This window comes from Amblyomma maculatum, chromosome 7, assembly GCF_055883805.1.
Source record: "Amblyomma maculatum isolate TAMU_Amacu chromosome 7, ASM5588380v1, whole genome shotgun sequence".
Lineage (NCBI taxonomy): Eukaryota > Metazoa > Arthropoda > Arachnida > Ixodida > Ixodidae > Amblyomma > Amblyomma maculatum.
Genome location: NC_139350.1, coordinates 102,893,768 through 103,035,900, shown reverse-complemented (window position 1 = coordinate 103,035,900; position 142,133 = coordinate 102,893,768). Strand labels below are relative to the sequence as shown.

Sequence of the window (142,133 nt, the reverse complement as noted above, 5' to 3'; positions counted from 1 at the left end):
GTATGATCTGGATCAAATTCCATTAGAATATGCTGTGGAAGTGAGGAATCGATTTCAAGAATTAGATCTAGAAGACAGAGAGCCCGAAGAGAAGTGGACTGATGTTCGTGATATAATACAAGAAGTTGCTACTAAGGTAGTTCCAAAGCAAAAGAAATGCAAGAAAGCAAACTGGTTATCTGAAAAGGCTTTGCAAATAGCTGAGGAAAGGAGGATGGCAAAAGTTATGGGGGAAAGAGAAAGATACAAGGTTCTCAATGCGGATTTTCAGAAAATAGCAAGGAGAGATAAGAATGCCTTCCTGAACATGCAGTGCCAAGCAGTTGAGGACAACAGCCAATTAAGGAACACAAGAGCTCTGTATAAGACAATCAAAGATATCAAAGGAAGCTTCTGTGCTAAGCTGGGCGTGATAAAGGACAAACGAGGCAAGGACCTCACTGAAGCCTCAGAGATAAAGAAGAGGTGGCAGGAATACACAGAAGAACTGTACAAGAAGGACCCGAATATGCAAACCCAACATACGACGGTTGTATATTATTGATCTCGAGCCGGGCATCCTGAAGAGTGAAGTTGAATGGGCCTTAGCCAGCCTTGCTAAGAACAAAGCTAGCGGAATTGATGGCATTCCAGCTGAGTTGCTTCAAAACGTCAACCATGACGCTGTTAACATTCTGCATACATTATGTCAGAAGATTTGGACAACCCTGCAGTGGCCACAGGATTGGAGGAGGTCAGTTTACATCCCCATTCCAAAGAAAGGCAGTGCTAAAGATTGTTCCAACTACCGCACGATCGCACTTATTTCGCATGCTAGCAAGGTGATGTTGAAAATCCTCCAAGGTAGGCTGCAGCAGTATGTGGATCGGGAGCTTCCGGACGTGCAAGCTGGGTTTCTCAAGGACAGAGGAACTAGAGACCAAATTGCCAGCCTTCGCTGGATCATGGAAAAAGCAAGAGAGTCCCAGAAACCCATCTACTTCTGCTTTATTGATTATGCGAAAGCATTTGACTGCGTAGTCACAGCAGATTGTGGCAAGCTCTCCAAGAGACGGGAGTTTGAATTCACCTCATCTGTCTCCTCAGGAACCTGTATGAAGGGCAAGAGGCCACAGTCAGAACTGGGCATGGTCTTACTGATCGGTTTCCGATCGAGAAAGGAGTGAGGCAAGGCTGCATACTGTCGCCCTGCCTATTTAACCTATATGCAGAGTGCACCATGAGGAAGGCCGGTCTGGACGAGTCTTCAGCTGGAGTGAAGATTGCTGGAAAACGTATCAACAACCTTAGATATGCGGATGATACCACTTTAATAGCAGAAAGTGAAGTGGAACTCAAGAGACTCCTGATCCGCGTACAAGAAGAGAGTGAGAAGTTTGGGCTTAAACTGAACATTAAAAAGACAAACATTATGGCGTCTTGCCCTATCAAGTCCTGGAGCATCAATGGACAAGAAGTGGAAGCTGTGACAGATTTTCTGTTCTTGGGCTCCAAGATTACCTCGGAAGGAGACTGCAGCCATGAAATTAGGAGACGCCTGCTTCTGGGAAAGAGAGCAATGGTGAGCCTTGACCGCCTAGTAAAGAGCAGAGACATTAGTCTGCCAACCAAGATCCGTATAACTCGTGCTATGGTCTTTCCAGTTGTGATGTATGGATGCGAGAGTTGGACTGTGAAAAAGGCTGACCGCCGAAGAATTGACGCGTTTGAATTGCGGTGCTGGCGAAGACTCTTGAGAGTTCCTTGGACTGCCAGAATATCAAATCAGTCGGTATTGTCGGCCATAAATCCTGACTGCTCATTGGAGGCTCAAATTCTAAAGTTAAAGCTGAGCTACTTTCGTCATCTGATGAGAAGAGAGGAGTCGCTAGAGAAAGATTTGATGTTGGGAAAGGTTGAGGGTCGCCGGAGAAGGGGTAGGCAGCGAACGCGATGGTTAGATGGCATCCTTGAGGTGCTGCAGATTAATTTATGTGATGTTAGGAAGATGGTGGGAGACCGGAAGGCGTGGCGTGACATGGTCCATAGGGTCACGAAGAGTCGGACACGACTGAACGACTGAACTGAACTGAACTGAACTGACTGAACTGCGATAATAACAGAGAAGGAATAAAAATGTCTCGGAGTATGTAAAAACGATGGATAGGTATACATGGACAAGTGTGAGCAGACCACCAGGATGAAGGGAGTAAGAGATGCTGCGATAATGAAGTACAGTGAATTTTTTAGGTACAACAGGTACGAAGCACTAAAGATATTTCGTAAGCCGTAGTGACGTCACTGATTATCTTAGCAAACGCGGTTTATGCTTAGCGGCAGAAGCCCACCGGTGGTTATATATAAATCGGCGGGCTTTCGAAAAATTAGCACTAGGGGGACGCGGATAAACTACGAAACCGACAGTAGGAGGAGACATTGGTTGAGCAGCTTTTGAAAAACGAGTATTATACCATCAGAGAAATGGACGATAATGTTGAGCAGCCGAAGTATGTAAAGACTTATGCCAAAAGTGCGTTAGCTCAAATTAAAGAAAAAAGCCAAGAAAACTTACTAGTTGGTACGTAGGAAGACAGGATGAAGGAATTGAGAACATGAAACGAAACCTAAAAAACACGCATGTTAAAAAGAGGAATAATTCCATGGAAAGAACGGAGACCCGAAACTGGAGAAAGCAAATGAGAAGGCAGCTTACTGTGCCAACTCAAGATGCTTTGGCCTTCTCTTGAAAAGTAGATCAGGGTGGGTTAAAACGCGAAGCTACAAAAAACTCAGGGATGCACTTAAATTTATCTAGGCGCAGTAATGCGAAAGCGTTTCTCTTGCCGCTGCCGATTATGTTACTGCATGTTCATTTTTTATAGATACTTTAAATTGGTTTACAGGAGAAGGAAAACGCAGTATCTGTCGCAATGTTTTTTGTGGACGCCTGAACCACGCCGTAAGGAAAGGCACGAATGTGGGAGTGAATGATGCATTTGCCTTTTGTGACATGCGTTTCTCGTTATAAATCATGGGCAATGTTTGAGGCTCGGGGCTCATTTCCTGCTCCGTGCCGCAGATGACTTTTGTGATGCGGTGTTTTTTGTCAACCTAGCTAGATGGCGCAACTCGTGAGTCTAAGGGAAGTTTTATCTTCGCTTTTTCAATGAATTTTTAATGTGCATATTTCGAAATACTGTTTTCGTCAGCCTTAATCATGCTCTGTGAAAGGTTCTTATTTTTTCCCCATTTACAGTTACTGTGGTCCTTCTCCTCATCACCTTCCAGCATCCTTAAGCTTGACAAGAAATTTACAGTGTTCTGCAACTTTATCAAACTCTCGTGTGAAAACTCATTCCTCAACCGTAGGCTCATTTGCGCTAAAACTGCGCAAAAAGATTGCGCGTTGTTACCTTCCTTACGAGGTTAGTTTGACCATGGTGCTGACTGGTTTTGGCCATGCATGATGAGAAACCAGAACCTTCTGCGACGAGACTGTGAAGAAAAAGACGCGAACGTAAAGTTTTTTCCGAAGGGCAGCAGTTGCGGCATCTAGCACCATTGCAGGAAATTGCCATGCTTGCCTCGGCGCTTTTGAGCCGCACCGCTTCCCTCCAGCGACGCCGGATGACGCCACAGCTGCCCTTTGCCAAAGGGCGAAGAAATGCCGTGATAATGAAGCATAGGGCATTGTGGGGAAACAAGCATGAAGTTTTGAAGGGTATTTGGAAAGGAATTATTGTGCCCGGACTTACTTTTGGAAATCCGGTTTTGTGCCTAAAACCAGAGGTACAGTCGACATTAGAAATAAATCAGAGCGCCGTTCGACGATTAGCACTAGGTGCCCCCGGCAAAACCACAAATGAGGCGGTACAGGACGATATGGGCTGGGCATCTTTGGAAGTACCGGAAGATCAGAGTAAAATATTATATGAGGAACGCCTGAGGAAATTGGTTAGTAACAGATGGGCAGCTAAAGTATTTAAATACCTGTACTTAAAAAGCGTTGACTCACAATGGAGGAAAAGAACTAGGAAACTAACTATTAAGTATGCTACTCACAAGGACGGAAAAATAAAGTGCGTTAGGCAACAGGTGAAAAACACAGAAGGTAAGAATTGGATAAATTCAATGGAAAAGAAACAGAGTGTAGAATTATACAAAGAGTGGAAAAGGCAGATCAGGAAGGAATATTTCTTTGATAACTCAAGAGGCAGTGCCCTACTTTTCGAAGCTAGATCAGGGTGCCTTGGAACACGAAGCTACAAAAGAAATTTAACAATGAAGATTACGCATGTGCTGCATGTGGTAACTCCAGTGAAACAATTGACCATATTATACTCGAATGTAATGGTATCCATCCGGAAGTTGATGCAGGCGCAGTCACTGTTCCTGAAGCTCTGGGGTTTAGAGATGCCAGTGGCCGGGTGAATAAACCGGCGATGGAAGCTAGCAAAAAACGACTGAAAGATTGGTGGCTTAAAAGCAGAGAAGTGACATAATGTTAGTAATGTAGAAACAAAAATTTATTGAAGAGAATGATGGTATAGTTAACCAATCTAAAACAATAATTAAGATATAGGGAGAAAAATGAGCATGATAGCTACTGCTACCACCCCGTTTCTAAGGGGACGCTCCTATATTCCATCCATCCATCCAGCCAGAAACTACGCTGGCCTTTTTTGCTCCTCAGTCTCGTCTCAGATGGCTCTGGTTTCTCCCCACGCGCCGCCAAAGCAAGTAAGCACCATGGTGAAACGTACCTTGTAAACAGGGAGACAACTCGCAAGCTTTTTGCGCGGTTTCAGCGCAAATGAGCCTCCGGTTGAGGCAGGATAATTTTTCAAACGGGGGTTTGATAAAGTTACAGAACACTGTAGTGACGGGTTCCTAGTCAGTCAGCGTGCGCAGTCGTGCGATGTATACATATATATATATATATATATATATATATATATATATATATATATATATATATATATATATATATATACACGCCATACGCGTTTTAAATGAAAGTTGTCAGTGCCGCCCCGTGCTGTCTCCTTGCCTTGCTCCTGTCGTCTATGCAGCGTTGATTACTACTATATAAATTTATCGATTTTAGCCCTTATAACTTATGTTCATATTTGCCACAATCATCTATTCCGTCACGCTGCTTGCACACGTTGCTTTTCCAGGCGTATAGAGCTGTTCATGTTGTCGCCACAGGTGTGGTGATCTCTCTTAGCAGTAAGCTGTAACAGATCCTGCCTGCGATATCTCTCTAGGATGTAATATTTTTATAACTCTGAACAAGCACGAGTAGAACACATAAAAAATCGAATGCGACGCAACCAGCTTAGCTTGGCCGCGATGATCTCCACTCTGAGCTGCCTAGCTTCAGATGTGGCTGCTGCAGCTTCTTTTTCTAGGGCAGCCATTTTAAGGTGAATATTTTCTGTCTTCTCTATGGACGTGTATGTCCGCATTCCTGCCGACTGGGTCTTCTTCAATTTTGAGACGCAAAAAAGACCATTCTAGGCGGTAAAAAAATTAAGATTCTCTGATATATTTTTGTGCGTTCGTGAACCTGCTAATTTACTTCATTGCATACAGGATGAGCAGGTTAAATATATTAATTACTCATACAATAAATGCCTACACATATGCTCATAAGGCCTTTATTTCCCGGTCTTCACTACGACATATTTACTGCGTGGTGCTCGTAGCTCGAGTTTCCAAACCTTTGCACGGTTTAAGAATCCTGAGCTGCTGGAGCAATTATGCCGCCTAAAGTGAAGCTCAGAAGAGCGACTGAAATTCTGCTTGTTGCAGCAAGAGCTTCTATAGGATTATCTAAGCCATAAAGCCCCACGTTCCACCCCGCAATCGAAAAGGTCAACCACAACGCCTTGTTATTTCTGACGTCTAGATTTACTTTCCCATTATATGGCTCCATTTTTGTGAGGAGGAAGGAGAGGAAAGTGAGAGTTGGGAGGTGACAGCTGGCCAAGAGGCATGACAGGTTACTACGAGAGTGGACGAATGCTAAAGCATAAGGTGGTCCAAGGGCTGAATGCTGTACTACCCTGACATAACGGCTTTGTTTTATGACCGGTTGACTTCGCTAATTTAAAATTAATTCCGAAAGTTTTTATACAAAGAGTGTTCTGCGGCGGATTCACAATTCAGAGAGTAGACGGTCAAAACCTAGTCATGTGCTTGTATTTTCCTCGTGTGCTGATTTCATAGTTTTCTCTCCAGAATTAAGAAATCATCTCTTTTGAAACAGAAGGAATGCACCAGGCCCAGGACTCTATGGGACACCTTCAAATTGCATGCGAACTGTCATAAGCTTCGGTTGAGTGGCAGACAATTTGCTCCGAAGTTTGTCCTCAGCATTCTGCAAATAAGTCAGGCTCTCCGAGAAACCAATGGGGCGCAATTTTGACGATAACATCAAATTTAGATGCCTGGAGAGGGAAGATATTCGGATATATTGATTAATATTGTGAAATTATACGATACTGAAGAAAACGATCGCCCCATTTGCTTCAACTGTTCCCCTGTTAGTCATATCTCCCGTCATTGCCGCAACCTTTGCTACATTCCGTCACGCCCATTCTTCTACGTCAATCGCACTGGAGTCTCTGCACCGCGCCGTTCCTCGCCCCAACCTGACCCGTCCCGTACGGATACTGTTCCACCTGCTCGTGTTTCCAGCCGGTCGCCTTCTCCGCAAACCCGACGTTCCCGCTCTCCTCTTCCTCGTCGTAATTCTTCACCGTCCTATGCCGGCCGCTTCTCGGCAAACTAGGCGATGGAGCTCCAGGAGGTGATTCTGCATTCGCGACCCGGACTGAGAAACCTCTGTTGACCTTTGCACCACAATCTAACCTCATCGAAGTCCTTGTTGATGGTGTTCCTGTCTCTGCCCTTATTGACACTGGTGCCCAACTTTCTGTCCTCAGTTCCTCGTTTCGTCGTCGCCTGAATAAAATCCTGACGCCAGCAGTTTCGCCCACCGTTCGTGTTGGCAATGGCAGCCCTGCTGTCGTGCTTGGTATGTGTACCGCCCATGTAACCATTGCTGGTCGTCACACACTAGTCTTATTCACCGTGCTCCAGGAATGCCATCATGGCCTGATCCTTGGCCTTAACTTCTTGACCACTCACTCTGCCCTTATTGACTGCTCAACCTGCATTCTATGCCTGTACCTTCCTCTCAGCTCTGAAGACCTCTCCACGCCACCTCGCCTCCGCTCAGCAAAATATTCCCGCCTCCCTTCGGAAGCTGTTGTTTGTGCCTATGTGCCCTTTCCCGCCCGTGCCCGATGGAGATTACCTGGCGTGCCCAATTACAGATGTCGTCCTGCAGCGTCACGTCATCCTCCCACACCTCATCGTACACGTATCTGAGAATCACACCACTCTCCCAGTCCTAAACTTCAGTTTGTCGACCCAAGTCCTCCCCGACGGAATATCATTAGCTGAACTGTCCCCGCTAGCCGACTGTGACGTTTCAGCCCTAACTACCGACCCTCCCTCTGCACCTTTCACAACCCCTACCGCTCATATGTCGTCTTCTTACACCGTGATCTTGTTTCCAGTATGATTGCGGCCGACCTGCTACTTAATTCTGTTGACACGCTCTACAAGCTGTTGCTTTCATATAGCAATATTTTTGATTTTGGAGCCGGGCCTCTTGGCCAAACATCTGTTGTTCCCACCGCATCGACACCGGCGATGCTGCTCCAGTTCACAAGCGACCGTACCGTGTCTCTCTTTCCGAGCGCTACGTGATTCAACGTGAAGTTGACAAGATGTTGGCCGACGACATCATTGAGCCTTCAAACAGTCCCTGGGCGTCACCTGTTGTGCAAGTCCACAAAAAAGGTGGGAACTGGAGATTCTGCGCCGACTATCGCCACCTTAACAAGTTGACCAGAAAAGACGTCTACCCTCTTCCGCGCATCGACGATGCACTTGATTGCTTACATGGAGCCAGCTACTTTTCCTCCATCGACCTTCGCTCTGGCTACTGGCAAATTTCCGTCGATGAACGAAACCGCGAAAAACAGCATTTATCACTCCTGACGGCCTCCATCGATTTAAAGTCACGCCTTTTTGCCTATGTAACGCCCCTGAAACTTTTGAACGGATGATGGACTCGTTGCTGCGCGGCTTCAAGTGGACCACTTGTCTTTGTTACTTAGACAACGTCATTGTTTTCCCGTCCACTTTTGACAGCCTCCTCTCTCGCCTTTCTAACATTCTCGAGCTATTCCGCAGCGCCGGCCTTCAACTCAACTCCAAGAAATGCAGTTTAGGCCATCGGGAAATCAAAGTTCTTGGCCACTTAGTGAATGCTGCTGGTGTCCAATCTGACCCTGATAAGATACGTGCCGTTTGTACTTTCTCACACCACGTTCATCTAGTGATGTTCGAAGTTTTCGTGGCTTGTATTCTTATTCCCGTCGTTTCGTCCAGAAGTTCGCAGCCCTTGCCCGCCCTCTCACTGCCTTACTGAAAAAAGATGCACCTTTTCTTGGGGCCCTGACCGAGCTGCAGCTTTCTCTGAACTTATCGCTGCTTTCACCAATCCACCCGTCTTGGTCCATATCAACCCTTCGGCCCCTACCGAACACCGCACTGACGCCAGTGGTCACGGAATTGGAGCTATCCTCGCTCAGCGATACCACCTCTGCACCAGAGTGATTGCGTATGCCAGCCGTCTACTATCTAGGGCAGAACAAAATTCCTCAATCACAGAAAGGGAGTGCCTAGCTCTTGTTTAGGCTATTACAAAATTCCGCCCTTATTTATTTGGACGACCCTTCACTGTTGTCACAGACCAACATGCCTTGTGCTGGCTATCTTCACTCAAAGACCCTACTGGACGTTTGGGACGCTGGGCGTTAGGATTGCAATAATACACCTTTTCCGTGGTCTGTAAGTCTGGTCGGCTTCACCAAGATGCAGACTGCCTGTCCCGCCACCCTGTCGACCCTCCCAGCTCTACGGCCTGTGACATTGACGCATGCGTCCTGTCTTTATCGGCCCTGGCCCACATGAGCGATGAACAGCGCTAGGACTCCGCGCTCCGGTCTATCATCGACCGTCTCACTACCGGCCAGTCTCATCCTGCCCTCGCCATGTTCGTACTCCAAGGGGACGCATTATACCGCCGCAATATGCGACCTGATGGCGCTGAGCTCTTGCTCGTCGTTCCGAAACATCTGCGCTCCACCATCCTAGAACAATTTCATGATGCTCCCACCGCTGGACATCTTGGCGTGTTCCGCACGTATGACAGTGTGCGCCGACGTTTTTACTGGCCGGGCCTCTATCGCTCAGTTCAACATTATGTGGCGGCATGTGAGCTGTGCCAGCGTCGGAAAAACCATCCGCATTGCCATCAGGACACGTACCTACAGCCAATATCCATTCCGACTGACCCGTTTTTCCGTGTTGGTGTTGATTTGCTTGGACCCTTCCCGGTCTCTGCATAGGGCAACAAATGGATCGCTGTAGCGACCGACTATGCTACGCGTTACGCCATTACCCGCGCGATCCCAACAAGCTGCGCTATAGATGTCGCTGATTTCCTCCTCCAGGACGTGATACTACAACATGGTGCCCCTTGTGAACAACTCACGGATCGTGGTCGCTGCTTCCTCTCCGGAGTGGTTGACGAGCTACTTCGTGCGTGCACCATCCGCCACAGATTTACCACCGCCTATCATCCTCAGACCAACGGCCTGACAGAACGCCTCAACCGTACGCTCACAGATATGTTATCAATGTATGTCCCCGGCGACCATCGAGATTGGGACATTAATCTACCCTTTGTAGCAATTGCCTACAACTCTTCTCGTCATGATACCACTGGCTACTCTCCCTTTTATCTGCTCTTTGGCCGACACCCATTACTCCCCTTTGATACATTGCTATCCACTACTGTTGCCGCCTAGTACATACGCTCGTGATGCCATCTCCCGCGCTAAAGATGCTCGCCACATTACTCGCGACAGGCTCTCAGCCTCCCAAGGCTCCCAGCAATCCCGTTATAACAGTCGCTATCGCCCCAGGCTCTCTCGTTCTGCTTTGGCTCCCATCATGCCGAGTGGGCTTGCGCGAAAAACTTCTACCACGCTACCGTATCTTGCGCCGAGTCACCGACGTCACATAAGAAATCGAACTTTTGAACCCGAAGTCTTCTGCATCACAAGCTTCCGACATTGTGCATGTGACACGACTCAAGCCGTATTATTCACGCCTTGCCTCGTTTACCTAGAATGCACCGGGACTGTGCTTCTGCGGCGGGGGTAATGTTATGTGATGTACCATGCTGGCGTTCAGAAAGTGAAGAAAGACGTGTCTGGGTGTGGGAACGAAGACGACGCTCAGTGTTGAGTTTTGCGGCTAAGTAGTGCCCAGCGATTTCAGAGTGGTGTGACCCATCGGTGCGTGATTTCCACTCGTAACAACATGTTACAACTTTTCTGTATATGTGGAGTACGCGTTGTTTCACAAATACCTAGAAGATATGAGCCTGTGGATGTGCGCGCTAGCAAGTACATACGCGCATCGCGTTGCTTTTGCGTATGCAACAGTCGCTGCAGCTTGTACGATTTTGCGGTGCATCTTCATATCTGCAACTAAAGATCTGCCACCTTCAACGCAAAAGTGCAAGCACGAACGTAGCGTTTCGTTAGCGAGGATAAAAATACGCTCGAGAATAAATGAAACACATCGCTAACCATCGAGATATGCACAGATTAGTCGGACATCGCGAGTCGCTTCCTCGAGTGTTTACGTATGCAAAACACTTGGTTGGAAGTAAATTCATTGACGTCGCTGCTCAGCTGGCAGCATGTGAAGCTAAAACAAGCAGTGTTATAAATGTTTATGCACCGCATATCTCTGTATGTAGCAAAACTTACATCTATTCGAAGACGATGACAAAACACATCAGCACTAGTAAATTGCGACATTCTGAAGTTTTTCTGCAAGAAAGCGATGCATTGTAAAGATGCGGGGAACAGATAACCCGTCGTGATAGCCATTAAAAGATTCAGGGTGTTTAAAGGGCGATCGGTCTATTACGAACACAAATTCTACACCCTACAAATATACGCAAAGTACAAAAGAGCAATGTCGGTGACATAAACAGAAATATAACCACCGCAAGCGCATCCAGCCGTGGTGCAGTGGTTAGAGTGCGTGCGTTTTGACCGTGAAGAGCTAAGTTCGAATTACGACACCGAGGTTTTCATTTTTTTCCTAGTTTTTTTTTTCTTTTACACATGTAGTCGTGCTATTTTATAGCTCTGCATGCTTTTTCCAGGCTTGCGTCCAGATTTTGTTATCTGAAACAAGGGACACGGACGATACAGGAATTTTCAGAATGAGAGCTCCGCGCGGTTTTGATTTCGGTTCAGCCTATATCAATTAACCAGAAACCGGACGCACCCGTCATTTCTGGAATTGATACTGGGCAGACTATATCTCCTTCTGAAAAGAAACCGGGTCTCGATGAAGCTCAACCAGAGTGACCATGCCAGACACGCCAGCATACTAAATAGGCATGATACCAAACATATTATACAACTATTCTGTATATAAAGAGCACGCAGCGTTTCACAAATTTTTCGAAAGTACGAAGCCGTCGAAGTGCGCGCTAGCAAGCATATACGCGCATCGCGTCGCTTTTACACGTGCAACACTCGCTCCAGCTCCTACGATCGTGCGGTGCATTTTCATATCTGCGACTGAAGATATGCAGCCTTCAACACGAAATTGGAAGCACGAACGTATAGTTTTGCTAGTGATTACAAAAATATGCTTGAGAAAAAATGAAAAAATTTCGCTGACAATTGAAAGATGCACAGATAGCCGCACACCGGGCGACGCTTTCTCTACTGTTTACATATAGAAACCACTCAGTCGGAAGTGTATTCATTGACCTCGCTGCTCCGCTGATAGCACGTGATTGAAATTCATACCGGACATGACCTGTCCGGTATAAACCAGCTTCAGCTTCATACAGGCTGGTCACACCGGTATGAAATTTTTACGGGATAATACAGGACCGGTTCAAATCCGTTTGGTGCGATACGGGATTTTTCACTAAGGAATTGCTGAGCATATCGCCGCGTCAACCTAGCATAAAAAAGCATCATCAGGGTACCTTACACTGCCAGGCATGGGATAGCAGACAATTGTGCGCTTTCGAAGAGCAACATCGATGCCTGAAACCATGACAGTTATGTTACAGCCGCTACGTAGGGTAAAGAGAGAGAGCCATATCCCCTTCGATTAAATAAGTACGCGAAAAAAGATTTATCTGCGAGCCCAAAAACAAAGTAGACGAAAAGGTTTACCAGGATTACAAAGAGAGCCAGCAGACTTTATTTTTCTCTGCTGTCAGAAAAATCAGCACACAATTAGCTTGTGCCAACCACTCAATACAGGCAATAAAAAGAAGAGACATTTAGGCTCACGTGAACGACAAAAGCAGATTAGATTCGAAAATGTAATCTGACGACCGAGAAACTGTGTTTACCTAAATTTATCGCCATTTATATATTGTTTGTTTTCTTATTTGATGTTATACCAAGATTTCTTCAAGCTCATGCTGATACAGGGCCCAGTGATATAGAGAACCTTACCTAAATCTACAAGCCACTGTGGAATAAATATAGATGACAAATACTTCTTCGTATCTGAAGGCTGGTGCTTTTTTCGTTATATTTGAAGAGGAATGAAAAAGATAGGGTGTTTTCAAAGGCACAAGCTACGCCGCCATTTAAAATAGAAATTATAACAAAAACGCACCACTAACTGGATTGAGCACATAATGCCAGTCTAGCCAACTTCCTGGCAGTGCTGAGAATTAGAGGCGAAAGTTTAGCTCATAGAATAGGTAGATGTACTAATAAGAACACTGAATTTAATTGTAGGTTGGTTTGTGGGGTTTAACGTCCCAAAGCAACTCAGGCTATGAGAGACGCCGTAGTGGAGGACTCCGGAAATTTCGACCACCTGGGGTTCTTTAACGTGCACTGACATCGCACAGTACACGGGCGCCTTGCTTTTCGCCTCCATCGAAAAGCGGCCGCCGAGGCCGGGATTCGATCCCGCGTCCTTGGGAACAGTAGTCGAGCGCCGTAACCACTGCACCACCCCGGCGGGGCTGAATTTAATTGTAATCCTTAACGTTCTTGCCGCCCCGAAGTAGAGAAATCACCGTTTACCGCGCTTCTACTCTCATCAACCAGTCGCTAGCAGCCCACTGAACGTAATGCTCCGGTGCACCGGAGTCCCGCTGGCGAGTGCATGGTACGGCTACTCCATGCTTCATTACAACGGTGTCATCGGCGATGGCGTCCTGCATGCCGGTTGGTGTCATATTTTGAATTAATTCTTTGAGTAGCATCACTTAGCGTGAGACAGTCAACGGTACGAAGCAGGGCGAAAAATTGCAATGGCGCAATTATTCAAGTGCATTTTGTAGAATAAATTGTTATAAACAAGCCAGTCTATATGAATCTGCCAAATTATTTCCACATACATTGAAATGGAGAGAAACGAAAGTATCGAAAAAACTACTAGGAAATCAACAGCAATTATCCGTGAAATGAAAAAGCAAATAATTCAAGTCCTCTTGGGTAACAAAACTCAATACTTAGCATTAAAAGGCAATGAGTCTTTAAATAATGCAGATAATTGTACTCAAAAGCACAAGAAACACCAATAATAACCAACTTTGATTTCAGTCATAAAGTAATCAGTGGCAGGCAGGAAAAGGGGTTTGCTGGATCACGCACCATAAGGCTACCCTCCAAATGCGTCTGGATCATTTGACCATTGCCGTGGCATTCGAAAAGGCTACCCTTTTAGGCCCACTGTGAAAGCACTTTCACATCGCCGCAGGCGAAAAACCAGACTTGTGGCTAATAACTTAATAATACTTTAGCCATAATAGCATCATTTAGCCCCCAATACGCACTCAACTTTACTAGTAAGACACAATGCGAAAAAGAAGGAAGCACTCAATTCGGCCTCGTAATTTACCCGAACGGATGATCGCGTTAATGGAAGACATGCACAGCACATAGGCAGCTCCACGACTGAGCTTTTACATTAACCGATTCCAGCGGACTTGCAACAGCATTCCCTTCAGCGTCATCCAGAGCATCTTTAGCATTCTCGACTTCAAATAATAACCGCAGTAGTCGGCCACTTAACGCCTCCTGTGCCCAAGACGCAACAGCCGCAAGATCTATACTCTCAATGTTCTTTATATCATACTAAGCTTTAAATCAGGGTTGAGAATAAGCAGCGACTAAATGGGCTAAACTGGCATGTTTCATACATCAACAGTACAAATCCAATCGCAGAGGGCACTCGGTGAAGCGGTGCGGCCTGAGCGAGATATTTGTTTGCCTTATTCGATAAGTACTTGCAATACAGCGAGTTTCGGACGTTCTGGATATATGGCGCGCGAATAGTGTGCACAGAGAGGGCACGTTTCAACGCTGGCCATATTGCGATGGCACACTGAACAAAATATATTACAGGTTATGCTCTGCATGAACACGGCTTGAACGCGTTAGCAGCAAGTTGACCAAAACAATGACCACATGGTTAATGAGATAACTGTGGCCTGGGCCAATTCTTTGTGTGTGCACATCAAGAATATTGATAGGCACCTCTAATCCACTTTTCAGCAAAGGTCAAGTCATTGTAAAATTGCGAGCAGCCTGGGTGGGCCATATTTATCTTTTGCCAGGAGAAGAAATGCCAAGCCTTCGTCCAATTGAGATACAAACTTATCTCAGTCTTGTCAGGCGTGTTTGTTGCCATGACAACATGAATTGATTTTAGAGCTCCGTGTCCCTTATTCACTATCTCATCAGTTTCCACCGCAATCTCAACAGCCGTCCATCAATTTATATTCCATTCATATAGCGTGATGACGCCTTTCAATCACTCCCCGGCGAAAGTAATCTCATAATCAATCTGGGCTTTGCTTTGTTCTTGAAATCACATTATGCCATCGCGGTTATGAGTTTCGGTACTCGTTTCTGAAGGGAAATTCTTCGTTTCGAGTCCATCCCAACGGAAATGTTCGACTCTGCTTTAACGATGAGTTGTATAGGCATATCGCCAAATTGCTCTCCGCAGGAAGTATTGATAGCGCAACAATTGCATCGAATAGCCTTGCGTAGTAAGTCAAGCGCAAGCCATTAAGGCCTAATCTACGTGGAAGAAATATCCATTGAAGCTATCAGCTTCGGTATATATTTGCTCCATTCCAGAATGGGGGAGGGGGGAGCAAGTCCTTTCTTACCTATGTGCACAAACGACATTCCTTTAGTATAAGCATATGCGTTGCATAATCTCAGAATCCGAAATTGCTCCGGACAACCATGCATCTTCGAATAGTCTAGAAACATTACTGTACCTTACATTAGATAGAAAAAACCTCATGAAGATGCCAAAGCGTGAAAGCCACTATGCCAAACGTTTTGATGCTGACATATACGGCGCGAGCCATGTGAGAAAAATATTGACGCTACTGTTCTTTTTCCCTTGTCCAAAATTGAGGGGATCGCATATTACTCACCACTGAGTCAGCTTTTACTGCCCATCGCGCGTCATCACACTCCGCGGTCTCTCCTCCGTCAGTGTGCCGCAGCTGTGGAGCGGCACTCGTCTGCACAAAACAAAAAAAAAGGAACCAGTATTAAGAAGGAAGGTACGAAAATTAAATACTGTTAATCAGTGTCGCAATTTCACACTTGTAGTACAAGGTAAAGTTGGCAGTGCTCATTCCCTGCATTATGAACTGTGTGGTATTATCCGCCAATACATGAAATCATCAGCGCATTACAGAAACTTACAAGTGTCTAGTATGAAAAAGAGATAGGCCCAGTTAGGCGACGCTGCTCAGCACGTGTTCCGGTCCCCTCTTTGAAAACGGCATATATCTGTAGTGGTGCACGGGAACCAGAGTTCTGCGTAAAGAATGTACTACAGGTTTTCCCTCTGAATTTATTCCTAGCGCTAGCGGAAATAATCTGAGCGCCGATCTAAATAATCTAAGTGCCGTGTAACTTAGTTCAAGTGCGAAGCGTTTAATCATAGTGCCAGTATATTTATTCCAAGCGCCAAACAATGCCAGCGCCAACCAATTTAATCCGAGTGCCAACGTAATTAATACAAGCGCCAGCGCATTTAATCCAGATTCCACCCAATTTAATCCACATGTTGAAAAGGAATGCTGCAGAGGGCTCCAAAGCACGAAACATTCATTCCAGAAATAAATCGAAATTGAGATCACATTGCAGATCATGCGACGAGTAAGCGTCGCAGCTTCATTAACTATTTCGCTTTGTTCTTATATCTTGCAACAAGCAAAAACCACGCGCAGCTGAAAAAAATGCCGTTTGTGACACGTCTCTTGCAGCTTTTATCTTAGACGCATGGCAAGTGAATAAATATGACTGTCATCTTAATATTGGCTGGTTAAGCACTGCTTATTATTGGTTGTCATATACACTGAATCTGCATGCTGATGACAAGTGCGGCCCACAACTGCCGGCTGTTTTTATGAAACTGCAACTGGTGCACAAATGTATTCGTTTTTCTAATCATAATTTAACGCCACTAGCAGAAAAAAAGGATTAGTGTAAAGCACAGATGGTTCAGACGTGAAGACTTAGAGGCAGAGAAACATTACCTCATTTCACCACTTTTTCAACTTTACCCGGCCACTAACACGGAAAGAGAGAGCCCACCCCTGCATTCAGTGTGGCCGCGACACGGTAGAGTGAATGAAACTATGTACAGCGGAGCTTAGAACCGAGGCCAGGAATAGCTACTGGCCGCTCACTATGGTCACCTTAGCAGCAGTACTTAATTTGCCTGGGCGGCAATCGTAGCGGCGTAGGTTGCCAACAACCTATAAGCACGTACAAGCACAGAAGTAGGCGACTTCGAAATGCAATTTTATTTTCCAGGAGACATTAGGTAACTAATGTCGTAAATGTAACTCACAACTTTTTAGATATTGTCTTCATGCAAAGCTGCCCGTATAAAAGAAAAGTTACGGCGCTCAAAAGCAGCACACTCTACCCTTAGTATTTATTTGCTGCATAGAGTGTCGGGCAGCGTCGAGCAACAAACTGCGCCGATTGTCATTTTAAGTCATTCCGGGAGGAGTGATTAGCGCCAGGTCCCTACGCTCGCTGAGGAAAACTTTGACTTCCGACTTGAACTTCGAAAACACTACATCTATAGGGTTGAAAAACGGGCTGTAAGGAGGCAGCCGCTTGATCGAGCGCTTTCGACCGTTTCGCACGACTGTGAGCTAGAGTGTTGTCAAAAATAAAATCCGCTTTAGAACCAGGTACTTCACTTTCGACACAGGCTGATATGTAGCTCAAAAACTCGTTGAACACGACCCAGTGAACCTTGTCGACGGCCTTGCAATGTATGACACCATTTGCTGACCTGCAGGCGATAATATTAAAGTTTGCTTCTTTGGTGCAAGTCGTCTGCACCGCAGGCTGTCCCTTAACTGCACGCCCGAAAATGCTTGAACACCATATGTTATAGTTAGTCTCGTCGACGTAAAACCTGCACAAGCAAGGTTTTTCACGCTGCAGTCATTGCGCGTATGTTTTGCGGCTGCGTTTCACGTCGTCTCTGTGCGGTCCATCGGCCTCTGAGTCACCATCTTCATGGCGTAACCATGCGAATCCAGTTGACGATCAATGCTACTTGTGCTGATGGCAATTCCCGGCAATCAGTCTTCCACCGCTTGCTTTATTTGCTTTAGCGTGAAAGCAGGGTTGTTATCCACAATATTCTTTAGAGCCGAATTTCTTTCGAAGTTCCGCCTTTCTTCAATGCTTTTCTATCGCTCGCTGCAAGGGATCTCGCCGTCTTTAAATTCATGCCCATGTGTCTGCCAATTTTTTCGCATCTCCTCCACGCCTAGACACTTCGAGAATTCTGGCCCTGTCATGTTCGGAGACTTTGCTGTTCTTTCTTCTTGGTGCACCTGGAGGCTTCAACGGCGATCCGCGTTTTCGATGCCTGATTAGAATGTCAGAGCACTGCTCACCGGCTTTCATGGAAGAAAATAATGCGCGTTAAAGTTCATGCCAAATGCATGAAAACACGCAGACTACCACCGACCGGCTCTACTCCGTCGTGCTAATGCAGACGACAAAGCGGCACACAAAACGGAGGCGCCAATTAGATTGCCGCCTTCTTTGAAATCTCTCGTCTTCTGCGATTCTAGAATTTTTTTTTTTTGCTCTTGAGAAAACATATCTATTTCTTGCAAAAGGCAGTACACCTATTTCTAATAGTGAATTCACGTGTCTATGCATTCATCCATTCTCCTAACATGGCGCAAAAAACAGACGACATACGGCACCGAGTAAACGGAAGCGCTAAACTTGCCGTCTCCTTTGGAACTTTTTGGCATTGGCTGTTTATCGTTTGGCTGGTGAAACTACATATAGCTAAATTAGATACGGTTTATTAAAACTTTTTTATATGTGTGATAAAATAATTGTGTCTTTCATTGAAGACATTTTAATGGTATATATATTCTGTAATCAGCAATGCCCATATTTGTGGGCTAATTTTTTCTCTGTGAATAAAGAGTCAGCAAGCCGCAGCTCTGAGACCCTGCAGTATTTCAGTGCCCAGATTGTGCGTTTTGAATGGCTTTTTAAAGCACTTGCATCAAGGGAATGTTTGTCATAATATTGACGAAAGCCGTCCTATAAGTTGACGCTTCGCTTACGTATTGCATAGTCTGCAAAGGAAACTAAATTTCAATTTATTTTTGGATATAACGTTTCGTGCTTTGGAGCCCTCTACCGCATCAAATTTCCACATTTGAATTAAATTGGTTGGCAATCGGTATAAATTCGCTGGCGCTTGTAATAACTGCGTTGTCACTCGGATTAAATTGGTTGGCGCGGGCATTATTCGAGGTGGCGCATAGATTAAATACGCTGGTGCCTTGATTAAATGCTTGGCACTCGAATTAAATTATACCGCGCTTAGAATATATCAGACCGTGCTCAGATTATTTCCGCTGGCACAAGAATTAAATTCAGTGGGAAAACCTGTAGAATTCTCATAAAAAATGGTGTTAGGCAAGGAGACCCGGTTTTCCGAAGATATTCACAGTTTATTTACAGGCAGTATTCAGATAGTTGGAATGGAAGCAGTTAGGATAAGGGTTGCTAGAGAATACCTGAGTAATCGGTGATTCGCTGATTACATCATCTTGCTAAGAAACTCAGGGAATGCCTGTAAAAAATATTGGTGACCTAGACAGGAAAATCAGAAACGTAGGCCTAAATATCAATATGCAGAAGACTGATGTAATGTTCAACAGCCTCAGGAAGGAACAGAAGTTTGCAATAGGCAGCGAAGCGCTGGACGTGGTATACCAAATGACTACTCAAGACCGGTATAGTAACCGCTGTTCCGGACATTGAAAGGGAAACAACCTGAAGGATATCATTGGGAAGGAATGCATTTGACAAGAACTCGCACCTTATAACTAGTAGTTTTCTGGTATCACTCAAGGGGAAAATAGTTTAAACGTGAAGGCTAACGAAAAGGGTTCTAGATAAGTTGAGGGCAACGCAAAGATATATGAAACGAAAAATGTTAGGTCTATTGTTAGAAGATAGGAAGCCCATAGAGTGGGGAAGAGAAAGAATTCAAGTTAATGATATTGTAGTGGAAATCAATACAAAATTGCGCATGGAAAAGGATGTATTGTAAAGAAATGACAACCAGAGTTCCCTAAGGATAACAAATTGGGTACCTAGTTAAAGAAAAATTAGCAGATGGTGGAAAAAGGTCAGGTGGGTGGATATCGTTAAGAAGTTCCCAGGAGTCAAGCAGATGCAGGTAGCACAAGACCGGATTTATAGGAGTAATATGGTAGGGGCTTTACCCTGCAATAGTCGTAGTCTATGTGATAATATGATGAATGGAATGAATGTCGCGAAGTGACTCCGGCTATGAGAGACGCCATAGTTAAAGACACCTAAAATTTCAGCCACCTGTGGTTCGTTATTGTGCACTAATTTCTACAGGTGCCTTGCTTTTCGTCTCCATCGAAAAGGGGGCCGTCATGTCCGGTATTCTCTCTCGCATCGTTGGGCATACCAGTCGGGCCCCCTATCCTCTGCTCCACTGTGACGAGGCTTGAGGAGATAGATCCTGGTGCTGTGATTTCCATCTTTTCCCTGATAAAGAAACATGGTTACATCGGGTTATCAAATAATTCTTTCCGGGACTCAACATTTTTACCGGACGGTTCAGAAAACTACTGCACAAACAATTACCGATAGTTTAGTATAAACTATGTTGCGGTTTCCAAATTACTGTGCTTTTAGAGACTGACTGGGACATATAGCGCAGTAGAACAATTGTACCCTTTATATATTTTCTTGTTAATGGACACTAACCCTTAGATGTCAATGATATAATGTTCCTTTTCCACCCTCGTTCCTTTTACAGCATGTCATAGATCTGAATTATTAAATAATTAGTCAACCGCGCATCAGAGAACACCGCTGATAAGCGTTCTAAGCGCAGCTTCTCTCCTAGGAAACTGCAATCCTTTATATATACACGCCAAAACAAAAAGCTAGAACTGTATTTATGCGTGTACAATAATATTGCTACACTGCTAATAAAGCAATCACTCCATTAAAATCTCACTATTAGGTCTAACAGTGAATGCTGTTCCAAAGGTTGCTAAATAATCCAGTTTTTTTTTATTCACATGCCCTCCAAAAATGCAGGAATAGTTCACATGCCAAAAGTGGTTTCTGTTTCGTAGACTTCTAGCGTTGGTGTGTCACCTCCATTCAGCGGTAGACTGGATGTTATTATTCGTTGCGTAATGAAAGGGTAATTCAGGAGGCCCTGGGCCACATCTCATTTTTCTCGTGTTCACAATCGCTTCTTGGTTTCAATAAATATGCTTATAAATGCTAAAGTTCCGAATGTACTGAAGAGACAAAATCTCGTCTTTAATGACACATTGTCGGTCCGCGCAGGTTATTCGCTATTGTATTTTGGAGAGGTGTGTGTCACCTATTTTATTGCGAAAGTAATACTACTCTAGGTTTCGAGTCTTCAGCGTAGCGCGGTCGGTAGTCACGTCTTACCTACTTGACGCTGTGACATCACACCCCACGTGACACTATAGGGTGTGGGCTGGCACAAGCTGCCAACTTGGGTCTCTCGTTTCACATGGGACGGTTATGTCAGAATTAACCTGCTATGAACACGGCATTCACGTTACCCCTATAGGCCGCTAAGGCACGTTCATAAGGCTTGGTTAAAGCGGCGCTTGGTATGTGGGCTGAGGAAGAAGAAGAACGCTCGGTCAACCTCAGCTGATGCTTTCGCTCAATATTTGGTTCAGCAGCATTGAAACCTTGTAATTTTTTTCTACATACCACTCTTAATGCGGATCCGCCATTTTCTGAGTTGATAATTTAGCCCCATGAGATGTAGCAAAAACACGGGATCCATGATGTTCTGCTTCAGCTGTGCAAGGCGCAGTACACAGCCAGTGACAGACCGACTACACTATGTCGCACCGTTTCGGCATTCTCCATGCACCGCAAAATAATCGCCACTTTTACGTCAGCGTCCACTGTGTACAGGGTGCTCGTTAAGGAGCGGACATATACCAGACTTTCTTCATCTCCGCTAACAACAGTGTGCAGGCACATGTAAAGCAACCCAGCGGTAGGCTCTCTACCGAGGCTGCGCTCTAGCGAAAGTTCAGAATGGCCTGCATCGGGAGGTAACCGCTCGCTCTCGACAAGAAAGGCGGGCAGACATCCTCGACCTGCACAAACGTTTCACCGATAGAATTTTTAGGCCTACGTTGCTTTCATTTAAAGGTTACATTCGTCTTAAAACACTTTAATTCAGCACAACTGACATCCTCGGTCAGTTTGACTGCCACGTCTTTGGAGAACTGGACGTTCGCTACGCTGCGTGCATACGTTTGCAATAATGTGCACTCAGCTGCGCATGTCTCGACGCCCAACCTCATCAATGCATCTTACGAACTCATAGGCACTGGCATGGGATAGCCGACATTTCGCGTTTTCGAAAAGGAACATCGATGCTTGCAACCATGACAGTTATTGCTACAAAGTTGTTACAACTGCGACGCAGTAGGAAGAAACATCCAGACCCCTTCTATTAGATAAGTGGGCGAAATACTGATTATTTTCGAGCCCAAAAAGAGAGTAATCGAAACGAGTTATTGTAACTAGAAAAATAGCCCACAGACTTTATGCATTTCTTCAATCATCAGAATATGCTCACAATAAGCTTGTGCCATATACACAATGTATGCGCTAACAAAAAACATTTAAGCTCACGTGAACGACAAAGGCAGATTAGCTTCGGAAACGTAATCTGGTGAAAGAGTACCTGTGTACCCAAATTCATCTGTATTTATATACTGATTTTTTGCTTATTTAATCTTGTTTCAAGATTTCTTCAAACGCAGGCGGATTCAGCGCCAAGAGATTTATGAACCATAAGCATGCCGGAAGCTGCAAGGTAAATATAGATGATAAACATTTCATGTATAAAGGCCGATGCTTTTTTTCCGTTACATTTGAAGAAAAATGAAAAAAAAATGTAATAAGGTTTTATAAACACAAGGTATGCTGCCACTTAGAGTACACAACGTAAAAGAATCCAACGCTAACTGAATTGAGTACTTATGCCCGACCAGACAACTTCTTGGTGCTTAATGCCAACTTGTAAATTCAATAACTCTGAAGCAGCGCAGAGGTTTAGAGGAGAACATTTTAGTGATAGAATAGGTAGATTTACTAATAAGGACACTGAAATTATTTGTAATCACTGGCGTATTAACCGCCATAACGTAGAGCGATGAACGTTTACCGCACATTTCTTCTAGTCCACGGCTCGGGAGAGACCATTTTCACCACCGGGAAGAGGCTGGAGCAAATTTCCCAGGCATTGGCTGGTTAGGCTGTACACGACTGGTGGCAGCGCCGACTGCTTCCTCCATGCCGGTTGGCGCCATCTTTTGAACGAAAAAGCCTGACTTTGAAAGTGGAGAACTAAGGATTGAATTTCATGAGAAGCATCACTCAGTGTGAGAAAGTCAATGGTACGAAGGAGGACAAAACAATTACTATTGCGCATTTAATCAAGTGAAATTTCTATAGGAAGTCTTATCAATACATAAAATTAGGGGATGAGCTTGTAAAGATCATCATCAGCAGCAACCGTATATTATACCCAGTGCAGGGCGAAGGCAGCTCCTATATTCTCAAATAGCCGTGTCTTGCGCTAGACATCCACTTCACCCCTGCGAACCTAACCTTATGCGCCCACCTAACTTTCTTTCGCCCCCTGCTGCGCTTTTCTTCCTTTGGAATCCAATTTATTACCCTAAGCGAATATCGGTTGTTCTCTCTTCACACTACATTTCTTGGCAATGTCCATTTCTTCTTAATTTACATTAGAATAACATCGACTCGAGTTATTTGTGTGATCCGCACTGCACGTTTCATATCTCTTACCGTTACACCTATCATTTTGCGCTCCATAACCCTCTGGGCTTTCCTGAACCTAAGTAGAACTCTTTTCATTAGCCTCCACGCTTGAGCCCTATTGGTGAGTGCAGGTAAGAAGCAACTGTTTTATACTTTACTCTCAACGATACCGGTAAGCTACTGGTCACAATCTGTGAGTATTTGCCACATGCGTTCCATACCAATCTTATCGTCCTAGTTATTTCTCTGTCAGTATCCCCTGCTGCGGTTACTACCTGTCCTACGTAAGCATATTCGTCTACCACTTCTAGCGCTTCGCTACCTACCGTGGACTGCTGTTCCCTCCAGAGGCTCTTGAACATTATCTCAGTTTTCTGCATATTGATATTTTGATCTACTTTTCTGCTTTTCATGTCTAGGATATCAATCATATTTTGTGATTCATGCGCTGGGTTCCTTAGCCAAGGCAATGCAATCAGCGAATCGCAGTTTACTGAGGTGATATCCTTTAACGCTTATCCCTTACAACTCCCATTCCAATTCTCTGAATACTTCTGTGAAGAGTACTGGGGAGACCGTGTCTCTTTGCCTAACAGCTTTCATTATAGAAATTCAATTTCCTTATGCAGAACTATGATTGCTGTGCAGCCACTGCAGATATATTAATGCACTTTCACATACGGCTCATCTACACCCGGATTTCGCAATGTCTGCATGACTAGCAAGCTTTCGACTGAGCCTATTGCGTTTTCAGAAATAACAAATTCTATGTGTAGGGGCTGAATATATTTCGAATATGATGATCAGTAGATTACCCTGTCTGAAAACCTACTAGATCCGATTTGATCCGTTATTTACCTTGGTGAATGCCTTGTACCTAACGGACAGTAAACTGATTGGTTGATTGCTCTGTAATTTTTCAAATCCTTAGCGTCCCCTTTCAAATGAATAAGGATAATGTTAGCGTTATTCTATAATTCCGGTATTGTCGTTAACACAAGGAATTGCGTAAAAATATTATGAGGGCACTTTGGCAAACTACAGTGCACTAGGGGAAAGCCATTGCTGCGCAACTTCGACTAGCAATTACTGCCAGTTAGTTGCTGTTGGCGCATCCTTTCAGCCTCCCTTGCTCTCGACCCAGGCGAAGCACTGCTCCGACGCAAACGCTTTCGTTCCACATCTCTCGCCTTAGTTCCAGAAGAAGCCTGGAGCCGCCGTTACCCCATAAATTCATTAATTTTCTGCCGGTCGGAGTTGGGGGAATCCGCATTCCTGCGCTTATCCGAACTGCGCTTGGTGGTGCGGAGTCATTTGCCCCTTGGGAGCCATCCGACTCATTCACTGGACAGCAACGACACGCCTGTCGAAGTAGCGCCGTGGCAGCGCGCGTACTTGCCTGGCTGCCGATGCAGATGACGTCACTGTTGCATGCACCGCTGCTCATTAGCTTCGGCGCCTCCACCTGTCGCCGAGGAGCGAGATGGGTGTCCGTCGTTTGCCTAGCAACTGGCTGTTGTCATTCGTCTCTACCAGGGTGGCAGCAACCGCGTTGCTATTATCATCAGCGATTTCTTCTTCCGCTAGTTCTAGCCTTTGGATGTATTGACTGACGGTCACCGCGAGTATGAGCGCCTAGAGGCTTTCGCCTTAACAGGGTGTCCTGCTTCCTAGCAAGACACTTCCCCCCCGCCCCCCTGTGAACAATGTGTAGGTTATTGTATTCAAGAAAACAAGAAAAACCTAGACTAGTCAACCTCAATTGCTGTGATGAATTAAGTACGCTGCGAAAGGGTGCGAGGGAGCTTTGCGGGATCCCGAACGAGTGGGCTCCCTTCTGAATGCGCCTGGATTATCTCACCACAGGCGTGATATTCGAGATGGCTACCCTTTTCGGCCCACAGCGACAGCACTCTCACTCCTCTTCAGGCGAAATCACTGACTTGCATTTAATAACAAATATACTGAAACCATGACAGCATCGTTTAGCCCAATATGCATTCAGCAATACTAGTAAGCCACCGTGTGAAAAAAGGAAGCAATCATTTCGGCCTAGCAATTATACTGAACTGGATGATCGCGTTGTATATAGAGGGCATACACAGCAGATAGGCCGCTCCAAAATTGAGCTCTTGTTTTGCCGATTTCAACGAACTTGGATTAACATTGTTTTCGGCGTCATCCAGAGCCCATCTATGATTCCCGACTTGAATACAATAACAGCAGTAGTCCGACAATTACCGTCTCCTGCGCCCAATACGCAACAGCCGCAAGGTGAACTTGCAACCCTTCATTTTTCAAAACTGCACGAATAAAACAATGACAGAGCTCTGTCCTTATTTTATTCCCGCAGTCTTGAAAAATGAATGATTTACACCAACTTGCCCACTAGAACATACTTCTGAACTTGCAACATTCTTTACGTGATTCTAAGCATTTAGGGTTTTCAATAAGCAGAGAGTAAACGGGCGAAACTCGCTCGTTACATGTATTAACAATACAAACTTAATAGTGGAGAGTACTCTGTATAGCGTTGAGGCCTAAGTGGATAATTTTTATTTTATTTGCTTATTCAAGAAGTACTTGAATACAGCGAGTTTTTGAAGTTATGGATATATGGCGCGCGAGTTCTGTGCACAGGGAGGGCGCCTTTCTGCGCTGGCGAGATTACTATGGCACAGGGAACAAAAAACGCAAGAAAAACGAAACTAAATCACTGAGCACAGCTTGAACACGCTATCAAAGAGCTGACAAAACTAATGACTGTATGGTTAACGAGTGAACGGAGGCCGGGCCATTTCGCAGTGGGAACACGTAAAGAGCATTGATCCGATACCTGCAACCCACTTTTCAGCGAAGGTCAAGTAAATGGCAAATTGCGAGTGGCCTGGGCGAGTAATATTTAAGTACTGCCATGAGAAGACGTGCCAAGTCTTCGCCCAATTTGGATAGGAACATATCTCAATCTTGTCAAGTATATTTGCTGCTATGACATCATGCATTGAATCTGGAGCCGCTTTGTCACTTCTTCACTATCTGCTCAGCTTCCATCGCAATCTAAACGGCCGTGCATCAATTTATATTAAATTCTTATAGCATGATATCGCCTTTCTATCACTCCCCGGCAAAATCGAACTGGGCTCAGCTTTGTTCTTGAAATCACACGACGCCGTAGCGGTTATGCGTTTCGGTACTCGTTTCCCAAGGGAAATTCTTCGGTTCGAATGCGTCCCAACAGAAAATGTTCGACTCCGCTTTAACGATGAGTTGTAAGGACATATCGCCAAATTGCTCTGCGCAAGACGTATTGATAGCGCAACAATCACATCGAATAGCCCTACGCAGTAAGTTTCGCGCAAGCCATTTGGGGCCTAGTCTAAGTGAAGAAATATCTACTGAAGCCATCAGCTTCCAAATATTTGCCTCCATTCCAGGAGAGAGGAAGGGGGGGGGGGGGGGGGGTAGATCATTTCTGACTTATGACTTATGTGAACAAAAGACATCCTGTAGTATTAAAGATATGCGTTGCATAATCTTAGAAGTATAAATTATTTCGGACAACCATGTCGTCTTCGAATAGTTTAGAGGCATTGTTGTACGTTAAATTACATAGAAAAAACCTCAGATGCCAAAGTGTGAAAGCTACTAAGCCAAGAGTTTTGATGCTGACATATACGGCGCATGTCCGCGAATCATTCCCGGAGATTGGACCTTTTTTGTGGTGTCTCTCTGCTGACTGAACATCATGGTGACTTTTGCACAACTTTACACTGCAGCAGTTTCACGTGATTCATTGCAAGAAACTTTGTGCGTGCCGAATATGCAAATATTTTTTTTGTTATGCATTTTTTCTTTAAGGGTGTGTTCAGATAAGAACAGTAATAGAAGTTCTATGAACCTTTTTTTTTTTCTTCAATCAAATTTTTGTATCTGGTGAGCAAATGTCTCTGCACAAAGAAATGTGCTTTAGTTTTGCAAGATACGGTGCAGTTTTCTCGAAAAAAAGAATCATATATCACGGTTCATTACAGTAGAAAAACGCAATTTTTGCCATTTCAAAACGTTGCAAGTTTAGAGACCTGCGGTTAGCGTACTAAAATTTTTTAATCTATTGTTTTTTGCCCACTAAGTCTATGTAACTTTTACTTGTATTGGAGTTATTAAATACAGGTTTTCTTGTTGCAGTTGGTTTAGTAAAAAATCGCTAACATTGCTGCAGAAGAACGCGCGGCAAAAAAGTCCATTTTCAACCTTAAATACAGGCATGATGCATTATGTTTTTAGCAGTGTCTTTTTTCCGTTCTCTATTCAGATAATTGCCTAAATTTAAGGTAAAATTTGGAGCTCTAAACTGCTACGTGTGTTCTCCACAACGCATAAAATTCGCCCAAGATTCGAAAACAGCAAAAAAGACTCAACTTTAAAGAAAAACGTCATCAATATTTAAGAACATCTATCACAATAATCCTCACTACCTCATAAATATTACAGCCTGAAAAAGTGTTGCATTATATTGTTTAAAATTATAAAAGGTATAAAACTAAAGGCTCGTTTTGAAAATTGCCAGCATTCAGCCCTACATTATGGCACGACTTTAAAGAGTTGCACCTGAAACTTTTTCGCTATATTATGCAGGACTAGTTCTTTATTTCCGCAAGAATTGAAGCTGTAGATTTGTTTGTTCTTTCTCCATATTATTTTGAAATCGGCCGAAATTCAAAATTATAAAAAAAAACGAACAACTTTGACTCGAATTTGAAAAACTGCCACATTTTCAATTTGTATCGAAGTCCATGAAAACAATCTTAAGTACTTTATAAACATCATGTACTAAACTGTACCGCAATATGTAAATAAAAATTTAAAAATAAATGTAAAACTAAACGCATGTTGTCATTCTATACAAGTGCTTATGGCTTGCCCTTATGGTGTTGGCGTCAAAAGTTTGATTTATTATTTGCTGAATTTAGTTACATTTTAACTTATGCAATATCGAAAACCTTCTCAATGCCTCTAAAGTCGTTTTCTGCTTGTTGGCAGTGCTGATGATTGCTTAAACTGGAATGAATTCGCTATTTCTAGCAATTTCATCAGACAACGTCAGTGACGAACTTTTTCACTATCCTAGTTGTTTTTTTTTTGTTTTTTTTGCGAAGAGCTCAGCTAATCCATCCAGTTCCTAACTATATTATTTCATTTCTCCTATATGAGAAAAATTGAAACTACTCTGTTCTTGAAGACCATCTTTCTAATGGGCACTTAATTAGAATCATAAGCAACACTCTTTGCAGTATAATAGTTTAGTTGTAATTTTATATTTATTTATAGCAGCAACACGAATGAACCGAGGTGATGAGCCTTCTTGACGACTGAGCCATCTAGCCCAGAAAAAAGACGAGCCAACACGCAGTGAACCCGCTGTGCACCTAACCTGCAAAGTGTATGTTACCTGCAGTTTAGGTGAACGGCGGTTTTTCTCTGTGTTAACTCGCCTTTTTAGGGCTATATACCTCTGTCGACTAGAACGCTCGCCATCTCGGCTCATTTGTGCTACTGCTATAATGAAATATAAAATTCTACCTAAACTGGTCATGCCGCAAACTGTTTTGATTATGATTCAAATTATGTGCAGATTAGAAAAATGGTCTGCAAAAATAGGGTATTGTCAACGTTTGTCATTATGGAGAACTGAAATGGCATAATTACAAACTAGAAGGGGGGGGGGGGATTGCACATCACCTCGCTATACATGTATATATAATTGTGTGTGTGTGTGTGTGTGTGTGTGCGTGCGTGCGTGCGTGTGTGTGTGTGTGTGTGTGTGTGTGTGTGTGTGCGCGTGCGTGCGAGCGTGTGTGTGTGTGTGTGTGTGCGTGCGTGCGTGCGTGCGTGCGTGTGTGTGTGTGTGTGTGTGTGTGTGTGTGTGTGTGCGTGCGTGCGTGCGTGCGTGTGTGTGTGTGTGTGTGTGTGTGTGTGTGTGTGTGTGTGTGTGTGTGTGTGTGTGTGTGTGTGTGTGTGTGTGTGTGTGTGTGTGTGTGTGTGTGTGTGTGTGTGTGTGTGTGTGTGTGTGTGTGTGTGTGTGTGTGTGTGTGTGTGTGTGTGTGTGTGTGTGTGTGTGTGTGTGTGTGTGTGTGTGTGTGTGTGTGTGTGTGTGTGTGTGTGTGTGTGTGTGTGTGTGTGTGTGTGTGTGTGTGTGTGTGTGTGTGTGTGTGTGTGTGCACAGGATGGAGAAAACCTTCTGCCGTCACTTACACACTCCACAAAGGCATGGGGATCCTTGCAGTCAGTTATGCATCACAAGCAGAGGCTCAGATTAATGATTCGGGACTTGGGTGTAGACAGGCTGTAATGCATTGTTAGCCATGCTTTGTACCATGAAATAGCGAATTTATTCCACATTAAGCAATCAACACTGCCAACAAGCAGAAAACGACGTTACAAGCATTGAGAAGGCTTTGGATATTGCATAAGTCAAATTATAGCTAAGTTCAGCAAATAAATCGAACTTTTGACGCCAACATCATAAGGGCAAGCCATAAGCACTTTTATAGAATGACAACATGCGCTCAGTTTTATATTTGTTTTTACATTTTAATTTAAATATTGCAGTACATTTTAGTACATAATGTTTATAAAGTACTTACGATTCTTTTATGAGCCTTCGATAAAAATCGAAGATATGGCAGTTTTTAATTCGAGTCAATGTGGTCCGGTTTTTATTTTGAATTTCGGCCGATTTCAAAATAATGTGGAGAAAGAACAAACACGTCTAGACATTTCAATGTTTCTAGAAATAGACAACCAGGCCGGGATAATATAGAGAAAATGTTTCAATAGCAGCACTTTGTTAAATCGTGCCAGAATGTAGGGCTGAATATTAACAATTTTCAAAATCAGCGCTCAGTGTTATACTTATTTTTATAATTTTAAACAATATAATGCAACACTTTTTCAGGCTGTAATATTTCTGAGGTACCGAGGACCCTTGAGAGGACTGTTTACGAAACTTGGTCGATTTTTATGCATTGTGGACAACACACCTAGCAGTTTAGAGCTCTCAATTTTGCCTGAAATTTAGAAAGTTATCTGAATAATAAAGAGAAAGAGACTCAATGCTGAAAAATTATGCATCATACCCATATTGAAAGTTGAAAATGGACTTTTGTGTAGCGAGTTGCTTCTGGAGCAATGTTTGCGATTTTTTGCTCAGTCGACTGCAATAACAAAACATGTTTTTAATAACTACAAAGTAAAAGTTACAGAGACTCGATGCGTAAAAAAATAGGTGATAAAATCTTAGTACGCTAGCAGCAGGTTTTCAAGCTTGCAACTTCTTGAAATGGCAAAAAGCGCGTTTTCCACCTGTAGTGAAATACGATTTTCATTCCGGGAAAACTTCGCCGTATCTTGCAAAACTTAAGCCCATTTCTTTGTGTTGAGACCTTTGTCCACCACACATAAATATTTCATTGCAAACAAAAAATGGTCATTGGACCTCGATTGCAGTTCTCGTCTGAACTCACCCTCGAATATCTTTTGGCCATTTGTAGTGTTTTTATAATCGTATAGGAAAGTTTTATGCGGATTCTGATGCCCATTTTCAAGATTGTGTTGACCTGGCAGGAGGAGATGAAATTCCAGACATGGCGAATAATGCATTACAGCCTGCTGACACCCAAGTCCCGAATCATTAATCTGAGCCTCTGCCTCTGGTGCGTAACTGACAGCAAGTACCCGCATGCCTTTGTAGAGTGTGTAACATCACATAATGCGCACTTCTTTAAACAATTCTTTGCTCACAGAATGACATTTCATCAAGTCTGTTGTGTTGTTGTTTTCTTCAGAGTAACTTTTAAACAGATGTCGATTTCTTTGCTTTTATAATCACACAATATGAAGGCAAAACTATCTGGAAAAACTAGGTTACTCTGTAAATACTACATTGAAATGGACTGTATATCTATCCTACTAATGAAAAAAAATGACTGCATAACTGATCACCGAGGACACAGAAAAAGGTTTGTATGTTAAAAATTGCGGCCATTTCATAATAGCGCTGTGGATTAATGCACTTGCAAAGACCAATAGGCTTGATTTTTTTTCTTTCCCTTAGTTTAGAAAAGACTTTACAAAGGTTGCAAGGTCAAATGTGCCTGATTGCATTTGTCATGACGTGACAGTACAGTTAGTCTTGAAAGGGAACAGAGAAAACTGCACGTACTGAACCAATTAAGCAATTGTTAGAAAAGGCCCCGCGGATGGAGCTGCACAAAGCAGGACACAAGTACAGAATAGAACTAGTATCAAAATATTTGAAGCCACTTGAACAGAATTTTTTATTCCTTGCTTCTTTCACTTTCAATATATGATCTTAAGTGTTTTTAATTTTGCTATTATATTTATTGCACTAAACAATGCCTCAAAGATTTTTATATGTTAATTGAGCTTTTAAAATGTATAGAAAAACTATTGGTTTGATTATTGTGAGAGAGAAATTTTTTATATAATCTAATTAACATGAATTTGCCTACGAATTTTATGCAGTAAAATTGTGAACTTGCATAAAAATGTGAGCTTTTGTACAGAATTTACTTTAATTATCTGAACATTTCTTTGAAAAGCATAAAAATTGTTTCCCACATTTCTTACACGATATGTTGGCATCAACTGCAAGTCCTAGTTGCAATCAGGACCCAAAATGCCCTTTTCGCCAAAAAGAGAGATGTAATTTATCAGCGTACCACATTAAGCAGCAGTTTCCAAAAATAAACTGGGATTGTCAGGCTCTTATGATAAGTAACTTGGTGTGGTGTGAGTAGTCTTACTCGCTGGACTTGATTGCCTTTCCTTAAAAGGCAAATTTTGCTTTCACTCAGAAAGTGGCATATTTGCATCTTTTTTCAGACTGGATGTCGCAGTCATGAGGATTAACCGCGCTGAGCGTCAGAAAATCCACAGCTCTCCAAGCCATTTTCATACAAGAGTGCGTAAGTCCTACCAATTAGACTAGCATGATATATGTGCTGTACAACGTGGAAATTTAAAGAATGTATTTGTAGCCGAGGAATTTACCTTCAACTTTACAAGGTTGAGAGAAAATTGCACCAGTTACGTTTTTATATACTTCGCATCTCACAGCTGGCAGTTATTCACGCATAAAAAGCTGATTACTGTACTTTAGTCTGTAAGACCTTTCCTGAAGAATAATTACAATGTCATTCTGCATTCAGTTTGCATAGTATCAGGTAAGTCCTTTTACTAGCTGGTTCTGATATTTTTGTGATCAGACTAGACCTAAATATTGTCAAGAGGCATATTTTCAGTTTAACGAAGTAAAAGCAGCTTAGTACTGATTCAATTAAAACCTATACATTACAAATTTACCTTTTTTTTTACTGAAGAATCAACTCTCCAGCTCTCGCCACGCTTTACTGTAAGGAGCTAGCGCCACATGGTGTCTACAACTCCCGGCACGAGGAAGAGAAGACGACGACGCAAGATGTGTCGCGTGCGGGGAGGTGCCACGCAACGGAGAGTGACACAGGAGAAAGATCGGCGAAGCAGCGTTGCAGCAGGACGGGTGGTCAAGGAGCTGCGGCTGATCGTGTCCCGCCTGGTCTACGACACTGGATAACAGACCTGGGAGTGGCCACGGAGCTGCGGATCGCGTCCCACCTGTCCTACGACCCAGATGACCAGACCTGGGAGTGGCCAACTCCTGTCGTGCTCCTGGAGCACTTAGCCAGCACGGACGTTCAGCGTCGTGCTGGGTGCTCTAACTGACGCACTTGGAAATCTAGTCTGCTGCATTACGGCAACCTTTAGCCTCTCGCCTCGGCCGAGCGTCTCCCTCCGCCAAGCCACCTGCTGACCTGAACCAAGAGTTTGTGGACACTGGGCGTTCCGCACACTCCGAGCCCACGCAACCGGGAACGTCCCCATGGACTTCCTTCTTCCAGCGTTCGGTTACTGTTATCAGTTCATATTCATATTTGTTTTACCTGTTAAGGTTGTTATTTGTTATGTTGCTTTTTAGTCTAGTCTAATGTGTTTGTGTAAAATGATGTTCCTAGTTTGACCGGTCTGGTCGTGGCTGTTTAATCCCACAAAGTCAACCCTTTAATTGCTGGTGGTTAAATAACCTCCTCACTTTTATGTAGTCTACGGTAGCGAGCGTATTGAAGAAACACTTTTTCTACCTCTTCGTTGAGCACCAGCGCCTATTGTCTACAGGCAATGCAGAAGGAGATTATTTCTTAGGAGAAAATTGACTCTACAAAATGCGTTTTTAACCTTAAGCATTCAATGAGCTAGTTGTCCTAGAGCAGCTCTTCTTGAAGATTTATTTTATACACCAGGAACAGTTGTGATGAAATTATGAACAAGATTGTGAAATAAACGTTCATGATGTTGCGATTTCAATGTTCATAAGTGCAAATTTTTGTGGCACTTTTATACATTCTTCTTTATATTAAAATACTGGGCACTACTTAGTTCTGGGGACTCTAATTTGAGTACAAGCCAAGTGTACTAGTTTTCTTGATGGCGTATGGGCAAGAAAAGGCGAGATACATTTGTTAAGTGTCAATAAATGAAATTTCTGACTGTTCTACAAATGACGTTTTGTTACTGTGTTTTACAAATTGACTCTGGCTTAGGAAGTTGCCACAGCCTTGTTGTTTCCTAAACTTTCTTTTGGGTTGAAAGTGTGAAAGTAAATTGTTTCTCGCTGGTTATTCAAAGAAATGTTATTTCTATGGGCACACCCTTGAGGTTCAGCCAGCTATGGCATATAGAGTAAACACATTGGTGCCAGTAGCTGGTCTGGTGCTTGGATGGAGATGATGTCTGACCAATGCTCTAGTTTGTAGAATGTAAACAGGTTTGCATTTTGCATGCGTATGAGTCAAGTTACCCATACACCATTTATGCTTTTATTTACTTCATTTTTTCGCAACACTGCGCATAAGCACGCATACTGTGCTCAAGCCTACGTTTTGCTTTATGAGGGACATACAAAGTCATTTGGAATGCTCAGGTTGGGGTTTGCTGCACGAGCACGTATACCGCGTGCAGCACCCTTCCTTGGGGAAGGGTGTAGCACACGGTGCTGCAACATCCTTCTGCTGCAGCACCCTTCCTTCGGGGAAGGGTGCTGCAGCAGAAGGGTGTTAAAATATACAAATTTAGGGTGCTCCCCATGCGACAAGCCAATTACACCCTTAAGGGTGTAAAACTTTTTACTGTGTGCTTTGATTTCTTTCAACCGCTTATCCCTCGTAGCAAGTACTAGGTGAACGTGGAGGATTGCTTATGCCAAGCCGAACATGCTCTGAAATCGAGCATCGTACGTACGGACTTCTAAAGCTGTGCTTGCATCGAAAGCCCAAAATATTAACAATGAATGCTTCAACAAGTAATAAAGGGCACGTTAGTTCTTCTGGAACAACTTAAGATAAACACGTAAAAGTTTGTTCTAAACTCGAGGATGATGAGTCGTTACTGATTAAACTAAACATGAATTGCCTTTTCCTGCAAAGCATGCTCACTTTCCTCAGTCAGCGAAGTCCCCAAATACATGATTATATATTTTTAATTTTATATATTCGAGTAACAGCGATTCAGCCTGTTATTAACCAAAATAAGTTTATACTATATGGTCTCAATATTTCATAAAGGGCATGCCTTGTGGTATAGAACGCAGTCTCAAAAGCTAAATTATTTTTCGTTGCATTTTTTTTTTGTAATCGCAAACGCAGCAAAGTAGCAGCGTACCAATGTAAGGTTCGTTGACTACAGACTCGGTTGGATTGCTCAAATGCGTTTTTTTTTCTGCGTTCATCATGTACCCTGCACGATATGAGCGGATTAAAAATGCCATGACAAGGCTGCAGAAGCGCAGAAAACCTATAATACACGAGCACTTCGTTTTGATCTTGCAGGCCTATTCGTCACCGGAAACGGAGCGGGAGCATTGCCTGCTCTTTTCGCTATGTTCATTTCTTCTTCTTATGCACTGATTTTTTTTACAGCTTGTTTCAATTGCTAGTCGAGCGAAGGGGAGTTTCTGCTTCGCCGCGTGCACTATACAGAGTGCTCAAGCTAACTTTAACCAAAGTTTCAGAAATAAAACATTTGAAGTAGGCCAAGCAAACCAGTGGCATAGAGATGCCGGCCGTCTTGCACACCACAAAAATTTTGTTTTGGGATTAATTAGTTAGTAACTAAGATAATTTTGATGAATTAATAAATATTGATTTTAAACAATAAATGTGATTTACAAAGTTTTACAGCACCTTCAGAACTCCCTTTCAGTTTATTTGTGGCAAAGAACGACTCAATTGCATATTTTTCGATCTCCAAAGAATGCCGGAGAAATACAAAAAAAGAAAGTCACCCTAATTGTGCATTCACGCGCCACTATTGCGCTGCTTTCAACCGTGGCTTGAATGAACAAAATCAGCTTAGGCTATGGGCCGTAGCTCCACGGCCCCGCTGCAGCGGCAGACCAATATGTCTGCGGTGGTTTCCTCGCCCGCGTCAGCCAGTCGGCGCACGTTACGGTGCAAGTTCCAGCGAGCGCGACGAGCTCGCCGAAACCATCGTCAACGTATCAGTGGACCCATTCGATAATAAGTCCCGCTTGCTGACAGCTGTCCGGCGTTCGATTTTCCTCGGGCAGCCCAGAAGTCCCGCCCACCAGTAAAGCTCCGGGCTGCCGGCTATTTTGAGTTAGACTCCGAGCGCATTTTGAGTAGTACTTTTCTTGTTCCTGCATACGATATCGTGCGCCAAGCAGTAACACAATCTCTCTAAGCAGCTTAAGATGTTTGAATCTTGCGTCTTCACTTTCTTTTCTTTTCTTTTTTCTCTTTTTTTTTTTTCAGCGCGCAGGTCTGAAAGCGTCGCAAGCGGACCGATTTCTGCTGGAGCAACTAACGCTTGTTGCAAATGCTTTTGCAAACGCTTTGGTCTTTCGAGCGCAGTGATCGGGGTTCTTGGAAGAACTTTGTGAGCAGCGACGGTAAGAAAACCCTGTCAAACTGAGGTTTTCAAAACGCTTCCATTCAGGCCTGTCACATTCCGTTTGCGAAAAGCATCGATTGATTCGCGCCTCTGTTAGATCTATCTTTAGTATTACACGTACGCCAAAAGATAAACGTGCGCGTGGCGTCACTGCGAAAGAACTGAGTCGTGCTGCGTGACGGTTGGCATCGTCTGCTAAGAGCAAATGTTGGAGGGAGCTCTCAAGGTCATGTGACCATCACGCTGCTTCCTGTCAGAGCGGAAGCCGAGACCTGTCAGCAAGTAGTTCGAGACTGGAAAATCAAATGTTCCCAGTCAACTGCAGGAACTGGGTCGTTGAGTCACGGCCGGAGCTAATTTCGCTCTCTCAAACCATGGTTGGCAGCACCCCTGGAGCGCGAATGAGCTAGTCGCTTGATAGTTTTAGCATTTCGCGGGCTTTCTTAAGAGCTGGGAAATAAAGATACTCGTGAGGCTTTCTTTGTCGGAAATAAATGAAATAGGGGATTCAGAAAGTCGTCTTCAGTTTTCATATCACATTTAGTGTCTAAAGGCAATAGTTAGTAAATCGGAAAAATTAGCTGAATTACTAATCCTAATTCTTCAAGTGCAAAGTAAAAGAAATTGCTTGTGGTGCGCCAAACGGCTAGTATATCTATGCAACTGGCTTGCCTGGCCTACCTAAAATGTTTTATTTTTTAACCCTCGGTTAAAGTTAGCTAGGACATCCTGTATATCTTAAGAAATGCCAGTTTTCAGAATGCAGGTATACAGCACTTCGATCGCGCAGCGGCGGCAGACAGGGGGCACCCCCAACGGCGTACTACGTTGCCGCTCCCAGTACGGCCACGGCTTCACACAGTCTAGCGCTTTGGCCCGGACAAATGAAGACTATACATTAGACTACGCGTGGTGCTATAAATGGGTTGCTGTCGACAGCTTGCTTTCTTAAACTTATAATGCAGTTACTTCCTCACGTGTGTTACTTATGGAACGGCCATAGTCTGTCGGCTTGTGGTACTGCTGCCAAACGAAGTGTGTTCTGTGCTCGCTACGACTGTCGTGCGACGGTGTGTGTCCAGCGCCAATATGACATGATCGGTCATGTCATCGGAACTTGAAGCAGGATATCAATTGCCCGAGGGTATATCATGTGAAGCCAGAGCAGCTATAAATGCTTTAAAAAAAAGTCTCCCAATAAGCTGCAAGACGTTAAAAATGATTGATTTACAACACAATCGGACACGTAGCCAGCTACTCTCGTCACATGCCAAGTGGTCCGACAAAAAATCCCAGAGATAATAGCAAAGAATAGGTTTGCTGCCCCTGTACTTATGCATTGCAGCACTCCTTCTTGGCAGAGACAACAGCTTGTACAGGGAATTCAAGCAGCCCTATTACATTTTTAGTAGGCTGTGAGCAAGGCATCAGGTTTGCGTGCGTATATAGGAGGAAATAATGGTGACAGCCTGCTTTCACTTCAGTGCCCACGCAAATGATGCGTGGTTTATAGAAGAGGTAATCACTGTTTCTGAAATCGATTGAGCTTTTACTTCCTTCATTCAAGCGGGTGATGCAGGCAAGCAATGAGAAATATTTACAGTGGCTTCTGGCCTTGCATACTATTCTACAACATTTGGCGGCCCTATTTTTCAATATTTCTTTAACCTATATGAACCGAAACTTCAGTAACATGAAAAAAAAATCAAAAACATCTGAAATGTTCAAATCCCTCCAGAATATATAATGATCAACTACGGGTAAAAATACATTTCTCCACACTAACCTCTGAGCCCTCGTGCAGGAAAATGCGCTATCACTTAGATATAGTGAAGCTCCAACCGTTTGGCACCTAGTCTAGAATCACTTTTTCTTTAATGAGAAAAAGTTAGTTATTTTTCCCACAATCTCTCTTTTCACAGCCTAATAGAAGGGGTCAATGTGAAAATGGCGCCCAAGGAAAAGTGACCGCTCTTTCTCATCCTATACATGCAGCGCACAAGAGTGATCACACCCAACGAAGCCCTTGTGCAGGAGAAGCTTAGAGCCTCTGAAACTACACGCAGCAATTTTACCATTTGTATGAGGAAGCCTGGCTTACAAAAAGATAAAAAAATATTTGAGGGTGCCTATTAAGCTCCACCTTTAGAAGTCTAACGCGATTGCTTTATCGAACCCTGATCACATCGCGCGCATTCATTATGCCCATCTCAATTCAACTTCGAGAGCTCGAGGTTTGACGATATTTTCAGAGGCGACAGTTAGCAACGCGCTCTGAGTTTTGGAGTTGTACACGCGCCTTGTTTTCCATCGTAATCGAGCTAATCCGAGGAAGATTCGTCAGGTGACGCTTGCGTAGCAATCAATTTATGAGCGAATGTGCTGCAACAACATCTTCCGCGGCGTTCAACTCGCCTAATCTCGTTGCTAAATGAATGATCTCGCGGCTTTTTTCCTCAGAGGCGAAAATAACCTTTTTCATCGCACGTTCTGCTCTTTCAAACATTAAGGTCAATTATCGAGCATTATTGACAGCCTATTATAGCTTCACTGTCAGTGAGTGGACTGTTCTGAAATGTGGTTACTGCTTGGGCGTTTCTGTCCACGAGCTGTTCACTAGATTGTCTCACGAACGAAACGTACAAGGGCAGAACACTGCAAGCTAAACAGGGACAAGAAAGGAAGACGAGACACACACAGCGCTGACTTACAACTTAAAAATAAAAACAAAATACTTGCCGTGGACCAATTAGAACATGCTCCTGAAACCAATGCACAAGTCCCTATACAGTAGAGGATAAGGAGAAGACGCGTTGAAACTTGTAATTAAACGATGTTCCTAACCGGATTCAAAACATACTTAAAACTGCATATCAATACGTTGCCATTGAAAACTTTGCTCTAAGAAAGCTGCTTTATTGTCTTCTACGGGGTACAAATTGCCCGCTATATGCAGTGCCGAAACGAAAGAAGTGTCGAACATCTATTTATAGATTGCTGGGACGCTGCATTCTTCTACTGCAGCATAGTTTTAAAATAGACCTTCCGCTTACGTCATAAGGCATTCGGTTTTTCGATGTTATCCGTGAGTGGAGTCCGAGTGAAATCTTTTTCTACATGGCATACATGCGGTATAGTGGAGTCGCATGGTGCTCAGGACGCCTGCCCTTTCTGCTCTAATTTTGTTCGAAGAGTCCGGAACCTGCTTGATGTTCTGATGGACTCACTGAAATCACGGATGCCCCGCTAGTTTTGATGTTGTAGTAACTGGCTTGGTGTGGGGTTTTCCTGCCTTGCAGAGAACAAAATCCTTCGTGGACCACGGGTTGCGTGCCGGCCTCGCAGCCTGAAAGTACTGGGTTCGAATTACTACCCTCGCCTTAATTAACATAATTCTCTAACCAGCTAATTGTTGTTTAGTTGCAGCCACCTCCCCCAGTTATCTGGTGTCAATCAGAACATTTTAGAGCCGTTTCTTAATTTTATTGTTCCACGAGGTTTTTTTCGTTCACGTCCGAGCACTACGCCGATTTTACTGCTGACCCTTAACGCTTTCAAGTTAAAAAGTACGACGGGGTGCGATGCATTATAACAAGTTCAAACTGTTTTTAACAAATAGTTTATGAATCAGCATTTAACATCAGGAAACCTTTCTAATGACACGGACGAACATGTTCTTTCTTGGCTGACATTAACCGTCGCGTACCCGTGGTTGTACTTAGCCCAGCGAGTGCCCCGATCTAGAAGCATAATGAAGAAAAGAGAGCCCTTGCGATCCCTTAGCTGTTCTTGTCATTCATTGCTATGCCATTTGGCATCTGATAGACATCTTCACTGATTCTGTCTCTTTTAGCACCGGTTCTTGTAAGAACACGAATTAGAATATTAGGCAATTAGAATATGACCGCTTATTTTGTGGCACACTTATCGGTCTATCTGCTCGACATACAAAAAAAGAAAAACAATAAAATCCCCAGTTCAGGCTTACTCCGCGCGAGCCCGCAGCGTGATACAATTGCAGCAAATATGAAGGCGTTAAAGCACTTCCTAATTACATCAATAACCATGAACGTTATTTCATTGCTCTTAGTTTTTTTAATGACTGTTATTTGCAGCCAGCTTGTGCATTTTGGAGTTCTTTAGTTTTTTTTTATTTGCTTAGCCTGTTTCCAAGACGATGGGCTCTAAGAAGTACGTATACACGCTAGCATTACCGCGAGAAATGAATGAAATAGTGCTGGTATCGCTCCAGATGTATGAATTCCTGCATCCAGCTGCACTCAGCCTCGAGACTGAACCTGGCAACGCCAATGGGGACTAACGCATGCTGTACCCATTGGGCTCACATTGAGCAAAATTAACTTTACAAACTGGGTCCGCTCAGAGTTAAGATTTTAGTCATAGGGAAGGCCATTTCTTTCCCATTTTCCATTTGAAACTTCTAGCAGTGTCGGGAGGCCATAAGGAAATGAAAAGCAGTGGGAAGGCTCTGAGAAGAGTGTATAGAAGGGTGCAATGTGGAGATCTTTGAAGAAACAGAGAACATCTGGAAGAAGGAAAATGAAAGAAGGCGGAAAAATGAAACGCAATGAAAATTTATACTTATCACGATAGAAACCCATTAGGCTACGACGTAGAAAAGGACCATATCCGTGAAATCAAAGCCCCTGCTGGCACTCTCCTTCCTTCAGAACCTGTCACTGAAAAAACAAAAGTGTAATAAAAATAACAGTAATAACAAAGGACGTTTAGAGAAAGGGTGGAATAGTCGCCGCCCTCATTTCTGTCCGCTACTCTCCTATCTCTTCTGCTAATGAAGAGAAATGAAGTGAGAAAATAATTTTCCATTCATTAAGGACGAGCCGGAGTCGTCTCGGACTAGAGCGCGCGTTTGATGAATCAAGATTTCAAGCGGTTCTGTCAAAAATCTCTAACCTTCCCCCCACCACACACCTTCGCCCATCCTCTGGCGTTGATCTCGCTTTCTTTGCCGCGAGAGTGTGTTTGCCGCCCTAACACGCAACGCTCGGCCCACCGCTCCGGAGCCCCCAACAGAGCGCCCGCTAAACGGAGCGGAAGACGACAGCGACTCTCCAAGGAAGAAACGTAAAAGACGGGGCGACGAACAAAATCGCGAGCCCGCAGGATTGCGCCTCCACTCGCGCAGCGAGAGTGCAGCGGCGCGGGGCCGCCCCGACTTTACCCCGCAAGTCCCCGCATAAGCTCTCGTTCCTTCAACATCGCATTCGGGAAAGGAGGAAGGCGGCGCACGCATCGGGGAAGGCAACGGAAAGAGAATTAGATCTAGGGAGGCAAAAACAAAGAAAAATTTGGATTGGCCGTGCAGGATCACGTGGCGAGCAGACGGCTCGCTTCGATTGGCTCTCTCGGGCGAGCGCCGCCAGCGCTTCCTCCGTGTCGTGTGCGGCGCGACGGTGATTGCGGTGGGGCGGGGGACGGCAGGATCACGTGGCGAGCAGACGGCTCGCTTCGATTGGCTCTCTCGGGAGAGCGTCGCCAGCGCTTCCTCCGTGTCGTGTGCGGCGCGATGGCGATTGCGGTGGGGCGGGGAACGGCAGGATCAGATGGCGAGCAGACGGCTCGCTTCGATTGGCTCTCTCGGGTGAGCGTCGCCAGCGCTTCCTCCGTGTCGTGTGCGGCGCGACGGCGATTGCGGTGGGGCGGGGGACGGCAGGATCAGATGGCGAGCAGACGGCTCGCTTCGATTGGCTCTCTCGGGAGAGCGTCGCCAGCGCTTCCTCCGTGTCGTGTGCGGCGCGACGGCGATTGCGGTGGGGCGGGGGACGGCAGGATCAGATGGCGAGCAGACGGCTCGCTTCGATTGGCTCTCTCGGGTGAGCGTCGCCAGCGCTTCCTCCGTGTCGTGTGCGGCGCGACGGCGATTGCGGTGGGGCGGGGGACGGCAGGATCAGATGGCGAGCAGACGGCTCGCTTCGATTGGCTCTCTCGGGTGAGCGTCGCCAGCGCTTCCTCCGTGTCGTGTGCGGCGCGACGGCGATTGCGGTGGGGCGGGGGACGGCAGGATCAGATGGCGAGCAGACGGCTCGCTTCGATTGGCTCTCTCGGGTGAGCGTCGCCAGCGCTTCCTCCGTGTCGTGTGCGGCGCGACGGCGATTGCGGTGGGGCGGGGGACGGCAGGATCAGATGGCGAGCAGACGGCTCGCTTCGATTGGCTCTCTCGGGTGAGCATCGCCAGCGCTTCCTCCGTGTCGTGTGCGGCGCGACGGCGATTGCGGTGGGGCGGGGGACGGCAGGATCAGATGGCGAGCAGACGGCTCGCTTCGATTGGCTCTCTTGGGTGAGCGTCGCCAGCGCTTCCTCCGTGTCGTGTGCGGCGCGACGGCGATTGCGGTGGGGCGGGGACGGCAGGATCAGATGGCGAGCAGACGGCTCGCTTCGATTGGCTCTCTCGGGTGAGCGTCGCCAGCGCTTCCTCCGTGTCGTGTGCGGCGCGTCGACGATTGCGGTGGGGCGGGGGACGGCTTGATGAGCTCGTGAGTTTCTTTTCCTGTATTTTTTTTTGGCCCGCAAACCCCGCCTCATTCTATCCTGCTTTTAGTTTTGCCTCATCTTGTTGAGTCACTTTTATTTTGTAACCCCAAACTTGATTTTCCTTTATTTTGTTTAGGACTTCGGAAGAAGTGAGCCCCAGGAGATGAACGGTATAGCACAGCTGAGAGAAACATAAAACTGGATTACGGAAGCTTCAGCACTAACGTTAGTGGATGGTTAGTAACATCCCGAAAAGAGACGAAAAAATTCGGCTGCAGCATCTTAATATTAGAAGATTGCTTGCGGCAGGAAAGGATTTCGTGTACAAAGAAATGTTCGTCTGTTGAACCGTAATAGTTGACTAAGAAGAAAAATAGAAATAATACGACGGTACGTTGATATTGCCGCGAAGAAACCTTCAAAACAGTATTTGTTGTTTTTTAACAGCCGCCGGCATACAGGCTTATCACTCTGATTCTGAACCGCGTATCAGTTCCGTAAACTTTGTTTGTTACTGCTCGATGTCGCGAGTCACGCCTTTATCAGTTTTGTTGTAGCGCAAGGCACCGAGATCTGTCTCGAAGGTTCCGGCCACTCGGGTGTGTTTCCACAATGTTCCAGCCCGTGCTGGTAGCTGTTTGCGACGTTATCTAGATTGTTCTGTGCAGCCTTTAAATTGAGCGTTGCCGAGTGTGACGGGCATTCTTTGTTCGACGACCGACGAGCACGTTTGTTGCTATCGCCGCTGCCGAGTTGCTTAGTTGTTTTGCGGGCGCAAGTCAGCCCAAATAAAGAGTTTTAGTGCAATCATCGACCCTTCATTTGTGTCGTCGACCTCGTCACCACTACGTGACATCTGGTGGAGGTGCTGCCTTTGATCCTTCAAGCGAAGACCCAAGCCGTGTTCCTGACGCCCTGGAAGACCAGCCTAAAGGTCACCGAGCCAGCCGCCGACTTCAAGGCCTACAACCCGAACACGGTCTGCTGCCTGACTCCATTCGATCTCGGAAGGCATCGACGCTGACAATGGCCCAGCCTACAGCACCGGTTGTTTTCGTACAACCCCGTGAGCCCCCCTGCTTCCATGGACGATCGGATGAAGATGCGGGTGACTGGATGGACCTTTTCGACCGTGTGGCAGAGTTCAACGGTTGGAACGACGCTGCGAAACTCAGGCAGGTCTACTTTTTTCTTCAAGGACATGCCCGAGTTTGGTTTGAAAATCACGAGACTTCTTTCAAGGATTGGGAGATATTCAAAGCACAGTTCTTGGTGGCCTTTACAATTTCTGTCAGAAAAGAAAGAGCTCAGGCCCTCCTCCAATCAAGAATTCAGCTACCAAACGAGCCCGTCCTGGCCTACGTAGTGGAGATGAAACGCCTGTTTCGCCGCGCCGACCCTAACATGACCGAAGATGACAGAGTGAAATTCTTAATGCGAGGCGTTAAAGAGTCGCTTTTTGCGGGGCTTGTCCGGAACCCGCCGAAAACTGTGGTAGAATTTGAGACTGAAGCATCGACCATCGAGAAGACGTTGGATACCCGGATGCGCCACTACGAGCGACCACTTCAACCAAACTACTCATGCCACTACCCCAGCTCATCTGCAAGCGGAGAAAACCTTCGGGACCTAATTCGGGAGATCGTGCGAGAGGAGCTCCGCCGAATGCTGCCATCATCGCAACAACCCCAGGTAGCGACGCTCGCGGACGTCGTCCGTGAAGAAGTTCAGCAGGCGCTGGGCGTTCCTGAAGCGACGGCTGCGACTGTTCCAGCACAAGAAGCAACAGCGATGAACTACGCTGGTGCATTACGTCGCCCTCCGCCCCGACGTGATGACTTTCCCAGCCCTCGCCGCTACCGTCCTGTTCCTGAAAACCGCCCCTTGACCCCCTCCCGCCAAGCCTACCAACGACCCCCAAACCCCAGGAAGTGCGATGCCTGGAGGACTGCAAACAACCGGCCATTATGCTTCCACTGCGGTGAGGCCGGCCACATTTTGCGACACTGCCCGTACCGACGAATCGGTCTCCGCGGATTTGCAGTCGACGCCCCACGACCACGCCCAGGTGAACGACCACAAGAAATTGACAACTACCTGCGTAGCGGTGAGATTGCGCCACCAAGCCGTCGGTTCAGATCTCCATCGGCGTACAGGGCCCGCTTTGCGTCGCCAAGCCGTACCTATGATGAGAGTATGCGCGGAAGGTCCCCAAGCCCGCGCAGGGGAAACTAAACAGAGCAACCTTTGGAGATGAGGTTGCTCAACGGCGAAAAGGCGAACATCCTCCGCCGCCGACGACCACTAAGGACGACGCAGCCATTTCACTGCCGCTCCACACAACGTCATCGACGACAACACGACCAGACTGCAAGCAGACACCGCCGTCCAGCGAAGTAACAACGGTATGCCCCGGCCATGACCTGAAGAAACGACGGAGCCGACATCGGACACTAAGGCCCACGTGCAATGCGAGGACGCGAACAAGTGACCTTGAAGTTGATATCGACGGTCGCAGAGTCACTGCCCTTGTAGATACCGGAGCTGACTATTCAGTCATCAGTGAACCGTTAGCCTCCCATCTCAGGAAAGTTACCACCGCTTGGGATGGCCCGCTGATTCGCACCGCAAGTGGCAACCAGATTACTCCATCGGGACGGTGTACTGCAAGAATAACCGTAAATGGGCGTACTTACCCCACCAGCTTTGTGGTCTTGCAGCAGTGCTCCCGCGATGTGATTTTAGGCATGGACTTCCTAAATGAAAATAGGGCTATCATCGACCTCCGATCCAAGCTCATCAAGCTCTCTGCAGACAAGGCCATACCTGCTACGACGACTTCGACGCAACACGTCGCTCTAAACGTCCTCGATGGAGAATTGACCGTGCCGCCCCGATCAAGCGTCGCCGTCAGCGTAGGTAGCACAGACATTGAAACCGCTGAAGGCATCGTCGAAGGAAATATCCAATTGCTCTTGGAACGAGGTATCGGCATCGCAAGAGGCATCGCGAAACTCCGGAGAGGTCAAGCTCAGGTGCTGGTAACAAACTTCACTGAAGAATACCGGCATCTAAACAAGGGCACGACCATCGCTTTTCTCGACGAATTAGCGGACCTCAAAGACGTATTCGCCCTCCACGACCAACCACTGGAAGACGCACCGGACCAATTCCGTCAGCCCACATTTGACATCAACCCAGTATTGACCCACAGCAGGAAAATCCAGATTCGCAGTCTTCTTCGAAACTACAGGGAGTGCTTCTCGTCATCATCGAAGGTACGACAAACACCACTGGCCAAGCACCGCATTATAACGGACGAACACGACCGACCTCTGCGCCAAAGCCCTTATCGTGTATCGCCGCGAGAACGGCAGGCCATTCGCGATCAAGTTGAGGAAATTCTGCGTGATGACGTAATCCAGCCATCGAACAACCCCTGGGCGGCACCAGTCGTTTTGGTCAAGAAGAAAGACAGCACACTTCGCTTCTGCGTTGATTACCGTCGCTTGAATAGCATAACGAAGAAGGATGTCTACCCGCTTCCCCGCATCGACGACACTCTCGACCGACTCTGCAATGCAAGGTACTTCTCATCGATGGACCTGAAGAGCGGATATTGGCAAATTGAGGTCGACGAAAGAGATCGCGAGAAGACCGCATTCATCACACCGGACGGCCTTTATGAGTTCAAGGTGATGCCATTTGGCCTCTGCTCCGCACCAGCCACGTTTCAACGAGTAATGGACACAGTCTTGGCAGGGTTGAAGTGGCAAATTCGTTTGGTATATTTGGACGACGTTGTTGTCTTCTCGTCAAACTTTGAAGACCACCTAAAACGACTACAGACAGTGTTGGAAGCCATCAAGTCATCGGGACTAACGCTAAAAGCAGAGAAGTGTCACTTCGCCTACGAAGAACTCCGGTTCCTAGGTCACATCGTTAGCAAGGACGGTATTCGCCTAGACCCGGAGAAAACAGCTGCAGTCGCACAATTCCCACCGCCTGCCGACAAGAAAGCTGTGCGCCGATTCCTTGGGCTGTGCGCTTATTATCGACGATTTGTCAAAAACTTTTCGGGGATCGCCGAACCGTTGACGCAGCTTACAAAGGCTGACGTACCTTTTAAATGGGAAGCGCCGCAAGGAGAAGCCTTCGACGAACTCAAGCGCCGCCTGCAATGCCCTCCCGTACTTGGCCACTTTGATGAAAACGCCGAGACCGAAATTCACACCGACGCGAGCAGTGTGGGCCTAGGAGCCGTTCTCTTCCAGAAGAGTGCCGGACAGGAGAAAGTAATCGCCTACGCTAGCAGGTCACTCACAAAAGCCGAAGTCAATTACTCGACGACCGAGAAGGAGTGCCTTGCAATCATCTGGGCCACTTCTAAGTTTCGTCCATACCTATACGGCCGACCATTCAAGGTGGTAAGCGACCATCACGCGCTCTGCTGGCTGGCTAATTTGAAAGATCCTTCCGGCCGCCTTGCCAGATGGAGCCTACAACTTCAAGAATTTGACATGACTGTAGTCTATAAGTCGGGCCGAAAGCATTCCGACGCAGACTGCTTATCCCGCGCTCCCGTCGATGCTCCCCCGAAGGACGATGACGACGACGCCTTTTTGGGACCGGTAAGCGCCAGCAGTTTCGCAGAGCAACAGCGATCAGACCCTGAGCTGAAAGCGCTAGCCGATTACTTGGAAGGAAATACCGCTTCCCCTCCTGGTGTGTTCAGGCGACATTTATCATCCTTCACGTTAAGCAATGGCCTCCTCGTGAAGAACTTCGCACTCAACAAGACCGAGCAGCTTCTCGTAGTGCCTAAAACCCTTCGGCAAGAAATTCTGCAGGCGTTGCACGATGAGCCCACAGCAGGCCACCTCGGATTTGCGCGCACGTTGCGTCGAATCCAAGAGAAGTATTACTGGCCGCGACTGCCTGCCGAAGTTGCCCACTACGTGAAGACGTGTCGTGAGTGCCAACGACGCAAGACGCCACCGATCAGACCAGCAGGACTACTAAACCCGATTCCGCCCCCAATCCTGCCCTTTCACCAAATTGGGATGGATCTCCTCGGCCCCTTTCCATCTTCGTCTATGGGTAACAAGTGGATCCTCGTGGCCACTGACTACCTTACCCGTTACGCCGAAGCAAGAGCACTACCAAATGGTACCGCGGCAGAAGTCGCCAAATTTTTTGTCGAACAAATTCTCTTGCGACACGGCGCCCCAGAAGTGCTCATTACGGATAGGGAACGGCGTTTACAGCAGAGTTGACGCAAGCCATCCTGGAATACAGTCACACAAGCCATCGACGAACAACTGCGTACCATCCCAGACCAATGGCCTTACGAAGCGCCTGAACAAAACGATCGCGGACATGATCGCTATGTACGTCGACGCTGAACACAAGACCTGGGACACCATCTTGCCGTACGTGATCTTCGCGTATAACACGGCAGTCCAGGAGACGACCAGAGCGACTCCGTTTAAGCTTGTGTACGGCAGGGAGCCCACGACGACGCTCGACGCAATGCTGCCGCACGTAACCAGCGAAGACAACCTTGACGTCGCCGCCTACCTGCAGCGTGCAGAGGAAGCCCGACGACTCGCACGGCTACGTATTAAAGACCAACAGCGCACCGACAGCCGACGATACAATTTACGACGACGCCACGCAGAGTACAATCCAGGAGACCAAGTGTGGGTTTGGACACCAATTCGCCGTCGCGTATTAAGTGAAAAGTTGTTGCGTCGATACTTTGGGCAATACAAAATCCTTCGCCGCGTCGGACCACTGGACTATGAAGTCATTCCCGACGGAACGTCAGCATCACAACGGCGACGCGCACGCCCAGAAATTGTACATGTTGTACGACTGAAGCGATATTACGCGCGTTAAAGAATCTGTGGTGTTTAAACTTTGCAGTGTTTATGTTTAAGTTCCTTTGTTTTGAAACATCGAGGCGATGTTTTTTTTAAGGGGGGAGTAATGCCGCGAAGAAACCTTCAAAACAGTATTTGTTGTTTTTTAACAGCCGCCGGCATACAGGCTTATCACTCTGATTCTGGACCGCGTATCAGTTCCGTAATCTTTGTTTGTTACTGCTCGATGTCGCGAGTCACACCTTTATCAGTTTTGTTGTAGCGCAAGACGCACCGAGATCTGTCTCGAAGGTTCCGGCCACTCCACTGTAAAAACAAAAACACCTTATTAGGTGTTTTGGCATGTCTATAACACCCATGCACCCTTGAAAAAAAGTGGCTTCAGAGTGCCAGTACACCCTCAAAGATGGTGCTTCGGTTGGTCATAACACCCTTCTATGGGGCCAATGCACTGGGGAGTTTTCATCACCTTTACACCCTATTGCATGGTGGAAGCAGTGGCATTGCACCCTTACACCCCTTGATAAAATCAGTGCGGATAACGTCCATATATTGCATTCCCTAATTAGGAATTACTTTTGCCACTACACGTTCCTTAATGCTTTTCCTATGTGCACATTTGCAATCAAGCTTAACGGTATTCCTTTTAACCACCTGTAATGCCAAATGAGCATGTAAAGAGATGCTGCATGCCATTATTTTGACATCTCGAATGGCCCATGCCAGTATGATTGTTTTTTCAAATTCACAGAGCATGTTACAAAAAAAATGGCACACAGAAGGAAACTGGAAGTTTTTATTCGGCATACAAGGTTCAGGGTTCGGGCTAGTGGGTGCTCGGGTGCTGGTGGAGGGGGGGGGGGGGCAGGGGGGCACTTGTTTTCTGTTTTTTCATTGATGCGCGCTATGGAACCTCATTTCTTTAACAATACTGCCACTCTCCACCGAGAGCCTAGCAGACGGGCAAAAACATACATGGTATGTACGTAAATACCTAAAAAAATGAAAGAAGCAAAACAGTTCGAACAAATGCAGACAACAAAGTATACGATTTTTTTTTCAAAAACAGAACAGAACCGAACAATGAACACAACAGCATGGTGACATTTCTGACAAAACAACAACAAAACGTTTAGTCGTATGCAACAATAATCGCAGTACACAATATTAATACTATGCTTTGTCAGTGTCAACGCGTACGCTTGCATAAAATTCGGCTTGAAGCGATGAAATAAAGCGTCGTGCAGCGCATATTGGCTTCGACACGCAGACGCCCAAAAAGAGGTGCTCTATAAAGCAGCACAAATTGTCGGACCCCTTGTCATATGTCTAATTGAACAGCCAAAATCGACCCATTGTTGGAACAATACCCTAAGTAGAGTCGATGACTCGAAGAAGCTTCCGCTGCTGAATGAAGGGGAAATGCTCTTCAGCTTCTTTGATGCTGCTCCCAGTATATCCGACGCACGGCGTGGCAGGCTTTTCTTCCTGTTCCTTGATAAAATTGTGAAAGAAGTGCATAACAGAGCAGCTGTATAAATATGCACTGCACCTGGCAAAAAGCAAATTCAACATATTTTCTACTCTATATTTAGAATACGCCAATGCCCCTTTAGTGTACAGCAGTGTGCTGGAAAAGGGCCCTATCGGAAACCAGTGGTGGTTATCTCACAATTAACAATGCAGAGTATACTGTTATGGTTGGTCCAGGAGGCACAAAGCCAGCAGTCTGATCAAGTCATAAATGAGAGCACATAAGGTCAACCCATTTTTATTCATGCAGCATGCTGTTGCATGGTAATTTTAGATTATGCAAGCTATTTTATCAAACAAAAATGGCTTCACGCATCAAAAGCACCTGGGTTAGAGAACTTCAATGCTGCCCCACGAACTTTTCATTTCACATCAACTGGAATGTTTATTATGATAGTTAAAAATGTAAATAAACAATAAACAGCACTGGAGCACGGTGTTTACTACTAAAATATTAACAGCTGGCTCAATTGAAGGTTTCACACAAGGCCTACAGCATACCCTGCACTGGCCAAGTAGATACTGCAGAACCAAACAAAAAAAAAACGTGGAAAGAGCATACTTAGTGATGAGGCACTACAAAAAAAAAAGTGCATGTAATACATAACACATAATGCATTTCTGAACTTTTGCACGTCTTCTTGTGCTAAGTATGAACCAGCCAAGCCCTAGGTCATCGCAATGCTTTTCCTGAAGTGTTTACACTTAAGGTTTAGTAACAAGGAAAAAGTGTTCTCGCTGCTCATTGTGGCAGTTCTGAAACTTCATCACACATTATTCATTAAAAGTGTACACCGGAGCTTTGAGTTGAGTGACAATTACATGTGCAACAGCAGAGCATTACCAAACAACCAAACAGCAGAAGCTCTAAAAAATGTCAACACTGAAGCATGGCATGTTAAAACATTTTCTACGCGTAGCACATTGTATGTATAGACATCCAGAACATCAGTGGTGAGCCTCAAGAGGCGGCAGGAAGCTCAAGTGTTCAAGAAGTTGTAATCGTTATAGCGGCAGGCATACTGAGCACTTTGAAATACTAAAGGCTCGAATACTAAAAATATGTTGACTAACTTGACATGCGAAAATAACAATTTGGATTTATTGAGAATGTTTACTATAAATGAGAATGTCTATAACAGTGCCACATGGTTAATGCATGAAATGTTAGCATCTGTAGTTGAAGGCATTATATTTATACAGCATGAACATTGAAACACAGCAGTATTTTCTCCCAACCAATGTGGTAAACCTAATCTCAGAAGAATTACAATTATTACATCATTTCAAACTTGGCTAGCAAATTACAGCATTTTTTTAAAACAGCTATTAAACTGCATTACCCACCTTCAGAAGCCTGTAGGATAAGACAATGTGGCAAATATTTCTTTTGAAGCAGTCTCAGATTATATATTCCAGACATTAGGAATATGTTAGGTACTAGCATGCATGAGCAGGTTGAGAGACCCCTTTCCAGCAAATGCTAAACCCCACCAAGCTGCCTGCAAGAGCCATCTGATAAAGCACTGCTGGTCCACTGCAGCAGAGTGCTTAGTCAAATGGCACACTGCACCAATCTTGACATTACCAGTGCTTCATCAGGTGACTCTTGTATGCTATACGACGTGGTAAGCATGTGATGGCAGGAGTCTCTTAAAAGTGCTTTTGATTGTACTTACAGTGCAAATAATCCTTTCACAGCAAAGAATTCACAGTTGTGATGAAAACTTGTGTAGTATTTCTATTTGAATTATGAATCACTAATACGTATTACAAGTTAGACTGTAAACCATTTTAGAAACAAAGAAAATTCGCTAAAAATGTCGGTTACAAGTAGGCTTCCTGAATATTCAAATGACAAAGAGAAAACTTACAAATGATACAAACAACATCCAGAGCTCCCGGCTGGTTCCCAATGTTTGCCAAGAGTTGCAGAATGCATACTGTCTGTACATCTACAATAGAAATAAGCAACACAACAATGGTGTCCCTCCTTGCAGGTAAAAAGAGACAGCAGAGTTTTGAGGCGATAATTTATTGTCTAATTTAGGAAGGCAAATAAACAAAATTGAAAACATGTAGAGGCACGCAAACTGAAAGCCAAACATCTGACAGCAAAAATTAGCAAAGCTTGTGAAGATTTGAATCAGGTATCAACTAATTCTCTGCTACTAGTTGAACAGATTCGAAAAGGCTGCACCATTACAATGGAGAAGAACAATATGTAATTTAAATTTAGCTAATGCGAAAATTGTTACATATGAAGAAATGCACAGGCTAGTTATGGTTTTATTATTCTTTCTGATGCTCAGCCATGTTTTTAGTATATCTATAAGGCAATGCAAAATGGTAAATATAGGCATTTAGCGAAAAACTGCCAATTAGATAGCACATTAAGGAAACAGCTTAATAGTTACGCTTCTTTCTCCTTTCACGCATTCCCTCAGAACATGCTTCGAGCACCCGGGCAATGTCCTTTTTTCTTGCACGAATGGTGTCCTTCAAAACCAAGACAAGTGTCTTGTTAAGGCATATTTCAACTGCCTCTTTGCCGTCCTTCTTGATCAGGATGTTGACGTCATGTAAGAACTGCAAGTTTGTGTGAATGGTAGCCATAAATAATTCATTTTACTCAATGTTTCAAGTAGCTGAATATTAAAAATCATTGTACAAAAGCTAAGGCAATTGATGCCTTTGTACATATCTGAAAAAAAAAAACTGGCATTAGCAAACAGCAAATACAAATATTTACTATGGTTAGAAAACTGCAAAAACCATCAGTATTTTGCCACTCATCGCCAAACTGCAAGCAATGTTAAGGAAAGTCTAATATAAAAAATAACAAAGCAAAAATTATGACCCTCCTTCCCTCAACTTGGCACGCGGCTGAATGGCAATAAAATATGTAATATATCTCTAAACTAAGGGTCCCCGCTCAGCTTTAAAAAGTAGGCTTCAATTCTTAGCGACAATCTACAGACATGCATCGTTAGCATATGAAAGTCAAATTGTTTTCTGGGCCCTTTAAATCAGTAAACTGCTTTCAACACATGCATTACAAATTTTTTAATAACAGGAAGTAACAAATTTGCCTGCAATATGCGCACTGTGATGAGCAAAGAAGGCAAACATATGCGACTAAGGCTATGATAACCGCTTCATATGTACATTTAAGCAAAAGACAAAAAAAAAAGTAAACATCTGGTCAGAATCAAACTCTGTAATAGCAACATCCGGTACAATATTTGGCCACGGAATTCAAGCTGTCGACCCCTACTTGAATGCTGAGGCATCAGTATCGAATATCCATTTATTCTAGTCTAAAGACACTACAAAAATCAAGTAATGCGGTCAAACAGATATGTTGAAATGTGACCGCAAAAATAATGAAAACTGGATGGTTTGAACCACATCAGCTGACTTAGCACGTGTACAAGTGCCTTAATTGAAGTCTTGTTGAAAATAAAATACGTACCTAAATGATTCTTCGAGAGCGAAAGTAAACGCCATAACAAAAGCAGCATAATAAGAATGCAAATTCACACTCCATGCAACCGCAAAATATGGTCCCCGTAAAATGAAAAATGCTCCCATTGTGATTAAAAAAGGCAAATCCAGACGCGGGGAAGTTAACATAGGCTGATGATAGCGGCATATAGTTGACGCAGTTTGGAATAAACTATTATGCAACCAGGCCGGCCGACCAGCGCACTTCGATGCCGAGAGCACGAGCGCAGAGGCGTGCCGCGCTGAACGGCCGCCGAGAACAAACATAGCCTCCTCGAACAAAAAGTTTAAACAGAAGGGCTGCGGGAGGACGCTCCCCGAGCAGCAGGACGGTGCGCGCCTATGCTCCGAGTAAATAAAAAAAAAAGGGGGAGGGGGGGGGGTCGCAGACGACGAAGCATGAAAGAGGTTTCAGGAGAGCGAGCGCGAAGTGTAAGAGATAAGAGAGGGGGGGGGGGGGGGGAGTCGAGAGTGCTAGGAGAATTAAGGTAGTACGCCAACATGACCTTGCCGCACGAACGGAAACGGTAGAACAAAACCGAGTCGTTGCGAACTGAGCGCAAGTATCAAACTGTCAAGAAACGAAAATCGTTTCGTGAACCTCCTGCGCGTACAAAATGCAAGGAAACGTAGCACATACATTATTTCTGTTTAAGAAAGTTGAGACTCATGTTCTTGCGCGAAATCTGCGTGACTCGCCGCGACATCTACCACATGTGCGATGTCATTTTGGCAGCCAGGTGAAAAGAAGCGCGTGTCTCACATTTTCATTTCAGCACATTCTGGAGCGTTCCGGCACAAAAAGACACAGAATGCAGCAATCCGGTAGGACACTGTTCCCACAAAGCGCAATATGCGTGAGAATAGGCTTACCTTTACAGACGATTGCGTCAGCCGCAAAGTACGCTGTCCGCCTTCGTATCACCGGCACCGAACCAACCAGTGCGATTTCAGCGCGAGTGCAATGTAGTCGGCGCATATACCTCTTAGTCACGCAGAAAAAAAAATCGTCCATGCCTTCTTCCTTCGAACATCTCAAACATAAAGCGGTGCAGCAGTCCTTCGGCCTGAGCAAAGCAAAAAGAAGCCCGGACATTTGCCGACACGATAAATGCCCGTTTGCGTTAAACACCACATGTAGAAGGCACTTCACAAGCGTACACACTTCTGTAACACATATGCATGGGAAATGCAACACATTTCACGAGGGTACACAATCGAAGAAGCACATTCAGCATTCGCCGAAACGTGGTCGAAACGCACCCCACAATGCCAACGGCCATACTGTGAAATTTGAAAAGAGAGTTCGTAGCTACCGGCGGCCTCCTGGCGGTGAAATTTTGTTTCAGTTTCTGTTTCAATTTTAGAAAACACTCGTGTGTAATTTTAATTTTAGCGTTACTTTTGGTGCTTTATTTAGGTTTTGGGTTATATTAGCAGCGCCGCTTGTGTATAAAAGGCTACGAATTTACGCAGCCATATACCCCCAGCATGTTAGGCGATATTGCTTGCCCGTAACACCCTAAGGCATATTCTCCAACCAAAGCACCCCTTTGGCATGCAAGAGGTGATTTCCAATGGCACGAACACCCTAGAGTCAGGGTGTAAGGGTGTTTTGAATCAGACAAATGCCCAAAAAGGTGTTTTTGTTTTTACAGTGTCGGGTGTCTTTCCACAATGCTCCAGCCCGTGCTGGTAGCTGTTTGCGACGTTATCTAGATTGTTCTGTGCAGCCTTTAAATTGAGCGTTGCCGAGTGTGACGGGCATTCTTTGTTCGACGACCGACGAGCACGTTTGTTGCTATCGCCGCTGCCGAGTTGCTTAGTTGTTTTGCGGGCGCAAGTCAGCCCAAATAAAGAGTTTTAGTGCAATCATCGACCCTTCATTTGTGTCGTCGACCTCGTCACCACTACGTGACAATATAATACACATGCATGGTTGAAGCATGGAAGATGTTCTCTCCAAATCATTAAACACAAAATGCCGGAGTTGAGGATAAATAAAATTATGAGCAAAACGAAAATCGGTTGAAATTTCTGCTTTTCACGTTTGATGATATGGAAACTGCAGGAATTAAGTAATCATATCTGTCTATGAATGTATGCGCTTTGGTTCATATCCTCTTTATTGAAATCAGAAACATTAGTGTCTCACGACCGGCCTCTTGTTTTTAGATTTTCGCATGTTGTTTCACGCAAGGATTTCGGGGAACCGACAAGAGTAGATAACAGCCACCGCACGTGGGATTTTAACTTTTTGAAAGAGCGTGAATTCTTGACGGACTTTATGGCTTGGTACCCAGAAATGTGACGCAACAAACACAAACACAAGCGAAGAGATACAACACACGCGCACACCACCAACTGTAATATGGATCTGAAAACACTTCCTCTTCACCACTCCTCTTCTTCTACACTAAAGTACATCTGCTCATCTCCCTCTTCTTTGCCAATGGGATATTGGCACTTTCTTCCCCGCAGAACATAAACATCTTCCAAGCATGGCAGTCACCAATTCTACACACACTTGCTTCTCCACACCTCTGCTTTGCCCAGAAACTAATACCACACTGGACAGTCACAAAGACCACTGCCATGCTTGGAAGATGTTTATGTTCTGCGGGGAAGAAAGTGCCAATATCCCCTTGGCAAAGAAGAGGGAGATGAGATGTACTTGAGTGTAGAAGAAGAGGAATGGTGAAGAGGAAGTGTTTTCAGATTCATATTACAGTTGGTAGTGTGCGCGTGTGTTGTGTCTCTTCGCTTGTGTTTGTGTTTGTTGCGCCACATTTCTGGGTATTATGCAGCACCAACTAGCCCCTCAAGCCATTATTGTGGCTTGGTTATAAGTTTATATGTAGTGTACACAGCTCTTTAGCTTCAAACCTAATTGAGAAAAGATAAAACGCTGATCTATTGATTAATTGATTGAACCGGCGAGTGTTGCATCTAGGGGTGAGTAATATAACAAGATGACAAGATGACTAAATGATTAATATGAGGTGATCAATGTTCTAATTATTTATTTTAGGGACGATGTTGCGACATTGAAAGCCTAAAATATTGAAGGTGACCACGGCTTTCAAAATGTAGCCATTTTCAGTGTAGTTCAAAAATATCGAACGCACACACAAAAAAATGCAGATTTGAACAGCTAACTTGAGCCACAGGCTAAAATAATAAATATATGAGGTAGGCCACGGAAACCAGTTCCATACAACTGACAATTTTTTTGCAATTATTTAGTCTGTTAATTAGGTTATTTTTCTAATTTACTAAATATCAACTTCAGACAGTAAATGAGATTTGCAAAGTTGGAGAGCGCGCCCGCGTGCGCGCGCACACACACACACACACACGCACGCACACACCAATGTATATATATATATATATATACTGATTAAATATGAAGACATTGTTTCGGCCGCGGGACCGGCCTTCGTCAGAAAAAGCTTTTTGTGATGAAGACGCGTAGAAGGCTCGGCACAGATGTCACGGCCGATGATGACGTGTGCAGTGGCAAGAAAGACAAATTCTTACTTTTACTGCTGCGATATGTGTCGTTCCCTTTATTTCGCTTCGTCGCTGTCAAGAATAATGACCACGGGGGAAAGTATGTACTGACGTGGCGCAATACTGGTTGAATTTCGAACTGAGCGCCGCAGCCACTCAGCGGATGTCGCGTGTACACCGACCTTCCTGCTCGTCTCTTGCGTTCAGTTTCGACTTCCCCCAGAAACAAAGTCGGTTTCATCACTCTAAGTATTTTTCTCGCTTCAAAAGCAGACAGGACAAATCATTGCACACGGCTTCAAACTACACTGTCCTCTGCTGCCAATAAGCAGTTACCGTATTTACTCGAGTCTAGGCCGGCCTCGATTCTAAGCTTAGACCTGGAAATTCAAGAGCAGGAAAAAAAGCTTTCCTGGAGCATAAGCTTGTGATGGGTAGATAGCTGCCTGTGCCGGATCTTGGGATCCGGGTCGAAAAAGCCATGCACCTTCATTTATTGAGGACCTTGACTCATGGACTAGCTCGCTCCTTCACGACGTAGAAAACGCCACCTCTGCACTTACTCAAGAAGAGCTGGGCCCCACACCAGACGCTAAACTTTGCCACATGTGGGAAGCACAGCGCAGCTTCCTCGCTCGATGGCTTCGCAAGAAACCTAATGGCATGTGCGCCTCTCCTTTGGTTGAATATAAACCACCAACAAAAGCTGCGTATGCGCAGTTCTTAGCTGCCGCGTTCGGCGCATCCGTGGCTTATCTTGGAGCGTCCATGTGTAGTTAATATTAGTGACAGGTGTATACGATAGACGCCGGTAGCTGTCAAGAGCCTACACCGTCATTTCGCTCGCGGCTGCATCTACCAAGGACGTTTTCAACCAGTAGCAGACGAATTGCAACCACTCCCAGAGGGCGCCACATTTTGTGAAAAAAGGCGGATTTTGCCTGCACATGTCGCCTTTTGTCCTAAAACCAGCGGTGAAGAAGGGTCGATGAACGACGCGCGGGAATGCTGGTACGACGTGCTAATGATGGCTAAAGCCTACAAGGGCGCTGTTGCGAGGATTGGGAGCGTTTTGAGAACGGGAAGAAAGCACCCGAGGTGACAAGGAAAGCTGCAGAAGGATGGTGGGTGATATGATCGGAGGACCGGGAGCTATAGCGACCTCACCGCCAGGCGTTGAGGAAGGCAGAAGACGGCAGGAATTGTTAGGAGAAGAGCAAACTGAAGATTTATTTTACATATTTAGAAAGCACAAACGTGCAAGCACGTGAAAGGAGCGAGGTGGCTCTTAATCCACTGAGAGCACAGGCGAGTCACACTGAAGCAGCCCTCGTAGGCTGCTTAAATCACCTTTCAGTCCCACAGTGGAACCCGCACTTTCCCAAACATCCAATAGGCGCTGATCCGCTTCTTTTGGCTCCCCCCAGGGCTTCTTTGGCTCCGTCCAGCTGTTCAACCAGCACCTCACGTACAAATGCGCACACATACAGACACCTCCTCGCACTTGTGCAGGGAATACTGTATACCACTGCACTACAGCCAGGCTGTCCCCGTTGTTCTCTCTGACGCGGCGATGTCCCATCTAGTTTCAGCCATTTTCAATGGTGCCGGTCAGGCGATGGTGCACTCCTCCTCAGCAGCACAATGCCTGGTCCTAATGGCTATCGAGCAGCACGTGCAGCAGCTCCTTTGAGTTCACCGCTGTCTCCCTGAGAGCAATTAAGGAAGCAAGCTTCCGCAGTGAAATCACAAAACGACGAGTGCAGCTGCTCCATTTCGCCCCGCTGACCAGGTCCATTGTAGAGAAAGTTCCGGCCACAAAACGTAGTCTTTCTGCAACGGCGCCAGCCATGCGATAGGGCACCATCTAAACTGGAGCATAAGGGAACTACACCCTGGTCTAAGCCAGTATGTCTTAATGAACCCGTGTTGACAAAAGCAGCATCTTTGAGTCAACAGTAGCCATCTCCCACTGCTGGATCACAACACGACGGCGTGCCGTGGTCCATTGTTCAGAGGGGTGCCGAAGATCCAAGGACGCCCGTTCCGGTTGCCGACAAAAGCGCTTGACTTCAATTAGCCTGTCGGGAAGATAAGGATACATGCTCCTTTGTACTGGCGTCCCCCGTCAGCGCCTCGGCCCGCTGTCGCAAGAAAAAACCACATCCGGGCTTCCAGCGGCGCTCTCCGAATGCGCGGATCCTCCGGGACGATTTAGGACCCCGGGCATTACATGGGGTAGAGTGGAACGAGATCCCGTGCTAGAGGAGGTCGACCCAGCCTCGTCTCCGAGGGACGACAGCCTGAAATAGGAAGATGGCTTGCTAGTGCGGCCGGCAGCGCATCATTGAGCTCACCGTGTAAACCGTCATCATCAGCGCTGCCTGCAGCTATGGTCGTCATTGCCCATCTCAAGCACCGGATCATCGCAGCTTCAAGACCGTCAAATGAGCGGGGGCATCCAGCTGTGATAAAATCTGTATACTGGCCTTATTTCGTGTTTGATTCCTGCTCTCCACCCCGAAAAGAGTACTATTACCGGAAGATCACAGTGGTGGCAGCGGTATTTTCGTGTTTGGCATTGCTCTTAATCAGATCTTTTTGCCACGGAGAGCAGGAAGGATACACGGAATCCGGCCGACTGGCTAGACTTGCATTGAAATGAACGCAAAAGATGAATATCAGGCCATGGCGAATAGGTCGGGTGTACTAGCGTTTAGCCATTTATCCCAATGTTTGATGGTACCGGGCCTGTTCGCGAATTTCTCAATATCTGAATAGCATCGCTTCTTGTGCTGATAGTCATGTACTGTGTATCTAAGTGTAAGATGACAGGCGTTGCCAAAGAGTTTGTGTGGCATGATGTAGTGGCCAGGGAGGCGACAACAAAGAGGTTATGATCGTGAGGATTGACACGGAGCCGTTGACATTGCGCATCCAGCGGTTTATGGGTGCCCGGCAGATGCCAGCGAAGACGGCCGATCCTTCGCAACGCTGTGTACGGAAGCTAGCGCAAGCAACAATGGCCGATTAACTTGAGGCAAAGGACGAGAAAAACCAAATCAAGACAGAATTGCTACAGGATGAAATGAGATCGCAATTTCTGAATGGGCTAAGGGAAAGTGTGCGGAGGTTTATCATGTCACGTGATCCGTCGACTTTTGACGGTGCGGTCGCCTGCGCTGTCAACGACGAAGCAAACGAGCTGTTCCCGGCGGCATGTCTGCGATACGAGTCGTCGACAGGGAAGAGAGCTCGTATCGCAAAGAGATATAGGAAATGAAACAACGATTAGAAAACATTGAGAGGTTGCTCACTGCACCACAGTCATCGAGGGCTCCATATGGGCGGCGTTATTCACGTAGCGCATGCTTCGTGTGCAGCCGAACTGGTCACTTTGCTCGTAACTGTGCTGAGCGTGCACACTCCGAGGAACAGTCCATTCCAAAAAAACGAGTGGGCTGCTGCTCTGATTGCGGGCTCGAAGGGGCTAAAGAAGAACAACGGGGGTTTCGGTGGGTAGGTCCGCTTTAGACGGGAAGACAGAGTACAGAACAAGGGAACAGCGATTTTTGGAGGTCCTCTTATAGTAGTACAATATTCGGAGGAAACTAGTCCGATAGTACAGTGCCGTATAAACGGAGGTGAAACGGAAATGTTGGCACGGGCTCTTGCATTAACACGGGCCTTCAAGATTCATGCAAGAGCGGTGTCCTGACAAAATTACTAGCGCGGTAAGTTCGCATGGGCGCTTTGTGGGCATCACTGGGAGTAAGCTCGACATCCACTCCTCTTTCTCTTTGCAAATTTCCTTAGAAAGCAAAGTTTTTTTCATGACTGTTTTGTCATTGCGGATGGGCATGCAATCTCAGTAGACGGAATAATCGAACAGGACCTCATATCCGCCCAGAAAATAATATTTTAGCAACTGAAAGAAATCTTGGGTCTACAAGAGTGCCAAATTCCTACTAAACACTGGCGAGCTTGAACCACGCGAGAAGTCCGTCAAGCGCTAGCTGTCCTCGATGGTGCGCCCGAACGCACGTCCGTGAGGATGACGTGCCTCTGCACTGCACCGGTCTTGTCGCAAATTGTTTCCTGCGAAAAGCAGGCGACTCCCATATGCGTATTGACCAGATTGGCGTCGTCGATGTTGATGCTGTTTTGGCAAATTGATTGATAGGATCCGCAACTCTAGTGAAGCCAGGCGAAAGCTGTCGCGTTCCCGTCTGCCTTGCAATCTTCACTAAAGAAGAAATAACGATGGTTGTCGATTTCTTTTTTAGGTATCTCGTACCGCTCGTATCACGCACCTCTGTTTGTAACTGCCGGTGCCGCAGCAGTCATCACGGAACCAAGTCGGCCTCAAGAAACAGATATATGTCATTAATGCCATCACTCGGCGCTTACGGGCCTGGTGCGCTGCAGCTTTGGCTGAACATGTGGCGCCGTCTGGGAGGCGCCGCTGTAAAACGCGGCTGTCTGGATCCGCAACCGTGGGTAGCACGGTTGCGGATCCCCCCGTAAGAATAAAAAAATAAACACCGACTGAAACAAGGGCCTGTACTTACTTAGTCATTTCGAATCTCATATCGCACCCATTGCTTTTCGTTAGGGCTGCGCATTTCCCACTTTTTTTTTTTTTTGTACAGTACTTCACGCTAGGTTTTTTCAAGCACGCACGAGCGATCGCTTGTTTGTATAGAGCGCGCAGCACGCGAAAAACACAAAATAAACGGTCTCTTTTTTTTTTTTTTTACTTCTGGACCCAACTTGAGCTCTAAAAGTTGTGACAACTACTAAAAGTTGTTGTAACCAGAGCTGGCAGGCCTTCGGAAACGGCCTGTGTTGTAGAGAGCGTGGAGGCTTCCTGCCCAACTGGAACGTTTTTTTTTTTCTAACGACTTCCTAATTACAGTTTCCAGCTGTTCTCGGCGCTCGCTTTTGGAAAGCCTATAGCCTGACGTAGAAGACGTAGAAGCACGACATGGAGAGCGAAGCACATTGCAGGAGTGCGCGCTTTCTGACTTGCCACACGTTCATGGTTCCCCGCAAAGAGAAATCGTCCTTTTAAACTAACAGCTCGATCTGCTCTTGTGTTTATGGGTGTCATAATAGTTATAAAAAAAACCATCGGGAAGCAATCGAAAATCAAGTTTTTTAGCGGTTTCCTTGGAAATCATACGAGAGCAATGTGTCGCATCGTTAACAGTGGCACCCGGCCTTGCAGACGCAACTGGCATTCGTGATATTGCGTGGGTTCGCCAACAACTACATACAAAAACAAAAATGAATTACATATGTGGTGAAGAGATGCCGACAGGGCCGAATAAAACTTACCTCCAAGCAGACGTCGTAGAAGGAGGTTTTCATTTCGGCAGCGCATTTTCTGAAGATATCCGAGGGCCCTTCTGCACTTTGAAGTTCCCCGCGCACTCCATGCACGTGCTGGCTTCGTACAGTTTCTTACCGCGCACCAAGCAGTTATTCTTAAATTAAGTCTCAACATTCCCGATCGCCCGAAATCCCCCGAACAGCACGCGCTGTCGAGCTTGCTCAGCCATGGCTGTTTTTCCGCGCACTGAACCGTCACCACTCGTTTCGACGCATCGAGTAAAAGATAAAAACTACGGTAGAAATGCCGAGCGCCGAAAAAGCACGTGCACGCAAGGCCCGACGCCTTAGGGTAACTCTCCATATACAGCCTGCTCGTCCCGTCTTGGAGAAAACTTTTTTTTTTTTTTTTAATGAGCATTTCTATCGACCAACTGAGCCCAGCTCTCGGCTGTCGCTTTTGGGTGGTCTAGCATGCCGTTTCCACATACACTGCCACCGAAGCGAAAAGCCAGTGCTGCGCATTGCACACTGGCTTAGTTTTTGTTTTATTTATGTCTTTACTTTCAAAGTACCATATTGTTCGGGTTCCGAATTCCTACTTCAAGGAAGAAAAAAAAACCCGTAGAGCCGCCAGCAGAAGCGCTCGCGTGCCGACGATGCGCTGCGCCCAAAGCGCCGGCGGCTTTCTACCAGACGGCATGAATGGGTAGCGGCTTTCTTCGCTTTGCTTTTGGTTTATTTTTCAACACACACACATGGTACATGTGTCTGTTATGTACGCGTGTGGCAGGAGGCAGGAAATGACCGACAAACGTTTTCTTCTTACAAGGTTTCTGCCGAGAAGAGTAGACTTCGCGTTCACTCAGCCGCCTCTCTCCGATGAGCAGACATACCACATATGGGTGCGCCGGCGGGAGGTGGCGCTACGTGTTCCGGAGCAGTGGCGCCTCCATACCAGGGCACTAGGCCCATAAAGGGAAAACACATACGTTAATCGTTCTATCCTCATACGCGATCCTGGTTCGGGAGCTCAAAACGGCGCATTCGCTAGAAGAGATAACTGAACTAGGGATTGCACAGCGTAGCTGTGGAATTAAGAAGACAAAGGTTTACTTGGAGAGATGTCACCGCCTGCATGAAAAGTCGTCAGGCATTTCCTCGCTCTTCGTCTCGCGGAGAGAGGAAACTGCCGAAAAAAAAATGGCATGCCTCGGCTTCTCGTCAGTGATCCAGGTCGTTAAGAAACCTCTCATCGTTAACGGTAGATAACCGAACTCCCCTGACCGCTGTCAGCAGGAACCAAAGGGTATGGCGGCATGCTTTGTGCCTTTGTAGGGAACGCGTCCTAAACGCGCCGAAAGCAGGCACCACGGCGCTGGCAGCATCACCTAAACGTCTGTCCCCAAAGAGTTGAATAGGCCCCTTTCAAGTGAGCTGTCACAAATGGAAAGGAAGCTACCCAACCAGCGCCCGGAGCACTCGTCGCTGTGTACACGCGTATCAATTCTCAACGAGAAGGCTGGACCCTTCATTCTCTGAACAACATGGAAGAGACATCAAGAGGTGCCGCCTCAAGTCCTTCAAAATACCTGTCGCTTGCCTCTGCCTTCGAGTACCAAATTCGCGTTCGTTTTTTTTTTGTCTGAGCCTGCCAATGTGCGCTCTTTGAAAACAATGTCCGCGGCGATCAATTAATCATTTCTCAATTTCGAAAGCACCGATAAAAAGCGTGCCTCCAGCCAGCCTCTATGTCAGCCGGGGCACAGAAAAAAGCAAAAATAAGAAACACCACTGGCAAAGAGCGCCGGCTTTGCGCGCACAGACGCACGAACATCCCCCCTCGTCCTCACTCTCCTTCTCCCGTTCCGCGTGCACGTGCGGCTGCCTGTAGCACGCGCTCCCGAGCGAGCGGGCTGCGCAGACTCCGCAGACAGCCGCGCGCAGCGCGGGCGCGAATGCGCGTAGGTTTTGTAGTTCCTCTCCGCTCCACTAGAAACAGAGCGCTGGCGTCGCGGAGCAAACTCCAGCTTTGGTTCCCTATAACGACCTGGGTTTCGACACTGTCTTGTTTCGTGCACACCCCGCGCAGACGACAAGACAGAGATGAAGGAAGGACACCACGCAGCGCTGACTTACAACGTGAATGACAACTAGAATACCAGGCAGATATCTCCATGCAAATCACATGCGATTGAATAGAACATAATCAGTGAGCAAGCACTTGTCAATATTCGTAATCAAGGTACCGTCTTCCTTTTTCTGACAACGCGACAGATGAAGCACTGATGCATTCTTCCGAGAGCCTTCCTATCAAGTGGGCTTCTATTATCTCCCTTGCTAACGAGTCACGGTTCTTTCCTAACACTGTACATTCCTTATAGTCTGGCGCACAGACGTCGGTATCATATCGTCATTTTCGTTGTCTTTGCAGTGCCAGCAGTGTTTCGCCACGTGGCCAGTGATAGCGACACGTGAGACATTGTACTCATGCTCCTTGAGTATTTCGTTAATACAGCGGCCAGTTTGGCCGATGTATCGCTTACCAGATAGTGGCAGCGAATATACCACCCCTTCCTGACAAGGCACGAATTGTTTAGCGTGCTTTATCGGGCACTTGCGCGATTCTTTATTCTCTGAATTTACATTCTTAATCAGGCTGGACAACCGTTTGGGCGCCGAAAAGACGACGTCAACGTCTTCACGTTTGCCAATTATTTTTAGATTGCGCGACACTTTGTGAAGATTTGGCAACACAACAATCTTCCTTTTCTTCTTCTCTTTCATACAATCACTTTTTCCATTTGCTTTTAACTTTTTCTCTAGGTTTCATGCACGGAAACTAATAATTCAGACGGGTAGCCAGCCTTTGCCAGGCGGTCTACTTGGTTGCTGAAGCTATGCTCCATCATGTGTTCACAGGATTTGTTCACTGTGTTGCTAAAAACAGTATGTACAATTGCTCTCTTCACCAGCTTGGAGTGAGCTGATGAAAAAGGCAAGATGGGCTTAACAGCACGGGGCTCATAAGCCTAACAAACATGAGATGGAGTGAAATGAAGCGAGAGATCTAAAAACCTTATGAAATCATTCAATGGTACTTCATGTGTTAAAACCAATGGTGTGAGGCATTCTGAGAACACCGAAAGGACGTCAGGGAATTGCTGCTTGAAATCAAGATTGCCACAATCTAAAAAAAAATCGAAGTAGTCGTCAACAAATCTAAAAATGCTACAAACTCAAGAACCTTCAAATCTCTCTTTCATCCTTCTGTCTCGTGCAGCTAGGAACACGTCGCTAAGGAAAGGCGCTATACATGAACCAATACAGATCCCCTCTTTCTGAATAAAAACATCGCCATTCCATTCCGCAAAGGTTGAGACGACATAGAGCGACAATAATTCAAGGAAACCAGTAGTGGAAATTCCGCTCTCATTCTGAAATGCGACAGCACCATGCGACAGCACATAAACCAGAGTGGCCGTACCGTGTAATTGTCTTGGAAATTGGAACATGGCAATGGCATGTAGCTAGGTTTCTGCAGAAAAAACTGAATCTTTTGTCAATTGGCGACCCTTTTAGAGTGAAAAGCTCGAGAGATGTTATCACGTTCCTAGAAAGTAACTACAATAGGTAGCTTCTTGGATTTTCAGTCGATGTAACGGATCTTTATTACACCATTCCTCAAGCAGAAATTTTGTCTTCTGTCAACGACCTGATCGATGAACATGGTGCTGTCGCATTTCATGGTGCTGTCGCTCGAACAAAGGGGACAAGAAAAAAAAAACGAATGAAAAAGTGACGGCGCGCTCTTTCGCAAAACTCGTGAAAGTGTTTTTCTCTCTTCTCTCTATCGTGTTGAAACGATGGTTGTCGGTTTTTCTTTAGGAATCTCGTACCGGCTCGTATCTCGCACCTCTGTTTGTAACTGGCGGTGCCGCAGCAGCCATCGCGAAACCAAGTCGCCCTCAAGAAACAGATATATGTCATTAATGCCATCACTCGGCGCTTATAAAGGGAAAACACATACGTTAATCGTTCTATCCTCATACGCGATCCTGCTTCAGGAGCTCAAAACTGCGCATTCGCTAGAGGAAATAACTGAACTAGGGATTGCACAGCGTAGCTGTGGAATTGAGAAGACAAAGGTTTACTTGGAGAGATGTCCCCGCCTGCATGAAAAGTCGTCAGGCATTCCCTCGCTCTTCGTTTCGCGGAGAGAGGAAACTGCCGAAAAAATGGCATGCCTCGGCTTCTCGTCAGTGATCCAGGTCGTTAAGAAACCTCTCATCGTTAAAGGTAGATAAGTCATTGATTTCGGATGGCAGCGCCACAGCAGCGAACTCCCCCTGACCGCTGTCAGCAGGAACCAAAGGGTAAGGCAACATTCTTTGTGCCTTTGTAGGGAACGCGTCCTAAACGCGCCGAAAGCAGGCACCACGGCGCCGGCAGCATCGCCTAAAACACCTGTCCCCAAAGAGTTGAATAGGCCCCTTTCAAGTGAGCAGTCACAAATGGAGAGGAAGCTCCACAACCAGCGCCCGGAGGACTCGTCGCTGTGTACACGCGTATCAATTCTCAACGAGAAAGCTGGACCCTTTATTCTCTGAACAACATGGAAGAGACATCAAGAGGTGCCGCCTCAAGTCCTTCAAAATACCTGTCGCTTGCCTCTGCCTTCGAGTACCAAATTCGCGTTCGTTTTTTTTTTTTTTTTTTTTTTTGTCTGAGCCTGCCAACGAGCGCTCTTTGAAAACAATGTCCGCGGCGATCAATTAATCATAATTTCTCACTTTCAAAAGCACCGATAAAAAGCGTGCCTCCAGCCAGCCTCTATGTCAGCCGGGGCACAGAAAAAAGCAAAAATAAGAAACACCACTGGCAAAGAGCGCCGGCTTTGCGCGCACAGACGCACGAACATCCCCCCTCGTCCTCACTCTCCTTCTCCCGCTCCGCGTGCACGTGGGGCTGCCTGTAGCACGCGCTCTCGAGCGAGCGGGCTGCGCAGACTCCGCAGACAGCCGCGCGCAGCGCGGGCGCGGATGCGCGTAGGTTTTGTAGTTCCTCTCCGCTCCGCTGGAAACCGAGCGCTGGCGTCGCGGAGCAAACTCCAGCTTTGGTTCCCTGAAGCGAATATGCGTGCGCGCGCGCGCGTATGTGTGTGTTCATGTGCGTGCGTGTGTGTGTGCGCGCGCGTGTGTGTGTGCATGTGCGTGCGTGTGCGTATGTGTCTGTGTGCATGTGCGTGCGTGTGCGTGCGTGTGTGCGTGTGCGTATGTGTGTGTATGTGCGTGCGTGTGCGTGTGTGCGTATGTGTGTGTGCATGTGCGTGCGTGTGCGTGCGTGTGTGCGTGTGTGTGTTCATGTGCATGTGTGTGTGTGCATGTGCGTGCGTGTGTGTGTGCGCGTGTGTGTGTGTGTGTGTCTGTGTGTGTGTGTGCGCGCGCCAGATTCTGGTTTGCTCACTTCGTATGAAATGGTCACATGCACGCGATCTCTGGTGACCAACGAAAGGCGCCAAATGCGGTTCACAAACACCAGCCACGCGCTGCTTATTCGAAAGTGTCCCAGTGAGGCGGTAACCGGCGAGAGAAGAGAACGTCCATCCCGTTTCATAACCGTCGCCCGAAATAAAGAATCTGATTGCAGCTTTCTGCTTTTCGGTAGCTGAGTATTATTCGCGCAGAATCCTGCGCTACATCAATGGAGCAGCGAAACAGGCATTGAGCGAGTTGATACATCTTCGAAAATTTTACCCGCGCTGCGACAGGGGACAAAGGAGAGAGGGAAGGAAAACTTCTCTCCAGCATGAGTGGTGTGGGAGAGGGGCTTCTCTTTAAGCCTGACGGTGTATATCCTGTCTGCTGTACAAACACGTAACCATTCCTAGGCACGAATATGTATCAATGCTAGCTTTCGCCCGTCAATCAAAGCAGAGTTTGACGGGCATTTTAGGCCTAACAACTTTCCGTCGGTCACGGTCGAGCTCGCCAAAGGCTGCCAGAGCGCTGCACCTGCGCGGGGCAACATTTCCATTATCGGAGCGCCGGACACGCCTCGGAGTGAGGTGAACGGGCTAATCGACAAACGGCATCTCGCGCGTCGCCGGCCCACATGGTCAGGTCAGAGCGGCGGCGCACTGAAGAGGAGGCATTAGCTGCCACTGGCGCCCGCCGCGCAACACCGCACTTCGAGCGAAGGGCGCAGTAATTACACTGCACCGGGCGCTACAAAAGGGTCCACAGCAGCCGCCGTCACGGCCCGCTCTCCTTCCATTCCTCCCTCGGCCTGCGGAATCAAATTTAATCCGCGAAATAGGAAACTTAAATCCTTTCATCGAGGTCGCGAAAATGAGCTTGCAAATTGAATTAGAAGCCGAGCGCACCCGCGCGCTTTCTCGCTCGCCCGTCCGCACTGCTCGTGGCCAGCAGACGACAGGGTTAACTGCTGCCGTCGCCGCCGCCCGATGCGTGAGGCTTGAGGAACCAGAGTCAAAAATAAAATGCATACCCTAACAAAGCTGCAAGCTGTGAACGAAGCAGTTCGCACCTTCGCGGAGATCAGGTCGTCAGATTACGACGGCAAAGAAAAGGAAACGAAAAGTATTTTGAGGAGGATAATTCGAGGGCTATGCCACACACGCAGTGCAAAATTCTTCGCTTTGCTGGTAACAAACTAACGACAAAGCGACTGCAACAGGCCAACAGTCGGATTAATGGACCCACTAATGGGTTAACGGCTCGGGGAAATGTCTTCGCCGGCGGCTTGATTAGAGCCTTGCTTCTCCTCTGACTCGTCCCAAGTGCTCCCCGGCTGAGTGCGTCGCGTGAGTGTCCACGTTGCAAGCATCAAGCCGTCGATCCACGGACAGTTGCTATACGAGTACGAAGGGGCTAGCCAGCTTTTCGCCAGGGCGTTCTTAGAGGGGGAGAGGGGGGGAGGGTGATGTTAACTTCCCAAACCGAAATCAGTGTAAGGTGTCTTTTTCTTTTCATACCAGCTTCCTCTTAAGTAGTGTATGTCATTGTACAGTAAAGCGGCAGTCAAAAAAAGTCTGTAATTCCGGACCAAATTAGAAAGCAGGAATGAGGCTCAACTCCGCAATATCAGAACGTATACACGGTTACAACATATCTCAAGAAAAAATGTTGGATGGCATGGTGGTCACCACGAATGTCCCCGTAGCATAACGCTTCTCTGCGCACTTACCACAGCACACATACGACGCTTTCAAATTCCAGCATGGATGGAATTAAGCATTTCAGGAAGTTCCGAATTATTTTGATTATCTTATTTTGGAGCGACAGTGCGAAAGGCCGCTTTCATCTGAAAATCCAGCCTTGTCGGTGCTGTGAGTGAAAAATCACGAGCACTGACCGGTCTGGAAGGTGCACGTAGAAACAAAGCCGAGCACTGATTGTTCGATGGGTTGTGTGAATTCAAGAGACCACAGGTTCGGAGGAGTTACCAATTATCTTTCTTCATTTAAGGTGGAGGGTTGGCTGAGAATCAACTTTCCACAGCTATTAGATGTCGAATCAGACACGCTGCTCTTAAAGGCGTCAATGCAGTTTCTTACGGCTTGGTTAAAGCGAAGCTTTAATACTGTGTTGGGAGATCATTTACAATCGGCAACAAGATAACGGGGTAGCTTGGGACTGTATACTAAGAAGAAGACTGTAATAATACCAATACTAATAATACTAATAATAATACTATACTAATAAGAAGGGGCAGTGTACAGCCGGCAGCGAGTACAAACACCTTGGCATATTCTATTAGATTTCACTATTGGCGCCAGCAACGAGGACCTGAGGGTAGAGCTCGCGTTTTAAGAAAAAACATAATATTTAGAATTGGCCAAGAAAGCAATTTTTGAGCGCACTGTGACGCCATGGTGTCTCCTTTCGTTGCGGCGAACATTGCAACAGCCTGGAGCGTTTGAAGTGAATACTACATTTCACGACGTCTACGCTATGACTGTGACTATACGTTTGTCTACTTGAGGCAGCCTATATTTGCTCTCTTAAAAATAAACTGCCAGCTATTTTTATTCCTAATCCTGCTTGATTCGCTTTTAAAGTAGTTTCGAAAAAGAAATTACATAGCCAAAGATGCCCCTATAATTGTGGCGCTGCTATAGGCAAAAACGCTAGTTAGTATCTGTGGCAGATGCCACCTGGCGTATTTAGTTCATATGTTCATTTTGTGATATCTAAATCTAATTTGTTGCTCTTCATTATAGCTCTACGGATTTGAAGAAGTCTCAAGCCACTCACCGCTGATGTCAAAAAACTCCTTCGGTTTGGCGCAGTGCATTTCCGACACTGTACCCCGTACAATTCATAAACGATTGGGTTAACCAAGAGAACCAACCGGACACTCATCAACATGATTTACATGTACGTCGCTGCCAAACACATTAACGGAGAGTCTGTGCTGCCATTCATAACATAAGTATACAATACCGCTCAGTAGGAGACATATTTATAATCACTTCTCCCTCTCCGATTTCCTCACACCACTTTTTTTTACCTACCCTGTCCTGTCTCCCTATCGCTCACCTCTTTGATTTCGTCTACCGCTTTCTCAATATCCCTTTATTTTCGCCGCCCCAGTACAGGTGCTTTAAATATCAGATAGCAGATACCGGGGCTGGCAAACATATTTTCCTTCCTTTTGGATATATAACAAAATAACCACATACTACACACTACTACTCCCCTTCCTCAGAGACGGCAATACTGGGGTTGCTGAGATCCTCTGCTGGGCTAAACAAGCCCGCTGGATAGCCCGTCCGAGAACTCTCGGTTCGCATGACGCTCCAAATTCCGCTACGACGACTCCTATCTTCACGTCACTTAGCTCCCTGGTAAGTTGGTCTGGCTTTGGCGTCCAGTACGAAGTTTGGCTTGAGCGAGAAAATGCTCGCACACTGTATCGGTTCCTACGTATCCTGGAGAAAAATAGTGACATTGCCTATAGGACTGAGCGCCTTGCACCAAAAGTGGCCAACGTTCTGCACGCACTGAGGCTACTCAAGCCGCACGGCTGAAACCTTGTAACACCGTCCTGACTCGCGTGGAGACATTCGTCTGCGACGGGGGAAGTCTGACGGACTAGAAGAGAGGGAGAATATTTTATTGTTGGACGTAGAGTTTATGGGTCTTTTTTGTGAAGAGCCAAGCGGCCGTCAGCTGGCGGCTTGCGGCGACTTCTGCAGCGCGGTTTACGGCCCCCAATTGTACATCGGGGTTCGCGTTGCGCAGCACTTCCTACAAGGATTCAAGTGAGCGAGCTGCTATGAGATCCTTTGGAGAAGGATACTCGGAGCAGTCCCATAAAATATGGTTAAGGTCGGCTTTTCCCCCGCAACTAGTGCAGGATGAGCTTATACTGTCGGGAAATATGCGTGGGTAAACCACCCCGGGTTTGAGGAAGGAGTTTGTCTGTAGTTTCCCCTATAGGATTTCTACTCGTCTTGTTAAGGGTTTGTGTGGTGGTGGGCATACTCTCCAAGGCAGTTTGAAGGGTTGTGCAAGGTTGTTGTATGTGATCAATCTCTCCATTTCTAGTTGCTCGGCATTAGGCCTTGCCACTCGGCCGACAAAACCTCGAGCGTGTTGATGAGCAGCATCATTCTCTTGATTCCCTGAGTGGGCGGGAGTCCATAAGAGTTCTCTCTGTCCAGTCTGATATCAGCGATGACGTTTCTGCCGGTTGTTGACGAGAAGTTACGTATGGCTAACAATTATGTCCACACCTGTTGCAGCGATGACTAAAGCGATTCCGGCTTCTTTCACTTGGTTCGAGTAGCGGACGTTTATCGAAGCGGCTGATACGCATTTGCTGAGGTTACTGGACCGCTTAATTACACAGATGACGATGTTATCTTCCGCCATACTGTATTCCGAGGCATGCATACCAGTTAGCTGCGTCTGTACACCAATACTGGTGTGATATGCAAACTGCATCACTCCCGCATCGGCAGTGCACGCCCTGTGCAGAATTTTATAGTCCTATAAGATTTTTAGTCGGCCGCCATGTATTTTATCTCTGCGCAAGATACATATTCATTAACCACACCATCTTGATTTCACGAGAGTGCGCGGTTCGTATTTCTCGCTAGCTTCATTCAAGTTCCTCTTAGCAGATATATGTTACACGGCTTCTCAAATCGTAAGGCACACGGGTACGCCGCATCACGCTACCGCTAAAAGGTGATCTTACATCACAGTGTGCAGCACATTTTCGCATTCGTGCTTTAATGACTTGAAAATAGAAAGAAAATAAAATGATGTGAACCGAAGAGGGGCGCCGCGCCTGGAATTCCTGCTTGCGTTCATTTTGTTCCAGCCACTACAGGCATGTCAACCTCGAGGCTGCTAAAGCTGGCATAGCAGTAGTAATGTTCGTTCCCTTTGTACGGCGAAAATCAATCTCAACCCTTCTCGGGCACTTGCCCTTAAGGTTCCTCAAATGGCGTACCCGCGCTGTCTGCTTGAATTTCGAGATCGGAACAAGCGCTCTGACAGATAGCACGCATGTCAGCGGGATAAATGAGAAAAAAAAGAGGTAAATAATACGGCGCTTTAGCGCTCTGCAGAATAACTCCCAATACCTATGCCTATGAATTCCATGCGTTGTTTCATTTCCTTGTACTCTTTTTTCTTCCATTCCTTGTCTGCAATCGCAACCATATGAAGACGAAAAAGGCTTTTCAGACTGTTTGGCTCAAGACTAGCTCTTATCTTTCCTTGCGCAAATATAGACGTTGAAAGTAAAAGCATGAAAGTGCATTGTGTCGTTGATTTCCAACTAGCTGGTCCCGAAAAGTTTCTTTTCGTGGCTTAAAGGATTTGGGCCCTGATTGTAAAGCCCTGTTTTGTGTCGCTATATAAAGAAACAGTGCAAAACGAATTTCAGGCTTTGATTTAGAAGAAAGACATCTTTTGAACTTTTCATGTCTCCACTTGGGCAAAACCCAACGCTCTCGAAGCTCAACTACGCGTTGGCGGTCGGCCGGTGGAAATGCACACATAGTGAATAAAATTGAAAAAAAAAGAAGAGAGGTATAAAGCTTTCCCTTGCGATCGTTGTCTGTGCGTGGGGGCTGCGATGAAGACAAAATTAAAGGCCATACTGTAGTTTACTAGCATTCGCGAAACTTTACACCTCTAAATACAAATCAGCAAACAGCTTTTAGTGGATTCTGTGTTCACAGGAATGTCTACGCTCAAATATGAAAGCCTCGATTGGTGTACTTGACGGCCAAGACTGATATAACGAATAAATTCAAATACTGAATCTTAGAATGACATCAGCTATCTTCAATCATAAAGAGCTAAATTTTAGGCGTGGTGCCAGCAATCGCAGCTGTATTCCATTATAGACAGTGCGACATGAATTCATTTTCTCCACAGCACATCTTGCAACGAAATGTCATGGCCTGAAAAGGAATGTGTACCAATTATTTTATTGAGTTACTGCATCAGCTGAGAGTAAAAAGAACTGACTTCCATAAAGTCAGTCAGCATGACTCAGAGCCAGCATTCTGCCGAACGAAAACAAAGCTCCACTAAACAGCCCGTCCAACCATAAGCTACGACACCAATTGCGATGTGCGTAGGCAAAATGTATAATATGCCTAGTGCAATATTTCTGACTTCCCCCGGCACGGCAATTTCCCCTCAAAACCGCTTTCGCCATTCAATGATCTGTACGCATATTTCGTTATCCGTCTCTTACCGACCGTTGGCGGACTTACCTTTTCCTCGTTTTCTCGCAGCTTATCCTTCTTTAAGAGATACGGATTCTTTCCAGAGGAGCTCTCAAAATACATCAAGGGTAAATATATCTGTCGCTGTCCAGTCGGAACTCGGCATCTGAGACCAACTTTCCCTTTTCGGTTGCCAAGAGTAAGTAAAAACGTGAGGAAAAGTGGCGGGAAATGATCAGAAGCGTACAGCGAAGCCAGCACTGCGTCAGTTGCCCTCTGCCAGCGGTGGGGAGCAGGACACAAAACAAGAAGGGAAGAACAGCTTCTAATGCTGCCGCTTTAACACAAAATAATTATTTGTCCCTATAAATTTACAAATTTTCCACAGTGCACAGGCGGCAAAGGAACTTTCACTCTTGACGTTTCACCTACGTGAACACACACACACACGCGCACGCACATACGCACGCGCCCACGTGCGCGCGCGCACACACACACACACACACACACACACACACACACACACACACACACACACACACACACACACACACACACACACACACAAAATCAATTTAGACTGAGAGGCTTTCGTTCTTTCCTCCATTATCTTTCTGTCCGCAGCCGAAAAGCGTATCGACCAGTAATGAGGTGCTCTTCAGACTTGACGGTTGCGCTTCTCGAAGCATAAGTTATCACATTTAATGCAGCGCCAGCCGCACGTTCCGTCGCTCCGGGCTCAACGCCTTCTGTCACTCGTACTGGAGCTATGTGACCTTACGCCTAATGAAAACACGTTCGCGTTCTTTAGCTTTTTGCTTCCACAACTATCGCTGTGGTTGCAGCAACTAACATAGCACCTGTAGCTGCACTGATACCACAAGGTTCGCAGGTAAGCCGGAGCTAGTAGTTTGAACATGGTGGGCGCATACCTCACGATTAGTTTTACTGATGCAAGTAAAAGTTATCCTTTGCTGCACAATATCTAATGTCACCTTCGTAGTCCCACGGCCGCTCGATGGAAGCTTCCATCGAGCGGCCGTGGTAGTCCTTTGCAAGCTGGTGATAATGAACCTGCATAATGTCAGGAGTGACATGTCTGATTCCATCATCCCCCCTTCCACCTTTCTGCGGAATTTCAAATAACAGGTCTCTGATCTAATAACACGAAACCAGAAATAGCATCCAGCCATTCAAGAGGTTTTGTTTTTATTTTTTTGCGTGCGAAAATTCCCCCCTCTCCCCCGTCCTGTTTTTTTCTTTTACTCAGGTGCTGAGTTTCTGAAAGCGCTTGTAGCGACTGCCTGATTGAAGCTGTTCTCATAGTTGCATAAAAAAAAACTCTTCATTACGGGGTAGACGCCATGGAAGTATTTTACTTTTCCAAGCTACTTATATCAATATTCCTCATCTGCTTTGCGCCTTTAATGTCACACAAAATAGAAGGGCGGAAAACGATAGACAAACAGGGTTATTTTCAGTTTAACGAAGTAAAAGCAGCTTAGTACTAACTGATTCAATTAACATCTATACATTACAAATTTACTTTTTTTTTAATGCATGATCAAGACTCTCAAGCTCTCGCCACGCTTTACTGTAAGGAGCTAGCGCCGCATGGTGTCTACAATTCCCGGCACGAGGAAGAGAAGACGACGACGCAAGATGCGGCGCGTGCGGGGAGGTGCCACGCAACGAAGAGTGACACGTAGGAAAAAGATCGGCGAAGCAGCGTTGTAGCAGGACCGGTGGTCAAGGAGCTGCGGCTGATCGTGTCCCGCCTAGCCTACGACACGGGATAACAGACCTGGGAGTGACCACGTAGCTGCGGATCGCGTCCCACCTGTGCTATGATCCGTATGACCAGACCTGGGAGTGGCCAACTCCTGTCGTGCTTCTGGAGCACGTAGCCAGCACGCACGTTCAGCGTCGTGCTGGGCGCGCTAACAGACGCACTTGGAAATCTAGCGTCTCTGCTTCATGGCGGCAAACTCTGGCCTCTCGCCTCAGCCGAGCGTCTTCCGCCGCCAAGCCACCTGCTGACCTAAACCAAGAGTTTGTGGACACTGGGCGTTCCGCACACTCCGAGCCCACGCATCCGGGAGCGTCCACATGGACTTCCTTCTTCCAGCGTTTGGTGACTTATCAGTTCACATTCATGTTAGTTTTGCCTGTTAAGGTCGTTATTTGTTATATGCTACTTTTTGGTCGGGTCTAATGTGTTTGTATAAAAAGATGTTCCTAGTTTGACTGGTTTGATCGTGTGTTTAGTTCCACAAAATCAACCCTTTGATTGCTGGTTATTAAAGAACCTCCTCACATTTATGTAGTCTACTGTAGAGAGTGCATTGATGAAACACTTTTTCTACCTCTTGAGCACCAGCGCCCATTGTCTATGTGCAATGCAGAAGGACATTGTTTCCTGGGAGAAAATTAGCTCTTCAACATGCGTTTTTAACTTTAAGCATTCAATGAGCAAGTTGTCCTAGAGCAACTCTTCTTGAATAATTTTGTACACCTGGAACAGTTGCGAAGAAATTTCTGAACAAGATTGTGAAAAAAATGCATGATGTGGTTGTGATTTCAATGCTCATAAGTGCAATTTTGTGGCGCATTTATACATTCCGGTTTATATTAAAGTAGTGGGCACTACTTAGTTCTGAGAACCCTAATTTGAGTAAATACAAGCCAAGTATACTAGTTGTCTTAATGGCGTGTTGGCAAGGAAAGGCGAGGTACATTTGTTAAGTGTGAATAAATGAAATTTCTGACTGTTCTACAAATGCCATTTCGTTACTGTGTTTTACAAATGGACTCTGGCTTAGGAAGTTGCCACAGCCTTGTTGCTTCCTAAACTTTCTTTTGGGTTGAAAGTGTGAAAGTACATTGTTTCTGGCTGGTTATTTGAAGAAATGTTATTTCTATGGGCGTATTCTTCAGATTCAGCTAAGGCATTGAGTAAACACATTGGTGCTAGAAGCTGGTCTGCTGCTTGGATGCAGAGGATGTCTGACCAATGCTCTAGCGTGTAGAATGTAAACAGCTTTGCATTTTACATGCGTACGGGTCTTATACTTTTGTTTACATCATTTCTTCGCAACACAGCCCATATGCACACATCCTGTGCTCAAGCCTACGCTTCGCTTTGAGTGGCATACAAAGTAATTTGGAAAGCTCAGGTTGGGATTTGCTGTACGAGCACGTATACCGTGTGCGGCACCCTCCTTTGGGCAAGGGTGCAGCACACGGTGCTGCAACACCCTTCTGCTGCAGCACACCTCCTTGGGGAAGGGCGCTGCAGCAGAAGGGTGTTAAAATATACATATTTAGGGTGCTCCCCATGCGACAAGGCAATTACACCCTTAAGGGTGTAAACTTTTTTACTGGCACGATTGAAACTTTTGCTTGCTGGCGAAATAATGCCCTAAGTAATATTTTAGCGTTCAGCTGAAGGTTGGGAATCTCTGTGCTCTATATGCGCGTTAAACAAAGATAACACTTTCTTTGTCTGATCACTGACGCACACAAATAACGTGTTAGTAATCTTTATTTAATAGGCATATGGAAATCTCTTGATCCAGCCGAAATGAACACAGATCTATCATCAAGCAACGACACCGGTCCATAGAGCATTCTGCAATGCGTTCAAGCGAGGAAACTCTGCTGCACAGGTTGTACAGTGGCACCAGTGAAGCTTTACGTTGGGCATATAAAACTGAAATGAAAGCCTGAGGTGAAAGCTGTCTGTCGCTGCATGCCGAAGTGTTCGCAAGGAACTGGCAAGACACCGCAGGTCATCCACAGTGACTGACAGCGCCGACAGTTGCGCATCGGTTGCTAGCGTAAGGCGCTGTATATTAATAAATGTCTGGTATCGGCAGTGTGCTAGAAATAATCCACACATAATTGTGCCATCAAGGTGCAACGTGGTGATATTCGTTGCTGTGCTGAAAAGCGCGTTCATGGCGTATGCATCGAGCTTCACTTCAGTCACGAGCCGCATGCGTACGTTGGCTAAGCTCTGAAAGCAGCCCGGGGAAATTAATGGCTCATCAGGCACGAGACTACAGTAAAACAGCGATATGCTCTCGAGGTTTGGCCAGTTTGTGGCGATTGCGTTCAGGCGGATACCTGACACATTGCAGAGTGAGAGGTGTTTGAGACGCAGCTCCATGAGCCCCTCTTCGAACAGGTGTCCAAATGGACAGGGAGGGCTCCCTTCATAACGCAACGTAAGGTCTGTTACGTCATGGAATCGACAAATCTGTGTGACAGATTCCAAGGTCCCCGTGCTGACCTGCGGAAAGAAATGAAAGTGTTAGATACAGCCCCCTGTGTGACGCTCTGATTATACACCTGACGGCTTAATTTGAGGATTGTATTATCTTAAACTTGTCAAAGATGTTGAGCAAACCGTGGGCACTGTAAATGTTTCGAGTCATGTGCATAGGTAAAAATCTGACAACACCGCAACACCCGCACTGGAGTAATATGACAGACTGAGCACTGAGGCTGCTGCTTGTGCGACGCTAGACGCGTCGTCATTACTATTCTTATCTCGTTTAGTTTTCTTTTACCTTTTCGTGTCGTTATTAATTTTATAATAGCTTTATATCCAAATAAATTTGCAATTCCCCTCAATGACCTCTAGCATCGGTGCTCTAGACAAGGAGAAATAGGAACACGTCCACCTGTATAGTTGGGTTATAGCAGGCTTGCATTATGCGGCCCGGTGATTTGAAGCATGAGCCGTTTTCGTTTCTCTTCCTGGGAAGTCTTCCCATGAAATGAAGACTTAAAAAAATTTCGCCGTGGAGTAGTGGGTTGCGCGCTAGGCCAGAGCAAGGAAGGATGATGGTTCGCGTCCTGCTGTGAGATTTGCCTTCTTATTAGTGAGCGCACTGATGATCTCTCGCGAAATCTCCACGCAGGTTCTGTACACGCCATTCATGAGTCATGAACGACTGTCGCCTTAATAGTGAGGAATGCGGAAAAAGGACAAAGAGGCGAGGTTCATGTAATGCAGCGAGATGCAAAGTGCGTGCTCTGCATGTATGATAGAAAGAGTCGCTCTTTCCTTACCGACTTTTGGCACTGGAGAGATAGGCAATGGATTTGATTACTTGAACGCAAGGTCTAGAGGATCAATACCGACCGCGGCGGCCGCATTTTTATGAAAGTGAGGTGCTTAAACACCCGTGTTGTGCGATTCCAGTGCATAATGAAGAAGAACCACAGGCAGCTGAAATCAACCCAAAGAGCTCCAGTAGTAAGTTGTCTTTTGCACAGTCCATATATGCTCTTTTGGACTACTGAACCCTAAAAAAGCATTACGTAACGTAACGTGCAGTGGTGAGCAGCCTTGTCGCACCGACGGTGCTCCGCGGAGCAAGTCAGCGCCATCTAACGTCAGGCACTAGTTATGGAAATTACTCCTCCATTATACGGCTCCTCTTTCTCTCTTTCCCCTTTAACTCCCACCTTCCCCCTTCTCTTACGGCGCGGTTCAGGTGTCCACAGAAACAAGTGCGACAGATACTGCGCCTTACCCTTCCTGTGAACCAATTATCATTATTAACCCCGTAAACATGCGCGGCCAAAATAAAGCGGTGCCTGTTTGTGGGTTCTCGCCTTCGTTTCTGCTCAGTGCTTGCGCTTCATGCCGCCAGGTACACGCTTAACGATATGTAACAGCGGCCAGAAAACCAACGCGTTTCGTTCGCCCCACGAAAGCACGTGGAAGTGATATCCGGTAATCGCTTGGTTCTAAACCAAGTTCAAGCGATAGAGGATGATCGCGCGTTTCAATTCCGAACAAGGCTAAGATTGTAATATTTGGGCCTAGTTTGTTGTTTGTTGTACCGTTTGGCTTGTTCGTTGTGTTTTTTTTTTTGTCACGCTATATATAAATATCTCGAACGAGCAGTCTGGTTTCGTCCTGAAGGTTACCACTAGTCACCATGCGTTGCAGGCGTATTGTTTGCTGCCGTGTCTGCGCTGGATAATCAGCGACGGACCCCGCATTTAGGGCCTGTGCATATTTAGGAACTTCGCCAGCGCGAAAGCACAGGGGCGACGGGTGGTGCGTATGCAGGAACGCGTATAATTCCGCTATCACTCGCACTCGATAAACACGGCGGCATCGCAATGCCTTGGTCATCGTCACAGCCTCACAAATGCAAGCAGCGCGGCCCTAGCCGCATGAAAGGCGGATGCTGGACAAGGAAGTCATGAGCAGGTATCCCTTTGATTTGCCGCGCATGCGCACGGGACGCATAACTCAAATCCAGAGCCTAACGTTCGATGTCGCTGACCTCCGCAGATGGTGCCTCAATGCCTTTCGCCTCGAAGGCATCGATGCAGCGTACTGCACAGCGCTGTCGGCATGCTCTCTACATTCAAGACTGCTCACCATTATACGTAACATAACACATAACGTAACACAGCTAATCTTCAACCGTCAGGCGACGTCCTGACACTGACAATTAAACCGATTCATCGACAGCCGCTGGATTCAATAATTTTTTTTTTTGTTCAGCACAGCTGTAGGAAAAAAAAAATCTACTTCGCAGATATATCAACGGTTCAATGCGCAGCACTTGTGAGAAAAATAGAACATAAAAAAAACATTAACCAGGCCGCTTTATTGAAGGCTGTTTAAAATATCCAGTTTGCCTGATACAATGGCCAGCAATGTAGATACAAAAATTTCCGAGAGCAGAGCAGAATCTGCACTGGAGAAACGAGTAAACTTGATCGTTGCTGCTGCATATGGTATATATCGCGCGCTCCCTTAGTAGAGATTGACACTGCGGAAATTGTCATAGCAGCTGCGCCTTTGACGACATTGTATAGCATGCTGCGCATGTTCTTTCATGCTTTTTGTCTTTGTAGGCTCGTGGTGAAAATATCGCGATTTGCCCGCGAGATGTGCCAGCGAGACTCCGCCAGTGAGAGATACGGCGCCTTTCCTTTTCTCTAAACCAATTATAGAACGCCGATGAACTTTGATGCGTTCGACGGAATGCTGGTCATGTTCGACAAGGGGCGTGTGGTGTACTATGGGCACATCCGTCACATCCATACGTCGTTATTACTCTGCCTGGCTATTTAAACGTCTCACTTATTTTTTTGGCTATAATTCATTGCCTAATTACTTAATTTTACCCATACGATTTGCCAGACGATTTTTTTTTTCGTCTTCTATCTAGTACAATCATTCTTTTTTATTTAGTTTGGTTTGTAAGGTTTAACGTCCCAAAGCGACTCAAGCTATGAGAGACGCCGTAGTGAAGGGCTGCAGAAATTTCGACCACCTGGGTTCTTTAACGTGCACTGACATTGCACAGCACACGGGCGCCTCATTTTGTTACTACGAAATCGCGTACACAACGAACGCCAAACCTCAAACATAGACACTTAGTGCTTACGCATCAATAAATATCACTGCGTCAAGTCAGCTTTTTCACAAAATATAGCGCCACAGGCTGTTGCAAGCTCAAAGGCATTCGCAACCGCGCGTGGGTGCTTTCTTCAAATGCACGCTGAGGACAAATTGAGCATGGCCTGTGTCAGTATATTGTCGCATTCTATGAATAATGACGCTGCTTTCAACGGAAACCGAACTTTTACACACTGTAAGCCAGAAAAGGCCAAAAAGCTACAGGTGTTGCCTCCCCCTGCCGATTTGATGAGTAAAAAAAAAGGAAAGGTGGTGTGTTGCCAGCAATTTTTATGCGCTGATCTCAGGCGCCAGCTACATCGCCATTAGAAACAAAACGAGGGCAACGAAGTCTGTTTTAGAGCGCAGCTCTTTGGCGTCCGTTCCTGGGTTTCGCGTCGGCGTCGGCCTCGTAACCAGCCCCGCCCCCCTTTCATCCACCCAGCGCTAGCAGCGACCGACTGATACCGCAGGATGCCGCTGACGCCGCTAGAGAGTCAAGATAACGTGACCGCATAGAACACCGTCGCCGCCATGCAGAAAGAGGAGGGGAGGGTCCCCCCCCCCCTGTTCCTGTGTGGCGGATAGGGTGCTCTTCAGGTGCCGACGCGCTGGTTATTTCACGTAGGCCCCGGCACGTCGACGAATACGTGACCACCTTCCCACGGCTAGACCTGGTTCTTGGCGCTGCGGAAGCGAGGGTATCATATTGTTGGCGTCGGCATCGGCGGCGTTGTCCCTGAAACCAACTCCGCAGCTGGGGTTGACTCACTATCGGCGTCAGCAGCGTCAGTCAGTCGCTGCTATCTCTTCCCTCCTCCCTTTATCGCGTTGTCCGCTTGCTGCGCGCGCTTCTGCCCCCATCGTTTGCCGCTGGGTGTACACGCCGCCCCCCTCCCTCCTCTTCCTGCGAGTCTCCAGTTGTCAAAGCGCCGGCTCGAACTTAATTCCTTTCTTCGCGCGCTCTAAAAAATTCTGTGATAGCGCATACATGTGTTGCTCGATTTCTTTGCCTCAATCTATCGAAAAGGTGAAACAGCTTATTTGCTGCGCTCAAATTTCGCATTAGGAAGTAACGTAATCGTCGGTAATTTTTTATTTTAGACTTGACAAATTTCAATGGAACGAAGGGGAACGTTAATTTTTTTTTTTTTTTCAAGAATGAAACCGCCACCTTTTTCCGGAACAAACGTGAAAGCTACAAAATGATCAGTCGAATTTCTTTTATCGACAACGAACAGACTCCAACGACGGCAAACCACTAGGCAGGTGATTTCATTTTGCGATATACTGAGGTTAATAATTTAGGTGCGACATGCATATAACCGCAGCCCTCTCTTTTTCTTGTAGTTTTCTACACATATGCCTATATTCACTTGCCTACTAGCGTTGAGCTACAGTCCCCAACTGCCTAGGCGCGTGACACCACCGCCTCTTAACTGTTGCCGAGCGGCACGTATTGCATCACCTGCCCGGACGGAGCGGGTCTAATTTATAGCTCTTGCCATACTCTTCTTCCTCCTTCCGCGGTAATCATCCCCCGTGTTCCTCCTGGGGTAACCATCCTTCGGTCATTTGCTCGTCTGCCTGCGCCAAACCTTTCCCTTCTACGTAAAGGACCATAGGCATGTTTCCATGGCATTCACCTTGCACTAGCGCCTTCCTCCGCTCCACCATGGAAACCCCCTCCTCTTCCTTCTGCGCTAACCACAGGCCGGGTAGTTAGCCTAGCAACCACCCTTAGATTGTACATTCCAATGTGCTCTTCATACTCTCCCTCTCCTCCTTTTACTGTAACCACTCTCAGGGTGGTTCTCATGGTGACCACCCGCTGGTTACTTAACCTTTCTTCTCGCTATACACTCCTCTTTGAACGTCAACCATCCGCCTTCTTCGTGGCCGCCACTTTACTTTTCCCCGGAGAAGACTGTCCAGTTAAGCATAAATTCGTTGTCGCCACTCTCTTCTTTAACGGTAGCCCTCCTCTTCCTCCTTGTGCAATAATTACACACCCGGGTGGCTTGCGCTAAAACTACAATCAACGGGCCGCATTTCTGCAGTCTCGTTAAGCCCTCCTTTGTCCACGTTGACCCTCCTCCACCTTCTTTGCAAACTACCCTCCGTATGGCTCTCCAACGCTGCCAACCAAACATCCGGTTATGCCTTTCTCCGTTCTTCATATACTCCCCTCTTCCCTTCGTAACCTTCCCCTTAGTCCTTTAACGACAATCACCTTCCATATAGTCTTTGCAGTAACCAGCCTCCTGTCACCCATTCTTCTGTTTTCATCATATTCTTCTGTTTTAGCTGTAACCATCCTCCTCATCTCTCCACAGTAACCCCATTCTGATGGCTTGTGTGGTAACCACCCTTCAGTCACGCATTTTCTGCATTCGCCATATACTCTTCTTTCCGCGTAACCCTTCTGCACTGTCTCACATAGCCACATTCCCGTTGCGCATTCCGGAGCTTCCCTCATACCCAGGGCTGGAGTAACAAGAATGAAGACCCGGTTTTAAAAATTTAGGAAGACCCCTAAACCCCCCCCCCCCCCACCGGCCGCTACTTCCATCGCCGACCCTGTTGTCCTGTTTGAGACTTGCCGTGCTTTAGAATTTCCTACAAAGTACACCCCATATTTGCTGTTATAATCTGCATATGGACTGTTTATGACCATCGCCTGAGCATATACATTCTCACAGAGCACAAGGACAGACCAGCATTTGTAGTGAGCTAGCTATTCCAGGAATTGACAAAACACACAGCTCCCTCAAAAGTCAGGATGCGCACTCATGAAAAATAAATGTTTATAGTGGTTACTCTCATGGCTAATTCGATAGCGCAGGACAATTGGCTACGTGTGTACACAGAAGAAGTAGAGATGCGTCTTATTCATAAAAGCTTCGCAAATTCTTACCGTAAGTATGATGCCAATCGTATAATAGTTTCTTGAATTCATTTGGCAAAACGAATTTAGGCTCGCAGGCAATGTTTTTCAGGAAACTGCGATATTATGTTCTCTACGGCGACGTGCAGTACAGCATATAATATTTATGACTCCAAATGTTCTCTTAATACGCGCAGCTAAACATTCTTGAATTGATTGTGCCCTTTTACCAAGTTAATATATTTACATTATGCATATTACTTCAACTTTCAAAATCAAAGGAAGCACTTTTGCATGTATTGCACAACTTTTCTGCTTTCAATTCACAAAATTAATGTACATTTTATGAGATAGCGTATGTAGCTCACTCCACCGAGAAGCCACTGCCGCTTTAGGCGATGGTCGGGAAAGATACGGTGGGCAATGAAAATAAGGTGGACACCTAAGTTCCTCCTTTAAGTGTGTTATTGAACAAAGTGAGTGGTACCTCTCTGTCGCCTCCTCATGCCAAATCTCGTTCACGTGCACACATTTTCATTTAAAATATGGTAAATACATGAGTCGTGCTATCACAGCTTAAGCGTCCTCTTATTTTTGCTGAAACATTACATGTTTACACAATGAACCAAATACATATTTGAATATTTCACAGGAATACAACTTTTAAATGGGGCGTGTATTCACATTCCGTGTCTTAGTTTTTCATTACACTTTTAAGTAAGTCAATAAATGTTTACATTTCTATAAGTGTTTCTGAGCCTTTTGTTGGGAGAGTTTCTTGATAAGATCTTGTTGATCTTGTTGTTGGTGAGATCTTGTTGAGCCACCTGAGAATTTCGCATCTCTACTCACAGCACAGCAGCTACAAATTACTAAGGCAGCTGTCAGCTATTAGGCAGTCATATTTAACTAATAATTTATTGATTTCATACTAGCTTTCACTGCTTATGATCAAATTTATAAAACTCACAACTGACCACGACAGTAGTAACGACAAAGGCCAGTTGGTTTACACCTAGTATGAGCTGACTCCCGCCTGAAAACCAGCTAGTACTCGTTGATTACACTTTGCCACCTAGTGGGACTAGCTGACTTCCAGCTGGTGGGCACCTGAAACCAGGGTTTGCCAGTTGAGTACCAGCCGGGACCAGCGGAAACCAACTAAAACTAGTCAGAACCACCTAAGACTATTTTGTATTTTTTACATACTTTTAGACGAGCGCAACGTTTTGCATTTTGAATAGCGAAATATGCGGCTGACATTGGGATTAAGCGCACGATCGACGAACAGCTTTTGCAGCATTCGACATTGCAATACCTAAGGTTTAATTTTAACCATGGGAAATCATGAAGATGATAATAGGACTATTTTTTTATCAGACCTCGAAGTCCACCACTCTTTTTTTAGCTCTCGGAGGGCCCCTGAGAACGGTGGGACCGCTTCATTTGAACCATTTGAGCCCTGAATAATCGAGCCCTGCTCATACCCTCTTCTTTTAATGGTGACTCTGCTCCTCTTTCTTTGTGGTTGGCACCAAGCTGTTACGCCCGTGACCACTACTAGTAGAACGAAGCTAAACCAATGAAACAGGCATTTAACAGTTATCCCTGTAAAAACAGGAATCACGGTAGATTGCAGAAGCTGTTCGGCCTTCCGGATTGAAAATAATATCGTGCGAGCGTAGGTTTTTCGGTGCATTGGCGCCCAAGTGATGCAAAGAGGGAACGAGCATGCCACCGGCCATATTGCTGCAAAGAGCTTCGTGTGCTTGCTGTTTTGCTTCGTGGAAAGCAATCCCCGTGTGGCAAGTGTTATCGCCGAGTTGTGATAGTGTTGCATTTGCTTTCAATCTACTACATATCAGATCAGCAACTTTCCTTCCCTTGGAATCCAGTTTGTTACCCTAAGCGACCATCGGTTATCCCTTCTTCGCGCTACATGTCCTGCCGATGCCCATTCCTTCTTCTTGATTTCCACTAGAATGTCAGCTAGGTTTTCGTAAATAACGATAGCTATTTTTGGCATCACTCGCTTTATTTACGGTGGATAAAAACAGTCGCAGCTTCTTGGGGCCCCGATGCATAGCTGCCAATAAGGCGAGAATTAGCAGGGGTTGCTTCACATTAATCAGAACCGCCTACCAGATGACGCTACCTACAGCCGCGGGAACTGTGCGTATGCCCCTTGCCTTGCAGTGCTTTCTCCGGTCCTTCGTATTTGGGAACAGCTAGCAGCATTGGGCAGTTCACTCTCGCACATTATTACTAAAAATACGGAAGGGTGGGCACCGAGGTTTTATATTACAGCACGCACGTTCCGCATGTGGGGCAAATTATTTCGGAACGACATGACTCGTCAGGCGCCCAAGGCGGTTCTTATGGTCGGCCAACAGATAGTTCTGGGTCCCTTTCAAACGATAATTTATTTACTTGTTCAAAATACCTTACAAGCCCCAGTTACTCAACATGCATTCAAGACATCTCTCAAAGCATCCTATTTTACCTAACATACTCATAAATTAAAGTACCACGGCTCGAGCTTCCCCGTTCAATCATTTCCTTTCAAAATGAAGTGAACATATACATCCTGCCGCTGCGTCTAGAGTTTTTGTGCTGCTGTGTGTGCATGTGTGGTGCGTATGTATTACGACAGGTGGAGCCACCACCTGAGCAGCCAAATATCAGGTGTTGTGCGAGCGAGGATCGAATATGCTCCGAGAACGATGTTGTGTACGGCCCGACGCCGGCCTGTGTAACCCACCATCCATGTGAATTAAACCTCTTGTTACCGAAAACACAACAGAAACAATCTCATAAAATAGGATTATTGAGGAAGGTTTAGTTACCTCAAGACGTGTGACTCTTGGAAAAAGCTCGCTCGCCTTGACCACGATTTCGGGCGTGATGTTCTCCTCGCTGATTGCAGTCATTCTTCCGTCCATTCGTTCGAAGCTTAAGCCGAGAACCAGGCTAGCCGACGTCCGGAGTAGGCGGTTTTCCGTCAGCGCATGGACAAGGCATGGATCGGGAGAGTCCACCAGCTTATGTACGGCCGTCTGCACCTCGTACAGCTGCAGGGAGCATACATAGAGAGAAACCAGTCATGCTGGAGTTAATGTGGCGGTCTCGTTCTTAGTACAAAAATAGGTCACAGAAAAATTTCATGATTTGAATGCTTAGCCAGGCGAATTTAGACCGCTGAAAAATGATCCAAGTCGTACCTCTAATGAGCACAGAATTCAGGGATTTACCCACCTCGTATACTGCCACAAACTGCACAATGCTAAAGCCGACCGACATTCCACCCGAAGCGCCCTTACTAATCAGGACCAGAAATTCTGGGCAAGCGCATTTTTCAGTGGGGAATTTTCATGCGCACAACCCGCGGTCAAATTGTAGGAGTGTATTTTAACAATGTATACGCAGATCTGCCTTCGGGCCACTTGCAGTTTTCTGCTATGCATTGTCAAAAAGGGCACCCCAATGCTTTTCTATTGCACTCTTAACTATTTTGTGCCAGCGAAGGTCAAACTAAAAAAAAAAAAAAACGTCACCACACTTTTGAAAAGTGGACCATTTAAATCAATATTTACATAACACTACCGCGAAATATTCTAGAGATTCCTCACATATTAAAATGGGTGCCCAAGAAAGCTGGACTTGCCCCGATGTTCATATCAGAGTCAGCTAAAGCAAACGCTTCTCACAAAGCGTTTTTCGCGTGCCAGTGGCCGCGCATCGACGGATAACGTAACACGTTCCGCGGACCTAATTCGGACACTCGCTTTCGGTCATGCGGTCAGCTGTGTGAGCAGCCGTAATAACGCGACAGAATTAAGGCTGACGTTGGGCGAAGAACCAGCGGGGCCAGTGCAAGAGGGTACGCAGGATTCATCGAAAATGCATTGCATCAAATGAAATGAAATTGATGCAGGGCGAAATGGGAATCGCACCCAGGACCCACGGATTACAGCTCAGACACGCTACCCCTATAGCCTACGCAGGCACGCTCGTACGGCTTGGTTAGCCCGGGTGCTTAATTATATGCTTCGTGGCCTTTCACATATCGTAGTATCTCACGATTAAATGCTAATAAGCATGCGTGAGGAGAGAGAGACAGTAATCAAGTTAGTAAGCGCAATCTTACAATCATGCATCAAATAAACTAACTGCAAGAGCTAGATTTGAACCAAAAACCTAATCTATCATTGATGTGCTTGCAAGCGCCATATCAGAGACATGCAGCAAAATATGAAAATGCGAGAGGTTACACCAACAGCCTAAATGTTTGTAAACGCGGCGCCAGTGCATGTCGGTTCCCAATATATTGTTTTTCCTTGGCGCTCGAACGACGTCCTCTATTTCAAAAATAATGTGGCTGTGTTGTGGTAAATCATACGCAAATACCTCAACGAAGTTTACGCCTCGTTTCTTTCGCCGCAAAGTTGCGTGTTTCCCAGAAGGATATAAATATACTGCTGGGGTGGAGACGGTGGGTGCGGTGTCAGTTTTAAGCGATAGCTTGTTAAGTTCGTTCGGTCGACAAGCCATCGGCGTATACGCTGTCGTAGTAGTCGGCACCGCATATCGGGAAATAATCGGGTCCAGCGTAAAACATGGTTATTTGCGGTTTTAGTGACTGCTGATTAATAGGTGTGTGATAGGAGATAAAGAGTTAAAGAAATCATTGTCTTAATGATATAAAAATCAAAACATGGAAATAAAGATAGGAAAAAGGAATTCAGAGGTGGCAAAATTCTCAGAATGAAAGGTAATGCTTGATGATGCTAATTGAAAACACTTAGAGTGCGTAATTAGTCAGTTACAATTGAAAAAAAAGATTGGAAAAGGGGTCTCTAGTGTGTAATAACGATAAAATTGAGGAGCCTATAATTGATGATGCTCATTACGAAAGTTTAACGCGCGTAATTGACCAAGAAATTACCTGAAATAATTGAAAAATAAACAATGGAGAAAGTGTTGATTATTTTCGAAAACCAGTAAAAGGACAAGCTAGCAAACGCAGCTATAGTAAGACATGAACGGCCAAAAACACCAGAATCAAACGCACCATTTTCCACATAACCTTCAAATAAATCTTGAAAATTAGGGGACACTTAGGCTTGGCAGTTATGGGTATGACGAGATAAAGTATCACGCATAGGGACGATGGTTTTTCACTTTTTCGCTTTCGAAATTTTGTAATTGTTGCCTTTTTTAATTTTTAAGAATTTTTATGTACCGATGCTTCGCATCACCAAACATTGGGTTTCCATTTTGAGCAGTTTGGTATTCATGAACCCCCTTCTCATATTTATTAATTCCCATAATTATTTCAACCAATTATTTGATCAATTACACACTCTGAATTTTGTTAATTAGCATCATCAGTCATTATCTTTTCATTCTGAGTATTCTGACATTTTGTACCTTCGTTTTTTCTGTTTCGGTTTTCAATTATTTCAATTGATGAATTACACACTATTCCCTCCGCGGTGGTGAAGTGGTTAGGGCACTTTAGTTCTGTGCCAAAGGATGCGGGATTATTGATCGAATCTCGGCCCGGCGGCCCCTTTTTTTTTTGGAGGCGAAAAGCTAGGCGTCCGTGTGCTGTGCGATGTCAGTGCACGTTAAAGAACCCCAGGTAGTGAAAATTTAGGGAGCCCTCTTCTGCCTCATAGCCATGCTTTGGAACGTTAAACCCTATAGGCTCCGTGCACGCCGCCAGGAATGCAACGCTCGGTGCTGCGTTCAGCGCCCCGGTGCCCAGTGGCGGCCCCTTCTGCATTGAGACTGGGAAAAAGCGCCTTAGGAATACTGGACGCAGGGACCTCATCATTGCTCACTTCTGGAATTCATCATAAAATCAGCCAACCTTTTTTTCCATTCATTTAATAATTTATTCATCCTTCATCTCATACCCTACTGATGCCTGAGGCAATAAATATCGATTAAAGAAATACATGTACATAAAGGCCTTAAAAACATTTTTCTTATTTCAAAGTGCAAATAAGATGTCGGCCCTCCATGAAGAAAAAGCCAGTACACCGTGAAACAGATTATAAAATTATGAAACCTCATTTCAAATGCGTTGTATTTTTAAAAACATCGCGATATTTGCGCGTGAGTGTCATCCAGCGGCCGGCACTGGACGGGAGCGTAATGCATATAGATGCTAGCTCTTGAAACAAAATTTTCTGAAACAATTTTCTCGTTTCATCGTGTACTCATGTTGGCAGCCGTTCATCACAGTTGGCATGTGCTTTGAAGAACACTGCGACAAGGTATGCAACGACATTTCGCATTTATATTTTTAAAAGGGTGCTGTATTTACATATTACTACAGGTAAGGCCCTCAACAATTTTCCCATTATTCAGATTGAAAGGAAAGGCGCCGCGCTCTTCGTACGAGCCTCCTTTCGTTGCGTTTGTTGCCGCTGTGGTAACGATCAGCAGTAAAGCTTTTTTTTCCATGTACGGTAAGTCTTTATTTTCGAGGATAATATGAAGCTATTTGTGGCGACAAGGAGTGCTGCTTTTGTTTTAAAACAAATGTGGGTTTTGATTAGATTTTTCCCTGTGCATGGTAGGGCATTTAAATTAACAGTGCATTTCACTGAACGAGTGGAACAATTAATTCTTGATTGATGATGCCGCTTGCCTTTCTCGTGTCAATTTCAGCACCCAGATGCCTTGCGTTTGCGTGTTATGTCGCTAACGCCGACTGTCTGTGTCGTGCACGTATGCTTTCCTCGAGAATGCGGGTAGGACAAGTGATGACTTCGAAAAGCCTGCGTGATGCGTCGCCTTTCTCTCGTGTGTATTTGCATATACGTTATCGGATACCATAATACTCTTTTTCTAGCGAGGCCCTCAGGAATGTTTCGTTCCCGGAGACAATCTGTGATCGAGAAGGTTGTTAGTGAATGCCGCATTGTGTACTGTTCACACGCTGCTCGGACTGGCCCATCTGGCTTGTGTCTACCTTTTGATGATGTACTTCCAACCCAATTACAGGATTAAACCGAAAAATAAAGGCACTAGGAAAATTACTAACGCAGAAAGGAGAGTGAACCAAAAGATTGTGCTTTCCGTTGTCCCGCATAGTTTGTCAACCTCAATTCTGTCTAGCTCCTTGATGATTGCACCAGCAAAGTCATTCAGCAACTCTAGTCAAAGTAAACTTATTATGGCACATTTGACTCCCCTACTATACACTACAGTTGTTAACAGTTCTGACAAGGCATACACACTAAAATTCGCATGCCTTTATCCTTCGGATACCTAAATCAGGATTGCATAAATCATTTGGACCATAATATACAAATTTTTGGGGCTAATATATTACCCGAGCATGGTTTAAGAAGAGCCACTCAACTGCCCTTTCTTTCATGTGGTAGACCTGTTTACTAGACTGCAGAACAGCATATCATTGTTCTTTTAATTCTGTTGTTTTAAATGAGTTTCGTAAAATGTTACATGTGTTTGGTAAAAGAATTGAAACTTTTTTTTCAAATTTGGAGTAAACAAAAGTAAACGAAGAAGAAGTAAACAAAAGATTCAGAAAAAAAAAATGCGAAGAAATTCAGAATGAAAAATTAAATAAAAATAAAACGAAAATAATGACAAATTAGGTCGAACTTCTCAACAGCAAGGAGGTGATACTTACTTCTCTGTTTGGACAATGTGACAAGACGTTCGGACAATGTGACAAGAAGTAGACCTAACTTTCATTATTTTCATTTTATTTTCATTTATTTTTTCATTCTGAATTTCTTCGCATTTTTTTTTCTGAATCTTTTGTTTACTTCTTCATATTGTAACCCCACGTTTTGGGTGCAGCTTTCTTCTTCGTTCCACAAAAACTGGCAGTTGGTAGCGAGCACATTATCTGTGTTAACGTCCTGGTTTAATTCTCTTGTGTGTGTATTGTTTTTTGTGTATAACCATGCAGCGCCGGAGGTCATCAAAGCAACACAATTCCCGCTCACTACAAGCTGATCATAACTATGGAAGAGTTGTAGCAGGAGAACACTGCGCTAAATATCAGGATGTGTGAGTGCATAAATGGCTTTAAGAATTAAGCTTCACATATTAGCAATTTAGCCGCATTCAAGATCGGTAGCTCATTCTGCCCTCATTGGGCGTGCATGCAGAGTACTGCGCATTTCGTTTTTTTTTTTTTCAATTGAAACTTAACGACGAGTCCTGGCTGCCACTGCCCAATGATATCGAGGACGATTCACCGACATCAAATAGAATATTTCATCTGGTGTCGTATGTGACAGTGACAACTGACATTCAGACGTCTCGACAGAACGGCAGCGGGTGCGTGCGACTTGCCTGCACACGTGTGTCGTCATCATGTGGCGTCACACAAAGCAATGCTGTCCGGGCCCCACGCGGGAATTCAACTTTGATTGAAGTTTTTGCTTATTTAAAATTATTGCTTGCGTGTTTAAAAAATGAAATCGCGTACTGTGATGACCAAGCCTTCAGCAATATAAATCGACCATTAACTGCAGTATGGTCGAAAAATCACCGAAGTTGACCTTTAAAATGCGCTACGATCAAGCTGTCACAGTTGGGATTTTTCATGCTTGTGCCGATCGACTGTACGCAACGCGAGAAGCTGAGCTGCGTACGTATTGTTGCGTGCACGTACTTATCTGTGAGCGTTTCGTGACGTAGGAAGATTAGTTGAAGGCAGTTGATACTACGAAATATATCGTAAACAAAAACTGGCGAGGCTGTACATAAATTGTCGACGTAACTTTCATCGCGTTCCAGGGAAACTGGAAATGCATCGATTCACCGGCGCCGATCGCTAGAGCACAAAGGAAATACATAAAACAATGTACAACTGTGCTGGCAGGCACTGCAGAATGCAGCAGAACCGGTTTCCTGATTGTTTTACAGTGCTATGAGCCCTATGCTAGCGGGTTTTTATAGCACGAGCGAGCGGCGTCTACTACTTGGACATCTTTACCTCATTTCAAGGCTTCGCCGCTCGGTGCCGCATGGATTGCTGGAATGTCGAATACTGGGCCGCTGCTGACGGCTGCCACAAGGAGGCGCTGCTGACAGTGAGCGTGCAAAAGGTTTTTACAGCGGCTTTATGAATATGCGTGGCTGCTAGGAAGTCGGCTAATGCAGAGTTTCTTACTCTAACTTAGAAGGAAAGCTGTGCCGCCATCTATGGGAGTTGGGCAGAGAGCTACCGCGTGCAGAACTAAAACTTTTGGTCAAAAATAATGCAAAAAATGAAGGGTGTTCTCCAACAAAATATGTCCCAACAATCAATATTGTGACTATAAACTGCAGAAATTGAGCTAAACACCATGTAAGTGTAGAAATTGTCTAAAATAAGCGGTGGCTCTCTCTTCTATTGGTTAACTATTGAGCAGCACGGAAACAAATATTTCGCACTCAACAGGCACAATTTAAACAGGAAAAAAATGTTTTAAATACATATATTGTTGCTAAATCACAGGAAGTTTTTTAGTGGCATTTCGGAAAACAGAAACCTTTTATTGGCATCGTCTGTTTGCTGCCTTCGCTACTATGGATTTTACACTCTACGCTTGCGCCTCAACTGATCAACTGACAGAAATATGTATGACCTCCTGTACTAAAGCAAAAGTAAAAAATATGTATACATATATACAAAAGAAAAGTGATTGCAATGCTGAGTGCACGACTTTATGGTACATCGTGTCATATCAGTGAACATGATTCCCCTTTTTCTTTTCCTTTTATAACTTCTTGTATTTCATCACCTTGCTTCTCAAAAAATCTGAATCTACTGAAACAAGCGCTGTACAACTTTCCGTTCTTGTATGTTCACCGTAGGTTGCTGTTCCTACAGTCAAGGTGTGGGATGGTTTCATGATTATTTTTTTTTCTATGTAGAATACCTTAACTTCAGGTATTGTTATTTTTTATTGGACTTTGTTTCTCGCGCTTGTGGCAACTGGTGCCATGATGACTGCTAAACTCATTGTATTTGCTTCGTTTTGTATGCATGTGCCAATTGCAATTTGCTTCCCTCAGGGAGGAAGGCCCCTTGGTCAAGCGTTATGCCTTTTGGCCTCCTGCTTTAAGTGTATGAAAATGCACGTCAAATAAATAAATAATAATAAGATGATGATGATGATAAGGAGGAGGAGGAGATATCTTAGTAACGCGACTCTGTGTTTACGTTTTTTTACATTTAACAGTGATGTTTGACGATCCGTGCAAGTCAATCAGGAATTGAGTTTGGACAACAATATTTTTTATCTTGTGATCATTAAGGGCTGTTTGAAATACTCCCACGAGGTCATGTGTTTGTGACGCCTTGACCCTCTCGGCTAATCCAGAATTTCGCTGCAGGTCCACGTGATTTGTTCAAACGTCTGCTCTGAAGCTACCGCTAGCAGCGAGGAAATGAAAGGTTCTTACCTCGGGACACCTCGAGATCAAAGCAGCAACGGTCTCTGGATCCATCAAAAGGTTATTGGTCCCCATCGCCGCAGTGCTTCCTAGAAGCCTCTTCAACTTGGGCTGCTTGTCGCCTTGAATGGGCATCCCGGTTTCGGGCACCACCTGATATCTAAGGTCATGGTGTAGAACAAGTGTGTCTACTGACGGAAACCAACGCACCAAGTTCATTACGTGGTCCCGGTTGTGAATGATCACCAATGTTTTGACCTGGGCGAGTACCTTTCGAGCGGCAGAGGCAAACCGCTTGTAGCTAAAGAAGGCGCTGCAGCCGCAGAATGCAGCTGTCACAACACGATGCTCGCAGAGTAGTGCGCGGTTTGCCACAAAACCTTTGCTGGTGGTCGTGATGCGCAAGCCGCCATCTTCAATGCACAAGTTCACTGGCAACACAGCTGGGCGCCATGGCTCTCCGAGCTTCATCACAACTTTCGACTCGACGTCATACAGCTCGTCTGGGTCGCCCAGCTCACGTATGATATCAACTGCGTTCATCTCGGTCTCTGCAAAAGATGAAAAAGGAATGTTCACGAAGCGGGTAAAACACGAAGGCTGAAGTCAAGGTGTACGAAGAGAAAGGTGCACCAACGCCCCCGCGCTTCGAACGTTGATGGCGATGAGGCCTTTTGAACGGGTGATCACAAAAGTATCACGACGATAACGCTTTTCCCAACGTCAACTACCAACTAGCCCGTTCTTTCACCCTTGCACTCTCGCAGAGGGGGAAAGCGCGGCCTCCTCCTCACACTTGCAAGGATTAAGCGCGAGGAGGAAAGGCTCTCCTTTTTCTCTCAATTTTGTGTATTTCTTTTCGTACTCTTCTGTCTGCCCCTTTTGAATTTTCTACTGCCGCTAACTCCGCCGGCCCGGGACCGCGGCACCGCTCACGTGCGCATCGTTTGAATGGTGTGTGTGTGTTACCTGGGCTCCGCCAGCCGCTTTGCCTGCGCTGCCTTAGGCGTCTCCGGTCGCTTTATCGTGTTGTTCCTTCCCGTGCTCGTAATGCCATGTCAGTGCAGCGACCGCTACTGCAGCCTTTGGTTCTTTCTGTGCCCGTGACCTTCGTAATTTGTCTCGCGATATCGGCCCAGTTTGGTTTCGCGTCTGGCGCCGACCGTATAGCGCAGTGAATCCTTTGTGCGTCGGTTCATTACAGTCGCGGTGGTGATTACCATCTTTGTTTGCGACCTTCGTGAACGGTGAGGCTCACTCGCAGCCGCTACGTTAGACAACGAAAATGAGCGCCGGCCCCCGCCTTTTAAGATTATCTGCTGAAGAAATCGAACAGCAGCGTTTTGCTTTGGAAGGCACCGCTTATACGCAGTCTCTTCTGAAACTTGTTCGGATACGACTCGACTCCATTGTCGTGACGCTGGGGCTATGTCGACCCGGCCTTCACTTGGTAGCGTGCAGAGACTCCGAGTTCATGAAGGATTGAATCTTCGAAGTTGGTGAAATATATACAAGCAGGTTTAATGGCACTTTGAGAAAACTTATTTACATGATTATTTACATGAAAAAGAAGGGTATATTAACAAAATGGCAAGCGTAAAGAGTTCATAGCGAGAAGCGTCTTGGATGAGCCGTTTACCCAGGGCTCAGAGCGACATTTCGTGCTCTGCAGCGTCCTTAAAAACCCCCTATGTCCAGCCCCTCTCTGAAGATGCTGACCAACCAAATCCAGGGCACGCCCCTCAGGTATCGGCATCCAATCGAACACTTCACTGCACTGATGGTCTGAAGCACTGACTGGTCCGGCATTCATTCGTTGGGCGTGATCACTTGTTGGCGGGAAAAGCTTGGGAACGGCGAGGAGAGGAGGTACATTTCTATTCTTCAGCAAAGAAACCACAAGCTGGTTCTGACAAGGGGTTTTACTTCTCAGAAACCCGAGTGCACGTGGCGCCGCATAGGGCTCCCAACATGGTCCCTTTTCGACAATTGCAAATCTTTCCTGCATTCCCGGGAAATCACTTAATGGCCGTATGAGTCATGCTCCTTTCTTGTCCTGCACGTCAGCGGACATGTCACTCTGTCGTCTCCTTTGGATAGGAGGCATTCATCACTGGAGGATAGCACTTCTCGACTGGAAGGGTGGACAAAAGAAAGAAAGCACTTCCTGCTATTTCCCGCAGGGGGACGTTTCTTTGTGTTTTTCCAGACGTTCTCCTGACAGGGTCAATTTGGCATTTGCAGGTTGTCCACAAAGCAAAACATGCTTACAAAACAGGATTCCTGGAAACAGGCTCACTTAGAGCCATTGGACCATCACCACATATTCACAAAACTTATCCATGCCCACAGGCGAACAATAGAGCGCGCAAATGCGGATGCACGGTCGTAACAGCCTCCTCCCCCGCCAGAAGAGACTCGGAGGGCAGCAGTCCCAGCTGGTGCATGAAGAGACGACTTAATGGCCTGCACGTGAACGCTTGAAGCTCGCTGTTGCTTGTCGCGTTGTCTTGATTGTTGTAGGCCAAATTGCTCGAGCTGTCTGAAACTCAACCACATGTCGAAGCAAGCACTCGGCTCCCGTCTGAAGAGACCAGGTTAAAAGAAAACTGCCATTGTTGTTCGAGAAAAGCCCACTCTCAAGACGTTCAGGACCCACGTATTCCTAGAAAACCAAACGTGCTGCTTTACATAGTCACACATATACAAGCGCACGAAAAAAAAAACAACCTGATTATCAATTTGGATACATGGTGAGGAACATCTCGGACCGCTTAGAAAGAGCGGCTAAGCGCGTCCGCATTCCCATTTAACTTCCCCTTTTTGTATCTTATTTCAAAATTGTACTGCTGTAAAATCAAGCTCCACCTAAGAAGGCGACTGTTCTTCGATGTCGCAGTTTGCAGCCAAGCCAGGGGACAATGGTCCGTCTCTACGGTGAATTTGGCCCCTCCAAGATAGCACTGCAATTTTTGAATGGCCCATACAATGCAAGCGCATTCTTTCTCTGACGCGCAATAAGCCCTCTCTCTAGAACTCAGTTTTCTGCTCAAGTAGAGCACGGGGTGCTCATTACCGTCGTCATCTCTCTGGCAGAGAACAGCACCTAACCCTCGATCACTGGCATCACACTGGACCGTGAATTCTCGGCCATAGTCTGGAGCTCGCAATACCGGACGGCTAATCAGCACAGCCTTCAGGTTTACGAAGGAGGCTTCCTTTTGTTCGTCCCAGACTACATTTGTCGGTTCTGTCTTGCGGAGAGCGTCGGTCAGAGGGCTAGCCAAAGCTGAATAGTTAGGGATGTAGTGATTGTAGTACCCAGTCAGACCCAGGAATGCTCGAATTTCCGTCTTCGTGCTCGGCCGCGGGTAGTCTGCTACCGCAGAAATCTTAATCTCGCTGGGTTTCCTGAAACCTTGACCTACATTGTGACCCAAGTAGTCCACGGTCGCCCTTGCCAGGCAACATTTCTCGGCCTTTACGGTTAGTCCAGCTTGACGCAAAAGGCTCAGTACAGCTCTTAGATGTACCATATGGTCCGCCCATGAGTCGGAAAAAACCGCAATGTCGTCTAAATAAGGCACCGCGAATGTTTCACACCCCTTTAAAACCCTATCCATGAGTCGGGAAAAACAAAATGGAGCATTTTTGAGCCCGAAACTCATCATTGTTGGCTGGTAGCTGCCCGTCGGAGTGACGAAAGCCGCGTATCTGCTGGCGCGTTCAGTGAGCGGTACTTGCCAGTATCCTCGAGTAAGGTCCAGCGTAGTCACATATGCCGCTCTACTGACCTGTTCTACTCTCTCCTCAATATTCGGAATAGGATACACTTGATCCCTGGTGAGAGAATTTAGCTTTCGGTAGTCTACCACAGGCCTAGGGTCTTTACCTGGAGCTTCTACTAAGATCATAGGCGAAGCATAATCGCTTTCCGAGGGTTTTATTACTCCCAATTCCAGCATGCGAGTTACTTCCCTATCCAGAATTTCTCTTTGCCTTGGAGAGAATCGGTAGCACCTTGATCGCACTGGCACGTCTGAAGTCAGCTCAATATCGTGCTCAGTCAAATCAGTTCTGCCTGGCCTGTCCACGAAGCAGGCCTCAAACTCTGTTATTATCTCGCCCAGATCGGACAGCTGGGATTTCTTTAGTTCTCCTCTCTGCTCCGTCTTTTTGAGAAGCTCCTGAGCGTTGCTTCCTTTTCCGCTGAGGCAAATCAAGTTATCCCCAATCTCCTCAGGAAGGTTTAACGTTAGATTTACCATGGTTTCCCTCTGCTCATAAGGCTTCATAAGATTGCAATGATAAATGCGCACTGCTTTACGCCTATCGGGGATTTTCACTGCGTAGTTAGTGTCAGAAAGCTTTGCAACGACTTTATCAGGTCCTTCCCACTGTACTTCGAGCTTATTCCTGAGATCATTGGCTTGCTCCATAGCTAAGTCCTCTCGGGTTCCACTTAGAAGTCTCGTGAGATTACTAGACACCGGCGGCAAGAGGTTACTCTCAAGAACGTCCTCATTCCGCGTCTCATCAAGCTCACTTTCAAGTTGACTTATCTGTGATGCCTCGCTCTCAAAGTTTTCTGACCCGCTATCTTCCGCATCTGCCACTGTTTTAACTGCCGTTTCCTCCGCTGTTGATTTTTCTGAAATGAGCAGTGTAGCTAGTTCTCGCGCCTTTGAACGTGTTAAGGCCTGCACATCTCTGTCTCCGAAAATCAGAAGGCAAGCTTTGACCTTCTCGTAGTTGTCCGCGTCCTCCTTGTTTAGCCGCGCGACAACCTCCGCTGCCTCGCAGGGCAGAACCGTCAATAATCTCTGAGACCACGTGTCTCGCTGGAAGGACAGTTCTTCGCAAGTTCGCTCAAAGTTACCCAGATACAGACCGATATCCCCTGATATCACATATGGCTGCATGTACTTTGACATCTTGAAATCTGCCTCCTTGTTGAGAAGAGGTACCGCTAGCTGGGGACAATTGCCCGACCTCTTGCTCAACTCTACTTCTAATTTCCGGAGCTCAATTTCTAGCTCCCGCTTTTTTGCTTCTCTCTCAAGCTTCTCACGTTCGTGCTCCCTTTCCTCTTTTTCTCTCTCAAGTTCACGCTCCCTTTCCTCTTTTTCCCTCTGACGTTCGCGCTCCCTTTCCTCTTTTTCCCTCTGACGTTCGCGCTCACGCCTCTTTTCCTGTCTGAGTTGTTCCTCCTTGTTTTGGGCGATGAGGTTCCATGCTTCACTGAGCTCCTCATCATCGGCTCCCAAATCAGTGATTGCCTTTAAAATCAAGGGTTTTCGTGCCAAACCACTTGTATCAATTCCCAATTCCTCACACAATAGCAACAGGTCCGGTTTCTGCAGCTTTTGTAGGTCCATGATCGCTCCGAGTGTCGGCTACTTCCAAAACAACTGTGCAAACTACCAACCTAAAGGCGTTTCCACACTCTCTTTACCAGTTCTAAAATCTAACCCTGTTCTAGAACCTGGTCCACATCAGAAGAAAAGCCAAGCACTCACCCACACATGCGATCGATGTTCCGAGCTGCCCTCTTGGCCGATTGTTGCTCCTGCTTGTTGCTTGAGATGCCACCTCCGATCACAAGGTGTTGTGGCTTGTAGCTTCAGATCCACCTCCAATCACCAGATGTTGTGGCTTGTAGATTCAGATCCCAACGCTGGTCACCAGTTGTCGTGCTTGTAGATTCAGATCCCACCGCTGATCACCAGTTGTTGTGGCTTGTAGATTCAGATCCCACCGCTGCCACCAGTTGTCGTGACGCTGGGGCTATGTCGACCCGGCCTTCACTTGGTAGCGTGCAGAGACTCCGAGTTCATGAAGGATTGAATCTTCGAAGTTGGTGAAATATATACAAGCAGGTTTAATGGCACTTTGAGAAAACTTATTTACATGATTATTTACATGAAAAAGAAGGGTATATTAACAAAATGGCAAGCGTAAAGAGTTCATAGCGAGAAGCGTCTTGGATGAGCCGTTTACCCAGGGCTCAGAGCGACATTTCGTGCTCTGCAGCGTCCTTAAAAACCCCCTATGTCCAGCCCCTCTCTGAAGATGCTGACCAACCAAATCCAGGGCACGCCCCTCAGGTATCGGCATCCAATCGAACACTTCACTGCACTGATGGTCTGAAGCACTGACTGGTCCGGCATTCATTCGTTGGGCGTGATCACTTGTTGGCGGGAAAAGCTTGGGAACGGCGAGGAGAGGAGGTACATTTCTATTCTTCAGCAAAGAAACCACAAGCTGGTTCTGACAAGGGGTTTTACTTCTCAGAAACCCGAGTGCACGTGGCGCCGCATAGGGCTCCCAACATGGTCCCTTTTCGACAATTGCAAATCTTTCCTGCATTCCCGGGAAATCACTTAATGGCCGTATGAGTCATGCTCCTTTCTTGTCCTGCACGTCAGCGGACATGTCACTCTGTCGTCTCCTTTGGATAGGAGGCATTCATCACTGGAGGATAGCACTTCTCGACTGGAAGGGTGGACAAAAGAAAGAAAGCACTTCCTGCTATTTCCCGCAGGGGGACGTTTCTTTGTGTTTTTCCAGACGTTCTCCTGACAGGGTCAATTTGGCATTTGCAGGTTGTCCACAAAGCAAAACATGCTTACAAAACAGGATTCCTGGAAACAGGCTCACTTAGAGCCATTGGACCATCACCACATATTCACAAAACTTATCCATGCCCACAGGCGAACAATAGAGCGCGCAAATGCGGATGCACGGTCGTAACACCATACACTAACCAAATTCGACACGCAGAACAACCGGTACGTCTTGGGAGACAGTAGACGAGCAAAGCGAGGCGAGTACACATGTGGTCTTTCACCCATGATGTGTGTATGTATTTGATGTCACGTTATCACAAACGTCGCTATAGTCAGTTCAAGCGCAAATTTTCAGTGAAATACGTGCAAATGTTCAGTCGTGTATTTGCGCACTTTATCTCATCGGTGAACACTGTTCACAAGGAAGGTCGCATGCATTGCACGAGTATGCATGGGAGCTCTCGCAAGCTCCCTTTAATGCACTTTTTTGCCTAATTTTGCCATTGGTGATGCGACCAAGTCGCGTTGGACGTGTAGTGCTTGGTTGGTGCGTGCTCTCCGTGTGCGCGTATGCGCGCGAGAAATGAGCTGCCTCTAATGCATTTCATCGCCTACTTTGCTATTGCTGCTGCGAGCTGCTCGCGCTAGACATGACACTGCGACCTACCAGCAGGAATGGAAAATAAGGCGAAGAGGTGCATTAAGGGCAGCTCGCTCGCTCTCATACGCGCGTACAGCGTGCGATCTCCGCAGAGCGTACATTGCAAAATTATTTTTGTAAAGGATTTAAATTACGTTTCTGAAAACCGTGAAAATATAACTTTATAATTACTAATTACTGCTATTAAAAAGTAATTACATTACAATTACTTTAGAAAAGTAGTTGAATTACATTTCATTTACCCTTGATTTTTACGCAACGAAAGAAGTACACTGCCCACAGCTCTCAAAGCATTTCAGATTTTTTTATTGCAACATAAAAGCAACTGCGCTTCAAAGTGGGCGTGGGAAATTTCGCCCCGATTTGAAGAAAGCGTCTCCTTGGACATGCTGAAAAGTCGTTCTGCAGAGGCAGACGAAGGCAGCCCAGTGCTATATATCACAAGAGCTTTTGCATTCTTGGGTACGATTCAAAAGTCGCAGACTTCACTCGTCATCCATCGATGAAATTCGTCATTCACCGGATCCTGTTGTTCCGCCCTCTTGATGTTGGAAGAAACATCATCAGCATCAATGTCGGGTGGCGCAGTGACTTGATATGGAGATTCCTCGTCCCTGAAATCCGCCGGGTAGCAGGAGTGGGCTAGGTTCCATTCTCCCGCTGAAGTTGGTCGTCCTGCAGCCGATCCAGCTTGAAACGTGGATGTGTGGCCGCCGCAGTTGTGTAGTCCGGGTCCGCAAGCTGGTGCAAAATCCCGGATAATTCAAAAGATAGTGAATTGTAAGTGACAATCCGCGTTGCCATTAATATACAGATGTTTCGTAAGTCAGTTACTTTCTGATTAATTAGATCTGTAGGTATACTAGCAAAGGGTTTTCCACAACTGAAAACTTCACAATGTAATTAAAAATTATGTGCCAATTTGTAATGAGACTAACGATGACGGCAGTGTCGCCTAATAAATGGACGACGCAAAAGCATGAAGACTCGGAGCTGAATTTTTTGTTTTGTTTTCTCTCTTGCGTCGCTCTTCCACGCAACTATTTCTCCTGATGAGAGCGATGTTTAAAAGTTTCCACTTCTTTTCCTACAACGTGATAATCCGGATGGGTATGACGTTTAGTTAAGGTCGCGCTTCTTTTGCACTGTGTGACACGTACAACTTTCCACTCCGACCGCGCATATAAGCTAAGAATAACCGAATGGAACACAAACGTATAATCAGATACACGCTATAAATATGACATGCTAATTGCAATTTCAGGCATTTGATGCCCACTCCATTCTCACAGCCACGTACTGGCATTCGCTCATTGACGCGCTGGAAAGATTCCCAGTCTTTGAAAGGACATGGTTTTAATATTCTACTACCATAAAGAACAGCTTCGAAAAATTCACCTCTTCACGACGATGCATTGCGCAGCGTCAACTGTAGCTCCTGAGAACAGTGCAGCGACCGTTGTAGAGACCACAGCCTCGGCAAAAGTTCCCCCATGAACATGTATATTTTCCCCCTCAATACGTCCAGGGACCGCGCTATTGGCCGTAGAACTTGTAAGAGCGGGATTGAAGCAGTACACTTAAACGCAGCGAACTATTGTCACATGCCTGTACTGCGTTAATTACTTTAAAAGCTCCGTGATATTTCCATTTTATAATCAATATTTTTTGCGCGGATAACCAACATTATCAACGCTTAGCTGAGCCTCTATAATAATAATAATAATAATAAATAATTTCTTGTATAAGTAAAAATTTCAGCGTACCGACGTGTACTCTTCCCGAAAGGCAAGGATCCGGGATATGTTCAGGCCGTCGAGAACCCTGTTGATGCGTGTTTCCACTTCCCTGATCTGGTCCAGGGCGTTGAACAGGAATTTTCACCTTGTTGATCAGGGTAAAATAGGAAGGCGCCCCAAATACCGCTGCACTGCATCAGATGTTATCGAGGAATGTTGCTGTTTACTCCACAAGGCCTTGCAGGTGCTCCTAATGCGCGTAAATGCACGCCTGTACCGAAGGTCTTGCAGGGCCCGTTCAGCTTTTACGGAGGCAATGAGATTAGGCGTGTGAGCCGCACAGCGTTCATTTAGCAGTCTTGATTCGGCTAGGTCGGGAGGTGTATCCGAGTCAGAAACCACTTGGAGAATCTCCCCTGTACAAAGACATTCTCTGTGTCTTGATCATCTTCTGTCACTTGTTGAGGACGAAATATCCTGCAAACAATAATACGATAAATCTGTTTTTAGACTTAGATACTAGAAATCATCAAGGCGGTAAGTCGGAAGACATTTTACCTAAATGACTTGAAGTTTTACGCGTTCTCTGTAACGGTGACGTTTTTCAGAATGGCATAGTCCACTAAGATACCATGCAGTGCAGGAACGTCGTACGTATGGTGCCCAGTGAGGCGCATGCATGCCAGCACGGCAGACATTTTTCTTGCAGTCTTCGTCTAACCGATGACATCAGGAAAACTCGGATCAGTGGCTCAGGTCCGGTGAGTGCAAAGATATGCTTTAAAACTAAATATGCATACTCCCAATAGCACGGAGGTAGCAATGTAAGCTGGTCTTCCGACGAAAGGATATCCAGCAGTCGGCTTTGCAGCGCACAGATGCCACATCTCGAAGGGTGGCATGTCCTTCATTTGTTCGTACATTTTGCTTGCTCTGTCAGCTACTTCCCTGCTGGAGAGCACTTTGACGCCTTCTAAGAGACCGATAAATGTTGCACAAAGGAGAAGCTTTGGAAGGATCCTATAGCGAACTTCGTTATAGCCGAGTCTACCTCCTGCTGCGGCGGAGTGGGCACTCGTTTTTCAAAACATCCTTCCAGTCTTTTCTGCTTAAGAGCAGACGAAGAGCCTTCCTCAGAGCCGTCTGGTAACCGTTTCTGTTTTCGAACATAACGGTCTTGTAAAGCGTAAGGGTGCTTCATCTGAAAAAACAAAAAACAAAAACGAAAACAAAATTAAGAAACGACCTGTGTCCTTACTCTGCGAGGCAAGATTTGGAAGTACGAGGCTATACGTAACCAGAAAGGAGATTACACGGCGAACTATTCTTTTTGTTCGGCTCATATTTCAATGTTTCTGTGAAAACTGGCAAACTGAGAAGAAAGCAGTACGCGAAGATAAACGATTTCCACGGAAAAATACCTTTGGTCAGCTGTCAGGGCTAGAGGAGCTTTTTTTCTTGTTTTGTTTTTACAAACGATCGCAGAATAAATAAGGCACTCAGTGCGTCGTAGCTACTGGATGCGAGCATATATGCCAAGCTCAAGCTACACCAACAAGGCGCATACTGTTCTACTACCCGATTTGGCACTCCCCTACTCTGAATTAGAAACGCCGCTACGTTAAATCGGTAGTCAGATAGTAAATTTGAAATTTGTCTAAGAACAATATGCATGACCTGGAACTTTGCATTTTTCAATACTGCTTCGTAAATGTCAAACCAGGCGACCTCAATACCAAATATCTGAGAATTTTAAACTAGCTTATTAGGTTCACGCTGGAATGAAAGCAAAACCAAGGCCATACACGCACTGTTAACTTCACAGAGTTAATAATAATAGCTTGCCTGAAATCGAGGAACAAGCAAAGCGTTCTCAGAAAATGATTTTACATCTACGTATTGGCAACGCCCACTTCGCAATCAGCCACAGAAGGGTATGGAAGCACGTTTTTTTTTTTTCTTTTTTTTTTCCGAAATAAGAATACTAGGGCATGACCAGAAAATATCAACTTACCTGCAGGTGCTTTAGCAAGTTGATGAAGCCTTGGCGTTGGAGGACAGCGTCTTCGGTCCTGGCGAACATAACTTGCACGTTACGGTTACATTGTCTTCAGTTTTGGTCTTGAATTCAAAATAGGGCTTGTGATCCGGCCACAGAAGCTCGTCTTCTCGAAAACAGATTGCAGTTGTCAGCCCTCGGAAGCAAATTTTGAAATCAAATTTTTGTTTCCGCCTGTCAGTTTGATATTAATCGTGAAGCTCTCGACTTGACATGTCGAAACCTGAGAGTGGAGACCAGCAGCTAGCGCAGAACACCGGACCAGGATCCCGGGGCCAGGTTTTCACACATCAGAAAGCCGTGCCACATTTTGCAGCCACGCAATTAGAGTAAACTTAAAAAATGATTGAGGCACTGAATTGTCACATCTTTAATCTCGACCAATGTTAAAAATAAGAACTTTTTCCCCCGATGTAAATCTCTGAAAAGAAAAAAAAAACAAAAAAAAAACCGCCAAAATCTTTTCTAAATTCCGATGTGCTCAGTGACATCCAAAAACGATTGGCCCACTAAATGGTGCACCACGCCCTTCAACTTCGAAAGCGCTACAAGACTCTCTCTCTATACCTCTCTTAAAAAAAAAAAAAAAATGACCATTACGCCAACTTTTGTTTTCAAAATACGTGGCACACATTTCACTTTTTCCGCGCCAAATCTAGTTTCCGCTGACAGTTGACCTTCTTTGCTTTCCCGGAACACAGCCCCAGCCAAACACTATCATATTTAGTAGTTCCCGTTAGTACAGGGCGTCAAATTCTTCGCTGTCTTGCGCTGTCCACCCATTCAAGGTTTCCGAAGCTTGTTACTTGTTGCTTGTAAAGCCCCCGGAGACTGCACCTGCAGCCACTGGTGGCGATGTTTTCTCTAGTAGCGCTTCCGGTTTACCCCTTTCGCCTTGCAGTGACGACGTAACGCGAGCACGAGCGGGGTCTGCGTGGGCGTAACCGGGGGAGCCGCTGTGCGCGCACTGCCTTCTTCTCCCTCGTGGACTTCAGAAGAATGCCGCCCCTTGCTTGGCCTAGGGGCCAAGCGCAACGACTTCTCTCGTTTAAATTCTACCGGTAGACGCCAATGCCCACGATGCGCTGTGCATTGCCCTAAACGGTGTACCATACCAGGGAGTGCGCTTGCTTTCCGTTTTGTTTAATTCATAACTGGGCCATCTGTCTACAGGAACGCCTACCCAATATGCTTTGCCCTTCCGGCCGGTTTCGGCGCCGCGTCGCCTTGATATGCTTGCGTAGTGGACGATCAGATAGGCTGAACAATCAATTTCCTGTCGAGACACGCCGGTCTCCGTTATAGCAGGCTTCGACAGTCTTTAGGAACACGTGCAATTCGTTGCCGTCATGGTATGCTTCGCCCCTGGGTCGTGGGCTCCCGATGCTCTCCATTGCCTAACAAAACAAAGCGAGAGTCGAACGCTTCTGCTCGATTCTTACTCCAGCTGCCAGACCCTTGAGTCCTCTCTCAGGCTCGTTATTAAGTGTGATTGTTTGAGCGTGTACAGTGGCGATCCATATGATCGCTCGAGCGACGACCGAGGCAAGGAGCCGCGCCACGTTACGTGATCAACCTCCGTGGCAAGGGAAACATTACAGTAGCTTCCCTCTCTCTTTTCGCTGTTCCTTGATTTGCTGTCACTCCCTTCTAGCAAGTCCCAAATTTCGTTTTTTTTTTTTTGTACGCGTCAGCTGACAGATACGCACGTGTCGTAACCTTGTGAGGACGCCTGGTGAATTTTTTTTTTTCTATGCATTACCAGTCCGGCGCATGTGGGCCGTAGAAACAGTGACAGTGTTATTAAGACCTGTGACGGCAGAAAAACCCATCTCTGCTATATCTTCAAAAATGAAAAAGAAATGATATGCAATGCAGATAAACGGAAGCCCAGAAAATGAACACGGGAAAAAGGTGGCGATGTAGTCACAGGGGCGACGGTTGTAGTCCGGAAAAGCCTACAAGGGAAAGAAGACAACGCAATCTTTATCGTCGCAGTTTCGATATGGGCCGCTATGCAGTTCGAAAGGCCCGCTGGTCGACGCTCGCGCGATCACCTTCATATTGATCGCGACTGTACAGTGTAGAAAGGTGTACATAGCTCTCCCTTCGTTAAACAAGATAGTATGCCATCGCTTTTACTGTCTCTGCTGATGTGCGCGAGTGGAACATAACTTGTCGCCGGGCCATGTGCTTTGCCTATGTCGAACTCGGCGCCAAAGTGAAAGCGCTTGCCTGCGCGCACGTTGCCCCTCCTCTCTGAGCTAAGCTTATTTATTTATTTATTTATTTATTTATTTATTTATTTATTTATTTATTTATTTATTTATTTATTTATTTATTTATTTATTTATTTATTTATTTATTTATTTATTTATTTATTTATTTATTTATTTATTTATTTATTTATTTATTTATTTATTTATTTATTTATTTATTTATTTATTTATTTATTTATTTATTTATTTATTTATTTATTTATTTATTTATTTATTTATTTATTTATTTATTTATTTATTTATTTATTTATTTATTTATTTATTTATTTATTTATTTATTTATTTATTTATTTATTTATTTATTTATTTATTTATTTATTTATTTATTTATTTATTTATTTATTTATTTATTTATTTATTTATTTATTTATTTATTTATTTATTTATTTATTTATTTATTTATTTATTTATTTATTTATTTATTTATTTATTTATTTATTTATTTATTTATTTATTTATTTATTTATTTATTTATTTATTTATTTATTTATTTATTTATTTATTTATTTATTTATTTATTTATTTATTTATTTATTTATTTATTTATTTATTTATTTATTTATTTATTTATTTATTTATTTATTTATTTATTTATTTATTTATTTATTTATTTATTTATTTATTTATTTATTTATTTATTTATTTATTTATTTATTACACCTCAAAGGTCCCTTGCCAGGACATTACTTGAGGGGTGGGCAAACATGTCAAAAGTGATTTATCAGGGAAGGCTTGAAAGATGGGCTTCGATTGAAGACCTGAAGCGTGGCAGGTCACTGATGGGGGCAATATGGTCAGGTAGGTGATTCCAATCATCGGCAGTGCGAACGAAAAATGAGTTTGGTATGTGACAGTGCGCGTGCGCGGGAGATACACAGCGTTGGGGTAGGTATTGCAGGAATAGCGATAGGATGATATATTTACATTGTTAACAGGAGGCACTGAGTGATAAAATCTACGAAAAAGAATGAGACGGGAAGTATTACGACGAGATGACAGGGGGGTAAGGCTCAGCTGTGCTTTTAATACTGTAATATACTGCTGCTGCAAGAATATTCTGATAAAATAAATCTAGCGACGCAGTTCTGAATGGATTCGAGGATTTTTATTAGATTACTGTGATGAGGGTCGAAAATAGCGCTAGCATATTCTAGCTTCGGACGAATTAAGGTCGTGTAGGCAAGTAATTTAAAAAAAGAAGGTGCAAGTGCCAGATTGCAACGTAAATAGCTTAGCGACCGGTTAGCCGAGTTAGGGATGCTGTTAACGTGACATGTCCAGATTAAATCATTAGAGGTATTGACACCAAAGTATTTGCAGGAGTCAGAAAAGGCAACAGGGTTGTTGTTAATGTAATAAGTAGGAGCGACATAGTTATGGCGGCGGTGGAATGATAGCTGGAAAGTCTTACTTATTACTTACATTAAGCGTCATGAGCCAATGGCCATACCATGCTAGCACTTTGTTAATATCTTCTTGCAGGTCTGAAGTATCTCCGTGATTAGTTATTGGCCGGTATACGACACAGTCATCAACGAATAGGTAAATTTCGGACGAGATGTTATAAGGTAGGTCATAGCTTGCTTGGCTGCCCCACGCTTCCGCGAATATTTCTCTCTGTGTATTTGGCCATAGAAACGAGAGCCCCGAACTGCGCACTACAAGCTGCAATGGTGCATTTGGAAGTGAAGTAATTTGGAAAGTAAATAATTAATTTTGCTGCGAAATTACTGATAGAAACTAATGTACTACGTTACCGAATCACCACTTGAGAAGAGTAATGCATTGCATTACAAATTACCAAAAAGGTAATTAAAGTACTGTAATTCAATTACTGCCATGTCTGTCGGAGAGCCCACACCAGCCTTCCCCCTTCCAGAGCGCCTCTAGAGGCTCCCGGCTGCTTGAACGTCCTCTCTCCCCGCTTGCCAAAAACGGCTCGGTCTATGGTTGGACCTTCAGAATGTAGAGCGTAACTGAAGGAAGAGTTGGCGCTAGCGCTGTAATTTGTAGCGAGACGCGGCCTTATCATTTCATTAGTTGAGGCAGATGATTTGAGGTGTATCTCGAAGGATTCCAGCCACGCGCTTGTATCAATGTTCCCTTTTATGTTAGTTACTGTTCGCGGTTTTATCTAGATGTTTCTACGCCGCTTTTAAATTGAGCATTGACGAGTGAAACGAGCATTTGTAGATCGACGACCACTGAGCACGGTGGTTGCTATCGCCGCCGTCGATGGCTTAGTTCTTTTTCTGGCACAAGTCACCCAAATAAAGAGTTGATTCCTGCGAAGATCGTCTCTTCATTTTTTGCCGACGGCATTATCACCACCATGTGACAGTATCTAATAAGGCCGGGCAGAAAAAGAAAAACATTAAACGGCAGGTAAAGAACAGAAGCTAAAACTGGAATAGTTCACTGGAAAAGAAACCGCCTTTAGACATATATAGAAAATGGAAAACCCGGATTAAAAAGGAAACCTTCTATGACAACTCAAGAAGCAGCGGCCTAAATTTGAAGCTAGATCAGGATGTCTTAGAACCAGATTCGAAGAGTCTCAGCGTAGAGTTCTCAGCCCGTTGGCATTGATTGATATACTCAATCTAGAGGCGGTCCTCAAGGTTCGGCTGTCGGGCAGTATCCGGTGAACATGCTCTTCTCTATACTCTGATGTCTGACTGTAAACCAGAGAATTTGGATTGACCACTATTTATGTAGTTTAGTTCATTAGGCTTGGTCTTTTCCTGCCGCCTGTGGCGGTTTATTCCCCCGGCCAAGGTCTTTCGCCATGGTCGGCTAATCGTCCAGCGGAGTCGGTACCGTTTGATTGCTTCCTCAGAAATGGGGCTACTACCATTGGTTATACTATCTTCCCGGTTTTTTTTGTTTCGGTTAATTGTGATGCCATTTGACTAAATGAGGCAAGTTATCCAGGAGGAGTTTTGCTCTACTACTCCACCATACATGGCAAAATTACTTTCGAAAAGGAAATAAATTACATTACTAATTACTTTGCTGAAAATCGCAGAAAAGTAATTAAATTACATTACTCATTACTGGTCCTAAATAGTAATGAAATTACATTACAATTACTTCTACTGAGTAATTAAATTACTTTTAAAATTACCTTCTACTTTCCATGCATGCTAAAACTATGCAATACTAATAAACAAAACAAAAACTTGTTCTCCAGACGCGAAGCACACACAGTCTTTCGTCTTCCCGCTAAATTCTGTCCCAGAGAGCTATTCCTTCCCTCTCTTCTACAGCACGTGCCATTACAAAAAAAAAAAAAAACGCGGTCGAACGATTGTGAAATGACCGGTGAACCCAGCGTCTTGCGTAGCTGTCTCCGCCATTTGAAGGGTCGAAGAAGTTAGGTTATTTATTGCTTCCGCAGTCCCAAGAATCAACGTCTGCACATATGTGCTCACTGCTCAGTAATGCTCAAGCCACGGTGCCTCACGTCATGGACCTTTCCGGCTATCTCCCCCAAACCAAATCCTCCCTCGCCCCCTGGTGTCTAGTGTAACTAGGCACCACTGTACCCTAGCCGGCGCAACAGGGTGGTGGTGGTGCTGCGCCGCGCTCCCTACTAGTGTCAGCTCCAGCCTTCTTGCACCATCTCTCCCTTCGGGATTCCCTTGACGCCTTGTATCCTGCTGCTTGGAGAATGGTTGCCCATGCTACACATGAGGTCTCAGACGCACTGTTCTGCTCAATTCTGTCCCCCTTTGCCGATACGTTACGCTGGCTTCGCTTGCCGCACGTCGTTCCTGCTTTCGCGGCACTCTACTTCGTTGTCTATTGAAGGAGTAGTGGCGCACGTTAGTAAAAGTAATTTCGACAGGAATTAATTACTTCTGCTGCGAAATTACTGTCAAAAAGTAATTTATTACATTACTAAATTACCGGCCTGAAAAAGGAATTCATTACATTACAAATTACCGAGAAAAGTAATTAAATTACAGTAATTTCATTACTGTAATTCAATTACTGCCATGTATGTACTCCACATTTATAGACATCCCGGAGGTGAAGCGATTTAGCAAGACGGGCATCCTATGCAGATCATCAAAAGTTGAGTGCCTGAGTGACCTTCAGGCGTGTTTCAGGTTTGGCACTTTAGCGGTAAAGACTTTTGTCAACCCGCACCTCGCTTGAAAAAGAGGCATTGTCCGTGGTGTTCCCTCGAACACCACGACTCGTAACAAAGAGTTTGCGCTTCTTAAAATAATCGAAAAACGTCGTTCCCGTGGGGAGGTTACGGCAGTATTAAAAAAGCGCAATTTGGAATTTGCTGCTGTGACTTCGTGTCCTTCGAACCTCTCCCCAGAAGCACTTTTGAAAATGCTTATCCCTGCTGATGTGGTGACCGAATACAGGTGCACTAGGCCGGCAGGTAAATCTCGAATACCCACAGAAAAGCCATTTTAACTTTCTTCGGTTCACCTGCCCGTCTGAAGTTAAAGCATGGCCCTACCTGTTTCATGTTTAGCCCTTAGCTCGTCCGCTGTAATGCCGCAATTGCAAATGCGCAATTCGCTGTGGTTCATATGGTGGTCCCCACTCGGCAACAGAGTTTGTTCGAAGTGTCGAGTTGCTGCCTGTGCTCTGCCTCGCACGCTGCTTCTGACTCCAGCTGCCCTGCTCGTAGCAATGATTGCGCTCCTTGAAATCATCGAAAAACTTCGTTGTTCCCATAAGCAGGCTGCGGCAGTATTAAAGGAGTGCAATTCGGGACTTGCTGCTGTGATTTGCGTGTCTAACAGCTTCCTTAGAATCTTCTGTTTCTTCAGCTGTGGTCTCTGCCATTGACAAGTGTATGCCGGTTGTAATGGAACACTTCTTTGTTTCTTTTGCGGAGACCTTTTCTCGCGTGCTTGTGGCAAGGATGGAGACTCTTTTTTTTTTTTTTTCAAACTCTGACAACCGGTGCCCCTGCAGTCCCTGACATGCCCGTGGTCTCTAACGGGAGATCGCCTCCCAACAAAGAATCCTCTGCTACTACCCATCTAAGCAATTCTAAGGCGACCGGTTTCCTAAATTCTTGTTCTTCTAGGTCAAGAATCGCTGGAGCATGCAGTGAGCGCAGTAGCTCCCCAGTTTAGAATATCCCGAATCAGCCCTCTAAATCTCAACCCAAAGATAAATCCTGGGTAGGCCACAGCAGGCGCATGATGTGCTGATGTCAGCTGTAGAGTACGTGCATCTTTGAATCAACATTGTTTCTTTTTTAATATTGCAACAGAACTGCGCCGCTCACATAATTCTGGTTTTGAGAATCTCCTCTACGTAATACTTAAAATTCACCCTGACATTATTTTCCCCTTCAGGCGCGAATTAAATTTTCTGAAAGGAAAAATTTTTCCTTGTGTTATTCATGATCAGTACACCAGACAGAAGTCAAGTGCAAGAAATTACGCCAAAATTTTCATATTTGAGCCCATTTTATTTGCGTCCACGTTTCTGGACATGGCGCCTCAAAGCTCCTACATGAGTGCAAACACTACAACATTCTCTTGTATTCTCTACTAAGTATGAGGAATGAATAAATGTTTCACTCTGAAAATACCTAAGGTACAGAAGAGTAGCCACTTGTTCAAGTCTTATGAAATAGGTAAAAACAGTCATTTTGTGACGACAGGAAAAGCAAAATTCCGCATTTGCGGCCGCGAACGCGGCTCTTCAAAGTGCAGCCCTGGCGTCTGCATCGTTGTGCGTTTGGTATGCTCATAACCTGGGGCCAGTGGTTGGTGCCATCATAGCGCGTAGTGCTTGTTGGCAATGGCTCTGCATTGTGAGGCTTCTTTTTGATCTCCTGTGGACCTTCGTTGCTCGGTCGACCTCGCTTCTTTGGGGGTGCTTTGTTGCAGGCGACTAAGCTATTAGCCACATCACTCTGAAATGCGAGCAAATCTAATGTGCTTTTTTTCGACAGTTGCATATTGTTTGCATCTCTGATGTACTCCAACCATTGCAAAGAGCAAATGAAACAAAATGCGATATTACTTGCACCGGCTACTTCCTTGTTCTTGGGTGCAGTGGGTAGAGGGACATCAAAAAATCCATCTTGTCGACGCCTCCCATGTACTTGTTGCACTCGAGGAGGACTTGAGGGCATTCAATGTCGATGTGTGATTTAGAAGACTCGCTCCACCTTCGTACAGTGCCTGCTTCGCCTAAGCCCACGGCGGTTGAAGCCATGTTCACAATACCGTTGTCATGCCAGCGCACAAGAACAATGTCGCCATTTTCTGAACGAAGTGTCTAAAGGTACGTCCGACGTATCCATTCGATTCTCGTAAAGATACGGCGGACGTCGATATACAGGCTCATGGCTATATGCACGTCGAACGCGGCCACATTCCGCTTGCTACGCGTGAATGAATCTTATCATAGCCTCTATGATATCAGCTAGCCGCGACTCTCGATGAGGTGCTACGAAGAGTGCATCCGTTCTAACATAGATCACGGTCTTCACTTAGGGTTGTGTACGGCAAGCATCGCTGTCACGCACATAGCTGCAGGCGATGCTACGTACTGCACCAGCTTCACCAGCTGGCATCGAGATACGCACATTCACGAGCAGCTTTCGCTTCGCACTAAACTATTACCTCGATCTGCCCGTAATGTAAGCGAGTTACTCCTAGCATTTACGCTGTCTTAGGTCCTGCATCGACCTCCGAAGATCTAGCGCCGGCACAACATATACACACCTCGCCGTGCAGAACATATTCGGCAGTCCAAAGTATGTATGTGAAATGGCATTATGCTCGTTCCTCACATGCAGACCGAGGAAACAGGATGCTTCTAGCTAAATTCTTCGTTTAAATTCTACCTCAGAGCCGTGGCAGAAGACATGCCGAATCTACTAGAGGCCTCCGCTGCTACTGCGGCGAGCTGCACTGCACATCGACTCGTCGAGGCGAAGACCTACTGCACCGCACCGCAAGAGTGCACAACCGGAAAGACGGAAGCGCGAATGACCCGAATTCCCTGTGAACAGCAATGTTCTTTGGTATTTAGGGGAAGGCTAGACTAAAGTGCTTAGCCTGCATCTTTTTCTTGTCGTTGAATTTTGCGTACATGTAGTTTAAACACCCGCATGCTCGAGGTTAGCATGACCCGACTGAACGGCCGCGCAGCTTTGAAACGATCGGGATCGATATGCATGCATCGCCGGACTTGGGTACGCGGTAGAAAATGTGCGCTGCACATTTCGTTGCAGAAGATGACTCTTGGAATTTTGCAGAGTGCGCCATGCAAGTGATCATTGCTACAACCACGCATCCATGTTCCAACGGCTGGCCTACCCCGAGGCGCATAAATGTTCAACCGTGGACGTATCAATGATCGAAGAGAGGACAGATTTTCACAGTTTTGGGCGCGAAATCGATAGCTACCAGTGCTCAGTGTTAGAGAAATTCTGCCTTGATCATGCGCAATTCAGTGTTTCAGGTGTCGTCAGTAGCTGTAAGTTTGAACAGTTCGCCTGTCAAGTCAGCCGCGCCAGCGATGGACCGGTGGAGCGATTTTCCACGCTACACCGCTGTCTTGCTAGAAAGCCTACCTAGGCGGCGTTTGTCATAAAGCTGCTTTTTGTGGGCCCCGTAATTGAAAGCAACGCCTCCAGAAACGCGTTAAATGTTCAAAAATGTATTCTCTTCAACAGTTTCACTCCAGGCTGTCAAAGCAGGCGGACGTTGATAAAACAGTTGAGCACTCCAGTCTTTAGAAATCTGTAGAATCGCCTTCAGTTTGTAAAATTATTGGAATAGGTCACTTTCCGATCGCTGGGACATAGACCCTCATGACAGCGCTTTCACGTGAATAAGGACCACACCAGACCGAAAGCTTGTCTCATATAACATAGCTAACCAAGGTATACCTTACAGCATTGTGTTGATTTTTATGGTGCATAAGCGACTAATGCTGCCATGCACCAAGAACAAGGTTTAATGTATTTATTTGTGTGTAATGACTAAAATGTTCTTTAGGATGTAGCAGGCTTAGGAACATTTTAAGAAACCAAAAATGCAGGAAATTTGCACGTCTCTCCTAGGATTACAGTTCAGAAGAGCGTGTTGTCGGGCTAGTTGGTTCTGCATAGTATATAAGAGAAATGCGCAACAACTTAAACAGGACACTTACTCGCTTATTTATTTCCTAGGTTGATGCTGGGATGGAAAGGGATCTGTTGCAAAATTGTACAAAATGTTTCCTCTTATTTTCTCGACTCTGACGCACGTGTAAAATATGGTTTATTGTTAGTTCATCTCCACACTCCTTGCATATTGGTTTGTCCTCTTTCATAAGTATGAAGCTGTGTGTGAGGTGTGGGTATGTGTTTTGTGAAGATGACCTAAAATGGCCTCCATGTTGTGTTTTTGATTACTGCATGATTTCCATTCCTTAATGACAGGTTTGACAAGTATAGTTTGTAGTTTATTTCAATGTTTCAAAAATCCTGCCATTTCACTCTCACTTTTCTTTGTACAAGTTTCTTGGTATCTTCATGCAGCATATTCACCCTCTGTAATTTAGCATTGCATCAAGGTAACCTGGTTATTTCTTTTCATCACCTTTCAAGACAGCTGTCCCGATTTCATAAAGTGTAGGGTTTCTGACGACAGGAACTCCTTGGAAGTAATAGAAATAAATGAGATCCACAATCATGAGCTATCTAGGGTATGCATATACATGTCCATCGCTCAGTGGAATGGTGTCAGTACGCTGTTAGAACAGGTCTTGTGGTAACAACAACCATTGTCTGAGGTAGTCCTATAATGGGCATTGAAATGCTATGTAACTACAGGTACTGATAGAACTCTTGATCATGTTATGTGATGATGCGATCCTTGCATGCATATAGGTATACATTTCAGAATCTGCAGTGCACCACTTGACCATTTGCCACCAGTTTGTGTGAAAATGTATTTTTCATGCATGTTAACCAGTATTTAACAGATGACCCCTGTGCACAAGCCAAAAGTGCCACGAGCCAAATGTCACGAGGCCACAGCCACACGACATGGCAAGAGCTGTTAAGTCAAGCTTACAAAGTTATATTTGAAATATGTTCTGGGACGTTTCAGCTCCAATTAAGAAAGGTTGAGGCTTACAGAGGTCCATGCCAGGTTGTCTATCACCTAACAGGGCAGCCTACGACCGTATGCTAATGAGTATATCTGAGATAACAGAGACATGAAGTAAGGAATTAGTAATTATGTTTGTAGCAAAGGGCATGTAAATTAACGGGAATCCACAGTGGGATCTGCAGACAAGAACCATTAACGCTGGCACACCATACTCTTACAGGTGGAGATTAGGAGTCTCCCTAATTTTTTTTTCTGCTCAAAGCTTGTCATTTCCTTCATTCTTCCAGATGAGGAAGATGTGAAAATGATAGCATCAAAAATTCCGGAGACCATCGTTAACAAGGATGCTGATCCCAACAGCGTAAAAAGGAATTTCAGAAAAGATGGGTGACTAGTAATGCTGGGAACAGTTGAAGCTAAGTGGAAAGGCATGAAATTGAAATGCAGCATATGCAGAGATATGTTGCGAGACGACCAGTCTGTGGTGTGCGACATCTGTCTCCGTTAGTTTCATCAAGTGATTGGCCAAAGCAGATGGGGCTTGTGGTTTTGTGATAAGTGCAGTGTAGTAGCATAGATGCAACCTTGCCCATTAATAATTGGAGTGGAGTAAGTGCATTGTTTTGTTTTTGTAAGATGTTCATGGTTTCCATGCAAACATTATGAGAATTTTTTTCCTAGAGAATGTTTGCTGAAATGTGAATATAATGTGCAATAAAACTAGTGTTTTCTTGCTATTTACTTTTCCTTGTATACATTAGTTCTGTGAAGAAAACCACAGGCTAGAAGGAAATGTAATGGCATGCATTTTGATACTTGGCCGCGTTGTGCTGGCTCAGTAGTTAGTGCTTGGCTGCTGAACCCAAAGATGCAGATTTGGTTCCAGCCAGAGCAGGAGCATTTCAATAGAGGCGAAACAATAAGCCGTCATACACCGTGCGGTGTCAGTGCATGTAAAAGAATCCCAGGTGGTCGAAATTATACCGGAGACCTCAACTATCGTGTTCCTCATAGCCGTAGTTATTTTGGGATGCTAAACCAGATATATATCACATCATACTCTGAGTAAGATGCTATTCATGGTCAGTTAATCGTACACTAAACAATCAATTTTTTTCTGCATGGTACAGCAGCTGTTGTACAATTCTACTTTAGCCTTCATGAAGAATATCACACTGGCTCCACATGGCCTTCTGTTGACCCTTGATATGCGTCACAATCACACACCCGGGCATGTATTTGTCTAAGGGCACCTATGCATGCAAGGAGGGGACCATTACTTTCCATTTGTCCGAACTGTTATGCACGATCCACATCATTTCTGTAATTCAACTGCCTGCTATTTGAACTGTCCAGCATTGATGCAAGTTTCAAAGAACTGCAATTAGCAAATTAATCCAAGCAGGAAACCATGCCAAGAACTGCTTCGGTTTCATCTTTAACAACTGTTTGAGAACTAAAATTAGCCAAATGTTGCAAAACATAGATGAGAGGTTACAAAATCTAAAAAACAATGCAGCCTACCTATGTCAAGTAGGGTTTCACATCCTAAAGTGACATATGTAGCTATGAAAAATACTGTAGTGGAGAGTTCCAGACTAATTTGACTGCCCAGGCTTTGTACTTTATGTTGACATCTTGCAGGGAACAGAAGCATTTGCATTTCACCTGCACCAAAGTGCGACTGCCATCACTGGCATAAAACATCACGACCTTGGGGCAAGTAGCCGAACGTGCCATTAAGATGTCGCAGCGTCTACGTACATGCTATACACGTCAACCTTTCTAGCATTAAAGCTGTCATATGCATGGCAGATATTCATGTTCAGCTTTGGACTGACAAGTTTAAAAGTGTACTCTTTGTGTTGTCTAGCATGAAAAACAAAGGAAACTAAGGAAAAACGAAAAAAAAAATGAACATATGTTGAAAAAGCACTAGTCATTAACACATAAAGCACATTCGTTCCTTTATTAATGATAAAGTGGCCTTCAACAATAGTACAAAGCCTGAACATTTAGGAAGGTGCTGTGCCAGGCAGCTATTTTACAGAAATCTGAACCATTTCACCTGTAGTAATGCGCATCCCTGCGGTGTGGGCTGGTCCACTCCAACATGCGAAAATTGCATCATGTGCATTCCCATTTTCCGAGTTTTGAGCTCTGTAGTGCAGGCTAACAAATTGTCGATGACTTATTTTCGTCTGATTGTTGCACAGCGCGTATAAATAAATTACCACTGCACCTAATAAACACTGACATGCACGTGCAACATCGCCGATCATAAACGGACACACTAATGTCCGTCCAGACATCGGCGCACTCATCACAGCACTCTAGTAGGCAGTAATCCGTACATCACAGCATCTCACGGTAAGCACAAACCACACCTCCAACAAACACGAATGACGCGATGCTTGGGCTAGAGACACGCCGGCGGCACCTAGCTTTTTCAGCGCCGCTTGTACTACGTAGAACTTGCAGCACCAAACCTCAATGCGAGCAGAAAGCGATGCGTTACGTGACGCATCTCATCACAGATGGAAGTGACGAAACTTTGAAGAATCAAAACTACATAACTACATAACGACCGTCGTAGACGTTAATCCACATGATAACGAGGACCAAATGAGCGGGCCGCAGGCTGGCCGTCAACACTGCGATTACATGCGCTTGCGCTCTGGTCGTGCTTGCCACCCTGCCGCGGTCCAACTCACGTAAACCTATCATCATGCCATCACGTAGTATATCAACCATTCTAGGCACTATTCTTGCCACTGTACTATTCTTTGTAATTTCACATTTCACGCATGCAGTATGTAGTACATACTTCTTACACCTCGCACGTACACCTCATACAAACTTCGATTTGGCTACATATGGCTACCATGTTGCTACCAACGTTACTAGTTGCTACAACCACATCTGGGGATCTCGAATCCGTCCGTCTTTCCCTGCTTTCCCGACGGATCCCAAGGCCCATATCGGAGAAAAATGCGTTGGGTCCGTCGGAAGAACCCTACCTATCGGGTCCGTCCGCCGTACCTCTGAAAAATATTTCCCGGATCCGTCCGTCGTATCCCGAAGAAAAACGCACCGGGTCCGTCGGACGTACCTTTAAGACCATCGATCGGGTCCGTCCGACGTACCTTTAGCCACAGCCTTTTCTGAAACCTTGCCATTCCTCTGTTTCATCATCGGAGAGGTCGGCGTCGGAGACATCTCCATTGTAGATTTTTCTAAGCAATGTTTCAGCGCTCGAATCCTCCAACTTTCTCCCTGCGGATGTATGGTTTTGAAGACCTACGTGGAATGAGCCAATCTGGCGCAGTCTACGCGCAAAAAAAAACAGAGCATCGAGGATAGAATGCAGCTCTTTGGTATTGTTATGAGCCACCTTTCTCTGCGCACGAGAAGCACGGAGACAACACGAATCACGTCATTGGTTTCTTACTCGAGCGAGCGCGCGTGCCTCGTTTTCTTGTTCCTTGTCCTCGTTTTTCTCGTGCGCACCGAGCGGCGTCTCGTAACAATATTTTCGGCACTAAAGGCCGCTGTACGGTTGCTTTTTTGACCCGCTCCGCACGCATGCGGCCGCACCGAGACGACCGGTTCGGCGGGGCATACAATAGCGCACACCCGCATCCGTCGTCCGCAGAAAAGTTGACTCAATCTCAACTTTTTGCCCGCACGTGCTGATCAGCAAGGCGACCGGATTGCAGTTATTGGTTGCGCTGTAGGCGACGTCTCTGGCTCCTCCTCCCCGATCTTGCCAGGCAATATGGCCGCCAGCGGTGATAGCGAAGCGACGAGCGAAGCGTATATGGTAGTTGTTGCTCTGCCGCAAAAACCAATATACTTTGCGCGCATTGCTTACTAGTGTTCCTATCGACTGTGATTTCCCCTCAAGTCGGATCATATGCGCCACTGTTATCTGCGCTGAGCTGAAGACGGTGATTTTCCAACCGGCGAAGTGTACTAGGTCGCACCGGTGTAACGATTTGTTTGTGATTATTGCTAGCCGCGAGGATCTTCACGGCCGACAGCCAGCAACAGTTTCACGGTGATTTTCATGCGCACGAATCGGCTCCTCAGCGCATCGAAAAGTGCCCGTGCATGTGTTGCGAAAGTGTTTACGACTTGAGCGACTGCCACCTAGAAGAGGACTGTCCATGTTTGCAAAGTTCGTCACACACTGTGTTTTCCTAATGCTGAAATTAACTTGGTGACAGCTAGTCTGGCACCCGTTCCACTAGTCGCAGTGACCGCAACAGAAACGAGCACACGACTTTGTTTCCGCGATGTGTCGATCGCCTGTGTTGATCGCGGTCCGTGTATGTGCTGTGCTTGCCGAGCCCTTCCCGTGCGAGCGCCGAGCCCTTCGACGACGGTAGCCGCGCGGCTTTCGGGCTACTAATATGCCACTATTCAGCGGTTTGCGCTTTGTGCTGATATGGGTGCTCGACGGCACTGTGCAAACTGTGAAAATATCGTGTACTTTCACGGCAGCTGTCACTTTGAGAGCACCTTCCTGTTTATTTTTATTTCCTGCTAGCTATAGTGCACCTATGGCTGCAATAAGTATCTGTGCGATGAATCGGTCGACTGAACACTTCTGTATGTGATGGGCTAAACGCTTTATTACCACATCAGGTCTTAAAAAAAAAAATAAAAAAAATTCAGACGCGATGCCAAAAAAAAAAAAAAAGTACAGTATGGCGGGAGGTTATGCTAATGAAAAAAAAAGCACATGATATGAACACTTTGGTGTACCTAAGGCATGTTGAGCATGAAAACATATTTGGTTAAAAAGAAAGAAAACAATTGAAGAAATTATTGTGGTTACAATCTGCTTTCTTCCTGCATAACTTGGATGAGTTAAGTTTGTTGGACAACTGCTTAGACAAATGATGTATATAGGCTTTATACTGACATGATGCTGTTATGGAGTTGCACACATTACATCCCATACTTGTTGCTTTGACAGCTCTACTCTCGCCAGACTGAATGCCAACTCAGTTTCATTGGTATTGAGTAGCTGTTCAGCTGCATTTCTTTGCTAAGGGGTACCAATTGAGATATTTTCGATGCCATCAAAATCAGATGTCGATGCTCATGTCCGTGCCTATTTGCTGCTTCCATTTTGCTGTGACGCCCATGATTACTTGCCTACTGAGTGATATTGATGATGTACGTGTGCAAATCTTACAACAATGTAGAATGCAATACTGATTTTTTTAGTCTTTGTTGCATTTGCTGCTCGCCTAAATTTTTTGCACCTTGCAAAGTGATCAACTGAGTTTTCTCACATATCAGTTTACATTTGCTGTATGGCCACCACTGTGCATGGTCTCATACCACATTTGCAAAGATTCATTACCTTATCTTTTCATCGTGTGTTGAGCATTATCACATAGGTATTGGTTCTATAATGGTGATGTTGATCCACTATGAAAACTGTGAGGCATGGATGTAACACCTGACTTGTTGACACTAAGGTCACATGTAACTTAATCTGAATTCATTCCTTTTCTGCTTAGATTGGATTTGCTGTTTGCATTCACAGATTCACTACTCTGCTTTGCACCTATGCAGAGTGTTACCTTAGCTTTGCAGGATAAGGTTATAACATAATGGTTACAATCTAAGCGGGCAGCCTAATTCATTTTGTGCAATGACTAGCAAATGAGCTGCCAAGCCTTGCAGTGGTGACTTTACTGCTATTTTAACATAAGAAAAAGTGATTTGGGAAGCGGAGTGTGTGAGCTGAAGGTCTCAGTGTGCCTCACAATTCATGAATTCACAAAAACATTGTACACAGTGCAATGAACAGTATTATGATGGCAGTTTTTCACAGAGTAACAGCCATGCATTTCAGTCTGTTTTACTTTCATACGCAAATACAAAGAGCCTTAAAAGCCCTCACACACTATAATAGAAACCTCGGTACCACAGTGGTAGTTTTGTTTGCAAGTATTGCTGTGCTTATTAATGAAAATTACATGGGTCACAAAAATACATTTTAACGAGCTGTATATGTGAACTTATTTTTCTAGTTATGGTAATGACACAAACAGCCAGGCTGTGGGACTCAAGAAGGACATTTCTCTTTGGAAAGTGTGCAAGTTAATTACAACACTGTGTTTCATGGAACAAAAATTTGTTCAGTGGAAATATGTCGGCTTAACTTGTTTTTAAAACTTTTACACAACGCATTAATATGGGTCTTGTGGAGCTGGCAAAAACACTGCTAAAGGACAAGGACAGTAGGAAAGAATAAATGCAATTGTACTATGTAGCAATTCTTCTTCTTGTTTCTTCATGCAGTTTCCTCTTTTCTTTTCCCACGAGCTATCCCCACAGTGCACTGGGATCAAGCCCTTTAGAATTTACTTAGTCACGAGAGGAGAAAGTACAGGAAGCAGTGTGTATGTGTACTTGTAATGCACATTATAGTTAGCCATCTCATCTCATTGGCCTCAAAGTCCCCGCTGAGGTGGCGCGCTCGACTGCTGTTCCCAAGGATATGGGATCAAATCCTGGCCTTGGCGGTCACTTTTGGATGGAGGCGAAAAACAAGGCACCCGTGTGCTGTGCGATATCAGTGCACATTAAAGAACCCCAGGTGGTCGAAATTTCCGGAGTCCTCCTTTACGGTGTCTCTCATAGCCCGAGTTGCTTTGGGACGTTAAACCCCACAAACCAAACCATTGACCTCAAAATGCTGCTTATTCTCATCATGATCCCAGAAGCATGCACCCCCTTCCAATACAAAGCATCTGATAAGAAACTACAGGACAGCTTCCACCATATCAGTTAAGACCACAGCTGCGTCATCACCGTTTCACTTGAAGCTGACCCCAAGAGATGCCAGCAAACCATGCATACCAAGTATCCCGGCTAAAATTCATCAAACCTTAAATTAGGTAGACTGGTCTAGGCTAGTGAAACCAACCGAGAACTATTCAGAGTTGATTGCCCTAGTCTCCAGTGGCTTTCCATTTGCCATGGTTTTTCTGCAGGTAGTAAAAACTAATTAGTGACTTATTTATTGGCCCCAGGAGCAAAGCATCAGCTCTAAAGTTTCAGATAGTGCTAAAAAGCAGCTGCCCGCAATGTTTACTTCATGGCATGATTTCCATAACTGGCTTCCAAATCGAGCTTTCATATGACTAGCTGCTCACACATATCTCTCACCCACATCATGCAAAGCCACACCATGGAGAGCACTTCTGACAAAAGCCAATTTTGTTGTCCGAGCCACGTTTTGGGACATTGAAGAGGAATTGCTGTCATGCAGACACTTTATTTATTGGGTTTGTTGCCGTTCAAGACAGAGAAAAAAGAGTTATGCAAAATAGAAGGCACCTTGGTACAAACATTTCTGTCAGCTGTTTTGGAAAACAGTTTTCTACTTGCTTATTGATACTAATTGTTCTTGAAACCAATAATTTAAATGTTAACTATATAGCCTTAATCATTTTAAGGTTAAATAATGAAACACCAGCCTAGGCCAGGCAACTTTCAACAGCCCACAGCTGGATTATTTCACTGAGCTAGGGCACATCGATTTTCTGAAAGCTAGGACACCTGGTATATAACACACTGCATAGTCTTTTTTTTTTCTCTCTTTTACTTGTTTTAATGTCACAGTCACCTTCTGTTTTAAGTACATCACACAATATGCAAAGTGTTGATTTCAGGAAAAAAGTGCAAAATAAATAGCACCTGGGTGCACACATTTCTGTCAGCTTTTTTTTTTTAAAGATAGTTTACTGCTTTTCTATTGATGCTAGTTTTTCTTGAAGCCAATGGTTGAAATGGTAATTGTATAGTCTTAATCATTAAAGGGTTCATAATGAATGCTGCATAATGAAACTCGCGCCAGGTAACCCTCAACAGCCACAGCTGGTGCGCCTAGCTAGTGGGCTAGCTATAGGCACACAAGCTTTTTTTGAAAGCTAGGACAACTGGTGTATAAAACACTCCAAGGCTCTCCTTTAGTTCTGTTAATGTCATGCCAGCTTCTGTTTTAAACACATTACACAATATGCTTTGATTTTGTTTCTGCAATTCTTGAATTAAAATAATGTGTTTAGTTGCACAGTAATTTCTCAGCAGAAAATAAAGCATTTACCCAACAACTAGTGCTTTCGTAAAGCAGCACAAATGCCCTGTGGAACAAATATGCAGCAACAACAGGGGCAAACTGCAGGTGATGTAAATATACCTTAATTACCAGCCTTGGCAACTATCCAGCCTCTATTCCCACATAGGAATTGCTATACATATTGCTGAAATTCTGATGCTTTAGCTTGCACGTATCATAAATGAACTGCACCCAAGTAATCAGTCAGTTGAGAATAAGCTGTTTGCCCATGCCTGCTAGCTCTTCAGGTAGTGTCCTTGGGTCTGCCAATTTCCTTTTCACACCTCTGTTCCATATTGTACTTTTTGTCCTCATGAAAAGGGGGGAGTGGGGACAAAGAGAGTGCACTTGTTCACACTTGAGGCTATCCACCTGTAGATCCCTCTCCATATCTTGCTACCTTTCCCGGCTGTATCTGGGCCAGTTCGGGCTAGATTACATTGTTTTTGTTGCCCTTTCGTTTACATCTTGAACTTTCACAGTATCCTTCTTCAGCTGTCACTTCAAGAAATACCTTTCTGTTGCTTTGTTTTTATTTCCTGCTGGATATACGCATCTATATGCCTAAAAAAATATTTCTTTGATAGACGACTGAGCACAACTTCTGTATGTGATAGGCTGAACATGTCACCACATAAGGTTTTTTCGTCCCCTGCCCTTTCCACGCCGAGAAGAAAACGCGCTTCCGCTGGACAGCTCTCCCGCTGCTCTGCGCGACTTTGCATTGAAGCCATCTGGGATAAGAAGGGGGCTATCTGGAGAAAAATAAAAATTAATAGGCTAGATGGTGAGAGAGAGAGAGAGAGAGAGAGGGGGGGTACATGACAGTATTTTTAAGACCTTCTTTTTGAAGTACATTAGTTAACATTAAGAGAACATTCTAGCTTCTGTTAGACACATTACACGAGATGTTTTACTTAATATTGTTATCTGTGGGAAGTGATAAAGGATATATGCTTCTCGACTGACAGTAAATCGCACCAGCATTTTCATACAGCAGCACAATGAGCCCCGTGGAGCAAATTTGGGTCAGCAGCTAGAACATATCCTGCAGGAAGCACGCAGTGTGTAGTGAACTGCACATAATTTCCTTATTTGCCAGTAACTATATATACCGCCACATAAAAATCGGTATATGTGTGTACATATGCTGTATGAATGCTTATGGTCTAGCTTGCATGCAATATTACATATATATAGATATACCTATATCAGTCCTCGATTTGCTTGAAAACTTTCCTTTATCACCATATATATATATATATATAGCATTTAAAGGAGCGAACAGTCTCAGAGTGCAAGGCAAACTTTTTTTTTTATTATTATTCATACTGTTGACATTTACGGGAATGTTGTCGTGTGTTGATTACTAGAATAAAGAGCATTAAATGCAAAGCGGAAGGAAAAACAATGCGCCGATGGTGGGAGTCGAACCCACGACCTCCGAATGTTGCGTTCAGTGCTCTTCCAACTAAGCTACATCGACGGCTGTCCTCCCCTCCGCTTGCTTGGGTATATATGTTCACTAACCGGATATATATATATATATCCGGTTAGGATATGCACATGACTGCACTGCAGGCTGCAACGCCCCTGTAAACTTCACAGCTGCCTTTTGGACAAGTCTGAAGCCACCTGAAAAGAAACAGAACAAAAACAGAAAACCACAAGCACAAGCAGGCAAAGGAATGAAAGAAAAATAAATAAAGAAGCTGCTATAAATGGCAAAGGCCACACATTTACACGAGCGCAGCACAGTGAGAGCTCTGAAGCGAAGCCAGTACATAAAACGTCACTGGCTGGTCTGGGCCTGGATCAAACAGACCGCTTTGAGAGGGCCCGCTGAACCAGATGCAGACCAGAACCTGGCAGCGGCAGCAGAACAGCAGCACTGTTAGGCATTCAAGAGATTTTCACCCAGCATACAAATGGTCAACACATGTCGCGTCCTAGCGCTGTGCTGCCACTGCAAACCGGAAATTGCTTGAATTCCTAAATGCAGCACATGAACCAGTTTCAGGAAACCACTCACTGCATTGCAAGCTGTGGGCCAGGTCTCAATTCTTTTGTCTAGCTTTAACGTGAGCTAACCGAGCAAACCTGAAAATGCCTATTGAATAAAATGCAGGCCGGAATTCGATAATGGCTACACCATGTTCACGTTCAAGGTAAATGTAACTTGCTATTTTGGAAGTACAATGCCAGCATCAAGTACTTTGTCCTGCCATGACACACGTCCAGCTTGAGAGAGAAAGTACTGCACGAGCTTTTCTCGCACTGCCTTTGCCTGAGCTCCATAGTTGTTGCTGCTGCACCTGCGAACAGGTGTAAAGCCAGGACCTGTGCGCTCATCAGCTCTCCATTCACCATCAATTACTCGCCCATCCTCTCCCACCCTGTCAACATCTGCTGGGGAACAATACTGAAAAATGGTGTCCTCTTCGTCATCAAGTGTCCTCAGGTAGTTATGCAAAAGCACAGTGGCCCATACTATTGCATCCACCGTTTTTGTAGAGGCCCTGATTTCCTGACGAAGGATCATCCACCGGTTAGCCAAAATACCAAAGGCATTCTCTACGATACGCCTTGCTCGACATAGCCTAAAGTTAAAAATCCTCCTTTCTGAGTTGAGGCTTGCTCCTGGGAAGGGTCTCATGAGATATGAAGACAGTGGGAAGGCCTCATCCCCAACTATGACATAAGGAAGTTCTACAGAGGTGCCTGGGAGCAGTCTTGCTTCTGGTATGGACCAAGAGCCCGCTCTGAATTCCTTCCCCAGTTCACAGCTGTTGAAGAGGCCAGCATCCCCACGAGAACCGCATTCCCCAATGTCTACTTTAATGAATCGATATCTGGCATCACACACAGCAAGTAGAACTGTGCTGAAGCCACCCATGTAGTTGTGGAACATTGTTCCAGAGTTAGCAGGCGCCTCTATCTTAATGTGCTTCCCATCAACTGCCCCAATACAATTTGGAAAATTACAAAGGTCTTCAAATTCAAAAGCTATTTGTCTCTAGTCAGCTGTGGTTGGCTCTGGGAGATACAAGGGCTGAAGAACTTGCCGCAAGGCAATGCATGTTTGCCTCACAATACGGCCTGCTATAGAGTCGGAGATCCTGTACGACTTTGCTATAATCTTCAACGTGGAACCGTGTGCCAGGTACCTGCAAAAATAGGAAACCCAGTGAGTAGGACCAATGCAAAGCACTATTTGTACATGGAACAAACTTTTAGGCACATATGTCATTCAGTGAAGCAGTTTATAATTTGGTTTACGGGTTTAACGTTGCAAAGTGAACCAAGGTTATGAGGTATGCTGTTAGGCTAGGAGGGTCCGAAAATTTTGACTACCTGGGGCTCGTTAAAGTGCGCTAACATTGCAATGTACACAGGCGCCTTGTTTTTTGCCTCAATTGAAAAGTAGGCACCACAGCCTGGATCAAATACAAATCCTTGAGTTCAGGAGCAAGTGTCCATCACCGAGCTGATGTGGTGAGATACTAGTTCATATTGTTGAAAAGCATGAAATGCAAACACAATCTCAAACAGGCAATACATAGGCATGGAACTACTCTTCGATTAAGAATGAAGTACTTAGTACAAGCACGAAGAATTTTGGAATTATTATTCTATTAGTCAGCAGATCACTACATCTGCAACCAATCATTAGCTGTAATAAAAGAATCGGCGTAGTCGGCGTCTTACTACACCTGCCCCCTTTGCTTCATATCTCAGAGCTGATCTGATGTCATAAAAGTCCTTGAGGGCAAGGAGCAGTAGTCGAAGAACAAGACTATGCAAGGCTTGGCAGTGGTATTTTTCTTTCATATAGGTTGTGCCTACTTTGAACACAAAGTGCAGTGCCACTGGCATTCACACCACTAATGTTTCTGTTAACTAAACAAGGGAACATGCAAACAAATCTCGGAACACACTTACTGCAATGCCTGAAGTCAGAGGCACTTTGGCAATGAGTTTCCTCAGTACCGAGCCAGGCCACTGAGCTCTTGTTCACTTGTACTGTTTGGTTTCGGTTTGTAGGGTTTAAACGTCCCAGAACGACTCAGATTATAGAAGTCAAAAGATTATGACATGTATTCTAGCTTTTAGTTCTTCACTGAATGCTTGGTTGATGCAAATACGAACATTATCTCACCCATCCATAAGCTTGAGAATGTGAGCTAGGCCCAGTATATGTGATATGCTCTGCCAATATTAATACACGAGAAATGGAATCATGTGCCTTGTAAAAAGCCAGCAAAATGTATACAGCTTTACACTTGGTAAATATCAAAGTGCAGATTCTCACTATATGGTTGGGCATCTAAATATCTGATCAACGAGGATCCAAAGGAAATTAATGTATGGACATTTGAGCGTGAAACCTTATAAAAGGAAGTAACGTAAATGTGCTGGATGCATGCAAGTCCCCAACAGAGGACTCAAAATCCATAAATATTAGTTTTCCACCACCTTAAATTGAAATAACAGTATCAAGACCTGTTGCTCCCTTACGACAATGCAAATTTGCAATGCACTGTCATGAGATATTTTATTATCGGACTGTTTTTTAGACTTACACAGTCCCTTTACATGCTATGTAAATATATGGCCTTTTGTTTTCCTTGTATTCAGTATCTACATATTCGATGTTGGACGAGCCATGCATAAAAAATTGCAGTATGTTTGCAAAAAAAGTCATCAATAGACCCTGACATTCAAGGCATGCAATCAAGCTATGGAGATGTAATTTACTTAGGATCATCACACCTAAATCAAAATTCAAGCAAGTCTACATGTTTTCTTTGCAGCTGGGAGCCCTTTGTGTCAATAGGCCATGGTCAACATTCTGCTAGAAGTATGCTTAAATATTAGTTCAGCATGATATGGTGGCCTGGAATTTTTATACCTTTTTTAGCCTAAGACAATAAGATAAATCAGGAGAGCTGACTACTTTTCTGTGTTTGCTGATTACAATAATTGCTGCAGCATTATTCTGCTGTGAAATTTTGTCAGCGTTCAGCATTCCTCTTCAGCAGCTTTGGAACCGCTTGACTACAAAATACTGACAGCAAACTAAACAGTGAAGCAAATATTCACAATATTCTAACATATTTTCACATTTCTACTTAGCACTGGTCGATGGATGTCTTGTATTGTTTGTAAAATAAGGTATGTGCAATCAAGAAACAAACTGGGAGATCTCACGAAAAGCACATGGTGTACTAGACATGGCAATACTTGACAATATAGAATTGACCACAAATGTAAAGGAATGTTTACAGCCACAATAAAAAGTTAGTATAATCCAAAATGACATTATTGCCTTCTTGACTGAGCAGATGTTGAAATGCTGAAAGGATGATTACATGCAGGAGCTAACCATAAGCACTTAAAAAGCTTACTAGTACAGCTGTGACTACGCACACAAGTAGAACAACAAAGCCCATGAGGCGCTGGGCACTGTGAATTACAAGTAAACAATACATTTTTTTTTCATACATGCGGTACAATAACTAAAGAGCTTAAAATGTGGATGCACCTTAAACAGATGACAGCATTGCATACACCTGCACATGGTATATGCTACTTACACGTCACTGGATTGAAAACACACACACACACACACACACACGCTTACCTTAATGTGAATGCCAGCTTCTCCTAAGCTGACAAACTGACCACTGAGGCTTTGAGTGGCTCAATCAGAGGTCTAACTAACTCTAGGAGACTGTCAAACCTGCACAATAACAACAGCATAATGAAACACTTGTCTATTGAATAAAATGAGTTAGACAACCCCACGTTTCCTGTACGCAAAAAAGCACGGCAGATGCATGTATGCTGAGTAACAAGGGCGATATGCTACAGCGGCCACGGGTAAAATTAAAATTAGTTCATGCTTTTTACTGACTGAGAAATTCATGAACGTGATGTTGGCCGTACTCCTTCGTATCGGGTGAGCCTAGGTAATTACCGCGAAGCTGAGGTAAAAAAAACACACACACAAAAAAACAATAATAATAGAACCAACTAGGCAAGAAATTGATGTCAATACTTTATTTTTTTCATTGACGAGCACTTCCGCGCCTTTGGCTCGCTACGTTGAAAGGCTTCGTTGAGGTTAATAATGCACAAATGTAACCGCGTTTGCATTCCCAGTCTCTTTCATAGTTATGAGTAAAACAAACTTAGTAATAAAGTTTTCACACGCTCTATGCTCTGACGGATGAAAACGCACTTCCCATCTCATGCAACCCTGACGCGAGCACACTACCTGCTCCGGCGTACTGCGCTCAAGAAATTCACGAAATACAGGCAGGGATGATATGAACATGTACTACTTACCTTTCCACAGACATGCGGAAGTACTGGAAGAAGTCTGTGCCGTCTCCGCTCATGTCCCGCACCAACGTAAAATACTCGCCGAGTCGACGCCGATCTCTCAAATGACGTTTTGTAGGCTTACGTTGCTGCTGGTGGATTACGTCGGAGGCGATGAACTGACCAACTAAAGACCAGTTGACATCGCTACTGGCGGCCATGTAGGTAGTCAGGCGCTCTGCTGAACTGCTACTCATGTGGTAGCTGACGAGAGCCATCGACCACACCAAAAGCCTCGACAAAAACCACGCCATGGCGATTCCGACGCAGCCGAGATGCAGCGCGCTAGAAAGGAAGACGCGAAAGAGCTCCGCGGTGGTCACGCAGCAGTTGGAGAATGATAGTATTGGACAGAAGGCGACGCCCGAACGCGCCAATCGGGACGCTGGAACCGTCCGACTGACCGGCAGTCAGCAAAACGATCGTACAACACCCTTTCCGCACCCCGTCCGCTTGAGGCAGAAAACGTGCGGGCCGCATGCGTGCGGAGCGGGTCAAAAAAGCAACCGTACAGCGGCCTTAAGGCGTCGTGTCCACGTTTGTGGGCGCGCAATTCTGAGAGCCCACCGAAGCATTCCTTCTTTGCCTACTGTAATGAAATCCACCATGCCCCTTCTACATTACCTTACCAGCATATTTCACATGACAAATTCCGTTTTTCACGACCATTTGGAAAGAGAGCACGCGAAAATAAGATGAACTTACTCGCCGCGCCGTAAAACGTGGAGACGTTCATCTTGACTTCTTGTTTACAAACACATTTCGATGTACCTGCAACAGATGGCGCCACATACTTGTCAGGGAGGGGCCTGTTGTTTTGTGCGCCAAATTCAAAGGTGGGAACGCGCCTTGCGAGCAAGCTACGACGACATTTGGGTCGCGTCCACATATGTGGACGCAGCGCCTGAAGGGGATAAGAATCCTGGCTTTCATCTGCAAAAAGATTCTCTCTTAACAACTTTCGGACGGTGAGATGAGATCGCCAGGGCAGGGGCGGTGAATTAATGGTTTTAGTTTCGTCTAATTGTTCATAATGTTTCTATTTTCATTTTAATTAGCTTGTCAGGATTGTGAAATTATTGGTTTGGAGTTTCTACTGCCCGGTTGTGCCCATTTAACTTTAGCCAATGCGTATTTCAGAAATGGCGCTCACTGTACTTCGCAACTGGATTCTGTTTTAGCTCGTTGTTTTTAAAACCAAGTTAGCGGGTGATTTCAATTCTCACCATAATTCTTGGGATGTGAAAACTTATATTTGTGGGCGTAAGGTGTTGGGCCGGATTCATGACAATGGCCTGCATTGCCGCAATTCTGTGGGTATCACTTTCTTGCGGGGACAGTGCTCCTAAGCTCTGGATCTTACTTTTTTCAACTGCTAGTGTTCTTTATCCTCGTGGGCGACCCTAGATAGTGGAACCAGCAGTGATCATCTTCCTATCATCTATAATTTACTTCTTTCAATATCTGACTATGGCGCTCACAAGAGGGGCTTTGTAAATTACGGTAAATTAAAAACTGATCTTCGGACTTCCCTTTCGACTACTTCCCCTTCTGCCGATCAGTCACGGGAGGCGTCTATGGTGTCATGGTTACACGATGTCATTGAACCTGCTGAATTTTCTGTTACCTCATGTAGTCAGCCCTCAAATTCATCTGGGCGGAATCCTGAATGCCGTCATGCTTATCGGTGCCAAAAAGCTACATGAAAGAGTCTGCGTCATAATAAGTCACCCTCTAATTGGTTACAATTCGTGTCACGCTCCCTTTTTAAACGTGCTGTCATCATCCGAGCGAAATCAAAAGGCTGAGTGGCATACCCTGTTATCCGATGCTAAGCACCAGAGTGCATTATTTCTTTTCCTGCGTCTTGCTAAATCTCCGCAGCAGGTAGGCTGGTCTTCATCTGTGGTACTGAGCCCTTGCGAAGCGGCCCTATGTATTGAATACTGTTGGTCGTTGTGGTGTTGTGGTCCTCTTCCCGGTTTATTCACAGGAATTATTAAACATTAACTGTTCACTAAAGTACTCCTGGATACCTAACTCCTGGAAGCTTGTCAAAGTTGTTCTACTATTCAAAAATTGAAGCCTTGGCTATGTCATTTACAATATCAGACGATCTACTTAACTTCTATTCTGGCGAAAACAATAGAGCTCATAACTGATGCGCGCATATCTCAGTTTATTAAAAAAAATTATTTCTCCCCGACACATTGGCTTCCGTCCAGAATGCTCAATACGTCTGCGCACATTAACCTGGAGAGCGGAATTCGTTTGGCTAGTCGGTCTCGTGAAATTTCCGCTCTAGTTACTTGGGATATTTCGAAAGCTTACGGCAATGTTGATCACAGACTACTAATTTTTCATTTGATAAACTGTCAAATTCCAAAGTACGTAGCCGCCTTGACTAAAAAAAAAAAAAAGAGTATCACGATGAGTTTTTTTTTTTTGTCAGGGTGGTCTTTCATCTCGCAGATATACTTAATCTAAAGGCATGCCTCAAGGTTCGGTCCTGTCCCCTCTTTTATTCAACATTTTCCTTTCTTTGCGGGCGTGCAGCAACAATCTCTGTAGCAAGCACGATGGGGAGCTGAAGGGGGGGTGGAGGCAGGGGAGGACATCACGCATGTAATCATCAGTAAACGCTGCGTGCCTTGAGAGGCGAGGGGAAAGAGACGCAATGGACAACTTGCGGAAATCTGTAAGTCAGCTTGTCTGCATGGCTTGTTTTCCAGTCTAAAAGTCTCGTTACCAGACGACGCTCACAGTCTTTGTTGAAATGAAAAAAAAAAAAAAATAGGCACCTCTTTAGGGCACATTCACAGAAGCGTTTAGGGGTAGATCGGCTGGAAACGCTGATTGGTGGACACGCCGCGGCCTGGCGTGACGTTTTTTGCGTCGGGCTCAATGCTTAACCGGACGTGACGTAGTCAAAAACTGGGTTTGCTTGTTTTTTTTCGTCCCTAGACGCTCTAGGGAATCGCTAGGAGCCCCCGCTCTGGCAACGCGCGCGATTCCGGCATTCGGTTCGTGGATCTCGCTGCTGCATGACACCGGCGCGTTCGGTCACCGAGGTGCTCGACGATGGCGGGCCTGCCCGTTTACGTCAATGCGCTTTCGGCACGCCGATCCGTGCTGTACGTTGGGCGGAATGACGTTGATAATGGCGATGACCTGCGGGAGATCGCAACCACCGTCAAGGTAAGTATAAATTGCGCAAAATTGTCTCTCATTTTGCTTATTTATAAGTGCTGTGTCACTTGTCTCTCCCCACGTGCTTCCAGGACCTCGTGCAGCAGCAGCTCGTGGCATGGACGCTCCTCGTGTTCAAAAAAAAAAAAAAATCTGCCACGGCTATGGAGACCTCCACGAAAACATCCGCCGTCGGCAACTAAGCGCTGCCTGACTGCTATGCTGAGGCGCACGTCTGCCGTGCGCATTCTCAACCCTGATTGAGGTACAAGAACGCAGATTTCTTTGTCGAAGGTTTTGTAATATGTTGCGCATTCATCAAATCGCTATGTTCATAATGCAACTTTTTCTACTCTTTTACAGCACCGTTTCCTGTATGCTGCGAAGAGGCCGAGGATTTTCTTTGTACGCAGCAGCCCATGTCAGGGATCGCGGCATCGATCAGCTCTCCAAGATCATCGCCGCAACCCTCGTAAATGTCTACAGTAGAAGCATCGCGACAGCATCCAGGGCAGCATATAACCATGGCACTGTGTACGACGTAGTGCACCGCTGTTGACGGTGCAAGGCAAAGGGCCACGGACGAGTGCAGGGCGTTGTGTTCGCCACGCCGTCACGTCGCTGCGCATCCAAACGGCCCTTTTCAGGGCCGCCCCAATGTTTCCTGGCAGACCGCAGACCTCCACCTCCCGTACTCCTCTTCCCTCTCTACGTTGCACGTGGCTTCGTATCAATCGTCGCGGCCACCAAAATAACTTGCGCGCTAGGCTTCTTTACCTGGCTATACGTAAATACACGCATGCTTAATCGTGTCAAATTTGATTTAATAAAGTGCTACAGTGCTTATTACCTGCTTCCCTCACGCATTCTTCCGAGTCTTCGTGCAGCAGCTGCAGAACACGTGGCAAGCGTCACTCTACTGCCGCGACGAACGCTAACTAAGCCCACACAACAGGCTTAACAGCTAGAGTATTCTGCGGCTTTGTTCAGCGATGTTAATGGAAGTATCGACATTTTATATAACAACTGCATAATCGTCTTGAATATTGCTTCATAAAGTACTGTACTGCTTAATTCTCACTTACCTCGTGCATTCCACAGCTGCTGCAGCTAGCACTTGGCCAGCGTCGTTCTCTCCAGTGCTGCAGAGACGACAAACTAGGCCTCGCGATAGGCTACAATATACACCGCGGCTTTGTGCCGCTGTGTATTTTTTTTTTTATAAATGCATCACATTTCGAAGGTTATAGTCGCCATCCAAGGATCACTTAACTCGAAAGCACGGGAAAAGGCAGAAGTGTACGCACCTGGATTCGATGCCATGTACAACGCCGTTTTTTTTTTTTTTTTTTTTTTTCACGAAAGCATCCTACGCGCTAGGCGTCCTAGACAAGGTTCAAGTGCAGTGTGCCTTTGTATAGTAACCATGTATGGGGTGAGCAGTTGCCATGTTTTCAGTTCACTTTTGTTGGCTGTTTCTTAAATAAAAATGGTCTCTGTGTCTGTCACTGTGTCTAAAGAGCTGCTCTAGCCGAACCACGTACGTAGCGATGGATTGCACCGCGGCAGTATGGCTTTGTTCCAAGTTTAACAAAACAGTTGAGGCCAAATCAAAATCGGAAATGACCATTTCCAACTGGATATTGGCCCCCACTCAACAATTTGGAGTCCAATTCAATGGCAACAGTTCAGCTCTGTGCCAACATTTCGTACAATTAAGGGAGTCGAAATTATGGAAATGGCATGCATTTGTGAACATCAAACATGCTTCACATCCAATTAACATGTCATGCAATGCTAATATAAAAGCTCAATATTCTATCAGGGAACTCTATGAAATCTGCTAGAGCATGGAGCACACGTTCGTAGAGATATTTTTTTTAATTACCAGCACTCGCAAAGGTATTGGAAATAATTGAATCAAGTCCCATTCAAGGAATCAGATGAACAGTAACAAATCATCCTTTATATATTTTGTTTAGTACCTCAATGAAGAGTATTAGGCACACTTTTGCTGAATTTGTACATAAATGACATAATTCATATTGACAACAGTGCTCAGCTCATCATGTATGCTGATAATAGTGTGTTTATTACTGGCTTTGATCTCAATGAGACTGTTTTACATTGAAATTATTTACTTGAAAAATCGTTTGCCTGGTCCAATTTCATGAAGAAATAAACACAGAAAAACTATTTTATTTTGAGTATGAAATAAGAAAATGATGTAAGAGATGGCTACCGATCTATAATAAAAATATTGACCTTGTAGAAACTCGCATAAGTCTTGTGTGATTTTTTTTTCATTTGAGATAGGAAATTCATATAAACAACACTGCAAAAAAAAAAAAGATTTCTTCAATGAGTGAGCTTTACCTTGATGTGGTACTGTCCTTGCCTTTAATTATGCAAGTCCCCACAGATAAGGTATTGCAGTTTTATGTGGGCAAGCACCACAAGAGCATATATCAATAAAATGATAATTCTCAGTAAATTAAATGTGTGTTTCTTACATAACAGATATTGACTGCCGGTTTACGACATGACACCTCCGTGCAGAATACAGTATAATTATCTTTAACTATGAATGCCACTTGTTGCATGTTTCCTATTTTTCTTGGCGGGACAATAAAAGCTTTCTTTTCTCGATGGCACTGCTGCAATTTAGAGCCACTCCGTTTTTAACTCAAAACTCCAACCTCTGGTTTCTCCCGCACTTTCACACTTGGTGCAACCTGCAATCAATAAAACACAATCTAATGGTCTCACTGAATGAACTTAAACAGGTATTGCTGAAATTGTGAAAACAGCTATGAATACACTTTTTAGGGTTGTAAAATCAGAAATGTTGCAAAGTTAAAGAGCACTGCAGAATCTGCATTGGAGCAATGCAAAAGAACGGATGCTACTGCAACATTACATCACCCTCCGTCGATTGACACCACTCATTAACCTCCACCACTTCTCAATTACTCACAACTGCTGCGGACATGATTTTGCAGACACGTTCTGCGGACGTGGTCTGCGGACAGAAATCTGTGAAATCTGTGCGTTTGCCAGCGCTGTGTTAATGTATTTTATGTTATCACTTATACTACTTGAGAATTCATTTAGTGTTCTATCAGTGTGTTGTGTTACCTTGCTAACAAGTTTCCTTATATCTTCTTTGCATGTGTTATTGTATGTAGTTGTATCCCCCCTACAATAATGCCTCATGGGCGCTGTAGGTACTTACAACAAATAAACAAAGCGAAGTAATACTTTCGCATTAATAGATCTTCTAGACATAGGGTCTAATTCTTGCACTTTTTTTTAAATAATGTGTAAATTTTTTTTATCCTACTCTGCAGCTACTCCTTTGTAAATGGGTCCAGGACCTAAGTGCATGAGTTGCTCTCTGAAACATTTAATTTAGCTCTCGAGACTATCTAATATGCTCGAATTGAAATCATTGACTCCAGATTGGACATTGAAATTAGTTGCAAAATTTTTAACTGCAAAGCCTATTGAAATCTAATATGTTTGGGTGTATTTTTACTAGGGAGCAAAATGCACCAGCTTCCTTTAACATCTTAGCCAGCGCACACACAATGCATCATTGAAATGTAGTTTGAATTCCAGTTTCACCATGCATAACAATTGTCCATTCAGTTTGGATGTTCATTAGGAATATCAATTCTAATCCGTAAGATGACCATAACTTAGCAGCCCATAATAAAAATAAATGGCTTCTTTATAGAGAGTTAAAACTATGCAGTTGGGACTAAGTACTTATTCCAGCTGGGAGGTCATCTGGAAACTGGAAGACATTTGATTATGGAAATTCAATTAGGACTAAAAATTCTAATTGGAAAGAATGAAAAGATGCCTAAATGGAATGAGGGCTTCTAGAGAAAGTGTAAATTCTGGAAACTCAATTGGATAATACAAGACTCTTTAGCAGGATCTAGAACACATCTTTTACAAATGAACACTTGAAACTTAGAGCACTGGCTGATGCTCACCGCCGCAGCTCTCAGAATAACTGACAGCATGGGCAAAACTACAGTAGGTGTTAGTGCAGTATACACCAGTGTTGTCACTGCGAAGTGAAGAGCCACAAAGCAGAGGACTGCCATCCTTACTACTGCCAATATAAAAGTCCTTCTCAGAGCCACCCCATTGTTTCCTGGCAGATCATGGGCCTTCAACTTCATTGTCATGTTTCCTCGTTTTTAGTCTTTTGTAGGATGTATTGGGCCTTCAGTGGTCTGTCATGCAACACTGCATGGCTAATCCACTGAGTGCAAAGCCGTTAACCAACAGAGATATCTTTTCACTTCATGTGCGGCACACAAACATTATGCATAAAACAGGCCACATGTCACTATTCCATCTTTCTTTACACTTTCTTTCTTTAGCACACTCTAAAACCATTCCTGTAAAAAGCTAGAGCTTCTTTTACGCAAAGTGACATGGCAAGTATTGTAGCTTGAAACATTTTCAAAACGGAAAAATAAATGCATGAGGTGGCTCACAACCATTGTTTTTTTGTAAAATTGTGTTGCTTCATAGGCAGTAACTTGAACAACACTGACAACATTTCTACATTACTTTGAAACAACCCAGGCAAAAATCCTAACTGATGTAAATGGTTTAAGGAACAAACTTCCAGTTCATACCAGTTGGATAACAATGGATCCCTAACTGGAATTCAACTGGGATCAACATTCATGCGTATAAGGTACCCGTTGCATGCGAGCCTCACTACCTGTTGATGGTTTACAACTCCGAAAGAACACAAAAACGAGGGCACAAGTGCAGATAAGGCGCATGTTTGCAGTCTCCATGACCGGTTGTATTCGTTCCTCTGTATCCCATGAAAGCACTCCATTTCTAACCCCCAATGGCGTAGGTCTGCGACATACGGTGCAATAATGCGGGGCAACCGCCCCCCCCCCCCCCCCCCCTTCTTCATGAACACACCTGAGCGCAATACCATCAACTACTTTGTCGTCAAGGCTTTCTTCGATTGGGGAAGTTCGTTTTTTGTATCGCACAACATTGTGCAAGCCGAGGCATTTTTTTTCCTTCATTTCTTAAGACTTCAACGTAACAAGCATACCCCACAACTGATAATAGCTATATTACGAGGGGCATATGTCATATTTTTTCTTTTCTTAAGAAAGGTGCATTTGTGAAGAATTAAGTAGAGGTTTTTGACAGATGAATTTCTAGATTGGGACCACTCAAATAAAAGGGCATATAAAAACCACAAGAATTGCAAACTTTGGGCATGTAGAAATACTTGGTAACACGTACAGTAACTAAAAAGTGGCAAACTGGCAGATGCGACCAGGATTATAACACGGTGCCATTGTGAACAATTTCGTTTACATCAGGCATAGCGCAGTGCCAGCAAAAGCCTTGAGAACTGGCCAATGTGCTGTATTGTAGTTCATATTTTTTATGCTTCCACAAACTCTCCATAAGGACTGTTGAAAGCTTTGAACATGCACAAGACAACTGCAATTACATCGGCCACAGTGACAAAGAATAAAGTAAATACGAACCAGCTAGAATGTTAGACTGAGCGTTCACATGCAAATATGGGCGTAGAAATGTCATTTGAGAAGTAAGCATGCTAATAGTGAAAGGACAACTCGAACACAAAGAAGAGAACTGAAGTTACAAAAACAAACAAGCAGTCATAATTGAGGCCTTCAACAACTGCGCTGTAAAAGACAAATTTTGCAGAGGGACAAGTGCATAATTAATCCTGCCGCACAAATGAAATAAGCATACCCCTCGATCAATTATAGAAATCGCTTGTGTACAAAAAGTGGGAAACACTGAAGTCATCTTGCTTTGAGCAACTAATTTCAGATATTATAAATCTTGTTTTGAAAGCTGGTATTGATCTAAAGAGCATAAAGCAAAAAAAAAAAAACCGACATGCCAACATTTTCATTTTCCGGTCTTTAAGGCTTCAAAGCTGCTACTCGATTTGTCAAAATCAATGTTTTTTGCCAGCTCACCTACGAGAGATGATAATGCCAGATCTGAAAGCGTCCACTGACCCATCATAGGTCCTCTTCCTCACAGGACACAACCTCCTCCTCTCACAGGATACAACAGACACTCATATATTAGGAATAGTTGCAGGCTGGGAGAGGCTCTAGAAAATCTCAATCTGGGGAACTCCAATGCTGCCCAACCGTTGGCCTCTTCGAGTCCAATGCTTGCCACTTTAATTTGAGGTGTCTCCTCAGCCAAGGCATTTTGATGAAATGTGTTCTATCAGACAGCTTGTTGTAGAAGGATGTAAGCTTCGGAATACATACTTTAAGGCTTGAGAGGTCCCTCAGTAGAATAAAGAAATCTCTTCACTTCAGGACCAGATATGTTCTGTGGCTTCTAAAATCGCTTTTGATTTAATGCAGAGCTCGGCATAAAATCTACCAGTGCAGTCAAGCATCGCCCCTTTTATTTTCTTCCTGCAATGAAAACCCTCAACCTCAGACACATTCTCCTACCATACTCTTTTTGAACTTCTGGTGCCTGTCTACTGATATTCTGAGCTCATTTGATTTTATGAATTTCTGCTCAATAGCCTTGCACACTGTGGCCACACATCATCTTTGAGAAAGAGC

General features: G+C 45.2%; 2 protein-coding genes across 4 annotated transcripts; both read right to left on the bottom strand.

Annotated features, from left to right (window-relative positions):
* Nucleotides 1–78,138: 78,138 nt before the first annotated feature.
* LOC146184196 (uncharacterized) lies at nt 78,139–133,059 on the bottom strand. Of its 3 annotated transcripts, none has more exons than XM_084609300.1 (4): nt 133,018–133,059; nt 95,381–95,922; nt 87,784–88,008; nt 78,139–78,906 (listed from the first exon to the last, which is right to left on the bottom strand). In XM_084609300.1, exons 1-4 carry the CDS (start codon nt 133,046–133,048, stop codon nt 78,214–78,216), a joined length of 1,491 nt encoding a protein of 496 aa, XP_084465426.1. In that variant the 5' UTR covers nt 133,049–133,059; the 3' UTR covers nt 78,139–78,213. The 3 variants fall into 3 exon arrangements, with proteins under 3 accessions (XP_084465426.1, XP_084465428.1, XP_084465427.1); XM_084609302.1 differs by lacking the exon at nt 133,018–133,059 and adding an exon at nt 96,341–96,431; XM_084609301.1 differs by lacking the exon at nt 133,018–133,059 and adding an exon at nt 96,009–96,138.
* Nucleotides 102,897–108,033, bottom strand: LOC146184197 (uncharacterized). The gene is made up of 6 exons (XM_084609550.1): nt 106,355–108,033; nt 105,336–105,541; nt 104,505–104,779; nt 104,048–104,152; nt 103,122–103,342; nt 102,897–103,058 (listed from the first exon to the last, which is right to left on the bottom strand). The coding sequence occupies exons 1-6, from the start codon at nt 106,421–106,423 to the stop codon at nt 102,897–102,899; spliced, it is 1,038 nt and encodes a 345-aa protein (XP_084465676.1). The 5' UTR covers nt 106,424–108,033.
* Nucleotides 133,060–142,133: the final 9,074 nt, after the last annotated feature.

Coding starts and splice junctions, on each gene's coding strand:
- LOC146184196 (XM_084609300.1), bottom strand. CDS start 133,048: ATGAACGTCTCCACGTTTTACGGCGCGGCGA. Junction 95,923..133,017: donor CACGTTTTACGGCGCGGCGA/GTAAGTTCATCT, acceptor CATCTTTTGCAG/AGACCGAGATGAACGCAGTT. Junction 78,907..87,783: donor CAAGAGTCACACGTCTTGAG/GTAACTAAACCT, acceptor TTCTTTCCGCAG/GTCAGCACGGGGACCTTGGA.
- LOC146184197 (XM_084609550.1), bottom strand. CDS start 106,423: ATGTTCGCCAGGACCGAAGACGCTGTCCTCCAACGCCAAGGCTTCATC. Junction 103,343..104,047: donor TCTACAACGGTCGCTGCACT/GTTCTCAGGAGC, acceptor ATTTTGCACCAG/CTTGCGGACCCGGACTACAC. Junction 103,059..103,121: donor GGGCGGAACAACAGGATCCG/GTGAATGACGAA, acceptor ATCGTACCCAAG/AATGCAAAAGCTCTTGTGAT.